This window comes from Cervus canadensis, chromosome 8, assembly GCF_019320065.1.
Source record: "Cervus canadensis isolate Bull #8, Minnesota chromosome 8, ASM1932006v1, whole genome shotgun sequence".
In the NCBI taxonomy this organism is placed as follows: Eukaryota; Metazoa; Chordata; class Mammalia; order Artiodactyla; family Cervidae; genus Cervus; species Cervus canadensis.
The window spans coordinates 89,012,502-89,155,183 of record NC_057393.1 but is presented as its reverse complement, the minus strand read 5'-3'; the positions used below and the strand labels follow the sequence as shown (position 1 = coordinate 89,155,183).

The window sequence follows — 142,682 nt, the reverse complement described above, 5'->3', positions numbered from 1 at the left end:
TGTTGTTTAGTGACTAAGTTGTGTCTGACTCTGGGATTCCAGTCTTAACAATTATCAATAATATACAGAGACTTTTAGAACCAATGAATTCTATCCTTAAATTTTACATAGAAAAAAACTGAGGATCAGAGAAGTGAGATTATTTTTCTGTATACATATGGTACATGACTCGGGACAGAAAGAGGACTTTTATAGTGATGTTGACAACTATTAGTGACTATGGTTATGTGCAGTAAGCTATTGGAACCATCGTGTAACCCCAGCTCCTACATAGCAGCTGAAGGATGCCAATCCCCACAGTGAGCAATGCCTCAGCAACAGCTGTACAAGGTTAAGCTGATTTAGATCATGGGATTGAGGGAATGGAAGGGGGCAGGTGGGAAGGGGGCAGGTGGAGAATTCTGTGCTTCCTTCCCATGGAAAACAAAATCATGCTCAGTTTGAGTGACAGAGTTACTGGAATTTAGTCCTAATCGGGCATATTTCCATTCCCCTTCAAGAGCTCCCAGTGCTCAGCCTGCCCCCCCCCCCCCAAGCAGTTTGCCTTGGTCTGAAAATGACAAAGCAGAGCCTGTCTTTCAGACACACGCACTGGTTGGGGATGGAGGGGGGCGGTTGGCAGGCAGGCCTGTTCACAGTAGAACCATAAGAGATAATTATTTCCTTTGTAGTCAACAGGTTGCTGAGATGGGCTGGGGTGAGTGAGGATACTGCTAGCATCACAACAAATGCATCTTTGAATGATTCAATCACATAAGCTACCTACACCTAAACGCCCCACCCGAATCCCCCACCCCACCCCACAGCAGTAGTAACACTATAGCAACTTTCTTGAAGGCTTATCAAAGTATTGCAGGCAAGATGCTGCACATGGTGACTTTATTATAGAAGGGAGATTAAAACAGGGGGTCACCGTGCCCCATCTGGGGGTACTGACGCCTGGTTGAATCCTCCTAAGCTCCCTGCAGCTGAGAATTCCGCTCAGGCCTTTTAACTCTGTGTTGCTCTGTACGCTCCACGCTGCGGGCCTGCTCTTCAACTTTAAGATGAACTGGAAGCTGGCTGTTCAACAGTGGCCAAAGCTGAACTGAAGAGTCACGGGATTTTAGAGCAGGCAGTAAGATATGCAATCTGTATTTAGGACAACTTCGTTTAGTTCTCACACAGAAGTATGATTAACCATTCTCCTTGACAGATGCAGGCTCAGAGACTAGGAAAGCATAAGTAGACTGCTCAGGGTGGAAGCCACTGGTCAGGGAAGGAGCCGAGATTCTCACCTGGGATCCTGACTCGGAGAGTTCCGTCAGGAGAACGTCAGCACGCCTCTCCCGCGGGGGTCTACCTGCGCCGCCCCCAACCCCTTATCCCAGGCACCGGTCTCCCCAGGGTGGCGGCGTTCTCCCGCGGCCGCCCAGCCCCCGTGGGCGCGCTCCCCGCCCGGTGACTGGCAGACACCGAGGCTCCCCGCCCGGCGCTGCGGCGCCTCTCCTGCCTTTGTTTGGAGCGCGGGAGAACCCGAGAACAGGGGGAGGCGTGACTTCAATATACTTGTCGTTTTTAAACAAGCGATTTCCTAATTTGTGTCTGTTTCAGGCCAGCGTGAAGCGTCGGTAGGCAGAGCCGGCTGCGCCGCGAGCACTTGCTCCTGCCAGCCCCCAGTCCCCGCGTTCCCGGGGGGCCTCCCCACCCATCCTTCCCGGCGGCGGAGAGACAACAGCTACGCAGACGAGCAGCCTGGCCGCGGGTGGGAGGCTCTCCTCGCGGCTGGCTGGCACAATGTGGAGATTTTTTTCATTCATAAAACTAGCAGCTATGCTCGCTGCCTTCCCGCCTGCCCCTCGCCGCCCCCTCGGCGGCAGGGTAGGCCCGGGTGCGGGGAATGGGTTCCGAGGGCCAGCGAGCATAGGTGGCTCGTCTTCGCGTTTCGCCAGGAAGTCCCATTTCATAAATTTCGTGCGGGGTCCTCTCTCTATTAGACGATTAACGTCGATCGTGCAGAAGCCCTCTCGATTGAAGAGACAAGACGGCTTGTGATTCGATCCATAAATAAAACCTCACCCTTTGACTCCACGTTGTCCGACATCTTGCTGCTGCATTTTTCGGTCTATCAGATTTAGGAAGCGACTGTCCGCCGTGCTATCGCTGCATGTGTAAACAACTGGCTTTCTAGGACCCTGTTTTTACCCTTTTATGGTGGCGGGTGGGAGTAAGGGGGAATGGGCGGGGGAGATGATGGCAGGGACGGGACGGGACGGGTCGTCGTACTAATTCAAGATGCAATTTCCAGCCGAATAATAGATTGTTATTAACAATGATCCTCTCTGCGAACCCTTAAAATTGTCCCTTGCCTCCCCTAGCAGCAAGAGGCGAGTCCTCATTCGCCGAGCAGACTCCGCCTCCCTCCTCCTCCCCTCCTCCCCATCACTACTCTCGGCTCTGGAAATTACAACTCCTGGGCGCGCGGCGTCGGGAGGAGGCTGCGCGGGGAGGGAGAGGAGAGGGGATTCCCGAGCCAGCCGGGCGCTCGCCCTCCGCCCGCTGGTTGCAGCGTCGCGCGGCCAAGGTCAGAGGCGCCGCAGGAGCAGAGGCTGCGAACCGAAGCGGCGGGTCAATCCTGCCCTCGGGGAGAGAGAGCCCCAGGGAGCGCTCGGCCGGCGGCAGCAGCGGCCGGAGAGGGAGGTGAGAGAAGGTCTCCAGGCCCGCACGGCCGCCGGAGGTAGTCGCTGGCGCGGAGACCCGGCAGGTGGAGGCCGCTGGGACCAGAGAAGCTCGAGAGGCACCTTTGGTTCCCGGGCTCTGTCCGTCACCTCGTGGTGCTGAACCCAGCCCCAAGGCCAAGCTGCCTGCTCGCCCGCCTTCTCACAGATCTCCCGGACTAGGGGCGGGGCGAGGGCAAAGGGGGCCGCTGGAACCTGGAACCGAGGGGCTGAAACGGGAGAGCTAGCGATCCGCAACCCAGCAGCTGGTCCTGATGTGGAGAGGAGACTCCCGCTGCTGCCGGCGGCGGCGCTAGTGCTGACTCATCACCTAAAGCATCTCGCAGGCCACGGGCGAGGGCAGCCGAACGGCCCCGGACTCTGGCCGCAGGTTGAAGCCTCTGGTGCAGGAGCCTCGCGGGCAGGTGGTGAGAACCCTCTTTTACCTCTTCCCTCTCACCTAATCGTCTATGGGCGGTGGCCCCAGGACACAGAGAGGGGCGTGCCCACGGGTTGCAAAGTAGTCTTGCCCGTGTGATGCTCCCTCCTCCCATCTCATTGGTGCTAACCTCACTTATTCTCCTCTACCCTTCTCCGGAGCTTGGGCCATTCCACCTTTCACCCTGAGCAGTTCTCCGCCGGCGCAGCGATGGAGGAGGAGCTGAAGTGCCCAGTGTGCGGCTCCCTGTTTCGGGAGCCCATCATCTTGCCGTGTTCCCACAATGTCTGCCTGCCTTGTGCCCGTACCATCGCGGTGCAGACCCCGGACGGTGAGCAACACCTGCCCCCGCCGCTTCTGCACTCTCGGGGCTCGGCGCTGTCCGCAAGCTCCGCCGCCGCGCCCGCTCTAGACCAGGAGGCGGCTGCTGGCCCGGCGTGCAGCGGCGCGGGCGGAAGCGCAGCTGGCGGCCTGGGCGGCGGTGCGGGAGGCGGCAGCGACCACGCGGACAAGCTGAGCTTGTACAGTGAGACAGACAGCGGTTATGGCTCTTACACCCCGAGCCTCAAGTCCCCAAACGGGGTTCGCGTGCTGCCCATGGTGCCGGCGCCTCCCGGCTCCTCCGCCGCCGCTGCTCGGGGCGCCGCCTGCTCCTCGCTGTCCTCGTCCTCAAGCTCCATCACGTGTCCGCAGTGCCACCGCAGCGCCTCCCTGGACCACCGCGGCCTGCGCGGCTTCCAGCGCAACCGACTGCTGGAGGCTATCGTGCAGCGGTATCAGCAGGGCCGCGGGGCGGCGCCGGGGGTGTCCGCAGCGGCGGCGGTGGCCATCTGCCAGTTGTGCGACCGCACCCCGCCGGAGCCGGCCGCTACGCTCTGCGAGCAGTGTGACGTGCTCTACTGCGCTGCCTGTCAGCTCAAGTGCCATCCGTCCCGGGGACCCTTTGCTAAGCATCGCCTGGTGCAGCCGCCGCCGCCGCCCGCGCCCTCCGAGGTCGCCTCCGGGTCCCCGGGCGCTGTCCAGGGCGCCTCCAGCGGAAGTGGCGGCTGCAAGAGCCCTGGAGCCGCCGCAGCCGGAGCGGCGGGGGGCAGCACCGCCCGCAAGTACCCTACGTGCCCCGAACACGAGATGGAGAACTACAGCATGTACTGCTTAAGCTGCCGAACCCCGGTGTGCTATCTGTGCCTGGAGGAAGGCCGGCACAGCAAGCACGAGGTGAAGCCGCTGGGGGCCATGTGGAAACAGCACAAGGTGAGCGCCGCCGGGCGGGGCACGCGGACCTCGGGTGCAAAGAAAAGGGTGCCCCCTCCCGTTGGCTAAATGAACTCCAAGTACTCTGAGCTGGTGCTGGAAATGGGAAGGGAATGGAAAGATGACATACTAGGTCCCCTCCCCCTTGAGGCTGTTTTGAGTCTCCCCAAAAGTCATCCAGAATGCAGAAGCAGATCGCAGGACTCTTTCACTCCCAAAGTTGACTAATAAGTTACATTGATGACCCCTCTGGATTTATGGCACCTGGATTTATAGAGACACTTTCTCTTACTGGGACTCTGGGTGATGGAAGTGTGGCAGGGTTGCAGAGTAAGCTCTTAGGAAGACAGCGAGGCACACTCATCTTCAGGCTGCTTTAAGCCATCTTCCCAGGGACTTGCCTGGGGATGCCACCTCCCTAGTGGGAAGGAACAGCCTCTAACAGGCAACTCGCATACACTTGTGGCTGCCAGTGTATCTTCATATCTGACACAGAAGGAGAAAAGCCTTCAAAATCAGGTGAGGCCCTTGATCAGATCCCAAGGCAGGAGTAAGGTCAGTTTTCCTAACAAACATTCACCTTAATTTCCTAATCAAAGGCCAGGCTGAGCAACTGGACTCACTGCTAAGGTCAGTGATCCAGGTTCCTTGTTCAAAGATTTCAACTGCAAATTTGTATGTTTATCATTCAACGTCCTCTTTCCAATAAACTCTTGCCCCGCAGAGAAGCAGGAGGACTCCAAAGAGCCCAACAGGAAGTATGTATTCTGATAGAGGAGGGAAAACACAGGGAAATAGGGCAACTTGCCGTGTTTCTCTCTTCATATCATCCACCTGGAAACAGACAAAAAGAAGAGCCCGGGTGGGAGAGAAGAAGGGGCCAACCGTTTATACTATAGGTTTATTACATACAGTTGCTATACAATTTCTGCTACAGTCTGCCAGTTATTTCTGTAACTCAACATTTTCAAAGAGAAAAAATGAGGAACACTTCAGAAATCCACCTTGGAGAGAGAAATCTGCATTATAGGCCAGAAAAGAGAAATCTGGAGTCAAATCTCTAATTCTAGAGCAGTGATTCTCATTTGGGAACAATTTCACTCTCCTTCTAGGACATTGCTGATGTCTGGAGACAGTTTTGGTTGTCACACTGAGGAATTTGCTCCTGGCATCTGGGTTAGAGGCCAAGAAGCTGCTAAATAGCCTACAGTGCACAGACAACCTCCATCAAAACAATAACCCATAAAAATATCAATGCTGTCTGTGGACTTGAAAATATTCACAATCTAAAAGTTGAGAGTTATGTTTTATTCAGTGGAAATTTTTAGGACTTCATGTCCAGGAGGCAGCAGCTCAAGAAACCCTGAGAGAACTGCTCCAAGGAGGTGATGGGAGGAGCCAGGTTATAGAGAAATTTTGCAAACAAGTGCAAGTCTGGATATAAAAAGATTATCATTAATTAAAGAAAACCAGATAACCCAAGGTGAGGAATTTAGGGCTTTTCTATATATGGAAAGATGCAAGAGTCTGGGCTCACTGAAATCATTCCTTTGATATGCACCTAGCTATTGGGGGCCAATTTCCTGTGTTTTCTTCACATCTTTAGTTTCCTCAGGGCTCACCATAGGGAGTGGCTGCAGCGATGGCTACTGGATGGCTGGTATTCTTTCCTTCCTGAGTCCCCTCGGAGTTCACCAGCTCACCATCCATGGCGGCTGCAGTTGCTGGGGACTGTGACATCTTTGTGTGTTGAAATATTCTATTTCTCATGTCTCTGAGAGAAACCATGTTGTAAGTTACACAGACCTAGATCCAACTCTCAGGGTTCATAATTCACTTGCTATAAACATTTAGGCACAATGTTAAACCCACTGAATAATGTCTAACTCAGATAATTGTTGTTAGGTTAAGTATAATACTGTATGTTTACCCTCTAGCACAGTACCTAACTCACAGTAACCAGTTATTATTATTATTATTATTATTATTATTATTATTATTATTATGGGCTTTCCTGGTGGCTCGCATGGTAAGGAATCTGCTTGCAATGCAGGAGATCCAGGTTTGCTCCCTGGCTTGTGAAGATCCCCTGGAGAAGGGAATGGCTACCCACTCCAGTATTCTTGCCTGGAGAATTCCAAGGAGGAGTCTGGCAGGCTACAATCCATGGGGTCACAAAGAGTCAGACATGGCTGGCCAAATTATAGTCCTAATCCTTAAAAGCCCTAAGCTTGCAGAAAGCTACAGGGCAACAGCATAAAGCTCTTATTTTGACCACAGTGACTTGGTAATCTGGAGAAAACATGAACTGGTAGCATGTTGAGTCCTAAAATAGCTTTGAGCTAAGTGAGAATGTCCGCTCCAGTGAGTTGTTGTTCGTGTGACATTTTGTTGCATATCACTTCATGGTGATTGTAGCTGCCTTGCTTATTTTATCTTTCAAGTGAAGAGACATTGTTTTACAAATAAAGAAATCTTCTGCAAAGAGGTTGTAATCAATTATCAAGACAAGGTTCACATTCAGATTTACAAGCTGGTAAATTTTCACAGCTTAGATAGCTAGAACTAATTTCAGATGTTGCCACCCAAATTTTTGGCTTAGTGTAGAGTGGAAACCAAAATGAGTTGAGGTGAATCTGCAATCTTAAAAGATTAAGTCTCTTATCTGGAAAAGTGAGTTGGATAACAAGCAATGGTTTCAAGAACCAAGATCATGCAGGGAAAACACTGGTCATCTTGATTTGGTGTCAACAGCAGTTTTACAACATTCCTATCTGAAAAAAATATGAAAAGAATACATGATATTTGCTCACTAGAGTGGGACAGTTATCTGTGGAAAACACACCTATGCAGAATCTAAGTGTCTCAATTTAATATCACTTCTTCAGGGAGCTAAGACATACTCCTAGGTAAAGAAAGAATTCTATGAGATACTTTTGTGAAAACTTCTTTTCAAGATTGAGAAGAAGTCCTGCCATCCTCTTTCACCAGGTGCTGTTTTTCTATGGAATGGGAAATCATTACATGCTCCTTATCATCTCACTAGGGGTTGGAAATCTAAAGAAAAGATAACAGAGGGAGCCCTGGTGGAAAGTTTGATCTTGCTTTGTGAGCAGGCATCTAGACCACCATTTTGAGCTGTGAAGGTGGCTACTTTTGTTTGTTTGTTTTTAAGATCATTTTTATCATGTGGAGCATTTTTAAAGTCATTATTTGTTACAATATTGCTTCTGTTTTATGTTTTGGTTTTTTGGCCCTGAGGCACATAGGATCCCAGACCAGGGATCAAACCCCATGCTCTGGAAGGCAAAGTCTTAATCACTGGACTGCCAGGAAAGTCCCTAGAGGACTACTTTTGAAAGATACACTCAATTTCACACCCCCACCATGGCTGTTTGAGTTCTTTAGTAAAACTTATTAAAGTCTCTGGATTTTGTTGTCATCGTCGTCGCTGTCATAGTCTGAAAATCCCAGGAGCCATGACGATCTTGGTACACTACCAGAACTAGAATCAGGACAGAAATATTTCTCTAATATCCCTTTGGGAAGCCTTAATCAAAGCTTTAATTCCTCTCTAGTGCGACTGGAGCTTGCCATCTAATTAGTGATTCTTAGGCAAAGAGACATGTAAGTGACAGTGAAATCTATTTTGAAACAAGGTCGATTATCACCTCTCAAAACCAGTGTAAACACTTCAGGTCTTGGTCAAACACATTTTTAAATGATTCTCCAGGAAGAGGCTTAATCATTTCAAAGAATCTGATGTGAAGAAGCAATACAGTGCAAAAGATAGGACAAAGAAGGGAGGCTTTCCATGATAGCTTCTGTCTTTTTGCTATTGGGTGGAATTCTAATTCTCCTGAAACTAGGAGAGGGTCACTGTGGGATGAGCCTCTTCCTAGTGTGACATGTCGCAGAATATCAGCAGCCACTGTTATTCCTGCTGAGTGAAGGACTCTGAATTAAAATGGGTACAAGTTGATTCTTGAACTGAGGTAGGGACTGCTGGATAAGCCCTTCTTCAGAAGTCCTTTGAGAACCATGGACAATAGAGGAGAATCAAAAAAATCTCATTGTACCCCAGGACTACTGTTCCCAAGGAGTCAACATTTCACAAAAGCAAAGGAGACAGTAAGGTCTGAAAATCACAGGAAAGACAGGACTTCAGGTTACTGCCATGTCCCAAGGATCTGCCAGGCTCCTCAGCAGCCTGGTCCTACCTTATTTTTGCAGAAGAGATAAAGAATGGGATTTAAACTTTAAAGCCTCAGAGGAAAGACTTTCTCCATTAAAAGATAACACATAAATGACAAAAGCAGAACATGTAATCATAATTGTATATGATCATAAATATATTTATTCGAATATTTGTAGTACATTATAACACAGGGAACAAATGCTCTTTGTTAAGCATTAGAATTACAGGTGTAGAGATATAGAAATTAAATATCATCCCCAATTTCAATTTGCTGAGAAAAATAAATTCTAACATTTTGGAGTTTTTTTCTTCTAGAATTCTATTATATATTTATTTTATAATTGTCTTTTTTTTTCTTTAACAATACAATATGAATATCTTTCCTGTCAATTAATGTACATCATTTTGGATGGCTGCATGTTATTCCATTGTAAGGATGTATCCACACCCTTATGCTGGACTTTATCTACGTGTTTTCAGTCTGATAGGAACATTTTTCAAGTTAAATCTATGCCTATATCCTTAATAATCACCTTAAGTTAAATTTCTAAACATGGAGCTGCTATATCAAAGGAGATATGGCTTTCAGACATCTGATTAATGTTGACAAATTGCTTTCCATAAAGTTCATACCTATCTTTTCTCCCAATAGCAAAATTATATTAAAAATTTTAAATTCATGTTGACAAGGACCATGGAGGAAAACAACTAGATGGATTGTCTTGTTTCTAGTAACCGTTGTTTGCTATTTTCATTACATTATTATTAGAACTATTTTTAAAGAGGATCACAGTATCTAGATTTTTATAACTACCTGTCTGCCCTCAAAAACTGGTTTAATATGCATAACTATTGCTTAAATATGTGCATGTGTGCTAAGTCACTTCAGTAGTGCCCAACTTTGTAACCCTATGGACCATAGCCCACCAGGCTCCTCTGTCCATGGGATTCTCCAGGCAAGAATACTGGAGTGGATTGCCACGTCCTTCTCCAAGGGATCTTCCCAACCCAGGGATCGAACCCGAGCCTCTTAGGTCTCCTGCATCAGCAGGCAGATTCTTTTCCAGTAGCACCACCTATCCCCTCTTGAATTAAGGCCCATGAAAAGATCAAGTCTTCAGGGCCCATCTAAGGCATTTTTGAGTGGGATTGAAAGGGGGGAAAAGAGATTTAGGTAAATAGAAGTGTTTGGCAAAAAATCTTCTGGGAGGTCTGAAGTTTCCAGCTTTCTGGCTAATTACTGCAAGCTGAGAGTTACTTAACAGAAATCTCTCAGGGCTGTCAGAGCATGTAGCATGGAAATATACACAATCTGAGTGGAAACGCGGATTGTTGGAAATGTTGAATCTTTCACCAACTCTGGAGCTCTGGGAAATGAATTGCATAGGCTGGCCTGTGTTCCACCAGTCCCAGACTGGCTAAGAACCAATGGCAAAACTGCTTAGACACCTGGGAACACGAGCTGACTCTGATAAGCAGAGGCTGCATCGTCTTCTGAAGCCACCCTCTGTGTTAACATCACCGCTGTCTTTAAAGCTACCAGCGCTGTACCTGCCTCATGCTTGGATTTAATTCCAGGCAGGTCAGTAATTCAGGATCAGCTGTTAGAAAGAACCCCTGTGTTACAAGCTTTGAAGTATCTTCTCTCCTCATCATTCCATACATCTGAAAAACAAAAAGTGTGTTTGAGAAAAAGCAAGAATCCATAAACTTGAATTGCTTTCTCTTCTCTTTGAAGACTATTTATGGAGGATAGGGGTTCAGGAGAATTGAGAAGGACCTTAGAGACTGTGAAAGGACAACCCCAGATTACTACAGAAGAATGTGTTTCCTAGTGTAGTACTTGTGGTCACTCCATGGCTAAGGTATTCTTTTTTCAGCCTGCAGTGGGATGTCCTGTATCTGGATCTATATTGGTGGAGACAGGAGCTTGCTTGTAGATGCCAGTGAGATAGATTGTTTTAGAAAGGAGAGATCTCCTAATCTCTGAGACGGATTAGAGGGGCTGACATGTTGGCATACAGCCTGTTTCTGTAAGTAAAGTTTTCCTAGGACACAGCCATCCTCATTTGCTTACATTCTGCCCATGGCTTCTTTGGGCTTTGGTTGCTTTTGGTAGAGTTAGGTAGTTGCAACCAGAGATCTATAGCCTGCAAAGCCAAAAATATTTACTGTCTGGCTCTTTATGGGGGGCGGGGGGAAGTGCCAACTTCTAGACTCAGACCTCATGACTCAAAGAGTGGTCTGCAGAGCAGCAGCGGCACTGGGAGCTTGCTGGAAATGTGGAATCTTGAGACCCGCCTCAGCCACTGACTCATGATTTGAATTCAGCAACATCCCTAGTTGATCCAGACAGATGTTAAAGTTTGAGAAGCCCTGATGGGAATACTTTGGGGGCTCAAGGGCGCTGGGCCCAACGCCCTTGTGCACATCATCTGAGAAGCAGTGCGAAGGGGACTCTAGGGGGGCTGAGAGGTCTGAACCAGTTTGAACCCTGGGAATCTTCAAACTCATCAGATTCTGGGTGCTAGGAGGGAGGCAGTGTGGTGCTCAAAAACCGCCTGAGCCAGAGGTAGGCAGGGAGCTCTGAGGGTGGCGGTGCTGTCTGAGCCCTCCTGAGCCAGAGCATAGGTGGCTCATGAGAAGGGAGCTTCAGACAGATGCTCTTCACTGCTTTCCCGGTCTGAACAGAAACACTGCTGTTTATGTATCTGGGTTTCCTTTGGGTTTGTGTCTCAGTCCTTCTATAAGGAAGCAAACAGGGTGCTTTATCCACTCTTTAGGCAGTTTTGAAGGGCCTGCCCAGAGACTGAGGGAGGTTGGAACTCTCAGAACCATGAAACCCAAAGGAGCAGGAGAAAATCCAGGCAGATATTGTGGGGCTGTCATGAATTCACTCCTCCCTGCTTAGAATTTCCATTTTCCAGGGAAGGCTGTTTCCTAGCAGAGATTGTAACTCCAGCCTCCTCCTTTGCAGATGAGGAACAGCGAGGTTGAGGGGATTGTCACAATTGCACAGCAATTTGTGAACTGATTCTGTAAAATGATGATCAAGTTTCCTCCTTTGTCCCTTTCGATTGACTACAAAAATGTAACAGAATACTTTGTGTATCTGAACAAAAACAGGTGGCCTATGGCATCCCCTAAAGAGTCATTAGGAATGGGAAAAAATAAAGGGTTGGCAGACACCCAATCTAGAAAGTGGAGCGGCGCGTGGGGCACAACCCCGCCCTCATTTGACTGCAATGGGTTACAGAAAAGGGAGATAAAAGGGTGAGAAGGAGACAGTGCATCTTCTTTAGAACAAATAGGATAAAAGAATTTGAGTGCTGGAGGAAACTTAAAAGATCAAATAGCTCTGTCTCTTCATTTTTCATGTGGCTACGGAAGGAAGAAGTGGTTTGCAGGAAAGAGAGAATAGGGAAGGATCCACAAGAGACAGGAACTGGTGAGGTGGGGGAGTCTAAATGACAGGTATAAGAGACTGGAATCTGGACCCCTCCAGCACTCATCCAGCAGGAGAATCTGGGCCTTGGTCACATGGCATCTGAAAAACATGTCCAGACGGTGCATCGTTTTAAAAAATAGGTCAAGGTTGTGTTAGGAAATTTAGGCAAATAATTTTACTTGTCCAGTCTCCAAATTCTTCCTTATAATTTGATATCTATATATTCTGGGTGATATCTATAAAACCAGAAAACCAATAAAATATGAATAATCAGAAATGACAGTCCTCTTTGAAGCAGAGAATTGTGGCTAACATCACTCCGTAAGTCACGTGTTATCAAATGTCTGGCTACCTCTCAGCCGAGCTGTGTACCCACATGACTAAAAGTCATCTCTAGCACTCACTGAGGATAACTTAAAAGTTGATGACGCCTCTTGACCTGTAATTCCTTCCTCTGAACCTAAGCCACTAATACGTATTTATTCTTCAAATTACCTAATTGCTTATTCAATCAACACTGAAATCTTCAATGCCAGCATCATGCCAGGGACCACTGTAAGCACCAAGGCCATGGAAGGGCACGTTTTTTCCTCCCAAGAGCAGAGATCTAGTCACAGGAGAGAGAAAATCAACATGTGCATAAACAAGTAAATACACTGAATAAATTTCTGATAACAATAAGTACTAAGATGGAAGTAAAAAATGTGATAAAAGGCAGTTAGGCAGACTTGTTCATGGGGAAAGTTGGAAAAAGCAAGATTTGAAGACTGGCTGAGAAGTAACCAGCCCAGCACAGTTCTGAAGACAGCTCACTTCACAGGGAAAGCAAGACCCAAGAACCTTTAGAGTACATGAAAAAGTGGATAAGTGGCAGGAGCAGATACAGACAGGATCCAGAGGGTGCGGGGAACATATGTGATTTCATGTTAAATGCAAAGGGAGATGATTGGGGGACTTTAAGCTGAGGAGTGATGTTTATTTTTTTAAAGATTTGTCTTACTGCAGTTGGAAAATGTGTGGTAGGGGGATAAGAGCAGAGGAAGGAAGACCACTTAGAGGCAATGGGAGTCACTTGGACCATAAATATGGACTTGAACTAGGAGGAAGGCAGCAGAAATGGGGAGAAGTTATTTTTGTTTGTTTGTACTTGGTCTTCATTGCCGCACATGGGCTGTCTCTAGTTGTGACGAGCGGGGGCTCCTCTCTAGTTGTGGCGTGCAGGCTTCTCATTGTGGCGGCTTCTCTTGTTGTGGAGCACAGGCTCCAGGAGCATGGCCTCTAGGAGCATGGGCTTCAGTAGTTGAGGTGCAGTGGGCTTAGCAGTTGTGGTGCATGGGCTTAGTTGCCCCACAGCATGTGGAATCGTCCCTGACTAGGGATCAAACCTATGTCCCCTGCATTGGCAGGTAGATTCTTAACCACTGGACCACCAGGAAAGTCCAGAAATGGAAAGAAGTTTATGCATTCACATGCTGCTTGGAAAAGACCCTGTTGCTGGGAAAGATTGAAGGCAGGAAGAGAAGGGGATGACCAGAGGATGAGATGGTTGGATGGCATCATTGACTCGATGGACATAAGTTTGAGCAAGCTCTGGGAGATGGTGAAGGACAGGAAAGCCGGGCGTGCTACAGTCTGTGGGTTGCAAAGAGTCGGACATATCTGAGTGACTGAACGGAATGCTGCTTAGTATTCTCTGAGCTTCTTTGATTCATGGTTTGATGTCTTTTACTATTTTTGGAAAATTCTCATCTATTCTCTTCAGATTATTCATTTGCTCTGCTCTCTGCCTCTCTCTCTTACTGCTGGTATTCCAATTACATGTATGTTACACTGTTTGATATTGTTCCACAGTTCTTGAATGCTCTGTTCTTTTCCCTTTAATCATTCTTTTTGTCTCTGTGTTACAGTTTCATTAGTTTCTATTGATCTCTCTTTAAGTTCGCTGATTCTTTCCTAGGCTGTGTCAAGTCAACAGATGAGTCCCTTTTCATCTTTCCTCCGCATCTTCTCAGTTGTCCTGCCTTTCCCCAGCTGTAGGAAGCCTTGAATGACCTGGACCCATGGCTGTCTCCTGCACCTTCTCCAGGAGGATTGGCGTTTTTCTTTTCCCTGTCTTCAGCCCCGTGGGGTCTGCACTTTGCTTGGGGAGGTAGGGGAAAGGGACAGGTTTTGCTGTTTGTCCCCAGTGGCTTAAGGTTTTTATTTGGAAGGAGATAAGGGTCCTGGTAGGGCTTTGTATTTTCCTGTGGTGACTGTCATGTCTCTCCTTCAAGCCAGCTCTGAACTACAGAAGTCTCCCTTTTAAAATCTAATAGATCCCTTAGATTATGCAAATAGTCAGATTTCACTTTTCTTTTTGGTTGCCAAAATGCTTAGAGCCAAATATTTGGTGTGTACACAATAGATACAATTTGGTGTGAAATTTATGTTATAAATTTTGAACCTCATTTCCAGCTCCATTTTATTCTGCATCCTTTGTTTTTCTTTAAGTAATAAGATCTTGAATTCTATAAACTCTTGAAAGCTGTCTTAAATCCTCTTTGAACTAAATAGATTAATAAATAATCAAGCAAGTGGCTTGCTTGAATAAAGCAAAAAAGAAAAGGAAACTTCAGAAAATATTGTTAAGAAAGTCCTCTACTTTTGAACAGTGCCCAGTCACTGTTACAAAAGCAAAATACTGTTTTAAAATGTTCAGAACAAGAAATAAGGACCCTCCCAGGCACTGGGATGCATGACTGCTCCCTTCTCCCTTTCAGTCCCTTACACTAAAGAAACTCCAGAATGACTATGCCTGGTCTTGACTGCAGGATCATTCGTCCTGTTTTACAACTTTCCTGTGAATATTACCACATATCTCAGCTTGTTTGGAGGGTGTGATTATCACCTCTCAAATTGGCTTCCTGTACAAGTATTTGCAGCTTATTCCTAATGAATATTTGTCTTCCACGTAGTTCAGCAGGGTTCCACTCCTGTAGCTTGTTTGGAGGGGCAGATGCTCAGAGGGGAGGTCAGGGCCCATTAAGGCCAGAAGACCTCACTGAGGGGCTGTCAGGAACATGAAAGATTTGAGATTTTAGCCTGTGTCCAAGCTCACACATGCATTTGCCACAGTTCATGGATGTGGACAGGAGGCGTGAAACTCCTGGGTGAGAACTGAAGACACTTTATTACTCACAGCAGTAGCAACACTTAGAGTATCAGCATGTTTGTGCCATTTCCGTGAGCCCAGTTCCCCCAAGGTGATGTGAAGATAGCCAGATGACGTCGGCACACACAGTAAATTGCCTTACAGAAGAGAAACATGAGCTTAGGGAAGCTGGATCTTTGGTAAAAGGCATTAGGCACAGGGCTCTTTACTCCAGAGGGAGACAGTAAGTCCAGTTTCCGAGGTCGTTGTCTATGCAAACATCCTTGGAAGGACCGCCCAGGACAAAGAGCGATCTGTGCCTCACTGACAATACTCGGAGAGACACAGGAGAGCAAAATTATCTTCCAACAGGAAGATTAAATCAAAATTCAGGTAGTTCCTCAAGTGATCTCTGCTTGCATGCATTGTGGGTAACTTCTCCAATCTCCTCCGGTTCTCAGAACTCCTTGTTTCACTCGGGGTGCACAGACTTCAGGGTTTTTCTGGGTGCTGTGATAGTGATGCTGGTAGTGAAGGTGGTGGCGATGGTGGTGGAATGTCTGTGGTGCGGTCATGAGTGTGAGTATAGTTAGGGTGACTTTCATTCCTGGGTGCATTTGTGTCTCCCCCAGCATGGGAGGACAAACACCATCTCACAGCTTCGTATTACGCAGCTGAAACACTCCATTGGATAGGCATTCACTGGGCACCTACGTAACCCACAGGCTGCGCTGAGGGTTGTGGATACCCTTGAAACAGGCTACAGGGAGCTCACAGTCAACTGAAGGAGAGGATAATTTTACTCCCGTGTAATATTTGTACAACTGATATTAAAAAGTGGAAGAAGTGCCATATTTGTCATGTGAATAAACTGATGAGAGAAGAGGAGGGGAAAGGCAGTTAATTTTGCCTGGAGATTGGGAAGGGGAAGGGTAGCAAGTGGGAGATTGAGGAGAAAATGGTGTTTGAGCTACAGTCATGAATGATGAGTAGGAGTTTTTTCAGCAGGGAAAGAAAAAGTGAAAGTGTTAGTCACGTCCGATTCTTTGCATCCCCATGGACTGTAGACCTCCAGGCTCCTCAGTCCCTGAAATTCTCCAGGCAAGATTACTGGAGTGGGTCACCATGCCCTTCTCCAGGGGATCCTCCCTACCCAGGGATTGAAAGGAGAGACTTAAATATACAACATTGTGTGAGGTGTTAAGAAAGATATTGAAAGCCAAGTTCCTACTTTCAAACGCCAGGGATGAACATATATTCACACACGAGGGACACTGACAACTATGACACCACTTCTGATAAAAGTGACGGAACTTAAATTACCCACACAGCATCTGAGACTCAGAAAACGTTCTGGATCTCGAGACAGTGATGAGAGAATGATGGGATAAATGGATTCCAGAAGTGGCATTTAAGGGGATAGCTACTTTGGGAGCCTAAGAAAGATTAGCTCTTGGCTTCATTTAAATTTCAGTGAAGACTAGAGATAGCCTGGCTATAATTCTTCTGAAGGTTCTTGTAAATTTTCATTTTTTTCCCTGGGTTGTTGTATTTGTCCAGTTTGCTAGTAAAACTTGGCAGCAAAAACCTTTTGAGCATCTCAATTAGCTTTGCTGAGTTAAGAGGAGAGAGGGGGCAAAAAAAAAGGAAGTGAGGAAACTGAGAGAAAAGACTTGCAGGAGCAAGGCGGCAGTGAAAGGAACTTGGGAAAAGGTTGATAAGGGAGTCGATTTTGCAATGGTCATTAGTTTTAGTTTTTTAGACGGACAGAAGGGCCCGTCTCTCCACTTGTGCACAAGAAGTCAAGAACAGCGCCAGAACACAGATGTGTCATTGTGCTCAGTCACTGAGTCAGGCCAGGCTTTTTGCGACCCCGTGGACTGTGGCCCACCAGGCTCCTCTGCCCATGGGATTCTCCAGGCAAGAATACGAGAGCAGGTTTCCGTTTCCTACTACAGGGGGTCTTCCCAACCCAGGGATCAAACCCGAGTTTCTTGTGTCTCCTGCATTGGTAGACGGGTTCTTTACCACTAGTGCCACCTGGGAAGCCCAGAGTGCAGATAATTGGCACTAAACCCTAAGTGTACATGGGTGCAGAGCAGAGTCAGATCAACAGCAGATGTCAGGGTAGGCTGCACAGAGGGGATTGGAGCTGAGTTGGGTTTCAAAGTGTTGGGAGGATTTGGAGATGTGAAAGGAAGGAGGAATCCAAATGGAAAGGAGAGTGTTCTCTTTTTTTATATAATTTGACCATGGATAGTGAAAGTCTCTCAGTAATGTCCAACTCTTTGTGACCCTATGGACTGTAGCCTGCCAGGCTCCTTTGTCCATGGGATTCTTCAGGCAAAAATACTGGAGTGGGTTGCCATTCCCTGTTCCAGGGGATCTTCCCGACCCAGGGATCAAACCTGGGTCTCCTGCTTGTAGGCAGATTCTTTACTGTCTGAGCCTCCAGAGAAGCCTGACCATGAATAGAAAACTCTAAGATAAGTCCTCATCAGACATGATTGTCCCCAAGACCATTCTATTATGGTTGCCAGTGACTGGGGCTGGCCTGATCCCAATGAAGAGGTAGTTTGGGTTATAGGTGACTTAAAAAAAAAAAAAAAAATCACCTGGCTTTGCCCTGTGAATGGCCTTAGTACAAGGACAAAGTTAGAATTCTGGCCCAGGGGTTTGTGCACCCACCATCCTGTCCCAGGCTGGTATGCTACCACTGGAACATGATCTGAATTACTCTTCAGTCTCTGGCCCTTCTTCAGGCAAGCACAAGCTTGCTGTGCCCTGGTCTACTTGTCTACCATCTGGGTTTTCTCAGAGTCTCCAAGACGCTCATCCTCATGTGCTAAACAGCTTTAAATGTAAAATCCCACCTAACTGGACTTTTCTTATTTACACCTGTCAGTGCTATTTTGTGGGTGACAGAGACTTACCAGTTCTCTTTATTTAATCAACTTCATACATCACATACATGGGCTTCCCAGCTGGCTCAGTGGGTAAAGAATCCAACCACAATGCAGGAGACACAGAAGACGCGGGTTTGATTGCTGGGTCAGGAAGATCCCCTGGAGAAGGAAACGACTACACACTCCAGTATTCCAAGGACAGCAGAGCCTGGCAGGCTACAGTCCCTGGGGTCACAAAGAGTTGAAAACAGCTTAGCAACTCAGTTCACTTCAGTCACTCAGTCGTGTCAGACTCTTTGCGACCCCATGGACTACAGCACACCAGGCCTCCCTGTCCATCACCAACTCCCAGAGCCTACTCAAACTCATGTCCATTGAGTTGGTGATGCCATCCAACCATCTCGTCCTCTGTCGTCCTCTTCTCCTTCTGCCTTCAATCTTTCCCAGCATCAGGGTCTTTTCAAATGAGTCAGTTCTTTGCATAAAGTGGCCAAAGTATTGGAGTTTCAGCTTCAGCATCAGTCCTTCCAATGAATAGTCAGAACTGATCTCCTTTAGGAAATTTCCTGGTTGGATCTTCATGAAGTCCAAGGGACTCTCAAGAGTCTTCTCCAACACCACAGTTCAAAAGTATCAATTCTTTGGCACTCAGCTTTCTTTATAGTGCAACTCTCACATCCATACATGATTACTAGAAAAACCACAGCCTTGACTAGATGGACCTTTGTTGGCAAAGTAATGTCTCTGCTTTGAACAACAACAATATATCACACACATAAACAATGCTGTATTTGGGACATCTTGGCAGCAAGGGCTATGTCTTGCTCCTTTTGTACCCCCAGTACCCAGAAGGGAAGTTGGCACCCAGGAGGCCACAGAAACATCTATTTAATATGTGAATGGTGACTCAACACCAAAATGTGTTCTAATATCAACACAGTAAATGACTGTTTCTGTGGGGTCCCTTTTAGCTTCATGGTAACTCTTGAAACAGTGTGATTCATGCAGGAGGGGCAGTCCAGGCAACAGTGTGGAAATGAGGGCAGGAAGAATTATGCATTTTTCTTGGCTCCGATGGAGAGAGCCATTTTCATTCATTAGCATGGCACACCCTTCCCCCATTATATTTGCTAGTGGTTTTGGAAACAATCCATTGATCTCATGGGATGACAGAAGCTAGCTAGAAATGTGGATGAGACGTTTCCCAAATGTTAGCTCTTACATCTTGTCCAGAGAACAGATTGAGTCTGTTTACTAGACTGTCATTCCTGAACTCTTTAGTGCTCCAGAAGTAGCAGAAACAGAATAAATAAAGTTTGTTGTGTTTTTTTAAATATTTTTTCTTTTTAAAATTGTATTTATTTACTTATTTTTGGCTGCACTGGATCTTCACCGCTGCATGCGGGTTTTCTCTAGTTGCAGTGAGTGGGGACTGCTCTCTAGTTGCAGTACATGTGCTTCTCACTGAAGTGGCTTCTCTTGTGGAGCATGGGCTCTAGAGCATGAGGGCTTCAGCAGTTGCAGCTCACAGGCTCTAGAGCTCAGGCTTAGTATTTGTAGCCCACAGGCTTAGTTGCCCCAAAGCATATGGTTTCTTCCCAGACCAGGAATCGAAAACAAGTCCCCTGCATTGACAGGCAGATTCTTTTTTTTTTTTTTTTTTTTTTAAATAATACTTGTTTTTATTTATTCCTTTGACTGTGTTGGGTCTTAGTTGCAGCATGTGGGATCTACTTCCCTGACCAGGGATCGAACCCTGGGCCCCCTGCATTGGGAGCATGGAGCCTTAGCCACTGGACCACCAGGGAAGTCCCGACAGGCAGATTCTTAACCTCTAGACCCCCAGGAAAGCCATGAAGTTTTGTTTTAGAGATAACTATCCTAAAACTCTACCACTTTCCAGGGAATGAGATCATGCATTTTAAGCAGTACACACCTCACAGTAAGTGCTAGGAAAAGAAGAGCCAATGCCACCATCATGATCATGATCATTGTGAGTGTCAAGGTCAAACACAGTGGGTAAGAGGGGACTGTTTCAGGGTCCAAGATCTTGCAGAGGTCTGAGAAGCAGCCATCACCCTAATGACACAGTTGTCCCCTTGGTGGGGCCCTTTCACCACACTACATGAATGGGTGCTAGAGAGATGATCTATTCTAGTACTGCCTGGACCAACCTTCTGGTCCTCACTGACTGAGGGAAGGATATGGGTTGAAATCAAAAGCTCTGGGTTCAGTTTAGGGCTGTGTCTTGAGATAAGTTTCTTAAAGTCTCTCAGCTTCAGTTTTCACACTTGAAAGGTGTGAGGATGAAGTGAGACGAAGTAAAGGTACCCATGGTGGCTTCGGGACGCTCAGTCCATTGTAGCCCCTGCTTCTTTCCCAAAGGTACAAGCAACTTGGCCATGTCCCCTCTTCTCTAAAAAACTTAAAGCCCATGTTATGGTCTAGAGAGAGAGTATGTGTAGTATGATTCCATTCAGTGATTATTTAGGCTTCCCTGGTGATTCCAATGGTAAAGAATCTACCTGCAATGCAGGAGACCCAAGTTTGATCCCTGGGTCAGGAAGATCCCCTGGAGAAGGGAATAGAAACCCACTCCAGTAGTCTTGCCTGGAGAATCCCATGGACAGAGGAGCCTGGTGGGCTACAGTCCATGAGGTCGAAAAGAGTCAGACACATCTGAGCAATTAACACTTTCACTTTCAATGAATATATATGTAAAAACATTTTTTAGATCTCCTGGAGGGGGAAATGGCAGCCCACTCCAGTATGCTTGCCTGGAGAATCCCACTGACGGAGGAGCCTGGCGGGCTACCAACAGTCCATGGGGTAGCAAAAGGTTAGACATGACTGGAGCTACTTAGCATGCCTGTTAGAATAGGGGGAAATATACTAGTTTGCTAGGGCTACCGTAACGAATTATCACAAACTGGATGGCTTAACACAGTCAAAATTTCTTGTCTCACAGCTCAGAAGACTGGAAGTCAGAGATCAGAGTGTCACAGGACCAGGGTCCCTCTGAAGGCTCTGGGAAGGGTTGATCCAGGCCTCTCTCCTGACTTCAGGCAGCTCCTTGACTTGTGGCTGCGTAACTCCAATCTTCCTGCTGTGGGTCTATGTCCAGATTCCCCATTTTCGTTTTTAATTAATTGATTAATTAATTTTGGACTGCACTGGGTCTTCATTGCTGTGCGTGGGCTTTCTCTAGTTGTGGGGGGTTGCTCTTTGTTGCAGTGCTCAAGCGTCTCACTGCAGTGCTTCTCTTATTGGGGAGCATGGGCTCTAGATTGAGGGATCAGTGGTTGTGGCACATGGGCTTAGAGGCCTGGAACATGTGAAATCTTCCCATACCAGGGACCGAACCTGTGTCCTCTGCATTGGCAGGCAGATTTTTAACCACTGGACCACCAGGGAAATCTTCCTTTTTCTAAAGACTTCAGCTCTATGGGATAAGGGGCCACGCTACCCCACTACAACCTCATCTTAACTGAGTACACCTGCAGTGACCCTCTGTATCATATTTGGTGGCACTGAGGATCAGGACAGTGAAAACCTGTTTTAAGTTACTAACCAGGCAGAGGGAGCCAGTTGTCTCCTCATGAAAAAAAAGTGGAAGTGTTAGTCACTAAGTCGTGTCCGACTCTTTGCAACCCCATGAACTATAGTGCACCAGGCTCCTCTGTCCATGGAATTCTCCAGGCAAGAATACTGGAGTGGGTTGTCATTTCCTCCTCCAGGGGATCTTCCTAACCCAGGGATCAAACCTTGCATTACAGGCAAATTCTTTACCATCTGAGCCACCAGGGAAGTTGTCTCCCCATACCCCATAAAAATATTTGGTCAGGCTGAATTTGAATTATTTTCTAGCAGAGACTAGGCACCTTAAGGCAAGTGGGAGTTCAGATCCTTGTGGTGGGTCAGGGGGAATGAAGGCTTTGAGGTGGGAGAGGGGCTGCGGGTGTTCGGAGGCAGTGAGGACCCTGTAGACTCTGGGCAGGAGCTGGGTGCAGGAGAGAAGGGCTTTCAAAGGGAGCCGCGTCATCCTTGCGGCTTTCCTCTGAGCCTTCGTGATGATCACCAAAATTGATTATATTGAAAATATTAGCCATCCAGGGTTATCATAAGCAATGGTATTGTTGCGTCAAGACACTGTTCTGAAGTTTAAATGTCCTGAGTCAGAGGACATCTAGGGAAAGAGCATGTGACTGTTTTCAGTTGTAAAATTGCTTAACTGCTCAGGGTAGAAATTTCAAATGAGACCTTAGTAACATGAATTTTTTAGTGAAAATAACCCTATTGTTTTTTCAATTACATAAGATGATACTCATTTTTAAATATTTAGGCAATACAGACAAGATGCAAAGAAAAATGTGAGAATTCATGTGTACTCCTAAAATTCTTACATGTGTGATACACTCACATATATATAATGACCTTAATAGTGACCACATAAGCCACATGCATAATTACATACATATGTATGCCACATATGTAAATTTTTAATAAATGAAATCTTCTTACATGTGCATTTGGTACAATGTTTTTCTTTCCACTAAACAATTTTTACAGTGATTGTTCTATGTCAATATAGAAACATGTTCCCCTTTTAATGGATGCTGAGTATTTGTGTATATTGATGAGGCATCATTGATTTAATCATTACGCCTGGATATTTAACATTGTGTATGAATTTTTACTATTTTGAAATTTTATTTATTTATCTTTTGCTGGGTCTGCATGGCTGTCTCACTACAGTGGCTTCTCTTGTTGTGGAGCTCAGGCTCTAGGGAGTGAGGGCTTCGGTAGTTGCAGCTCACAGGCTCTAGAGCTCAGCTCAGTAATTGTGGCACATGGGCTTAATTGCCCCAAAGCACATGGAATCTTCCTGGATCAGGGATTGAAACTGTGTTCCTTGTATTGGCAGGTGGGTTCTTAACCGCTGGACCACCAGGGAAGCCCTGAAAGTCTGTTGTAGAGACAACTATCCTAAAACTCTACGCTTGCCAGGGAATGAGATCATGCACTTGAACTTCAGTAGTTGCAGTGCGTGGGCTCAATAGTTGTGGCACAAGGGTTTAGTGGCCCTGAGGCAGGTGGGATCTTCCCAGACCAGGGGTCGAACCCACGCCCCTGTATAACCACTGAACAACCAGGGAAGCCCTGAGCTGAGTTTTGGATGATGAGGGTGGGCAAAACAAGAGGGAGACCACATCAGACAGTGTACAGGGATGCATGACGGAGCAAGACAGAGCAGCCTGGCAGGTGTGCTGAGGTCGTCTCCGTCTGGCTGCTGGCCTTGCCCGTTAACTCCAACATGAACTGACAAGCCTGTGTCCCTAGGGGGACATAGAATTTCCAGTTAATCTGGGTCTGCTTTCTGCACACGTGAGCTCTTGAGGGTCGTTTGGCACTAAACGACCCTCTTACCAGAATAGGAAGTGACCGTGTGCCCAGGGGTACATGTAGTGATGTAGCGAGTCCCCATCAGGCCTGCCTCTTCTTATTTTTGACCTCACCAGCATTAAGGCCTAGCCAAGGAAGTTTGGTTGGTGGCTCTGACAAATCAGTGTTGGCAGCTTGAAGATACCTGTTGACACGTTGAACTGCTCCCCCTGAAAGCCTGGGGCAGGAGCTCATCGAGAACTCCTAAGCTGTCAGCATTTTGGGGAGTTGGACTCTGAAGCTGAGCTGTGGTTGGGAAGGAGAAACAGTTCCCAACATGCCCATCTCCACAGGGACTGAACTTACCCAAGTATAGCATGAATCGCTGATTGCAGCAAAGCTATCTTTGTGTTTGTTTGACCTCCCAGCCAGTTAGACTGACTTCTTGTGAGCAAAGGAAACCAACGATGGCTCAGTTGGACTGAAGAAGATTTATTGGAAAAATTACACTTTTTCCTGAGCACTCACAGAATCCAAGGGAGCTTTGAGAGCCAGATTCAAAGTCATGACAGGGGCTACCCACAGCACTGCATGTGCGGCTGCCTGTGCCCTCCACACTGGCAAGCAGCCGTTCACTTAAGCCCACAGCAGCATCACAAGCTTCCTACTGCCACTATCCCCCTCTATACGGCGGAGGAAAACAGGAGCAGGAAGAGATTAAACAGTTCACCCAAGGACTCAGAGGCTGTGAGTTGGAATCCATACCTGGCGTTTTGATTCCAAAGTCTTCCTCAAAACCTAAGACACGGGAGCTACAAGAATGGTCTACTTGGAGGAGTCTGGTCAGGGGACTTCTGCAAGTAGAATTGCAATTCTCAATCTTCTTAGCACCGGGGACTGGTTTTGAGGAAGACAGTTTTCCCATGAATCAGGGTCAGGAAGGATAGTTTCTGGATGATTCAAGCACATTACATTTCTCATGCACTTCATTGTTGTTCAGCCTCTAAGTTGTGCCCAACTCCTTGTGGCCCTATGGACTGCAGCATGCCAGGCTTCTCTGTCCTTCACTGTCTCAGAGCTTGCACAAATTCATGGCCATTAAATTGGTGACACTGTCTAGCCATCTCATCCTCTGCTGCCTCCTTCTCCTTTTGCCTTCCATGCTTTTCCAGCAACAGGATCTTTTCCAAGTAGTCAGCTCTTTGTAACAGGTGGCCAAAGTATTACAGCTGCAGCATCAGTCCCTCCAATGAATATTCAGGGTTGATTTCCTTTAGGATTAACTGGTTTGATTTCCTTGCTGTCTAAGGGACTCTCAAGAGTCTTCTCCAGTACCACAATTCAAAACCTTCAATTCTTTGGTGCTCAGCCTTCTTTATGGTCTAACTCTCACATCAGTATGTTACTGGAAAAACCATAACTCTGACTATAGGGACCTTTGGTGGCAAAGTGGTGTCTATGCTTTCTAACATGCTGTCTAGGTTTGTCATAGCTTTTCTTCCAAGGAGCAAACATCTTTTAATTTTGTCGCTTCTGTCACCAGCTGCAGTGATTTTGGACCTCAAGAAAAGAAAATCTGTCACTGTTTCCACTTTTACCCCTTCTATTTACCATGACGTGATGGGACCAGATACCATGATTGTAGTGTTTTTAATCTTGAGTTTCAAACCAGCTTTTTCACTCTCCTCTCTCACTTTCATCAAGAGGCTCTTTAGTTCCTCTTCACTTTCTGCCATCAGGGTGGTATCATCTGCATATTGAGGTTGTTAGTATTTCTCCTGGCAATTTTTTTTTAATTAATTTATTTATTTATATTTTCAGTGGGTTTTGTCATACATTGACATGAATCAGCAATAAATTTACACGTATTCCCCATCCCGATCCCCCCTCCCACCTCCCTCTCCACCCGATTCCTCTGGGTCTTCCCAGTGCACCAGGCCCGAGCACTTGTCTCATGCATCCCACCTGGGCTGGTGACCTGTTTCACCATAGATAATATACATGCTGTTCTTTCGAAACATCCCACCCTCACCTTCTCCCACAGAGTTCAAAAGTCTGTTCTGTACTTCTGTGTCTCTTTTTCTGTTTTGCATATAGGGTTATCGTTACCATCTTTCTAAATTCCATATATATGTGTTAGTATGCTGTAATGTTCTTTATCTTTCTGGCTTACTTCACTCTGTATAATGGGCTCCAGTTTCATCCATCTCATTAGGACTGGTTCAAATGAATTCTTTCTAACGGCTGAGTAATATTCCATGGTGTATATGTACCACAGCTTCCTTATCCATTCATCTGCTGATGGGCATCTAGGTTGCTTCCATGTCCTGGCTATTATAAACAGTGCTGCGATGAACATTGGGGTGCACGTGTCTCTTTCAGATCTGGTTTCCTCAGTGTGTATGCCCAGAAGTGGGATTGCTGGATCATATGGCAGTTCTATTTCCAGTTTTTTAAGAAATCTCCACACTGTTTTCCATAGCGGCTGTACTAGTTTGCATTCCCACCAACAGTGTAAGAGGGTTCCCTTTTCTCCACACCCTCTCCAGCATTTATTGCTTGTAGACTTTTGGATAGCAGCCATCCTGACTGGCGTGTAATTCTCCTGGCAATCTTGATTCCAGCTTGTGATTCATCCAGCCCAGCATTTTGCATGATGTACTCTGCATATAAGTTAAATAAGCAGGGTGATAATATACAGTCTTGATGTACTCCTTTCCCAATTTTGAACCAGTCAGTTGTCCATGTACAACTGTTATAATTGTTATATAAGTTATAATTGTTGCTTCTTGACCCTCATACAGGTTTCTCAGGAGGCAGGCCAGGTGGTCTGGTATTCTCATCTCCTTAGAAATTTTCTACAGTTTGTAGTGATCTACAGAGTCAAAGGCTTTCGTGTACCTAAAGAAGCAGAAATAGATGTTTTTCTGGAATGCCCTTGCTTTATCTATGATCCAACAAATGCTGGCAATTTGATCTCTGGTTCCTCTGCCTTTTCTAAAACCAGCTTGTACCTCTGGGAGTTCATAGTTCGCATACTGCTGAAGCCTAGCTTGAAGGATTTTGAGCATAACCTTGCTAGCTCAAGGTTAGCTTGATTGTTAGATGATTATACAGTGGAGATAATGAATAGATTCAAGGGATTATATCTGGTAGACAGAGTGCCTGAAGAACTATGCATGAAGGTTCACAGACTTGTGTAGGAGGCAGTGACCAAAACCATCCCCAAGAAAAAGAAATGCAAGAAGGCAAAGTGGTTGTCTGAGGAGGCTTTACAAATACCTGAAGAAAGAAGAGAAGTGAAAGACAAGGGATAAATGAAAAGATATACCCAACTGAATGCAGAGTTCCAGAGAATAGCAAGGAGAGATAAGAAAGCCTTCTTAAATGAACAATGCAAAAAAAAAAAAAGAACTGAAAAGCAATATGAATGGGAAAGACTAGAGATATCTTCAAGAAAATTGGAGATATCAAGGGAACGTTTCATGGAAGGATGGGCACAATAAAGGACAGAAATGGTATGGATCTAAAAGAAGCAGAAGATATTAAGAAGAGGTGACAAGAATACACAGAAGAACTATACTATGCTTCACTTTTTACTCCAAGGCCAAATTTACCTATTGTTCCAGGTATTTCTTGACTTCTTACTTTTGTATCCCAATCCCCTAAGATGAAAGGATATCTTTTTGTGTGTGTTAGTTCTAGAGGGTCTTGTAGGTCTTCATAGAACCAGTTAACTTCAGCTTCTTTGGCATCAGTAGTTGGGGCATAGACTTGGATTACTGTGTAGTTGAATGGTTTGCCTTGGAAATGAACTGTGATCGTTCTGTCGTTTTTGAGATTGCACCTAAGTACTGCATTTCAGACTCTTTAGTTGACTATAAAGGCTACTCCATTTCTTCTATGGGATTCTTATCCACAGTAGTAGATAATATTCATCTGAATTAAATTTTCCCATTCCAGTCCATTTTACTTCACTGATTCATAAGATGTCGATGTTTACTCTTGCCATCTCCTGTTTGACCACTTCCAATTTACCTTGATTCATGAACCTAACATTCCAGGTTCTATGCAATACTGTTCTTTACAGCAACAGACTTTCACCACCAGACACATCCACAACTGAGCATGGTTTCCTCTTTGGCTTTTCCACTTCATTCTTTCTGGAGCTATTAGTAATAGCCCTCTGTTCTTCCCCAGTAGTATATTGGACACCTTCTGACTTGGCGAGGGGGCTCATCTTCTGGTGGCATATCTTTTTGCTTTTTCATACTATTCATGGGGTTCTCGAGGGAAGAATACTGAAGTGGGTTGCCATTTCCTCCTCCAGTGGACTATGTTTTGTCAGAACTCTTCACTATGACTTGTCCATCTGGGGGGCTGCTTACATGGCATGGCTCATAGCTTCACTGAATTACAGAAGCCCCTTTGCCACAATAAGGCTGTTATCCAGGCAGAGGCTTGTGCACTTTATTTCTATTATTATTACATCAGCTCCACCTCAGATCAGTCAGTTCAGTCCAGTCGCTCAGTTGTGTCCAACTCTTTGTGACCCCCTGGACTGCAGCACGCCAGGCTTCCCTGTCCATCACCACCTCCTGGAGCTTGCTCAAACTCATGTCCATTGAGTCAGTGATGCCACCTCAGATCATCAGGCATTAGATCCCAGAAGTTGGGGCCCCTGCTACAGAGCAAATGCCTGTATTTCTACCTTTCTTTGTCCTTTTGCTCAATTTTGAACTCCAAGGAGCTGGCCCATTCCCAACTAGAACAGGGCATGTGCCTGCCCCTTGTCGGGTGATGGCAGTAGTACCAGGGTCATGATTCCAGTCCTACCATGTGGGACCTGGTAGGGAAAGAGGCGATTTCTCAAAGCAAATAAAAGTGCCATTAGGAAGGATAGCAGATGGCCAACAGCAGGAAGCAGCGCTGCCTGCCACAGTCCCGTTATGCTCAGAACCACCGTCACTAGACTGCCAGCCCCTGAGCCCAGGGCTCCCCATGCAGGCCCTCTCTGAAATCCCAAGATAGCTCTTGGAGAGCGTATCATTACCCCCATTCCAACGTGAGGACCCAAAGGTTCACAAAGAAACCTGGTCACATAAAATGAGAGTTTGAGTTCAGACCCTGACTCCAAAGTCCAGTTCTGGGGTCCCTGGGTGGATACAGCAGGGCTTCCAGCTACATGGCTGGCAGATCGGGAGCTTAGTCCACTCTCCAGCCTGGTTAGTGCGGGGCTGAGCTGTGAGCTGAGCTTCTGGGGAGCAGAGCCCCCCTCACTGCCTCTGGTCCACCAAGGCCTCAGTGGCTGGCTCGGGGTGGGGGTGGGGACAGTGTCAAACCAGCCACCGTGTAGTCGCGCTTCATCCTATCCTGACCATCTCCCCCGTTGTCAGGATTCACATGTTCATAGTCTGAAACCTCTGTGAAGAAGGAGCCTTCCATTCCCGGGACCACCGGCATCCCACCCACCCATTATGGAGGGACTTAGGGAGGAAAGAAAGGAAAGTCTGAGAGTGAGGTGGGGAAGGGGTGGAACGAAAAGTCACAAAAAGAGGGCAGGGCTTGACTGCCAGTGCCCAGGGCCACAGGGGGCTTTGTGCCCCAGAAACAGCGGGTTCAGAGTGGCCACGGGGATGTTTTAATTAAGCCCAGTTGGAGAGGACTGAGACACAAGGAGTACCTGGGGGCAGCTTATCAGACAGAACCCGGGACAGAATTCACTCACTGACCCGTCTCTGTGCGGCACATTCTAGGTGCGCGGCGCCGTGCTGCCCGCATGGAGGAACACAGGACAGCCTGCGGGGCAGCGGGAGCTGGGCCCGGGGATGCTGGGGGGCCGATGCATTTCCCAAGGGCTTCCCATCTCACAGAGAGGGAGACGCGCCCCGGGAGGAGGTCCAAGGACACATTCTCTTTGGGGAGGGAAGCAAAAGATCTATAGGGGGCATTTAGGAGCCATGTCTGGATCCTTGGTGTCTAACTTCCTGCGCTTCTACCAGGTAATCCTGATATCAGAGAACAAACACCTCGTTTAAAAGGCGGCAATTTAGGGGCTTCTCCAGAGACTGTGGCAAACATGAGAATTATCTCTGAGGCTGTGTGAACTAAAAGTATAAATAGGTCCTAGCAGGGTAATTTTGGTAATTCATGTCTTAGTCTGTTTGGGCTTCTATAACCATACCGGATAATCAAGGCAAATTGGAACTGGTCAAACAGGAGATGGCAAGAGTTAATGTCGACGTTTTAGGAATCAGCGAACTAAAATGGGCTGGAAGGGGTGAATTTAACTCAGATGACCGTTATACCTACTACTGTGGGCAGGAATCCCTTAGAAGAAATGGAGTAGCCATCACAGTCAACAAAAGAGTCTGAAATGCAGTACTTGGATGCAGTCTCAAAAACGACAGAATGGTCTCTGTTCATTTCCAGGGCAAACCATTCAATATTACGGTAATCCAAGCCTATGCCCCAACCAGTAATGCTGAAGAAGCTGAAGTTGAACGGTTCTATGAAGACGTACAAGACCTTCTAGAACTAACATCCAAAAAAGATGTCCTTTTCATTATAGGGGCCTGGAATGCAAAAATAGAAAGTCAAGAAACACCTGTAGTAACAGGCAAATTTGGCCTTGGAGTACGAAATGAAGCAGGGCAAAGGCTAATAGAGTTTGGCCAAGACACTGGTCATAGCAAACACCCTCTTCCAACAACATAAGAGAAGACTCTACACATGGACATCACCAGATGGGCAATACTGAAATCAGACTGATTATATTCTTGGCAGCCAAAGATGCAGAAGCTCTATACAGTCAGCAAAAACAAGACTGGGAGCTGACTGTGGCTCAGATCATGAACTCCTTATTGCCAAATTCAGACTTAAATTGAAGAAAGTAGGGAAAACCACTAGACCATTCAGGTATGACCTAAATCAAATTCCTTACAATTATACAGTAGAAGTGACAAACAGATTTAAGGGACAAGATCTGATAGACAGAGTGCCTGAAGAACTATGGATGGAGGTTCATGACATTGTACAGGAGGCAGTGATCAAGACCATCCCCGAGAAAAAGAAATGGAAAAAAGCTAAATGGCTGTCTGAGGAGGCCTTACAAATAGCTGTGAAAAGAAGAGAAGCAAAAACAAAGGAGAAAAGGAAAGATATTCCCATTTGAATGCAGAGTTCCAAAGAAGAGCAAGGAGAGATAAGAAAGCCGTCCTTAGTGATCAATGCAAAGAAATAGAGGAAAACAACAGAATGGGAAAGACTAGAGATCTCTTTGGGAAAATTAGAGATACCAAGGGAACATTTCATTCAAAGATGGGCTCTATAAAGGACAGAAATGGTATGGACCTAACAGAAGCAGAAGATATTAAGAAGTGGCAAGAGTACACAGAAGAACTGTACAAAAAAGATCTTCACAACCCAGATAATCACAATGGTGTGATCACTCACCTAGAGCCAGACATCCTGGAATGTGAAGTCAAGTGGGCCTTAGGAAACATCAGTACGAACAAAGCTAGTGGAAGTGATGGAATTCCAGTTGAGCTATTTCAAATCCTGAAAGATGATGCTGTGAAAGTGCTGCACTCAACATGCCAGTGAATATGGAAAACTCAGCAGTGGCCACAGGACTAGAAAAGGTGTTTTCATTCTGATCCCAAAGAAAGGCAATGCCAAAGAATGCTCAAACTACCACACAATTGCACTCATCTCACATGCTAGTACAGTAATGCTCAAAATTCTCCAAACCAGGCTTCAACAGTACGTGAACGGTGAACTTCCAGATGTTCAAGCTGGCTTTAGAAAAGGCAGAGGAACCAGACATCAAATTGCCAACATCCTCTGGATCATCAAAAAAGCAAGAGAGTTTCAGAAAAACATCTATTTCTGCTTTATTGACTACGCCAAAGCCTTTGACTGTGTGGATCACAATAAACTGTGGAAAATTCTGAAAGAGATGGAAATACCAGACCACCTGACCTGCCTCTTGAGAAACCTGTATGCAGGTCAGGAAGCAACAGTTAGAACTGGACATGGAACAACAGACTGGTTCCAAATAGGAAAAGGAGTACATCAAGGCTGTATATTGTCACCCTGCTTGTTTAACTTATATGCAGAGTACATCATAAGAAATGCTGGGCTGGATGAAACACAAGCTGGAATCAAGATTGCCAGGAGAAATATCAATAACCTCAGATACACAGATAACACCACACTTATGGCAGAAAGTGAGGAACTACAGAGTCTCTTGATGAAAGTGAAAGAGAAGAGTGAAAAACTTGGCTTAAAACTCAACATTCAGAAAACTAAGATCATGGCATCTGGTCCTATCACTTCGTGGCAAATAGATGGGGAAACAGTGGAAACCATGGCAGACTTCATTTTTTGAGGTCCAAAATCACTGCAGATGGTGACTGCAGCCATGAAATTAAAAGCAGCTTACTCCTTGGGAGGAAAGTTATGACCAACCTAAACAACATATTAAAAAGCAGAGACATTACTTTGCCACCAAAGGTCTGTCTCGTCAAGGCTGTGGTTTTTTCAGTAGTCATATGTGGATGTGAGAGTTGGACTATAAAGAAAGCTGAGTGCTGAAGAATTGATGCTTTTGAACTGTGGTGTTGGAGAAGACTCTTGAGAGTCCCTTGGATTGCAAGAGTCAACCAGTCCATCCTAAAGGAAATCAGCCCTGAATATTCATTGGAAGGACTGATGTTGAAGCTGAAACTCCAATACTTTGGCCACCTGATGCAAAGAGCTGACTCATTTGAAAAGACCCTGATTCTGGAAAGATTGAAGGCGGGAGGACAAGGGGACAACAGAAGATGAGATGGTTGGATGGCATCACCGACTCAATGGACATGAGCTTGAGTAAACTCCAGGAGTTGGTGGTGGACAGGGAGACCTGGCGTGCTGCAGTCCATGGGGTTGCAAAGAGTTGGACACAACTGAGCAACTGAACTGAACCATACCACAGGCTGGGTGGCTTAAACACCAGAGATTTATCTCTCACAGTTCTGAAGCCTAGACCTTGTTGTGTCTTTATATGGCCTTTCCTCAGTTCATGTGGGAGGAGAGAGTTAAGATCTTTTCTTTAAAGGACACTAATCGCCGGGCGCGGTGGCGCGCGCCTGTAATCCCAGCTACTCGGGAGGCTGAGGCTGGAGGATCGCTTGAGCTCAGGAGTTCTCGGCTGCAGTGCGCTATGCCGATCGGGTGTCCGCACTAAGTTCGGCATCAATATGGTGACCTCCCGGGAGAGGGGGACCACCAGGTTGCCTAAGGAGGGGTGAACTGGCCCAGGTCGGAAACGGAGCAGGTCAAAACTCCCGTGCTGATCAGTAGTGGGATCGCGCCTGTGAATAGCCACTGTACTCCAGCCTGGGCAACATAGCGAGACCCTGTCTCTTCAAAAAAAAAAAAGGACACTAATCCCATCATAGGGGCTCCACCCTCAAAACCTAATCGCTTTCCAAAGTTCCCATCTCCTAATACCTCCATACCAGAGGTTAAGGCCTCAATATATGGATTTTGGGAAGACACAAACATTCAGTCCATAGCAACCCATATATGATAGAGCCAGATCAAACAATTTAGAGGACTTTGGGGGACTTCCTTGGTGGTCCAGCGATTAAGAATCCACCTGCCATTGCAGGGGACATGGGTTCGATCCCTGGTCCGGGAAGGTCCCACATGCTGTGGAACAACTAAACCCATGTGCCACAACTACTGAACCCACCGTGTTGCATCTACTGCAGCCTGAGCACCTAGAGTCCATGCTCCACAACAAGAGAAGCCACTGCAGTGAGAAGCCTGCTCACCACAACAGAGAGTAGCCCCCACTCTCCACAACGAGAGGAAATCCTGTACAGCAATGCAGACCCAGCACAGCCAAAAATAGATAAATAAATAAATTCTTTTTAGTTTACAGGTTTCTTTTAAGAAAGTAATAGCGTGAGTAATCTAAAAGGATAGTTATTGTTATTAATTAGGATGATTAAGTGTTTTAAACAGTGATATTATTAGTAAAGTTACCATGAGAACAATAGTTAAATTATTTTACAATTTACACTTTCAAAGGAATACAAACAGTTATTATTTTAAAAGAACTGATGTAAGTTTAACAAATTAGAAAAATTTGCACAAAAAATTAGACTGTTTAAATCAGTTCAGCACTTCTTACAACCCAGAAATCAAACTGAAAACATCCTGTTAGATAAGTATAATTGCATTATTATGTCCCAAACATTCACTAAAGAAGAACATTTAAAATGTCCCGTTTTGGTGTGATCAGGTTTAAAAAGTAGCAAAAGAGGATTTGGGGAAAGCTCGAGCTATATTTCTAAGTATAATAGTGCAAACTCATATGAGGAGAGGACCCGCTATAACAAAGAGATGAAGAATCTTTCTGAGACACACAGCTAACAAACGACAGAGCCAAGATTTGGCTATATGCCCCAGAGTCCTCTTGCTTAATGCATTGCGGTAGTCTGACTCTTTGTGACCCCATGGACTGTAGCCCACCAGGCTTTTCTGACCCTGGAATTCTCCAGGCAAGAATCCTGGAGTGGGTAGACGTTTCCTTCTCCAGGGGATCTTTCCAACCCAGGGATCAAACCTAGGTCTCCTGCATTGCAGGCAGATTCTTTACCATCTTAGCCACCAGGGAAACCAGCTTAATGCATTATGAGGCCCTATAACGCCATCTAGAAGGAGGAGAGGGGTGGAGGCAGAAAACTATCCCGTGTACCTAGAAGCTACTCCTTCAGGCTGCAGGCAAAGACATGATGCTAGGCCAGGAAGCAGGTGGTTTGGCCCTGTTGGAAATACTGACATTTTTAAGCTGTCTGTCTAAACTCAGAGACTCTACAGAAAAGTAATTCTAACCTTTAAGAAATAGGAAGGCATAAAATACAATGTTTGATTCAAGTTAAAAGTCTATTCAGTCATTTTAAAATATTTATTATTTATCTTCTGTCTGGATATTTCCTTTCTTTCCAAGAGTATCGTATGGCCACAGAGACTGAACAACGCATTCTCATTTCACAGATGGCAGGCTTTTCCTCTGACCATGGCGTTCTCCAGGGTACTGGAGTAGATTGCCCTTCCGTTCTCCAGGGAATCTTCCCAGCTCAGGGATCAAATCTGGGTCTCCTGCATTGCAGAGAGATTCTTCACCATCTGAGCCAGGGAAGCCCTTCTCTAGGACCAGAAGAACACAGTTTTCCGTGTCCCCTGCTGGCCCCCTAGACAGTCCTTGTGGAAAAGAAGAAGAGCGTGTCTCAAAAAACTGCAGCCAAATACAATACGCTGTGAATCTGTAACACGTTGCCAATAAGTAATGTGTCCCTTGAGAAATGGTTTCCACCTTTGCCACCCAATCCCTGGCTCCTTTGCCAGTAGAACAACCAGGACCAGTTTCCACAGTGCTGTCACCTGGGCAAGGAGAGCTGACTTGTGGCCCCACTACATGGGAAGGAACTGAGGTCAAGAAAGGTGTTAATACAAGTGTGTGCTTGTTGGGTCAGGACATCCTTGGAGAGGGACCAGCTCTCACATGGGAGTCCGGGCTCTTCCTTCAGGCCTTTGCTGCACCCTGCTGGGTGGGGTCAGAGGCAAGTCTGATGAGCCTGAAGCAGTGTCAAGTGAGCTGTGAGTTCATTCCCCTTTCAGCTGGGTGTCTGCCTAAGGCCACCGGAACCTTTCAAAGATCACTTGTTCTGGGCTCCTTGCCAAGCTCCCGGATCTATTTGCCAAGTAGGAAGCAGGTCGAGAGCAGGGCTGGGCTGCGGGGAGACCAGAGCTGGTGGGGGCAGATCCATGCTGGCTCCAGTTTCCCGGGTGGGAGGAGGGGGACAATCACTAATGCGACTTCTTGTGGACAAGTGTGTTGCCTGTGGATCTACAGGGATCTGTCTTGGTTAGCATTTCCTTCTAGAGGAGCAATTGCTTTGCTTTCTATTCATCCAGTGAGCAGTTTTTGAGCCCCTATTTTGTGCCTGGCTAGAAAGACAAAGACAATGTCCCCACCATGAAGGAGTGCATAGGTTCCCAGGAATGGGCCTCTCCTTGAGGAGAAAAGGGGTGCAGCCTCCAAGGGCCCTCTTCTTGCAGTGAGTGGGGTAGGGAGGGAGGCACCCCTTTTCTGGACACAGATCATGAGTCTCAGTGACGCTCACCTCTCCAGCTCCTTCTGAGTGAAGTTATCAGAGACAGGCTGAGCTGCTAAGGATGAGTGCAAAGATCTGTGCTGCCCAGGACAGCAGCCACTGGCCACACATGGTGGCTGAAAACTTTAAGTAAAATTTCAAGGGCTCAGAGCAGATGCAGGACACTCTGCTATTCTTGTGATTTCTATTGGATAGTCTTCCTGCATAGATAATTGTACCAGAATTGCAATTCTGAGGAGAGACACACAGCAAACAAACCTGTATTGGGCAGTAATGAACATTATGAAGAAGAATAAAGCAGGGCAAGTGGAGAGGCCTCTCAGACAGGTCATATTTGAGCAGAGACCTAAAGACAGTGGAGAGTGGGTGTGACCCAGTTTTTCTGGCCCCATTTTTCTCTCTGCCCTCAGCTTTTTAATTTGAATTTGAATTTTTAATTCAAATTTTTAATTTGAAACATGAGAGTACCGTTAAAAATCAAGGGCATCAGGAGATTTCCCTGGCAGTCTAGTGGTTAAGACTCCACACTTCCACTGTAGGGGATATGGGTTCAATCCTTGCTTGGGGAACTAAGATCCCACAGGCTGCAGGGCATGATCAAAATATAGATAAATAAAATTTAAAAGCAAAGGGCATCAGTCTATTCAATAGTGAAGTTTTGAAGACAAATTCGATTGTGTGGGCATATGTTTCATTGAAAAGAAGACTGAGGCTAAAGGCTATAGATTTGACACCAGCCTGCAGCTCTGCCTTTGGGTCCCAGTAACTGAGCAGAGTAAGGAGTCTCAATTGCTAAGGAGGCCACCACCATCCCTTCTACATGATGACTGGGGACCCTCCATCCACACGGCTCAAGCTCATTTCCAGGTCTCTTTCCTACCCACCCCTCTTAGGTCAAAAGTCAACTGTGTACACATGAGGTGGGCAGAGTGTGGCCTGGCACCTGGGGTGCCCACACATTGGCATCTGAATGCCCTACTGATGGGGGTAGAGCTTCTGTGGGAAGAGTGGGGGCCAGACTCGGTCAAGTCTATACTTGCTTCTTGTCCTGGGTCCTGTCAGCCCCAATCAGTTAGCTGAATGCTGCTTACTTCTATCCAGCTTTGGGGTGCAGACAGACGAGTGCAGGTCAACCAACACTTTATTGCTAGAAAAACAAGCCCACGTTGCAGAGACCGGGCGTTGATAGGGATCCCTCCACAGAGGACAGCTCTTGGTTATACCCTGTTATAAACACAGCTTTCGGGGTAAAGGGCAGACTAAATGCCTTTAACACCTAATTTTCCTTTTCAACCTGTAATATCTTTTAGGCCCAGCTGTCTCAGGCCTTAAATGGAGTTTCCGATAAGGCAAAAGAAGCAAAGGAGTTTCTGGTTCAGCTGAAGAACATTCTGCAGCAGATCCAGGTGAGCCGGGACCCCACCTCTCCGCAGAAGGGATGTGAGACACGGCTGAGGAAAGGGAAGACCCCTGGCAGCCCTTCTCAGTGTTGAAGATGGGGAGGCCCAACTGCTCCCTGCACAGCCTCAGATGTCGCAGACACTATACACCCAATCCACCGGCACCCATGAGCCATCTGATAGGAAGGGGATCTTGCTTGAACTCAGAAAGAATCATAGAAAGAGAATCAGGCAGAAATAATGCATGGCCATACAGTGCTACCAGTGTCCGTAAACAGTGCTGACATACCAAACGCATCATAATATAAAAGCATCAGTTACTAAATAAATGTGTTTACTGAGCACCCATGCTGTGTCACGTACAAGCCCGACACAGATCAATAAGCTGCAGTCTGTGGCCCCGGGAGCTCTGTCTGTCAGGGAGAGAGTGTATAAATGCATGCAGGGAGGAACTTTCACACCGATCATGAACGTCCTGGTGTCTGGGTGGAAAAGGGGGGCTGAGGGCACTGAATTCTAAACCAGCCGATAGAAGCCATCTTTCCTAATAAAGTAAAGCACAGAATTTAGCCACCAGGCATTTCCTTCCCTGTTTCTGATGTTTCAGGACACCAGCTGTATCCATTTGGTAGGGTTGCTATAACAAAGCATCATAGACTGAGTGGCTTCAGCCCCAGTAACCTATTTCCTCACAGTTATGGAGGCTAGAAGTTCAAGATGGAGGCGTGGGCAGGGGTGGCTCCTCCTGAGGTCTCTCTCCTGGGCTGGCAGACAGCCACCGCCTCCCTGCGTCCTCAGGCGGCCCTCCCTCTGTGCCTGCCTGTGTCCTCACCTCCTCTTCTAAGGACATAGTCATGTTGGATCAGAGCCCAGCCTAAGGACCTCGTTTAAGTTACTTCTTTCAAGGCCGTTTCTCCAAACACAGTCTTGTTCTGAGGTCATGGGGGTTTGGACTTCCTCCTAGGAACTTGGGGCAGCGGTGGGAGAAAATACATTAGTCCATGACACGAGGTCTGAATCCAGGCTGCTCTGAGAGGTATTGAAGGATTCTTTTTCACAACTGAGAAAGACAGATCCTACAGCCAGACCACTGGGTTTTGTTTGTTTTACTGTTTCCCGATTATGAAAAGTAAAAATATGTTCTGGAAATTTTGAAAAGTAGAAAATAGCAGACAAAAGTAACAGAAGTTCACCAATATCTCACCCCTTTAAGTGGCCACCCCACTATTTTGACACGCTATTCCACTAGTTTACACACACACACACACAGTATGCAATTATGCTGCACACACTTGCTGCTTTTTCTCTTGTTAAGTCCCTTATGAGTGTTTCCCACGACACTGAAAACCCTCACAAACCCGCATGGCTCAGGTGACGTTGAATATTCGTTCCATCCTCTGATGTGCTGAGACTCACACGCACGGTCTCTGGTCTAGTAGCAGGACCCGCTTGCTGACGTGGCTGTGTCTCTAGCACTGGCCACGTCTCTGCGTGCCTGCTCCCTAAAGCCCTCTGCGTCCCACAGGAGAATGGCCTGGACTACGAGGCCTGCCTGGTGGCTCAGTGCGATGCGCTGGTCGATGCTCTGACCCGGCAGAAAGCCAAGCTGCTCACCAAGGTCACCAAAGAGAGGGAGCACAAGCTGAAGGTGGGTCCCCTCACAGCCTCCCTGCCCAGGGTGGGGGACCACGCGGTGTAGACACGGGGTCAGTGTTAGTTGAGGGTATGAATGAATGAACGAGTGAGGGGAGGAAGTGCTGAGCAGGTTCCCTGGGACCTACGTACCCTCCTGCCACTTGGCCTGCAGTAATTGCCATGCCTACTTTCCCTCCAAAGCGGGGACCAGACACCTGAATCCTGCTGCTTTCAGTCAGAAGTCCCCCCTCTCCCATCTGCTGGGCCCCTGCTTTCGGTGGAAGACACACACCCTGCTCTCATCTTGCAGAGCGGAGATGGCCTCGTTGGATGACGAGGGCTGTGCTCAGGGCCCCGGCTTGGCCCCTCCGTCAGGTTCTCTGGCGTCTGGTGCTCGCGAGGTCAGCGCGGTGGCCAGTGACCACCGTGGAAAGGCAAGACTTCCCCTCATTCGGGACCAGGACCCCGGTCCAGGCAGCTGCCCCGTGAACACCCTGCCTTGATGAAAACTACTCACTTCATGGTCTAGCCTCAATCTATTTCATAGAAATTTCCCAACTGAACCAGAAATATTACTGAAGGGCAAGAAGGAACGTGTGTTGGGGATGGTCCATGGTTTACCTGCAAAGCAGTTGAGCCCCTCAGTGACCACCCAGCAAGCGAGAGTGGGGGGCGTGAACCGGTCACTTGGAAGAGTTTAGATTGTGTGCGTTCTCTGCTTTTTATCCAGAGTTCAGGAAGTTTGCTCTGCTGGGTGTGGCAGCCCTGCTTATGGGGGAGTGTGTCCAATTATGCCCCTGTAACGAGGGCACGTGGAGCTCAGGAACAGAGCAGCAGCAGGAGAGGGTACGAGGGAGTCGAGAACAGTGCTGCCTCCCACTGCGGCCGGGTGGTTACCAGGGGTCCTTCTCATGGCAGATGGTTTGGGACCAGATCAATCACTGCACGCTGAAGCTGCGCCAGTCCACGGGGCTGATGGAGTACTGCCTGGAGGTGATCAAGGAGAACGACCCCGCCGGGTTCCTGCAGGTGAGCGGGCTGGTCCTTCCTCCAACTCCATGGCCACGTCCCAAACTAGCCAAGGTTCTAGGAAAGTCCCTCCCCGTGGCTTGCAGTTGAGCAGACTCTCCTGTGCTCAGTGATTCCAGAATACCTGAAATCTCATCTTGGCTGTTCTCACAAGCTCTGACCTGGCTCTGGGTCATCATTAAATGAGGAGGTCAAACATCACAGTCCCTAGGCCCGCAATGCCATGCTCTCATGGCTCGACTTCCTGGAACACCAGTGCAACATTTTCCCCACAGATGAAAGAAAACAGTCTTTGCCAGTCAAGCTGGAAAGATTGCAATGGAAGAAATTGAGTTAGCAGAATCCACATGACCCCCAGTGGACAGAGTCCCGCAGGTCTGGACAGAATACCATAGCCCAGAAAGCCCAGGATGCCTTGCTGGGCAACCCCTAGTAGCCAGGCTAATCCAGGTCACGAGCAACTCTTGGAAATACTTCTGTGACTCAAACAAAAGCTCAGTCCTCTGTCTGTGGGGAAAATGATGAATCTCCTTGATTGGTCCCCGGGAAGGGTGCACAGGCATCATAGCTCTACAGGGACACGTGCAAATGTTCTGAATGAGCAAGACTTTCTCCAACAGAGAACAGTGCTGTGGGTTTGATACAGTGAAAGTTTGGAGCAGAAGCTGCAGAACAACATGGAAGAAAAACAGTGGGAGGGAGGGGGCGGCCCAGGACTGGGGCGAAGGAGATGCTTTTAAATGCTAGGACAAACCATTAGTGAGTTTCACTTTGCAAAGTGCCGGATCTAGCAAAAGTTGAATATGTAGAGTGTTTCTGTATATTTTCAAAGTATCATTTGCTTCCAAACGAACTTAGTTACTTAACAGAAAGAGACTCACAGACTTAGAAAGTGAACCAGTGGTTGCTGGGGGGAATGGATAGCTAGGGAATTTGGCAGGTTCATGGACACACTGCTATATACAAAATGGATAACCACCAAGGACCTACTGTCAAGCACAGGGAACACTGCTCAGTATTACGTGGCAGCCTGGATGGGAGGGGGGGTTTGTGGGAGAATGGATACATGCGTATGTATGGCTGAGTCCCTTGGCTGTTCACTTGAAACTATCACAACATTGTTAATAGGCTATACCCCAATACAAAATAAGAAGTTCAAAAAAATAAATAAAAAGTATCATTTGCTTTACAAAAGTGTTTAGCCTTAAACAGCAAGTGCTTCTTTACAGGCAACATGACCGACCTGTGATGATTTAAACAATATAATGCATTTTTATTTACCCCCAAGTCATACCAGCATGGGTCCTGTCATCTCTGCCAGGGCTTGAGAGGGCATGCTTAACACAGCCAACCCAGCACCCTGAGCCCATGCAGATGAAGCCCCTACCCTTTCCTCACCACCTGCTGTGCTATTTTTCCTTTGCATGTGGAAACCCTAAACTCTGTGCTTCCTTTAAGATCTCGGACGCCCTGATCAAGCGTGTCCAGGTGTCTCAAGAGCAGTGGGTCAAAGGAGCCCTGGAGCCCAAAGTGTCCGCGGAGTTTGAGCTGACCTTGGACAGCGAGCCGCTGCTGCAGGCCATCCACCAGCTGGACTTCATTCAGATGAAATGTAGGGGTGAGCCGTGGTTGGCCCAGTTCAGTTGGTGCTTCTTCTGGAAGAGGCATCCACTCTGCAGGGCAGCTCATGCATTGGAAGACGTGTGACCCTGGTGGGACACAGATCGGGAGGGAGGGCCTTCTGCGGCACAGACCTGGGTTCAGGTCCCAGTTCAGTGCCCCCGAGCTGGGTGACCCCTGTGGGTAGCCCCCAGCGTGAGCCACAGTTTTCCCACGTGTGAAAGAGGATCGTCTATTCATTCAGAGACACCTATCGAGTGTTCGTCACCTGCCAGGCACCATCCTAGCTGTTCAGGACACAGCCGTGAACAAGTCCACAGACTCCCTCACAAGACTGAGCTGGCATTCTAGAGAAGGAGACAGGCAATGATACAACAGGGGGTGTGATACAACCTGATGGTGGCAGGTGTGACCAACAGGTGCTTTCTGAGAAGTGACAGCGTTAGTCGCTCAGTCACGTCTGACGCTTTGTGACCCCAGGGACTGTAGCCTGCCAGGCTCCTCTGTCCATGAAATTCTCCAGGCAAGAATACTGGAGTAGGTAACCACTCCCTTCTCCAGGGGATCTTCCCAATCAGGGATCAAACCTGAGTCTCCTGCATTACAAGCTGATTCTTTACCATCTGAGCCACCAGGGAAGCCACTTTTTGAGAAGAAGGCATTAGTATGGGGGTTGTATTTTGAGGTGAGAAGGAAAGAGATGCAATATAAAGGAAGAAGGTTCCAGGAGCCAGAGGGCAGGTATAAGTTTGCTATGTTCCAAGAAGAGTGAGATCAGAGGTGACAGCAGAGTGGAAAAGGTGGTGGGTGGCAGAGGTGAGTTCAGAGAGCCAGGGGGACACAGGCTATGGGTTAAGAAAAGGTTGCATAACTTTCCCCAGGTTACAAAATTAGCATGTGAGGTCACCCTGCCTCTCCAGAGACGTTAAGGGTACATTCAGGGGAGGGAATAAAACTCTTTGGGGGTTTATTTTTTTAACCAATATATCAAAGAGCTGAGCACCACACCTTCAGAAGCTGTGAACTCAGGAAAATGCTCACTTGCAAAGTATGTGGCCATTTTTAAACCGAAGATATCCAGTCTCTGTGCTCACTCCCACACTCAGTTTGCACCTGAGGTGAGGTTTAGAAATGCCATCTGCCCCAGGTATGAATGAGGTGTGATTCTGGGAGCAGAATAACCCTGGTCTGGAAAGTGGGGGTGCTGAAAGAGGCTGCTTGGAGCTGCTCCTGACAGGTTGGGGTGGTGGGATTCATAGGGGAAGTGGGAAAGAGAAAAGCAGTACCCAGGGATGCAGAGAGGACTCCTCCACACTGATAACCCAGGGGCCTGGGGCCAGTCTGCATGGAGCAGCCCTGAGACCACATCCATAACAGTGCTCACACCCCACTAAACTGTCCACCAAAATGTGGAAGATGGTGCCCTAACATCTGGAGCCAAATGGAAATCTGTAGTTTTTACAAAAACTCATGTTGCAGTGTTCCCTTGGAAAAATGTCAGCATGGATTATGCATGCATGCATGCTAAATTGCTTCACTTGTGTCCACCTCTTTGCAACCCTATGGACCGTAGCCCACCAGGCTCCTCTGTCCATGGGATTCTCCAGGCAAGAATACTGGAGTGGGTTGCCGTGTCCTCCTCCAGGGGAACTTCCCAATGCAGGAATCGAACCCAAGTCTCTTATGTCTCCTGCCTTGGCAGGCAACTTCTTTATCACTAACGTCAGCTGGGAAGCCCCAGCATGGACTATATTTATTTCTAAGATCTCTCCAACCTGAACACAACTAGAGAATAAAAAGATACTCCCAAGCTCACCTTGATAGAACTGATGATTCACTTGACTTGAATCCCTAATTCCATAGGTAGACTGTCCCATACTCTAAGACTGCCTCACCTTCCGGGATCTAATTCCCTAGGCCTTTAAAACGCTCCCAGACAAAGGTTTCAATGTCTCTTTGCCTTTTGCCTGTCCCCCGCCCCCAACCACAACTTCATGGGCCCCAGGTGTGAGCTGCACATGACTCCACGCAGAGGGTCTGGAGAGGCCTTGCTGTGCTGGGAGGCACAGGGGGTCAGGCTCTGCTGCAAGTCCTGGGGAGCCGCTCCTGGGCCAGAGTCAAAACCAGTGACGCTCAGTGGGCTGGTGGGGAGCGGACACCTTGTCCTCAGGGCTCCAGACTCAGAGGGGCGGCGGCAACTGTCGTGTCTCTGCTTCTGTCCCGGCCTCAAATCCCAGGACCCCTCCCAGGCTAGGAGGCGCGCGGAGTGTGCATACAAGCGGCGGGGAGTGACGCGGCGGTGGCCTTTCCTCTGGGGTGGGGCGGGCCCGCAGCCGTCCCTGCGCCCTGCAGGGTCTGCGCACTGAAGCCCGCCCTTCCCCTCCCAGTGCCGCCCGTGCCCCTGTTGCAGCTGGAGAAGTGCTGCACCCGGAACAACAGCGTCACGCTGGCCTGGAGGACGCCGCCCTTCACCCACAGCCCCGTGGACGGCTACATCCTGGAGCTGGACGACGGCGACGGGGGGCAGTTCCGGGTGAGGCCTGCTGCCTGCTGCGGGGGGTGGGGGGCGAGGCTGGCACTGTCCCAGCCTCCGGATCAGTCCGCGCGGCGGCCCATAACTCTGATACCACTAACGGGGGCGTCAGCCCCAAGGACGCGGGACTCCGGGGCCTGGGCTCATGGGACACACGTGGGGTTCCTCTACCGAGAGCTGCGTCTGGGCAGGCAGAGAAAGTTCAGGATGGCTTTTCTGTGAAGACTGACGCAGGTCGGAGGCCAAGGTAGAGCTCAGAAAAGGTGTCCCCCACGCGGACCCGCTTCCCAGTTGAACCAGCCGTATCTAGTCAACACCATCCCACACATCCCCCCAAGCAGCCTCCTGCTCCCTCAGTGTTCCCACACAACGGCCCTGCCCGGTTGACTAATTAGCTCATCTGGCAAGGTGATCTGCCTGGGAAGACACATGAGGAACGGTTGTAGGGTTTGGGTGATGATCTACGCTCCAGTCCCCAGTGATGGAATACATGGGGAGAGTAAAGACCCTTAGTGAGTCAGAAATGCATTTCCAATCTCACCCTGTGGTAGGAGCCGGACAGCACCCCACCCCAACCCAGACCCCAGCAGAGCTCTACCTTGAGACTCACAGTGGAGTTCAGACTCCTGTCCGGCAATTTGGTTGACTCCAGGGAGCACAAACGCTGGCTCTTCTTAGAGCGCCACCTTTCTGTCCACGAGAGACTAAATAAAGACTCATTCTAACAAACCAGAGCCATCCCAACAGCTCTCATACTTCTCCTCCTGGAAGTCGTGCCCATTCAAGGAATCTGACCAGAGTCAGTATCCCTTTCGTTTCCCTCAAAGGGATTTATGCCTGTGTCTTTTCATTTTTTTTGTTTTATGAATGCCAGACTTGTAGTACTCCATGAGGAAACATTGAGTCCCTGGGAATATGGGCTCTTTGGGGAAGAGAGAGGCTGAGGTCACATTGGTCAGGAAGAGCAGGTCATACACTGGGTCCCGAACCCCAGCCGTTCCGGTCATGCAAATAAGCGAGAAACTGACAGAGTTCCTTGACTAACCAGAAACCAGGAAGAGAGTTTATGCTTTTGAAATGCGATGGAAGAGGATGTTAAAAGAAGCAGCCAGTACTTCCCTGGTAGTCGGTGGTTAGGAATCTGCAGGGGACACGGGTGTGACCCCTGGTTGGGGAGCTAGATCCCACGTGCTGAGGAGCAGCTAAGCTGGCGAGCCACAACCGAGATCCCGTGTGCCACAACTGAGACCCAGTGAGACCAAATAAATAAGTAAATAAATATTTGCCCAAAAAAGAAGAAGCCACAGAGCCCAGTGGCTTCTCCCCTTTGAGACGTGACCACGAACAAGCTGGAGCCAAGGGCTCGAGTTTCTGAGGGACAGTGTGTTATGGTGGGAAAAGCGTGGACTTAATGCAGACAGACCTGGCTTTGAACGCTGGCTTCTAAATGGATTGACTGTGATCTTGGGCAAGTTTCCTGCCCTCCCTGAGTGTCCTTGTGAGTAAAACATAAAAAATAATAGCAATGTCCCAGGGTTGTGTAAGGATTAAGATGCCTTATACAATAATAGCTGGCACACAACTACTATTATCAGTAACTCGAAAAAACAAGTGAAGAGTAACACCCCCAAGTGAGCAAGCAGGAATAGCGTTTTATAACTGTGTTTGTTCATGGCTGCGCCGGGTCTTCCTTTCTGCACGGGCTTTCTCCAGCTGTGGTCCACCGGCTCTCGTTGCAGTGGCTGCTCTTGGTGCAGAGCACACGCTCGGGGCATGTGAGCTCGGTAGTTGCAATACAAGGGCTCTGGAGCTCAGCCTCAGTAACTGCGGCACACAGGTTTAGTTGTTCCACGACACGTGGGATCTTCCCAGACCAGTGATCGGACTCGTGTTTGCTACATTGTCAGGTGAATTCTTCATCACTGAGGCCAAGGGAAGCCCAGGAATGATGTTTTATGTGATGACAAAAGTGAGGTGTAAGGCTACGTATTTGGGAGCAGTTAATGGGACAAATTAAGTTTGAAGTAAATGTTCTAGAAAAGGACCTTCGGGGTCCTGTGCAGAAATGCCCCACCCTCTGGGAAACCAGGAGAAAAGCAGCTCCAGGAGGCCCAAGGAGTTGGAAGGTGCCAGCCTCAGCAGTGGAAGAGGCTGGAGGAGGTGGAGTGGCCCTCTCACTCCAGAAGTGGCCAAATCAACTTGAACTACCTGTGCTTGACCACACCCTTCCTCCGTCTGCTTTTTCCCATCATGTGTGATGATGCTTCCTTTTCAAATACTGTTTATTTTGTCTACTTCGATGCTTAGCTCATGTTTTCTAACTTAAATTCCCATTGAAAACCGACGATCTCCTCTTGCTCCAAACCGTTTTGTGCACCCCCATCCTTGGGGTCCAGAGTACTACTATCCATGAGAACCACCCTCTGAGGAGGCAGGACGTTCTCAGGCAGCATCACAGCTACTGCACTCCGTACCTTCACAGCAGAGGGGCCCATCAGCCACCAGTAAGGGTTTGTGTTAAACTTGGACGTGATCTGAAACCCAGCCACCACTCATCCCAAATCTCCTTATTAATAGCACTCTCGGGTAATGGAAATAAAAGCAAAAATAAACAAATGGGACCTAATTAAACTTAAAAGCTTTTACACAACAAATGAAACTATAAGCAAGGTGAAAAGACAGCCTTCAGGATGGAAGAAAATAATAGCAAATGAAACAACTGACAAAGAATCTCAAAAATATACAAGCAGCTCATGCAGCTCAATACCAGAAAAATAAGCAACCCAGTCAAAAAATGGGCCAAAGAACTAAACAGACATTTCTCCAAAGAAGACATACAGATGGCTAACAAACACGTGAAAAGATGCTCAACATCACTCATGATCAGAGGAATGCAAATCAAAACCACAATGAGGTACCATCTCATGCCAGTCAGAATGGGTGCTATCAAAAAGTCTACAAACAATAAATGCTGGAGAGGGTGTGGAGGAAACAGAACCCTCTTACACTGTTGGTGGGAATGCAAACGAGTACAGCCACTATGGAGAACAGTGTGGAGATTCCTTACAAAACTGGAAATAGAACTGCCATATGACCCAGCAATCCCACTGCTGGGCATACACACAGAGGAAACCAGAATTGAAAGAGATACATGTATGCCAATGTTCATCACAGCACTGTTTATAATAGCCAGGACATGGAAGCAACCTGGATGTCCATCAGCAGACAACTGGATAAGAAAGCTGTGGTACATATACACAGTGGAGTATTACTCAGCCATTAAAAAGAATTCATTTGAGTCAGATATAATGAGGTGGATGAAACTGGAGCCTATTCTGTTCAGTTCAGCTGCTCAGTCGTGTCAAACTCTTTGTGACCCCATGGACTGCAGGATGGCAAGCTTCCCTGTCCATCACCAACTCCTGGAGTTTACTCAAACTCATGTCCATTGAGTCAGTGATGCCATCCAACCATCTCATCCTCTGTCGTCCCCTTCTTCTCCCACCTTCAAACTTTCCCAGCATCAGGGTCTTTTCAAATGCGTCAGCTCTTCCCATCAGGTGGCCAAAGTATTAGAGTTTCACCTTCAGCATCAGTCCCTCCAATGAACACCCAGGACTGATCTCCTTTAGGATGGACTGGTTGGATCTCCTTGCAGTTCAAGGGACTCTCAAGAGTCTTCTCCAACACCACAGTTCAAAAGCATCAATTCTTCGGTACTCAGCTTTCTTTATAGTCCAACTCTCACATCCATACATGACTACTGGATAAACCATAGCCTTGACTAGTCAGACTTCTGTCGGCTAAGTAATGTCTTTGCTTTTTAACACGATGCCTAGGATGATCATAACTTTTCTTCCAAGGAGTAAGCATCTTTTAATTTCATGGCTGCAGTCACCATCTACATTGATTTTGGAGCCCAGAAAAATAAAGTTTGTTACTGTTTCCATTGTTTCCCCATCTATTTGCCATGAAGTGATGGGACCGGATGCCATGATCTTAGTTTTCTGAATGTTGAGTTGTTTTTTTTTTTTTTTTTCCATTTATTTTTATTTGTTGGAGGCTAATTACTTTACAATACTGTAGTGGTTTTTGCCATACATTGACATGAATCAGCCATGGATTTACATGTGTTCCCCATCCCGATCCCCCCTCCTGCCTCCCTCTCCATCCCATTCCTCTGGGTCTTCCCAGTGCACCAGCCCTGAGCACCAGTCTCTTGCATCCCACCTGGGCTGGTGATCTGTTTCACCCTTGATAGTATACTTGTTTCAATGCTGTTCTCTCTGAACATCCCACCCTAGCCTTCTCCCACAGAGTCTAAAAGTCTGTTCTGTACATCTGTGTCTCTTTTTCTGTTTTGCATATAGGGTTATCGTTACCATCTTTCTAAATTCCATATATATGCGTTAGTATACTGTATTGGTCTTTATCTTTCTGGCCTACTTCACTCTGTATAATGGGCTCCAGTTTCATCCATCTCATTAGAACTGATTCAAATGAATTCTTTTTAATGGCTGAGTAATATTCCATAGTGTATATGTACCACAGCTTCCTTATCCATTCGTCTGCTGATGGGCATCTAGGTTGCTTCCATGTCCTGGCTATTGTAAACAGGGCTGCGATGAACATTGGGGTGCACGTGTCTCTTTCAGATCTGGTTTCCTCAGTGTGTATGCCCAGGAGTGGGATTGCTTGGTCATATGGCAGTTCTATTTCCAGTTTTTTAAGGAATCTCCACACTGTTTTCCATAGTGGCTGTACTCGTTTGCATTCCCACCGACAGTGTAAGAGGGTTCCCTTTTCTCCACACCCTCTCCAGCATTTATTGCTTATAGACTTTTTGATAGCACCCATTCTGACTGGCATGTAATTGAATGTTGAGTTTTAAGCCAACTTTTTCACTCTCCTCTTTCACTTTCAAGAGGCTCTTTAGTTCTTCTTCACTTTCTGCCATAAGGGTGGTGTCATCTGCATAGGTTATTGATATTTCTCCCAGCAATCTTGCTTCCAGCTTATGCTTCATCCAGCCCAGCATTTCTCATGAAGTATTCTGTATATAAGCTAAATAAGCAGGGTGACAATATATAGCCTTGACATACCCTTTCCAAATTTGGAACCAGTCTGTTGTTCCATGTCCAGTTCTAACTGTTGCTTCTTGACCTGCATACACATTTCTCAAGAGGCAGATCAGGTGGTCTGGTATTCCCATCTCTTGATGAATTTTCCCATCACTTGTTGTGATCCACACAGTCAAAGGCTTTGGCATAGTCAATAAAGCAGATGTTTTTCCAGAACTCTCTTGCCTTTTAGATGATCCAGCTGCTGTTGGCAATTTGATCTCTGGTTCCTCTGCCTTTTCTAAATACAGCTTGAACATCTGGAAGTTCACGGTTCATGTACTGTTGAAGCCTGGCTTGGAGAACTTTGAGTGTTACTCTGCTAGTGTGTGAAATGAGTGCAATTGTGCAGTAGTTTGAGCATTCTTTGGCATTGCCCTTCTTTGGGACAGGAATGAAAACTGACCTTTTCCAGTCCTGTGGCCACTGCTGAGTTTTCCAAATTTGCTGGCATAATGAGTGCAGCACTTTCACAGCATCATCTTTTAGGATTTGGAATAGCTCACCTGGAATTCCATCACCTTCACTAGCTTTGTTTGTAGTGATGCTTCCTAAAGCCCACTTGACTTCACATTCCAGGATGTCTGGTTCTAGGTGAATGATCACACCATCATGGTTATCTGGGTCATGAAGATCTTTTTTGTATAGTTCTTCTGTGTACTCTTGCCACCTCTCCTTAATATCTTCTGCTTCTGTTAGGTCCATACCATTTCTGTCCTTTATTGAGCCCATCTTTGCATGAAATGTTCCCTTGGTATCTCTAATTTTCTTGATGAGATCTCTAGTCTTTCCCATTCTATTGGTTTCCTCTATTTCTTTGTACTGATCATTGAGGAAGACTTTCTTATCTCTCCTTGTATTCAAATGGGAATATCGTTCCTTTTCTCCTTTGCCTTTCACTTGTCTTCTTTTCACAGCTATTTGTAAGGCCTCCTTGGACAACCATTTTGCCTTTTTACATTTCTTTTTCTTGGGAATGGTCTTGATCACTGCGTCCTATACAATATCATGTACCTCCATCCACAGTTCTTCAGGCACTCTATCAGACCTAATCCCTTGAATCTATTTGTCACTTCTACTGTATAATTGTAAGGAATTTGATTTAGGTCATACCTGAATGGTCTAGTGGTTTTCCCTACTTTCTTCAATTTAAGTCTGAATTTGGCAATAAGGAGTTCATGATCTGAGCCAAAGTCAGCTCCCGGTCTTGTTTTTGCTGACTGTATAGAGCTTCTTCATCTTTGGCTGCAAAGAATATAATCAATCTGATTTCAGTATTGCCCATCTGGTGATGTCCATGTGTAGAGTCCTCTCTTGTATTGTTGGAAGAGGGTGTTTGCTATGACCAGTGTGTTCTCTTGGCCAAACTCTATTAGCCTTTGCCCTGCTTCATTTCGTACTCCAAGGCCAAATTTGCCTGTTACTCCAGGTATTTCTTGACTTCCTACTTTTGCATTCTAGTGCCCTATAATGAAAAGGACATCTCTTTTGGGTGTTAGTTCTAGAGTTCTTGTGGGTCTTCATAGAACCATTCAACTTCAGCTTCTTCAGCATTACTGGTTGGTGCTTATTATACAGTGTGAAATAAGTTAGAAAGAGAAATACCATACACCCTTATGGCAGAAAGTGAAAAAGAACTAAAGAGCCTCTTGATGAAAGTGAAAGAGGAGAGTGAAAAAGTTGGCTTAAAACTCAACATTCAGAAAACTAAGATCATGGCATCCGGTCCCATCACTTCATGGCAAATACATGGGGAAACAATGGAAACAGTGACAAACTTTATTTTGGGGGGCTCCAAAATCAATGTAGATGATGATTGCAGTCATGAAATTAAAAGATGCCCTCTCCTTGGAAGCAAAGTTGTGACCAACCTAGACAGCTCATTAAAAAGCAGAAGCATTACTTTGCCAACAAAGGTCTGTCTAATCAAGGCTATGGTTTTTCTAGTAGTCATGTGTGGATGTGAGAGTTGGACTATAAAGAAAGCTGAGCACTGAAGAATTGATGCTTTTGAACTGTGGTGTTGGAGAAGACTCTTGAGAGTCCCTTGGACTGCAAGGAGATCCAACCAGTCCATCCTAAAGGAAATCAGTCCTGAATATTCACTGGAAGGACTGATGCTAAAGGTGAAACTCCAATACTTTGGCCACCTGATGCGGAGAGCTGACTCATTGGAAAAGACCCTGATGCTGGGAAAGATTGAGGGCAGGAGGAGAAGGGGATGACAGAGGATGAGATGACTGGATGGCATCACCGACTTAATGGACATGAGTTTGAGTAAACTCTGGAAGTTGGTGATGAACAGGGAGGCCTGGCGTACTGCAGTCCATGGGGTCTCAAAGAGTCGGACACAACTGAGCAACTGAACTGAACTGAGTGCAAAAATATAGAGTTTAGAAAGATGATAATGATGACCCTGTATGCCAGACAGCAAAAGAGACACAGATATAAAGAACAGACTTTTGCAATCTGTGGGAGAAGACAAGGTGGGGGGGATGATTTGAGAGAATAGCACTGAAGCATGTATATTTCCATATGTGAAATAGATGACCAGTCCAAGTTCGATGCATGAAATAGGGCACTCAAAGCTGGTACCCTGGGACAACCCAGAGGGACGGGATGGGGAGGGAGGTGGGAGGGGGGTTCAGGATGGGGGACACATGTACATCCATGGCTGATTCATGTCAGTGTGTGGCAAAAACCACCACAATAGTGTAAAGTAATTAGCCTCCAATTAAAATTAATTAATTTTAAAAATAGCACTCTTGGGATGATAGCACTTTCCATGCAACATGTGGCTAAGAGAAATTTTCCACATAACAGGGGCAGCTGATGAGCGGTCTGTGTCTCTTCCAGGAGGTGTATGTTGGCAAGGAGACCCTGTGCACCATCGATGGACTTCACTTCAACAGCACATACAACGCCAGGGTCAAGGCTTTCAACTCCTCCGGCGTCGGGCCCTACAGTAAGACTGTGGTCCTGCAGACGTCCGACGGTGAGCACTGGGATGTCTCAGGGGAAACAGATTCAGGCCCAGCCCACATATCAGATGGGCGGACAGATGGACAGGGAAAATCTGTGAGTTGCTGGTGAGGGAGGCATCAGGGCTGAAGGAAAGAGGCGGCAGCTGGGTGAGTCCATCTTGTCCAGCCCTGCCCCTGATCCACTCACCTTGCTCCCTGCCCGCTCGTCACAAAGGATGGAGACATTCCTTCACCCCACTTGCTGGACCTGGAAAGTGCCACTAGAGCCTGAGAGGCACAGGGAGACTACAGTCCCTGTGTAGTCTCACTTCCAAGGGGCCAAGAGTGGGTGGGATGTCCCAGAGAAGAGCAGGCAGGCGGCTGCCAGGAGGAACTTGCCCCTCGAGCAGCCGGTACAAGAGCTGAGATCTGAGTGCTGCAGACCTCGCTGTGTCCTGTCAGGTTTCAGGCAATCAGAGCACATCCACACTCCACTGGATTTTGATCATGTGAATCCTAAGCGTCGAGGGGTGATGTAGGGTCTGGTCTGCTGCACCGAACATGCACCTGTCGAGCCTCAGGGGTCCCTGGAGGGTACCAGCCGTGTGTTACTGTCAACGTTTGTCCCAGGGCTTTCCTGATGGCTCAGCAGGTAAAGAATCCACCTGCAATGCAAGAGACACAAGAGATGCAGGTTCGATCCCTGGGTCAGGAAGACTGCCTGGAGGGAGGGCATGGCAATAGGCTCCAGTGTTCTTGCCTGGAGAGTCCCATGGACAGAGGAGCCTGGCGGGCTACAGTTCATAGGGTCACAAAGAGTTGGACATGACTGAGCGACTACCACTTTCACTTATCCCAGCCCATCCTCTGGCTGCCCTGAGGAGCACAGGACAGCCTGAACCGTCCCCCAGCGACGGGCAGATGGTGCTGTCTCCCAGGTGGGCTCCCCAGCTGTGTGCCCCTAGAAGCCCTCACCTGCCAGTGGGCTGTGGGTGGAGGCTGGAGCGCGGGGGCTTTGCTGACCGCACTTCACCTCTCTGCCTCTCGAGTCTCTCTCCATGATGCAGGGCTGGATGTCTATCCTCACTCCTAATAGTGCCCAAAATGTGCGTGAGTGCTGTAGAAACCAAGATTGATTCCATGAGAGCATGTAGATGGGGCCTGGATGTCTGTACTTGGCCCAGCTGGGGTCATGGGATTGGGCACTTGGATGAACAGAGGAGAGAGCATGATGTGTGTGAGCATGTGTGCGTGAATTGAGCAGGGAAGAACACGCAACGCCCTGTGTCCACTTCCTGAGAGATGCCAGTGAGTCTGTCTCCAAGCCCAGGTCAGAGGCTGCCGGCAAGCTCACCCCAACCCTGCCCCTCTTGCCTGCCCCTTCCTTTCCAGTGGCCTGGTTCACGTTTGACCCCAACTCTGGGCACCGGGACATCATTTTGTCCAACGACAACCAGACAGCCACGTGCAGCAGCTATGACGACCGGGTGGTGCTGGGCACGGCGGCCTTCTCCAAGGGCGCGCACTACTGGGAGCTCCACGTGGATCGGTACGACAACCACCCGGACCCCGCCTTCGGGGTGGCCAGGGCCAGCGTGGCCAAGGACATGATGCTGGGCAAGGACGACAAGGCGTGGGCCATGTACGTGGACAACAACCGCAGCTGGTTCATGCACTGCAACTCTCACACCAACAGGTGCGCCCCGCTGCCGACGGGAGGCCTGGGGTCCGCGTCCTCCTGCTCTCCCCAAGCTCGTCAGACGCGGTGGGGGGCAGTGTTCTCAGCCACTTTGGTGTCCGGTTCCCAGGGAGACGTGACCGCTGGCCTGCCGCCCAGATGAGAGCATATGACATAGTGTGGCGCTGGTGGGTGTGCAGGCCGCTCATCGAGCCCCGAGGCCAGGCTCACCAGCCCTGGGCTCCAGGTCTCCTCCAGGCTCGGCTCCACTTCCCTCCTCTCCTGTCAGCCCAGAGTCACCACGGAACCCCCCACACAACCGCAGGGCCTTGAAACAGGCAGGCAGGGGGTGCAGCACCCTTGGGGCACTCACTGCGCCGGCTCTGACCTGGGCAGCCCTGACCCGGGCAGCCCCAGCATGGCCTTGCCCTGAGGCTGGCCTGGGAGAGTGAGGTCACCCGGCCAGACTCGGGAAACTCGGAGCCTGGGGGAGACCTTGGCCCCAGTACTGGAGGGTTGTGGCCCTCCAAGCCACCTCCTCACTGTGGGGTCTTATTCCCGGTGTGCTGAGAGCTGTCACCCCTGCTGGGAGAGGCAAGAGGCCCCGAGGAACCAGCCTCCCTGGACTGCAGCGCTGGGCCGGGTCAACTCCAGGGGCTCTCAGAGCTCCAGACCCACCTCAGTGCTCCTGCAGGTGGCCCCAGGAGTCCTGGCCTGGGACAGGGACTTGCCGGAGGGTCCCCAGGGGCTGAAGGCAGATGGGACCCCTACCATCAGCCTTTTCAGCAGCTGTGACGCCCTCTCCACAGGCCTGGGGTGACAGCAGGCAGCTCCTCCCCGGGGGCTGGGCGGCCTGGCCCTGCACCTGCCCAGCCGTCTGCTCACAGGCCACCTGGGGACCGGGTCCAGGCCCCCAGCACCCTCAGGCCCTCAGGCCCTCAGGCCAAGCAGGAGCCTAGACACCCTGGGTGGAAGTGCCAACAGGGAGCATCTGTCAAGAGCCTACTTTGTTCCCGAGATCAGACAAGATCGGGTGCGTTCAGGGTGGTATGGCTGTAGACAAGCCTACTTTGTTCCATGGGAAGCAGCTGGCTTATGGGATTTCATTTGTGCCTCAGGAAAGTTCGATTGTTATCGCTGTTTAGCAAATTATGAGATCAGGGCTTAAGGTTAACGTCCAAGTCTTTGGGCTAATTGGACATGGCGTCAGGGTTTAGCTCAGGACCCAGGCTCCAGTTCCAGGGGAAGGGTGGAGAGGGGGCTGGGCTGGGCCAGGAGACCAGGGGAGGTGCTGGGTGGGCCTCCGTCCAGTGCCTCAGGCGGGTCCTTGCCGCCACCAGTTGCTCAGTGTCTGGGCAGCACCCCAGGCCCCAGCAGGTCCCAGTCCCACCAGCGGCGTCCCGCCCCGGGGCCTGCCCTGCCCTCTGACGACACCCGCCCAGCACTCCTCACTGCTTCCCATGCTCTCAGCCCACCATCAGCCGACCGGCTCATTCCCCATCAGGAGAGGACAAAAATGGTTTTCTGATCAGAGCAGAGCCGCCTGTATCAAGGTGGACCTCCACCTCAGCTAAGGGAGGGGAGAGTCTAACGGCCTCATCCCGCCCACCCCCGGGAAGCAGACAGGTGAGGGTGCTGCCCACCCAGAGACTCGCCCCACCCAGTGGATGCAAATCCAAACCACCATGAGATGCAGCCACAGCATTCACCACGAGGGTCCTGGTTTTGGTCCTTTGCTCTATGGCGGGTCCTGGGGGATGACCGGCTCCCTGCCCACTGCGGGCGGGCACTATGTTTCCAGTCGAGGGGGTCCCCGGCAGCCTTCAGCTGACCCTCCTGTCCTCACGTCCACCCCGGCTTCTCTCCCCAGGACGGAAGGTGGTGTGTGCAAGGGGGCCACCGTGGGTGTGCTGCTGGACCTGAATAAGCACACTCTGACCTTCTTCATCAATGGACAGCAGCAGGGCCCCACGGCCTTCAGCCACGTGGACGGGGTCTTCATGCCAGCCCTCAGCCTCAACCGCAACGTTCAGGTACCGCGCACCCTCCGGGCCAGAGCCCCCTGCTGGCCCCCACCCCCGCTGCCTGTGGGCCTCCAAGGTGTGCTGGACAAAGAGGGCTCTAAAGAAGCCAATGGCATGCTGCCCGGCTAGGAGCTTACCTACCACCCACCTGGGCCTCGCCTGGAGACAGTCTCCTCCAGCGTGATGAATCCTTTCTCGGCCCCTTGAAAGCAGCAGAGGCTCTAAGGTGGCTGTTGGTGGACAAACACAGGGATGGAGGGGCAGCAAGGGTGCAGGAGAGGGGCAAGTCCTGGCTACACGCTCTGGGAAAGCTGCCGGACCGGAAAGCCGGTGCCTCCTGCCCTGCCGGGCCCTGGTGGCCAGGTGTGTGCTGGGCCTCACGTGGCTTTCCTCCAAGAGGAGGGCGAGTTGGGGAGAGACCACGCCTAAGGGTTTACCCCCATCCCATCCCTGCCCCTCTGGTTCCCTCAGAAAGCCAGCATCCTCCCAGGGCCGAGTCTAGTCCTGGGGCCACCTGGTCAGGAGCCCCACGAGGGTGTGAAGGACAGGCAGGAGCGTGGAGTGATGCGCGGGCGGTGTGCCAGCCTTTGTTTCCACACACGGCTCCTCCCCGGGAAGTATGGGGCTGGAGGCAAAGCTCTGCTTCGAGGTGTCCACCAACTCTGAGTATTATCCCTCAGTGACTGATCTGCGGGGTGGCGCAGTGGTAAAGAATCCACCTGCCAGTGTGGGAGATGTAGGTTCAATCCCTGGGTTGGGAAGATCCCCTGGAGAAGAGAGCAGCCCACTCCAGTATTCTTGCCTGGGGAATCCCCATGGTCAGAGGAGCCTGGCGTTGCAAAGAGTCAGACACAACAGAAGGAACTTAGCATCCACTCATGCACAAATCAATCAATGCGTGTGTGTGCTCAGCCTCTGACCTGTGTCTGACTCCTTGAGACTCTATGGAATATAATCTGCCAGGCTCCTCTGTCCATGGGGATTAGGCAAGGATAGTGGAGTGGCTTGCCATGCCCTTCTCCAGGGGATCTTCCCAACCCAGGGATCGAACCCACATCTCGTATGTCTCCTGCATTGGCAGATGGGTTCTTTACCACTAGTCCCACCTGGGAAGCTCTTGATTGATTTGTACCTCCGCTCATTTGCTAAAGAGCTCTGAGGCAGCCTGAAGTGTGGGCTGTTCTTACGCAGGGTTAAGAAAACAAATGTAGGAAAGGAAAGAGGGCCATGGAAAGAAAGCAGAAACAAATATAAACCCTGAGCCCAAGTCCTCCTGCAGCAAAGAACCTCAGCCTTGCCGAGGCTCCTGGCGGCTGGGGCAGCATGGGAACCAGGCAGTACGTGGTTTTCACCGTGAGGAAAGAGGCAAAGACCAGCTCCTCGGAGCGAGCTCCTGGGCCTGATGGTAGTGATGCCGAGCATGATAAACAGCAGATTCCACAGCACAGAGAACCTGGGCTGCTGCCCTTGGTGATCCTGGAGCAGAGGCCATTGCACTGCTGCTGAGCTGTGGGCGTTGAGGGTTCACGGGGGCTTCTCTGCCCCCAATCACCACGTCTTCTTTTCCAGGTCACCCTGCACACGGGACTGGAAGTGCCAACGAACCTGGGGCGGCCAAAGCTGTCAGGCAACTAGCCTGCCAGGCCCTGCTCTGCGTGGCCGTCCCTCACTGCACTCACATAGCCCCCGAGGGAGCACAGCCACATCCCGGGTGCAACCCAGCAGCCGCTGAGCATCTTAGAGACCCGCTTTCCTTGAGGGATGGAGAATGTCTGAGGCCAGGCTCACTGAGGCCACAGAGGGTGGTGAACGTGGGTGCTTCCTGTCGTTCCAATGGGCATTACAGACACGAAGAAGGACGTTTGTCAAGACAGCGAGGAAGTATTCGGGGTTTCATTTGGTTTCCTGCCTTCCGTTTTCGATGCTTGTCTTTTGCAGGGGGCGGGGAGGGGGGCAAGGGGAGAGCAGACCCTGTGACGAGCATCCTGAGAGCAGGAGTCGGGGTCAAATCTTTGCTGGATGCACCGCTTCCGAGAACAAAGGGTGCTGGCTCCCATCTCTGCCAGGAAGTGTCATCCTTTAGGTTTTCAGTTCTGGCATATCCGGTGTCTGGCATATTACACCACTTGCAGACGAAGCCAGGATGCACAAAGAGGGGCGTTAATTATTCATCTTGCTCTTTGCCGCTCCCATTGAACTGTTGAGAACTTTTTCAAACGTTTCCTTAGGTCCTTCATTAATCAGCCAGTCTCTCTTTCCCTCCTCACCCCCTCACACACGCGCACGCACACACACACACCAGTCTGCTAAAATTCATTCGCTCAGTTCTTAAACACAAAATCCTGGAATCTGCATCACTGTGTGCTGATTCTCCACCTGGTGATGGCTCTTTTCGGGAGCTGGCTCCTCCAGAAGTTAGCCGCAAACTCGAGTTACTCTTCTGAGCTGCGAGGCTCTCAGACTCATGAGACGGGAGGCCCTGGGGAAGCCTCTTATACCCAGTCCACCTTCCCTTTGAGACCATCCACGGCCACCATGACAGCATCGTGAGAACAAGGAGTGGCCCGATGGCAGGGCGGGCAGGACTCTGCAGAAGGCAGGAAACAGTGGACACTACCGTGTTCCCGGCCTCCCCCCTTCCTCAGTGTGAGGGGTCCACGTGGCCGTGGTGGGGCTCCGGAGTGAGCCCGCCCCTCCCTGTTGGGAACCTAACCTTCTCCCTGGAGTCCGCCTCTCGAAAAGAGTCTGCTCCGGGGTCTGAGCCCAGCTGCACCCTTCTGCTCTCCTCGTCTCTTCTTCCTTGTTGCCTGGCACCTCCCTCTCCAACTGGTAGTAAGCCTTTCTCTCTCCTTTTTAAAAGAATATATTTTATCAAGCATTATTTTTGAGGTCGAGGAGTAACTTGTCTATTTGCTGGCTTGCATTTTTATAAAACTTAGCCCGTAAACCGGCACCGACTGTGTCTACTTGGCCCTACCTGCTCGTTTAGACACTGCACTTGCTTTCTGAGTCAGCCCGGCCAGCGCTGTGCAGATCCTACTAGCCTCTATTCAGCAGATCCGACAATCCTACCTCAAGCCCCTGCTCCCAGACGAAGACTGCCGACCCAACTGTGTCCACCAAGGTGGCCAGGGAGACTGGCTGCCCACGTCTGCAGGAGCCTCCTGGTGCTGTCTAAGCCTCTGCTGCCCAGGTCCTGGCAGCCATCCACTCAGTCGAGGTCCAGCCTCCTCCTTTTCATCCAGCAGGCGATGGACACAGCCCATCCTCATCCTCGCAGCTGCCCATTTCTTCCCCGCTCCCAGCATCCTTTCATCTCACTCCTGGGCCACGGCTCTGGGGGAACTCCCCGTGGAGGGTGGGGAAAGTTCTTGAAGCCTGGAGGCCCCAGAGGAACCCCTGCCTTCCCAGGGCAGGAAGCCGAGGCCAGCAGGTCCAGAGGCATCAGCATTGGGAATGTCTTTGGGGAAAGACAAGCCCAGTGAGCTGGGAGTGAGGTGTGGCGGGGAAGGTGGCGACAGGACGGCCCAGCGGAAGTGGCTCTTCTCAGTGGAGCCTGGGTGAGAGGCTGGGAGCTCCCACCATCGAAGCTGGGTGACCCTGCAACCCAGGCTCTGCGTCTTCAGGGAGGAGCTCCTTGGGATCAGCCTGCACTTGGCGGCACCCTTGGGAGAGCAGTGTCTGGGTCAGAGGGAGATGGGAAAGGGAGGAGGAAGGCCTCCTGAGGAAGAACATGACTTCCTTCCCAGCAGCAGCGGCCCCAAGGCCCTGTGAGTGCAGGCACAGGTGAGCATCTGCCTTCCGGCTCCTCCCGGGCCAGAAGCAAAGCAGCTGACACCGAGCACCACGCCAGGTGGTCCAACAGCCACTCTCCTGTCCTCGGCACAAAACAACTTCTAGGAACAAGAATGGGCCACCGGGAGAAGGCAGGTCCACGTGTTTTTGAGGGACCAGCAGAATGAAGGAGGGACTCAACAACAACTCACGGTTCGTGTTACCCTCTCAAGAAGCCTGGGGTTCAGAGCTACTGCAGGGGTTCTCATCTGCCATCGAATTCCTTGTTCCTTTACAATGTGGTGTCATCTCTGTACATAAGGTGGTATCAACATGATGCTTTGGTTGAAGGATAACTTGGTGTTTGTCTATTAAGCAGTTTCAGTGAGAAAGGAATTCAAACTAATTTAAGATGTCAAGTTCCATGTCATTGTAAATAATGCCCCAGCCACATAGTTCTGCAGTTTGTTCTTTGCTAGTGAGCAGGTTTGGTCAAAGTGTATGCCTTTCCTTTTAGAATTAATCTCTTTAAAAATTATCCAATAGCACCTCACTGCATAGCACCCAAGCTCCTAATTCAAAGCAAGGTAAGACGTCACACACAACCACTTTCCCGCTCTGTCCTATTTGGGAAAATAACAACCCCACCTGCCGCACAGAATAACCAACCTGAAACCTATCACACTGTACAGTCTGGGATGAGTCTTCAGGACTATACGTACTCTGTAGTTTCAACAGCGCTCTCAGGCGCCCCGTGGCCCCCTGCCTCTCTGGGGCCCCTGCCCTCTGCCTACCAGAGCATTCTCAGGAAGGGACCAGGATGCAGGATCCGTGTGTACTTCTTCCAGGAATATTTGCATCCACGCCTTAGTTGAAAGGCTTGGTCCTCTGAGAAGGTGCATTTCAGAACAGGTGAGTAGGTTGCTTATAGATGAAGCTGCTGCCGGCTGTGAGGTATCATATCCACATACAATCCCCAAAGCACTCAGCATGTCAACACTGAAAAACTATTGCAAGGCTGTGGGCGATGCCAGGAGTTCTCAGTCTCAGCACTGTTGACATTTGGCAGAGCAGGGGCCTGTCCCGTGCACCCAGGATGTTTAGAAGCATCCTTGGCCTCCCCTCAGTAGATGCCACTACTGCCCCAACCTAGTTGTGACACCTACAAGTGTCTGCAGGACTTCCCTGGTGGTCCAGTGGTTAAGAATTCACCTGCCAATGCAGGGGACGCGGGTTCAATCCCTGGTCCGGGAAGGTCCCACATGCCGCAGGGCAACTAAGTCCAAGACGCCTACACACCCTAGAACCCATGCTCTGCAACAAGAGAAGCCAGTGTAGTGAGAAGCCTGCGCACCACAAGCAGAGAGTAGCCCCCGCTCGCTGCAATCGGAGAAAGTTCGCACACAGCAGCAAAGACCCAGTGCAGCCAAAAATAAATAATAAAATATATTTTTAAAAAATAACTAACTAAAAAAGTAAATAAAAAAAGCTTTAAAAGGATCTACAGACGTTGCCAAGTATGCCAAGGGGACTCCCTGGCTGAGAACCACTGGCTTATGCTAGCAGCTGGTCATGGGTCGATACGCAGAGTGGTGTGTGGGGCGTCCACGCTGTGGTCCCCAGGAAGCCTGAACTGCAAACCTGTGGGCTTCATCCTAACACCCATGGCCAGGCCTTCCCAAGTCTGCAGTGTCCCGCCAGAACGGACAGGGCAGGAAAACGGGGAAGCCTCTCACCGAAGCCAGCCCGTCAGGTCTCACTTTGTATTCCTGAAGGGTCTCCAAGCCACCACCGTTCCCAGAAAACAACACTCCTCACCGCGTTCTTCCCTGCCCGCTTCTGACTAGAAGCTGCAGGAACGTCTTAGTAGGTGTGTGGCCTTCAGCTGGTCAAAACGTCAAATCAGGCATCATCAGGAAGCTACTCAAGTCCTATGCAAATCCTGGAAACCACCGTGTTTCTTTCTCAAGCAAGCCAGGAGCTCCTGGCTATTCATTGGTCACATTCACTGATCCACGGCTTGAACTTTAAATGGACTATAAGACAGAGAAGAGTGGGTTTGGGGGGGAATGCCAGGCTCAGCCATCAGAAATGCCTCTTTCAACCCAGTACAGGTGGGGCCAAACCTCTTCAGTCTGTGCCTCAGCCTCCCCACCTGGAAGTGGGTGCGGTCACACTAACCTACCTCCTCTGGTGTGTTGTGATGATCGTAGAGTAAGGAACGCTTCTTAAAGAACAAAGTGGAGATGTGCATCTACTGAGTCCAAGCCAACGGTTCACACTTGGAGGACACGGCCTGTGTGGTGACTTTCCCAAGCCTCGTCTGACATGTCTTCCATCCAGGAGCACGTGTTGATTACACAGCTGCCTGGCCAGGAGTGCGTAAAGCCAGATTCACCTGAGCACAGAGAGCAACGGAACAACAGCTCCCGTTCTCAGAACGGCCTGCTTTGATGGCACTGTGTGGAGCACTGTACGCAGCCTAAGCATCTGCATGCAGACGCTGCCTTGACACATGGAAAGACAGTGACCGCCTCCCTGCCTTTGTGGTTATCTTAGCTCTCGTTTAAGGGGACCTTCAGCTGACGATGTTTCTCCTCTGTTTTCAAAGATCTCGGAAGAAGGAACGGCTTTGAAAACCAACATCTAAGCATAAGAAGGCATACAACCGAACTACAGTCTGGAAGGCAGGTTGGCCTAAAAGGTGGAGGGCCTGGTGTCCCCACGGGCTGGGACTCACCTGTACTACCTGTTATGGGGGTGGGGTTCATGGGTTTCTTGATGAATGACGTTGTCTTGAGTCAGAGTAGCTGGGAGCTGAGACTACAGGCAAGTCTCTGAGCCAGGAGGCATCGCTTTCTCTCAACGGAGCAGAGGGCTGCCTGGCCCAAGTGCTGGGAGACCCAGGGAGCTCCTGGGCGCCACTCCCCAGACTAGGACCTCAGAAAGCCTCCAAGGAGAATCCGAGATAGGCTTCGGGTCCGGAAAAGTGACAGCTGGCAGCTGTGGACACAGGAGCACAGTGGGTGTTTCCCGGGTGCGGCCGCAGCTGGGGAAGGGCCCTTCCAACTCCTCAGTGGTGACTGGACGTCCCAGGCCCCGGGGTTTTCTCGGCACCAAGAGGAAGTGCAGAGTGAGCAAAGCAGAAAACGTTAAATGCATGATGTAGAATTGCTGCTTTCGCACTCAACTGTTGTATTAAGCATGAGAGATGTGTGTTTAACGTTGGCAAAGGAAATTTCAAAGTAGCAAAAAGCTTCGTGTCCTTGTTTTAGCTGTCGATGACAGAAGCTCCACCTTCCTGTCTTTCTTTACCCTGCTTTCCCCCTCCCCCACTCCTCCCCCACTGTGCCCACTCTCTGTCAGGAGTTGCTGCCGTTGGGTGGCAGCTCTTGGTCCCGTTGGTGTTCACATTCCACTGGAAACCCGGAGGAGGGAAGTGGGGGGAAGGTATGCAACTTTTTTCTAATTTTTGTATTGGTATCCCAAGCGTTTGTATTTTTTGAATTGCAAACACTGTGCTTTCTGGTCTTTGGGGGTTGGTTGGACTTTGTGTATCGCCTTTTGGAAAACTTGAGTTTTACCACAACCTTAAGCAGATTTGAAATAAATTCTTTTGACACTGCCAACAGCTGAAAGACAAGGTCTGATCTGTGCTTACTGCTCAGCAGCCAGGTCTGCCTCTCTTCAAAGTGGCCTAAGTGCCAGCTGGATGGGGCAGAAGCTGCAGTGGGGTGGGGTGGGGGCCAGGGGAGGCCCAAGGTCAATGTGCTTCCCTGGGTGTGCTCAGGAAATCATGAGGTGATTGATTACATGTGATGCGTGCTAAGTCGTTTCAGTCGGGTCTGACTCTTTGTGACTCCATGGACTCTAGCCTGCCAGGCTCCTCTGTCCATGGGATTCTCCAGGCAAGAATACTAGAGTGGGTTGCCATGCCCTCCTCCAGGGGATCTCCCTGACCCAGGGATCGAACTCACTTCTGTCTCCTGCGTTGGCAGGTGGGTTCTTTACCACTAGCACCATATGACTCTCAATTATAAGGTACTGTGTCAAACAGTTCATGAAACTCACTTTTGCAAGAAATTGGTAAGAGTTAACACATGGTTGGGATAAATTCATGAATGAAAAGTTGATCATGGGCTGCAAGTGGAAGCTAAGATTTGGGGAAAATGTCCTAATTGACCTGGGAGGATGCAGGAGACTGACCAGCCCCTTCACCCACAGACTGAGCCTGGTGTCTGACTGAAAACTCTCTTTTCTCAAATTGTGCTTCCCAATGCCACCACAGCCGGTGACCTGGTCTCAGCCTTCTGTCACCTGCCGGACCACCGAGTGGTTTAGCCAGGTTTTGGGGCCAGTTGCAGACTCTGAGAGCAGAGAGCAGGACGTCCCTTAGAGAGAACTCGTGGCATCAACACAAAGAGGAGGAAGCAGAATCTGGCCAAGGGAGACCCAGCAAAGGCCTCGGCCATTCAGCTCAGTCACCCAGAGTTGGGATGAAAGGCCTGGGCTCTAACACCCTCACGGCAGTCATCACTGCCTGGGACGTTAGAGGGGTGGGCATCCCTGAGAACAGCTAACTGCTGAAGCAGGTACCTCAGCGCTCTTGGCAGAGGGTCTGGAGGGACATGGCAGGGCCTACTAGTCCACGCCCTGTGCCACACACAGGTTTCCCTGAAGTTTAAGCAGAGGCTCCTCCAGAGTCACAGTGAGGGAAGCGGAGACGAGGCAGGGTGGCTGGTCCTGGAGCTGCACAGACTCTCAGCGTGCGCCTGGACTCTCATCCCTAGAGGGGCGGGGGCAGGGAAGACCTGGGCTTCGGGTTGCCAGGCCCTTCTCAGTCCTGGGTTCCCGCGCTTGTCTATTTACCGCCAACACTGGGGCAGGGAGCACTGCAAACATCTGGGTGACCACCTGGGGGTAGACTCCTCCCTGGCCCCTGGGTGACTGCCGCCCTGTCTCCGCTTGCTGGTCAGGGTCAGCTACCTCTGCAAGCTGGTGCCCATAGTTGCCCAGGCAAGAGCCTTGGTTCAGTGGAACACAGCTGTGCTCTCTGCTTCCTTCTTTGTCCACAAGGCCAAGAGCTGTGGGGCTGGGAATCACGAGTTCCCTAAGCAGGTGCCTGGGATTAAGGGCAGGTGGTAGTGTTGAATGGCAGCAGGACCGATCTGCCCAGGCGTGCCCATGATCAGGGAGACGCCCAGTGAAGGGGGAAGGGCGCTGAGTATGGAAGACACAGCAGGCAAGCACTTACGCTCCCAAGCGTGGGCTCCTTCCCAGCAGCACTGTTCACCGTCACCTCTCTCTGCAGCCAGCCTTTGCTGGAGGAAGCCTCCCGAACAGGGAAATACGCAGCTTGGTCTCACGGGACCATCAGTCCTGAGCATGCAGGCTTGCTTGTCGCCCTGACCTGAGTATTTCCAGAGCACCCAGTGGTCACATGGCTCCTCTGTATTTACTCCGTAAATTAAAAGGTGAAACAAGAAACAAGGAAGGCAGTTTACACTAGGAGCTTGCATGCTTTTCCAGAATTGACTAGCCTGGGACTCTGGTCGAGAGTCGGGTCAAGTGCTCAGTTATCTGAGCCACAAAGGCTCAGGGGAGGTGGGGTGAAGTGGGACTGCTAGGTTTCCTGGCTCTCTGTCAATTAAGAAAATGAGTTAAACTGACCGGGTACCCACTCCAGTCGGTCATTTCCAGCTCCTCAGATTTTTCCTAGGGCTCTGTCATGTTTGGGATCTTCTACATCTTCTTAAAAAATACACTTAAAAACTGCCAAGGACTTCGCTGGTGGTCTTAGTGGTTAGGAATCCACCTGCCAATGGTTCCATCCCGAATCTGGGAAGATCCCACATGCAGTAGAACACCTAAGCCTGCACTCCACAACTACTGAACCCATGCATCTAGAGCCCATGCTCTGCGCCAAGAAGCCACCGCAATTGAGAAACCCTTATACTGCAACTAGAGTAGCCCACAGGCAACAATGCAGGGACAGAAGACTCAGCTCAGCCAAAAATGAATGGACTAATTAAAATAAATCTGCCAAAATACTGACCCTAATGAATACTGCCTTTCAAAATAAACCAGAAAAAAAAAGTACTTCCAGTGTTTTAATTTAATAAAACATTTCCAATTTTGCTTCAGTTCAAAACATACTTTGAACAGTGTCAGTGCCTTCCAAGTCAACGTATGACCCACTTAAGAGAGTCAGCCAGTGTTGAGAAGCACCCCCCTGTGTTCCCCAAACTTTATGTGTGGCTGCCCCAAGAGGTGACTTTGAAGGAGGTAACATTTGTTTAACTTATTGGTCGTGTTTTTTAATAGTCATGTTCATTTTTACCAAAAAATTGTATCTACACAGCTTCTTACAAAGTAGATTTTATACACCTTAGGTAGGCTGAAAATTTAAACTGCTTTTCCCACAAAACAACTGATAAATTATCACATTCTTAATTCTTTAATGATTAAACCTTTTTATAAAATTAAAAAGCAATTTTAAGCTAATTATTAGCATCTACAAATCTGTAAAATTATGAAATATCTACAAGCAAACACACAAGGCACCAGTGAAAGTGAAACCTGAGTGAACCTCACTGGAGAATATTAAACATTCTTCTCAATAATTTGACTTCAGATTCACATTGCAGTTGGCCCAATGTGGTTATCATTAAAAAACAGATACTTCAGCAGCTAGAAATTCATTATTTCAATTTTTTTTCCTTAAGATAAAAAACAGTCTATGGAATACAAAATAAATAAGAATAATCTGAAGTCTTGTAGGGGTCCAGTTTCAGTCCATTTGGCACTTTCCCATTTCTCTATTTTATAAAGTAACGTCATTTAGGCACTCTGGAAGAATTTATTTTCTTGATATCAACTTGGCTCAGAATCAATGTCCCATTTTTGAATTTTCCAACCTGTCCAATCCGTCCACTTGACAAAATACTTGGAGCAGACTTCTTCTTCTTTGATTTCCTACATTTAAAGTGAGAGAAAATTACTATAACGAAGCTTTAAACAAATGATCCCAGCACCGCAGGCCACCTGGGTCTGCTCCTGTGAACCCTCAGCTTTTCCCAGGCACGGCCCCCAGCCCAGAACTGCCTCCTGCCTCAGGGCCTTTGCACTGGTTTCTTCTACCCTGAATAATCTGCTACCAGGTCTTTCCAGATCTTCCTCTTTATTCAGTTCTCAAGATTGAGATGTGGCTTCCTTAGAACAGCACACCAGCCCGCCTTCAGCGACATTCTCTCATGGTGTGCTAAACTTCAACCTCCTCACGAAGCCTGCCAGCTGCCCTGGGGGCTCAGATGGTAAATCTGCTTGCAATGCGGGACACCTGGGTTCGATCCCTGGATTGGGAAGATCCCCTGGAAGAGGGCATGGCAACCCACTCCAGTATTTTTGCTTGGAGAATCCCATGGACAGAGGAGCCTGGTGGACTACAGTCCATGGGGTCTGCAAAGAATCGGACACAGCTGAGAGACTAACACTTCCACGAAGCCTGCCAGGACCTGACATGCCCTTACATATCTGTTTATAGGTTTTAATGTGCTTCCCGCCCTAAAATGTGTGCTCCTCCAGGGCACAGACCGTCAATGTGCTCACGGCTGTACCCCCAACATCTATGTGCCCAGCACACAGCAGGACCTCAACACACCACACAACCAGAAACAAATAAATGATCAGCTTTCAGCTGTAGACAAAAGTAGATTTTTAAACAGTAATTTGAGGAGAGAGAAAGAGGTACTTGAACGAAAGCTAAGAAATAAGCAGAATGGCAGAAAATCAAGGTCCCACTACTCAAAACCCCAGCGCTCTCCCTTGTGTGGCTGTGGACAGGCAGGCAACACAGACCCCGGCTGGTCATGCTGACCCAGCAGCACCTCTCTTAGAAGGGAACAGAGGTCTTGTTGGAAACTGCAGTCCCAGCTTTTCCATCAGTCACTGCACCTGTCTGGTGCTTGAAAATAGGTTCCTGATTCAACTCTGAGGGAGTCACCTCATCTTGGACGATTCACTAAGTCCTGTCTCCCCCCTCAAGGGCTTGCCTTAGGATAAAAGAGAGACAGTGCAGCACCACAGCAGGCTCGAAACACCACGTGCATTCAAGGTATCACCTTCAGAACTAACCAAAAGGTTTTACCCGAACCATTCCACCCCAGTGCCTAACAGTATCACTTACCTGTCTTCTTGCCCTTTCCTCTTCTTTTTCTTGAAAATATCTGTGTCCTTGGCCTGATTTCAGAATCAAAGAAAAAATACGTATCCATAATGGATAAAGGAGATTCAAAAAAAGGCAAGAGATTTGTCAACAAAAGCCACAGAGATACCATTTATTTTTAATATTTTTTCAAGTAGGCACATTAAACGTAACAGACTCAAAGTTTCATCCTAAAACTCTTTCAAGACTGTGAAAGGCCATTCAGAGAAAATGAACAGTAGAAAGGTCAAACCTTCCATTTTTAAGTGAAAGGGAGGGAACATAACATCCGCATACCCTTGTGGTTTGTCATAAGCCATGTGTTCTACACAATGCAAAATGCAAAAGAAACAACTTGATATAGTGAAAAGATCAAAGTAGCTCATAGTATCTGAATGGGAGTTTGCCATTTCAAAGCAACTCTTTCATGTAAATGAGTCAGATTACGTGGCTGGTATCACAAAATGCAGCTGACTCAAAGAAGTGGACAGAATGGTTATTTAACTCTAGGCTCGTTGCTGCCTAGACTGCTTTCCAAGCAGAGGGGTCCAGCACTGCACTGCGGCAAACTGACACCATCTTTCCATTCTAGTTTAATAAAGAGGCTATGACACCTACCATTCTCTTTTCCTCTTCCTTTGCTGCCTTCTTTTCTTTGATGTGCTCCTGCAAAACCTTGTAATTCACATAACTATTTTTGGGAGGCTGAAAGGAGAAAGGACATGTCTCATTTTTTATCTTGCAAACACTTCCCAGCACCCCCCACCCTCCCTTGCTCAGGGGTTCCCCTCCTCCATAACCCGGCTGGAGTGGAAGGCAGAGGCAGCCCCTCACCCGAGCACCCAGCATAATGGCACGTTCCCGCTCCAGGACTCTCTCCTTTCCTTTTCCATAGCCTGTGATCCCAAACCGGTGCACTTCCAAGCGAGCCTGCAGATACAAAGCAGAGTCAGACCCGAGTGCCTTCCAGAGACTCCACAGAGGGAGCACAGCCCCAGGGGTACTGCCCGCCAGACACGATGCGCTGCACCCCCAACGCTACTATGTGTGACCCTCAGCGGCCGGCTACACCGCCGAAGAGTTCTGTCACAGTGGCAGGTCAGCGGCTTTGTGGAGCCTCTCACAAAGGTTCGTGACTTCCCCACACCATTCTCCCACATTTAGTGCAGGCAGCTGAAGCTGAGATTTCCCTGCGCACACATCAGTGACAAAACCAGAATGACCCACAGAGCTCTATGGCACTTCAGATGTGCCCTAAACAAGCTGCTACCCGCAAAGGCAACAAAGCACTCCCCAGACACATCTACTCACACCGAGAAACACTTTATCACAGCAGCTTCAACACAGGTCCATTTCCTTTAAAAACATTGTTGGAACTTCCCTAATCCACTGGTTAAAGAATCTGCCTTGCAATGCAGGGGATATGGGTGGGATCCCTGGTCAGGGAACTAAAATCCCACAGGCCAAGGAGCTATGAGCCTGAGCATGCCATAGCCTGTGCATCACAACCATAGATCCCACATAACACAACTAAGACTCAGGGCAGCCAAAAAATAAATACATTAAAAAAATTTTTTAATACATTATATATAAAAAAAAATATTGTAAAAGAGGAAAAGTCACCAATACCCACCCTTGGCAGCTGAACTACTTCCTACCTTTTTTCTCACACATTTTTATTTATTTTTTTAATTTATTTTAATTGGAAGCTAATTAGTTTACAGTATTGTGGTGGTTTTTGCCAGACACTGACATGAATCAGCCATGGGAGTACATGTGTTCCCCATCCTGAACCCCACTCCCACCTCTCTCCCCATCCCATCCCTCAGGGTCATCCCAGTGCACCAGCCCCGAGCACCCTGTCTCATGCATCAGACCTGGACTGGTGATCTGTTTTACGTATGATAATATACATGTTTCAGTGCTATTCTCTCCCACATCCCTTGCGTTCTCCCACAGAGTCCAAAAGTATGTTCTTTACATCTGTGTCTCTTTTGCTGTCTCGCATATAGGGTCATAGTTACCATCTTTCTAAATTCCATATATATGTGTTAGTATACTATATTGGTGTTTTTCTTTCTGATTTACTTCACTCTGTATAATAGGCTCCAGTTTCAACCACCTCATTAGAACTGATTAAAATGCATTCTTTTTAATAACTGAGTAACATTCCCTTGTGTAAATGTACTATAACTTTCTTATCCATTCGTCTGCCAATGGACATCTAGGTTGCTTCCATGTCCTGGCTATTATAAACAGTGCTGCGATGAACACTGGGGTACATGTGTCTCCTTCAATTTTGGTTTCCTTGGTGTGTATGCCCAGCAGTGGGATTGCTGGGTCGTATGGCAGTTCTATTTCCAGGTTTTTAAGGAATCTCCACACTGTTCTCCATAGTGGCTGTACTAGTTTGCATTCCCACCAACAGTGTAAGAGGGTTCCCTTTTCTCCACACCCTCTCCAGCATTTATTGCTTGTAGACTTTTGGATAGCAGCCATTCTGACTGGCATGAGATGGTACCTCATTGTGGTTTTGATTTGCATTCCTCTGATCATGAGTGATGTTGAGCATCTTTTCACATATTTGTTAGCCACCTGTAGGTCTTCTTTGGAGAAATGTCTGTTTAATTCTTTGGCCCATTTTTTGATTGGGTTGCTTATTTTTCTGGAATTGAGCTGCAGGAGTTGCTTGTATATTTTTGAGATTGTTTGCCAGTTGCTTCGTTTGCTATTATTTTCTCCCATTCTGAAGGCTATCTTTTCACCTTGCTTATAGTTTCCTTTGTTGTGTAAAAGCTTTTAAGTTTAATTAGGTCCCATTTGTTTATTTTTGCTTTTATTTCCATTACTCTGGGAGGAGGGTCATAGAGGATCCTGCTATGATTTACATCAGAGTGTTTTGCCCATATTTTCCTCAAGGAGTTTTATAGTTTCTGGTCTTACCTTTAGATCTTTAATCCATTTTGAGTTTATTTTTGTGTATGGTGTTAGAAAGTGTTCTAGTTTCATTCCTTTACAAGTTGTTGACCAGTTTTCCCAGCACCACTTGTTAAATAGATTGTCTTTTGTCCATTGTATAGTCTTGCCTCCTTTGTCAAAGATAAAGTGTCCATAGGTGCCTGGATTTACCCCTGGGCTTTCTATTCTGTTCCATTGATCTATATTTCTGTCTTTATGCCAGTACCACACTGTCTTGATGACTGTAGCTTTATAGTATACCCTGAAGTCAGGAAGGTTGATTCCTCCAGTTTCATTCTTCTTTCTCAAGATTGCCTTGGCTATTTGAAGTTTTTTGTATTTCCATACAAATTGTGAAATTATTTCTTCTAGTTCTCTGAAAAATACCGTTGGTGGCTTGATAGGGATTGCACTGAACCTGTAGATTGCTTTGGGTAGTATACTCATTTTCACTATATGGATTCTTCCAATCCATGAACATGGTATATTTCTCCATCTATTTGTGTCCTCTTTGATTTCTTTCATCAGTGTTTTATAGTTTTCTATATATAGGTATTTTGTTTCTTTAGGTAGATTTATTCCTAAGTATGTTATTCTTTCCTTTGCAATGGTGAATGGAATTGTTTCCTTAATTTCTGTTTTCTCATTGTTAGTGTATAGGAATGAAAGGGATTTCTGTGTATTAATTTTATATCCTGCAACTTTACTATATTCATTGATTAGCTCTAGTAATTTTCTGGTGGAGTCTTTAGGGTTTTCTATGTAGAGGATGGAGGCTCATGACATTGTACAGGAGACAGGGATCAAGACCATCCCCATGGAAAAGAAATGCAAAAAGGCAAAATGGTTGTCTGAGGAGGCCTTACAAATAGCTGTGAAAAGAAGAGAAGTGAAAAGCAAAGGAGGAAAGGAAAGATATTCCCATTTGAATGCAGAGTTCCAAAGAATAGCTAGGAGAGATAAGAAAGCCTTCCTCAGTGATCAATGCAAAGAAACAGAGGAAAACAACAGAATGGGAAAGACTAGAGATCTCTTCAAGAAAATTAGAGATACCAAGGGAACACTTCATGCAAAAATGGGCTCAATAAAAGATAGAAATGGTATGGACCTAACAGAAGCAGAAGATATTAAGAAGAGGTGGCAAGAATACACAGAAGAACTGTACAAAAAAGATCTTCACGACCCAGATAATCACGATGGTGTGATCACTCACCTAGAGCCAGACATCCTGGACTGTGAAGTCAAGTGGGCCTTAGAAAGCATCACTACGAACAAAGTTAGTGAAGGTGATGGAATTCCAGTTGAGCTATTTCAAATCCTGAAAGATGATGCTGTGAAAGTGCTGCACTCAATACGCCAGTGAATTTGGAAAACTCAGCAGTGGCCACAGGACTGGAAAAGGTCAGTTTTCATTCCAATCCCTAAGAAAGGCAATGCCAAAGAATGCTCAAACTACCGCACAATTGCACTCATCTCACACGTTAGTAAAGTAATGCTCAAAATTCTCCAAGCCAGTCTTCAGCAATACGTGAACCGTGAACTTCCAGATGTTCAAGCTGTATTTAGAAAAGGCAGAGGAACCAGAGATCAAATTGCCAACATCCGCTGGATGATAGAAAAAGCAAGAGAGTTCTGGAAAAACATCTGCTTTATTGACTACGCCAAAGCCTTTGACTGTGTGGATCACAATAAACTGTGGAAAATTCTGAAAGAGATGGAAATACCAGACCACCTGACCTGCCTCTTGAGAAACCTGTATGCAGGTCAGGAAGCAACAGTTAGAACTGGACATGGACAACAGACTGGTTCCCAATAGGAAAAGAAGTACGTCAAGGCTCTATACTGTCACCCTGCTTATTTATATGCAGAGTACATCATGAGAAACGCTGGGCTGGAAGAAGCACAAGCTAGAATCAAGATTGCTGGGAGAAATATCAATAACCTCAGATATGCAGATGACACCACCCTTATGGCAGAAAGTGAAGAGGAACTAAAAAGCCTCTTGATGAAAGTGAAAGAGAAGAGTGAAAAAGTTGGCTTAAAGCTTAACATTCAGAAAACTAAGATCATGGCATCTGGTCCTATCTCTTCATGGGAAATAGATGGGGAGACAGTGGAAACAGTGTCAGACTTTATTTTGGGGGGCTCCAAAATCACTGCAGATGGTGACTGCAGCCATGAAATTAAAAGACGCTTACTCCTTGGAAGGAAAGTTCTGACCAACCTAGACAGCATATTAAAAAGCAGAGACATTACTTTGCCAAGAAAGGTCCGTTTTTCCAGTGGTCATGTATGGATGTGAGAGTTGGACGGTGAAGAAAGCTTAGCGCCGAAAAATTGATGCTTTTGAACTATGGTGTTGGAGAAGACTCTTGAGAGTCCCTTGGACTGCAAGGAGATCCAACCAGTCCATCCTAAAGGAGATCAGTCCCAGGTGTTCATCGGAAGGACTGATGCTGAAGCTGAAACTCCAGTACTTTGGCCACCTCATGCGAAGAGATGATTCATTGGAAAAGACCCTGATGCAGGGAGGGATTGGGGGCAGGAGGAGAAGGGGATGACAGAGGATGAGATGGTTGGATGGCATCACTGACTCTATGGACATGGGTTTGAGTAGACTCCAGGAGTTGGTGATGGACAGGGAGGCCTGGCGTGCTGCGATTCACAGGGTCGCAAACAGTCAGACACGACTGAGCGACTGAACTGAACTGAACTGATGTAGAGGATGTCATCTGCAAACAGTGAGAGTTTTACTTCTTTTCCAATCTGGATTACCTCTATTTCTTTTTCTTCTCTGATTGCTGTGGTCAAAACTTCCAAAACTATGTTGAATAGCAGCCGTGAGTGGGCACCCTTGTCTTGTTCCTAACTTTAGGGGAAATGCTTTCAACTTTTCACCATTGAGGATAATGTTTTATGTGGGCTTATCACATATGGCTTTTATTATGTTGAGGTATGTTCCTTCTATGCCTGCTTTCTGGAGGGTTTTTTTTTTTTATCATAAATGGATGTTGAACTTTGTCAAAGGATTTCTCTGCATCTATTGAGATAATCATATGGTTTTTATCTTTCAATTTGTTAATGTGGTGTATTACATTGATTGATTTGTGAATACTGAAGAATCCTTGTACCCGTGGGATAAAGCCCACTTGGTCATGATGTATGATCTTTTTTAACATGTTGTTGGATTCTGTTTGCTAGAACTTTGTTAAGGATTTTCTCATCTATGTTCATCAATGATATTGGTCTGTAGTTTTCTTTTTTTGTGGCATCTTTGTCTGGTTTTGATATTAGGGTCATGGTGGCCTCATAGAATGAATTTGAAGTTTATCTTCCTCTGCAATTTTCTGGAAGAGTTTGAGTAGGTAGGTGTTAGCTCTTCTCTGAATTTTTGGTAGAATTCAGCTGTGAAGCCGTCTGGTCCTGGGCTTTTGTTTGCTGGAAGATTTCTGATTACGGTTTCGATTTCTGTGCTTGTGATGGGTCTGTTAAGATTTTCTATTTCTTCATGGTTTAGTTTTGCAAAGTTATACTTTTCCAAGAATTTGTCCATTTCTTCCAAGTTATCCATTTTATTTGCATATAGTTGCTGACAATAGTCTCTTACGATTCTTTGTATTTCTGTGTTGTCTGTTGTGACCTTTCCATTTTCATTTCTAATTTTGTTGATTTGATTCTTCTCCCTTTGTTTCTTGATGAGTCTGGCTACTGGTTTGTCAATTTTATTTATCTTCTCAAAGAACCAGCTTTTGGCTTTGTTGATTTTTGCTATGGTCTCTTTTGTTTCTTTTGCATTTATTTCTGTCCTAATTTTTAAGATTTCTTTCCTTCTACTAACCCTGGGGTTCTTCATTTCTTCCTTTTCAAGTTGCTTTGGGTGTAGAGTTAGGTTATTTATTTGACTTTTTTCTTGTTTCTTGAGGTAAGCCTGTAATGCTATGAACCTTCCCCTTAGCACTGCTTTTACAGTGTCCCACAGGTTTCGGGTTGTTGTGTTTTCATTTTCATTTGTTTCTATGCATATTTTGATTTCTTTTTTGATTTCTTCTGTGATTTGTTGGTTATTCAGAAGTGTGCTGTTTAGCCTCCATATTTTTATATTTTTAATTTTTTTCCTGTAGTTGACATCTACTCTTACTGCATTGTGGTCAGAAAAGATGACTGGAATGATTTCAATTTTCTTGAATTTATGAAGGCTAGATTTATGGCCCAGGATGTGATCTATTCTGGAGAAGGTTCCGTGTGCACTTGAGAAACAGGTGAAATTGACTGTTTTAGGGTGAAATGTCCTATAGATATCAATTAGGTGTAGCTGCTCCATTGTGTCATTTAAAGTTTGTGTTTCCTTGTTAATTTTCTGTTTAGTTGATCTGTCCATAGGTGTGAGTGGGGTATTAAAGTCTCCCACTATTATTGTGTTATTGTTAATTTCCCCTTTCATACTTGTTAGCATTTGCCTTACATATTGCAGTGCTCCTATGTTGGGTACACATATATTTATAAATGTTATATCTTCTTCTTGGATTGATCCTTTGATCATTATGTAGTGTCCTTCTTTGTTTCTTTTCACAGCCCTTATTTTAAAGTCTATTTTATCTCATATGAGTATTGCTACTGCTGCTTTCTTTTGGTCTCTATTTGCATGGACTATCTTTTTCCAGCCCTTCTTTTCCAGCCTGTATCTGTCCCTTGTTTTGAGGTGGGTCTCTTGTAGACAGCATATATAGGGGTCTTGCTTGTGTATCCGTTCAGCCAGTCTTTGTCTTTGGTTGGGGCATTCAACCCATTTACATTTAAGGTAATTATTGATAGGTATGGTCCCGTTGCCATTTACTTTGTTTTTTGGGGTTTGCATTCATATAACCTTTCTGTGTTTCCTGTTTAGAGACGATCCTTTAGCATTTGTTGAAGAGCTGGTTTGGTGGTGCTGAATTCTCTCAGCTTTTGCTTGTCTGTAAAGCTTTTGATTTCTCCTTCACATCTGAATGAGATCCTTGCTGGGTACAGTAATCTGGGCTGTAGGTTATTCTCTTTCATTATTTTAATTATGTCGTGCCATTCCCTTCTGGCCTGAAGAGTTTCTATTGAAAGATCAGCTGTTATCCTTATGGGAATCCCCTTGTGTGTTATTTGTTGCTTTTCCCTTGCTGTTTTTAATATTTGCTCTTTGTGTTTGATCTTCGTTAATTTGATTAATACATGTCTTGGGGTGTTTCACCTTGGGTTTATCCTGTTTGGGACTCTCTGGGTTTCTTGGACTTGGGTGGCTATTTCATTCCCCGTTTTAGGGAAGTTTTCAACTATTATCTCCTCAAGTATTTTCTCACAGCATTTCTCTTTGTCTTCTTCTAGGACTCCTATGATTTGAAAGTTGGGGCATTCAACATTGTCCCAGACGTCTGAGATTGTCCTCATTTCTTTTGATCCTTTTTTCTTTTTTCCTCTCTGCTTCATTTATTTCCACCATTCTATCTTCCACCTCACTTATCCTATCTTCTGCCTCAGTTATTCTACTGTTGGTTCCCTCCAGAGTGCTTCTGATTTCAGTTATTGCATTATTCATGACTGATTGACTTTTTTATTTCTTCTAGGTCCTTGTTAAACTTTTCTTGCATCTTCTCAATCCTTGTCTCCAGACTATTTATCTATAACACCATTTTGTTTTCAAGATTTTGGATCACTTTTACTACCATTATTCTGAATTCTTTTTCAGGTAGACTCCCTATCTCCTCCTCTTTTGTTTGGTTTGGTGGGCTTTTATCATGTTCCTTTACCTGTTGAATATTTCTCTGCCTTTTCATCTTGTTTAGGTTGCTGTGTTTGGGGTGGCCTTTCTGTATTCTGGCAGTTTGTGGTTCCTCTTTATTGTGGAGGTTCCTCGCTATGGGTGGGGTTGGACAAGTGGCTTGTCAAGGTTTCCTGGTTAGGGAAGCTTGCGTCAGTGTTCTGGTGGGTGGAGCTGGATCTCTTCTCTCTGGAGTGCAATGAAGTGTCCAGTAGTGAGTTCTGAGATGTCTATGGGTTTGGTGTGACTTTTGGCCACCTGTATTTTTGTGCTCAGTGTTATGTACCTGCGTTGTTGGAGAATTAGCTTGGTAAGTCTTGCTCTGAAACTTGTTGGCTTTTGGGTGGAGCTTGGTTTTAGTGTAGGTATGGAGGCTTTTGGATGAGCTCTTGTCAATTAATCTTCCCTGGAGTCAGGAGTTTTCTGGTGTTCTCAAGTTTTGGATTTAGGCCTCCTGCCTCTGGCTTTCAGTGTTATTCTTACAGTAGCCTCAAGACGTCTCCATCCATATAGCACCGTATGATAAAACATCTAGGTTAATGGTGAAAAGATTCTCCATAGTGGGGGACACCCAGAGAGGTTACATGGAGTTACATGGAGAAGAGAAGAAGGAGGCAGGAGATAGAAGTGACCAGGAGAAGAGGGGGAGTCAAAAGGAGAGAGACCAAGCTAGCCTCTGATCAGTTCCCTAAGTGTTCTCCACAGCCTGGGACACCCAAAGAGATTCACAAGAGTTAAGTAGAGAAGCAAAGGGGGAGGGAGGAGATAGAAGTGACCTGGGGGAGAAAAAGGAGAGTCAAAAGGGGAGAGAGCACTCAAGCCAGTAATCACACTCCTAAGTAAAAATGGGTACTGAAGATTGGATTCTTAAAGGTACAGAATTGATAACAAATATGAAAAAGCAAAGGTTAAAAATCTACAGTAGAGGTTAGACTCTGAAAAATACAATATTAAAAAAAAATTTATCACAAGTTGTAAAAAAAGATATATAAAATTTGCTTTAAAAATAGGGTCTTTTTTTGGCAAGGTAATAGTAGGTTTTAAAAATGAAAATTAAAGGAGTAATAAAGAACTTAAAAGTTAAGAAAAATTAAAACGTGATAATAGAAAAATATACCTAGGAATTTCTCTGGAGCTGTTGAGGGCAGTGTGAGGTCAGTTCATTTTCAGATAGTTCCTTGATCCAGCTTATACTTCTCAAGATCTGTAGGCCCCTTTGTATGTAGTCGGTGCTAACTGCAGGGTTTTAATCTGTCGCACCTGTCACTTCCAAGGCCGTTCTCTCTGTTTATTTTGGCTTCTTCTGTTTGCTGGCCTCTTCAGTGTCTAATTTCCGCCCTGACACAAGGGGGCGCTGGTGGTCACTTATTCAGGCTCGCTTGTTCAGTCGTGCTGTGGGGAGGGAGGGGCGCTGCAGACAAACATCCCTGGCGTGTGTGGGGAGCGCTCGCAGTGTCTGGGCCACACTGGGTTTGCCCCGCTCACGGCGTGTGTGCTTTCCCCGTCTACACTGCTCAGGCTCCAGGTTGCTCTGCCGGGAACTGTCTGAGGCAGGCCCTCGGTTGCGTGCACTTCCCAGGCCTAAGCCACTCAGGTTCAGGTCCTCGGGTACTCCACGAGGCGCAGACTCAGTTGGGCCTGCGTTTTGTGCCCTTCCCAGGTCCGAGCAGCTCAGGCCACCAGGTGCTTTGTGAGTGCTCTCTCCCCAAGTGGGCAGTGCGTCTTATCACCTCCCCATCCCAGCTGCTCAGGAGTGCCGTCTCAGGAGTGCCGTGTGTCTCCTCTGGGGAGCTGATCTCTGGCTGCGACCCTCCTGACGGATGTCAACCGTCCAGGAGCCCAGGAAGACTTGGTTAGCAACTGGGAGCCTGCTCACAGTTTGGTAGAGGATGCTGTCTCTGGGGCCGAGTTTGCCCCTCGCCTTCCGGCTCTGGCTGTCGCTGCCTGCCTGCCTGCCTCCCTGCCTCCGGTGGGGGATAGGTCCGCAGCCTGCTAGCTCTCCTCTGGTATTGGCTCAGTCCGTTGTTTTGTGAGTGGGCCTGCAGTGCCTCAGGTTAGAGCTTTTCGCAGGGAAGTTCTCTCTCTCTCTCTTTCCTCTTTTTTTTTCCTCTCTGGCTAACCCACAGTTTGGGCTGCTGTCTCATGTTAGCTCCCTCAGATTGCCCTTGGGGCATTCAGGCCCAGCAATGCAGCCGGCGCCTCCCAGTTCAGCCCCTGCTTGCTGGTGGCGGACAGGAGGTCTGGGCTACTTCTCCGCTGGGAGTTGTGGTTAGGCACATAATCTGTTCGGGTTTTATTTATTTATTTTTCCTCCCGGTTATGTTGCCCTCTGAGATTCCAAAACTTCCTACAGACCTGCGGTGAGAGGGTTTACTGGTGTTTGGAAACTTCTCCTCTTTTACAACTGCCTCCCCAGAATGGGTCTCTGTCCCTAGCTATTTAGTCTCTCTTTTTATCTTTTATATGTTGTTCTACCTCCTTTTGAAGATTATGGGCTGCCTTTCTGGGTGCCTGGTGTCCTCCGCCAGCATTCAGAAATTGTTTTGTGATATTTGCTCAGCGTTCAAATGATCTTTCAATGAATTTGTGGGGAGAAAGTGGTCATCCCGTTCTATTCCTCCAACATCTTAGGACCACCGCCCCCCCCCCCCACATTTTTAAAAAACCAAGTTACAACCACAGAACACACACATCCCTGCTTTTCCTACCACTATATCGTGGACACTGTAATCATAAAATCAGCATGTTTTAAACATCTGCACAATATTCAACCAAGTAAATGCAGTGTGCCCTGCATCACCATTCCCTGACCATTGGACAACATAGAAACACAAGCATTTTTGGTATTAAAACCTGGAAAAATAATTTAAAAACACCTACCTTTTCTAAGTTAAATTCTTGTATATCCACATCTTTATCAAGATGGTTTTGGTCTTTAGTTTTGGTCTGAAAAGGAAAAAAAAATTATTAAGGTCATCTGTCCCTTATAGTATCCATCCACCAAGAGACGAGTCATGTTTTTAAAAGCTGTGAAACTGGCCCAGATAACAAACAATAACATATGCTTGTTGCACAAAAGCCTAATTAACAGCAAATAGAAGAAAAATGGAGGAAATAAATTTAAGGTTTCAAAGTTTAAGATAGGATTGATGAGAAACAAAGGAAAAAGAGGAGTAAGGGAGAGACCAACATCTGTATCTCATGCAGTGTCTGTGGGAAGCTCCGTATAGTGAGGGGTTTAGAAAAGGATAACTGCCGAGCAGGGATTTTAGAGGGTAAAAAGTCATATTTAAATAATTCTCAGGACTCAGAACTTGGCGCTTTCACTGCCGTGGCCGGGGGTTCAATCTCTGGTTGAGGAATTAAGATCCCACAAGTCATGAGGGAAAAGGAGGAAGAGGGGGATGGAGGCGAAGGAAAGGGAGAAAGGAAGGAAGGAAGGAAAAAAGGCATAAAGGAACAAGTTTCTTTAAGGAACATCAGAAATCTAGAAATGATGGAGATGGGGATTCATAATTCCCAGTAGAAAATAATGATACTGCAAATGCCATCAAGATATGTGAGTCTTTACATGAATATACCCCCTGGTTATGGTTACCAGTCCATGGAATTAACCAGAAGTTTGAGACTTTAAGGAAACTCTCTTGTCAATCTGGCCAAGAACAGCAGTCACTATTCAATCTCAGGCCATCCTAGCCAGGCGGCATCTCGAAAAGCAGTTCTGGGCTCTGGCTCCACAGGGCGGGGCCTGTGCAGGATGCAGCTGTCTTGCAGAGCAATGGACAGGGGACTGGCTTGTTAAAACCACTCTGCTGGTCACCTGCCTTAACGGAGTAGGCTCGCTTTATTCATTCTTCCCTTTTTCCTCTCTTTAACCGCATACCTTCCCAGTTTCTCGTAGCCCAGCTGTTCTACATGTACGTAGTATCACCTCCTGCCCTGTGAGAGGTGGCTAAGGCTGGCTGGGATCACCAGCCCCCAACTGGGCCTGCACAGGGCCCAAGGAAGGGCCTTTCGGGGTCAGGTGCAGAAAACTCAACCCTCAGATCAAGTTGAGCACCTCAATTTTGAACACACTGAAGCCTATAACCCAGACACACCTGCATAGAACAGTGATTACCTCACCTTTCCCCCTTCCTCTAAAAACCTCTCCCCACACCTAAGATCATTGTGCTTATCCCATGAAGACCCAACCCCCCTCACTTTTGAGAGGCAGACGGAGACTTGTGCTCTCATCTCCTCGCTTGGCTGCCTGGTGAATAAATTGTAGATCACAGGATCTCAGTGTCCGGCTTGCTGCACGTTGAGCAAGTGGACCTGGTTCGGTAACAGAATCCTTCTTCACGGTAAAAACAAACATCTGGGAAAAAATTCTTGGCTAATTATTTTATGATGCTGAGTCTCTTAGCATGACCCCACCACTGCCTTAACTTTCATTTCTATTTTTAGCTTTAAACCACTTCAGCACGTTAATCAGCAGTCTCCCCTGTTTTCTTTGCCCCATCCTCACTGTGGTAGGAGGCCCCACTGTCTGCAAGCCACACTCAATCCTCCTTCACCTCTAGGCTCACAGGAGAACTGGGCTTCGCTCCCTACCTGGAGTTAGGCATGCTGACTTGACTTGTTTTAGCCAAAGACATGTGAGCAGAAGGAAGCACATCCCTTCCACAGAGAACCTTTAAGAGCCTTTATTGACTTACCTTCTTCAGCAAATGCTAGAGCCCCTATCACCCTGGGTCCCTAGATTAGGATGGTGTGGACCACGGCATTCTGCCCTGACAAGCCCGATGAATACATGACGTGAGAACAAAATTAACTTCTGCCTTTAAACCACTGAGGTGTAGGGGCTACTTGTTACAGAACCACCGTCTCTCCTATGCTCACTGATAAAGCCTCACTGTCCCACACACAAGACAGAGAAACATTTGAAGATTCTGAGAACTTGTATGTGAGGTTATGAAGAAGACAGCAAGCTATAAAAAGGAGCTGGGACTTCCCTGGCAGTGCAGTTGTTAAGACTTTGCCTTTCAATGCAGGGGTTGCGAGTTTAATCCTTGGTCAGGGACCTAAGGAAACTAAGATCCCTTACCCTTGCCTCCAAAAACTCAGAACGTAAAACGGAAGCAACAAATTCAATAAAAACTTTAAAACTGGTCCATGTTAATAAAAAAAAAAAAGGAGGAGCAGCTCGGGAGGAATGCATGGGGCGAGGGGGAAGGCAGGCAGTTTACCAGCTCAGTGATCTTTCTGATGGGCTGACCAAAAGTATTTTCTCCTGCACTGGTGAGATTTTTATTCCATTAGTTACATTGTCCAATCTTTGTCCAATTAGAGAAGAGTTGGGTAAATAAACACTCTCTCTTTAATATGCCAGCAGTTCTGAGAATACTGAGAATTTTCTTCATGTCTTCTTGAGTGTAAATTATTATTTTGGGGGGAGGGGGCGTTCCCAAGATGATGGAAGAATAGGACAGGGAGACCACTTTCTCCCCAACAAATTCATCAAAAGATCATTTGAACTCTGAGCAACTTCCACAAAACAACTTCTGAATGCTGGCGGAGGACACCAGGCACCCAGAAAGGCAGTCCATTCTCTTTGAAAGGAGGTAGGACAAAATATAAATGAGAGACAAAAGAATTAGGGATGGAGACCTGTCCTGGGGAGGGATTTGTGAAGGAGGAGAAATTTCTAAACTGTAGGAAACCCTCTCGCAGGTGGGTCTGTGGGGAGTTTTGGAAACTCAGAGGGCAACATAACCAAGAGAAGAAAAAAGAAACCCACAGAATATGCGCCTAACCGCAACTGCCAGCTGAGAAGTAGCCCAAATGCTCACGTTGGCCACCAGCGAGCAGGGGCTGGACAGAGAGGTGCAGGCTGCATAATCGGTGCTTAGGGTAAAGACCGGGCCTGAATGCCCTGAGGACAATCTGAGGGAGCTAACGTGAGATAACTTTCCTGAGAAAGGCTCTGATGCACAGCCTGACCAGCTCACAGAGCAAAGGATTGAGCAAATACCAAAGGAGAGCTGGCCGGCTGCATACAGGCCCCTCCTCAGCCGCTGGAGGCAGAGAGGCAGGCGGGGGACAGCCAGAGCCGGAAGGCAAGGGGTTACTCCAATCTTATCCCCAGAGACCAGCGTCTTCCACCAAACTGTGAGCAGGCTCCCAGTTGCTAACCAAGTCTTCCTGGGCTCCTGGATGGTTGACATCTGCCAGGAGGGTTGCAGCCTGAGATCAGCTCCCCAGAGGAGACACACGGCACACCTGAGACGGTGCTCCCAACAGCGCACCCGGGAAACCAAGGGGCTGGGACCGGGAAGGTGAGTAAGACGCATGGCCCACCGGGGACAGTGCGCTCCCCACGCACCTGGTTGCCTGAGCTGCTCGGACCTGGGAAGGGAACAAAATGCAGCATCTGCTTTGGACAGTGCCCCTGCAGAGCACCCTGGAGCCTGAGCAATATAGACCGGGAAACCACACACCCCGTGAGCAGGGGCAAGCCCAGGGTGGTCCATACACTGCGAGCACTCCCCACACATGCCAACGATATTTGTTTGCAGCGTCCCTCCCTCCCCACAACATAACTGAACACGTGAGCCTCAGTAAGTGACCATCTTTGCCCCCTTGTGTCAGGGCGGAAATTAGACACTGAAGAGACTTGCAGAAGAAGCCAAAATAAACAAAGAACAGGGAACCACTCTGGAAGTGACAGGTGCAACAGAAAAACCCTGTGGTTAACACTGACTAAGCATCGAGGGGGCCTATAGACCTTGAGTCTTCTCAAGGTGGAACAAGGAACTATCTGAAACTGAACTGACCCCACACTGCCCACAACAGCTCCAGAGAAATTCCTAGATATATTTTTATTATTATCACTTTTTAATTTTTTTAAGTTCTTTATTAGTCCTTTAATTTTCATTTTTATAACCTACTATTACCTTGCAAAAAAAGACCCTATTTTTAAAGCAAATTTCATATATTTTTTACAATTTTTGTGATTCATTTTGTTTTTTATATTTAATATTGTATTTTTGAGAGTCTAACCTCTACTCTAGATTTTAAATCTTTGCTTTTTGGTATTTGTTACCAATTTTGTACCTTTAAGAATCTAATGTTCAATCTAATGTACTGAACATTTTCTCTTAGGGGTGTGATTACTGGCTTGATTGCTCTCTCCCCTTTTGACTTTCCCTTTTCTCCCCCAGGTCACCTCTATCTCCTCCCTCCCCCTTCCCTTCTCTACCTCACTCTGTGAATCTCTCAGGGTATTCTGGGCTGTGGAGAATGCTTAGGGAACTGATTACTGTCTAGACTGCTCTCTTCCCGTTTGATTCCCCCTCTTCTCCTCCTGGTCGCCTCTATCTCCCTCCTCCCTCTTCTCCATGTAACTCTGTGAACCTCTCTGGGTGTCCCTCACTGTGGAGAATTGTTTCACCACTAACCCAGATGTTTTGTCATCTGTGCTGTATGAATGGAGACGTCTTGAGGCTACTGTAAGAATAAGACTGAAAGTCAGAGGCAGGAGGCTTAACTCCAAAACTTGAGAGCACCAGAGAACTGCTGATTCCAGGGAACATTAATAGACCAGAGCTCACCCAAAAGCCTCCACACCCACATTGAAACCAAGCTCCACCCAAGACCCAACAAGTTCCAGAGTAAGACATACCATGCTAATTCTCCAGCAAAGCAGGAACAGAGTCCTGAGCATTAAAAGACTGGTCAACCACTTGCAAAAGAATGAAACTAGAACACTTTCTAACACCATACACAAAAATAAACTCAAAATGGATTAAAGATCTAAAGGTAAGACCTGAAACTATAAAACTCCTAGAGGAAAACACAGGCAAACACTCTCTGACATAAATCACAGCAAGATCCTCTATGACCCACCTCCCAGAGTAATGGAAACAAAAGCAAAAATAAACAAATGGGACCTAATTAAACCTAAAAACTTTGGCACAATGAAGGAAACTATAAGAAAGGTGAAAAGACAGCCTTCAGAATGGGAGAAAATCATTGCAAATGAAGCAACTGACAAAGAATTAATCTCAAAAATATACAAGCAGTTCAGGCAGCTCAATACCAGAAAAATAAACGACCCAATCAAAAAATGGGCCAAAGAACTAAACAGACATTTCTCCAAAGAAGACATACAGATGGCTAACAAACACGTGAAAAGATGCTCAACATCACTCATGATCAGAGAAATGCAAATCAAAACCACAATGAGGTACCATTTCACGCCAGTCAGAATGGCTGCTATCCTAAAGTCTACAAACAATAAATGCTGGAGAGGGTGTGGAGAAAAGGGAACCTTCTTACACTGTTGCTGGGAATGCAAACTAGTACAGCCACTATGGGGAATAGTGTGGAGATTCCTTACAAAACTGGAAATTGAACTGCCATACAACCCAGCAATCCCACTGCTGGGCATACACACCAAGGAAACCAGAACTGAAAGAGACACGTGTACCCCAATGTTCATCGCAGCACTGTTTACAATAGCCAGGACATGGAAGCAACCCAGATGCCTATCAGCAGACGAATGGATAAGAAAGCTGTGGTACATATACAGAAGGGAGTATTACTCAGCTATTAAAAAAAGAACGCATTTTAATCAGTTCTAATGAGGTGGATGAAACTGGAGCATATTATACAGTGACGTAAGTCAGAAAGAAAAACACCAATACTGTATATTAACGCAAATATATGGAATTTAGAAAGATAATAACAACGACCCTATATGCGAGACAGCAAAAGAGACACAGATATAAAAAAGACTTTTGGACTCTTGCGGAGAAGGCGAGGGTGGGATGATTTGAGAGAATAGCACTGAAACATGTATATTGGCATATGTGAAATCAATCACCAGTCCACGTTGGATGCATGAAACAGGGCACTCAAAGCCAGTGCACTGGGACAACCCTGAGGGGATGGGGTGGGGAGGGAGGTGGGAGGGGGGTTCAGGATGGGGGACACATGTACACCCACGGCTGATTCATGTCAATGTATGGCAAATACCACCACAATATTGTAAAGTAATTAGCCTCCAATTAAAATAAATACATTAATTCAAAAAATTATTATTTCAACTAGATTAGTTTCTTCCTAATAACTATCTGACTGGATCCACTAAAGAGCAGGGGACTTGGTACAGCTGAAGGGTGATGCTCAAGGGTAGCCCTGGAATACTGCAGGCTTCCCAGGTGGCTCAGCAGAAAAAGAATCCTCCTGCAATGCAGGAGACAGAGGAGACTCGGGTTTGACCCCTGGGTCAGGAAAATCCCCTAGAGGAGGGCATAGCAACCCAATCCAGTATTCTTGCCTGGAGGATCCCATGAACAGAAGAGCTTGGCAGGCTACAGTCCACGAGGTTGCAAAGAGTCGGACACGACTGAAGCGACTGAGCGTGCACGCAGGCTGGGACACTACAGAGACTGTGAGGGCGGTGAGAAGCGGGGGCAGTGACCGGACAGAATGTCTTTAGGGCTAACGCCACTTCTGGCGCAGTGCACACGTGTTGCTCAAGGGACAAACAGCCTAACTAACCTGCGCTCCTCTCACTGGTATCGTAGTTAGGCAGACAGCTTTTAAGCCAGAAAGCCTGGGGTCAGAACTTCAGCACTTTTTCACATCCACAATCCTTCATCTAAGAAAATTCAGAAGGAAATACTGTGAATATACTGAATACTGTGTACATTTCTGTCCTTTATTTTGCCCATCTTTGCATGAAACGTTCCCTTTGTACCTCTTTCTTGAAGAGATCTCTATAATCTTTCCCATTCAATGGTACACAATGGAATATTGTGTACCATTTCCAGTGGGGTCTAAGACAGCAACTCATAATTAAGCACATTCATATTTCTGCAGCAACGCCTATAAATGCTTATGTCAAATGTAACCAACAAAAATAACTGTTAAGCCTCACGTCAGTTCACGTCAGGTTTTGCTGCCAAATAAATCTGTACCAAACTTACAAAAAAAAAAAAAACACCTAAATTTGTGCTTTCCAAAGCTCTGGGGTATTGGAGTTGCATATATGGGATGGTGGGGTGACTGTTTATATGCAAGCAAATCATTAAATCTCTCTAGGCATCAATCTCCTCTGCAAAATGAAGACAGGTCACATGAACTGTGAAGATTCAATGAAATATTCAACTGGTTAAGGAACATAAGTAATCACTTTTAGTACACATCAACCACTCAGGAAATGGGGCTTCCCTGGGGACTTAGATGGTAAAGATTCTCCTGCAGTGTGGGAGACCTGGGTTCAATCCCTGGGTCATGAAGATCCCCTGGAGAAGGGAATGGCTACCCATTCCAGTATTCTTGCCTGGAGAATCCCATGGACAGAGGAGCCTGGTGGGCTACAGCCATGGGACTGCAATGAGTTCAACATGTCTGAGCAACAAATATACACAGTAAGCTTTCAGGAAATACTGGCCAATCTTTACTTGGCAAAGCATCACATGCTCAGAAGCAGTGTACGTGCACCACAGCCCATGCCAAAGGATCCACGCGTCCCTTCCGATCGGGGCGCTGCTTTATTGTTTTTACTATGTCTTTCTTGTCTCTTTTCTACAGAGGCCACAGAGGCGGCTAAGGTTCACGAGATGGACCCATGTTAAGGGTGGAGAAATAGGCTTGTCAGACACAGCCCTGATGGCCGAATAACACTTGGATCATTTAAGCTACACCTGACCCTTTCCTCAGAGCATAGGAACTTTCTTCCTTACAGGCAGCCTTGCACTCATTAAAGAGTGGGCTCATCCACTCCACTCTCAAATCACAAGTCCAAGCCAACCCGTTTTGAACCTGGACTCTGCAGTAAACACCTCACCCTGTCCCCTCATGCCTCTGGCTACTGCTTTACCTATAATCCATTTACCATGCAGGGGACACAGCAATCTTTTCAAAATATAAATCAGATCACTTCATGCCCCTGCTTAAATTCTTCCATGTGGTTCTTTACGCACTTTAAATCCGAAGGCCCCAAGTCTCTGGGGCCTGGTGTGACTGGCCCCAGCCTGTGTCTCTAACAGCTCACACCTTCTCCCCCCTGTCCTCCTCCTGCTAGTCTCCCAGCTCCTAGAACCTTGCAGGCCTCTAGACAGCTCAGGACAGCAGCAGGGCCATCTTCTGCCTACATTGCTCTCCTCTCTCCCATCCCTGGCACCCTTCAACACAGTGTGAGCCTAGAGTCACCTCCTTGGACACTTCCAACCACTGGCTCCAATGGAGGTTCTGCCTGTTACTCTCAGGACCCTGCATCTTTCCTTCAGAGTGCTTATAACACTTTTAAAGTATATTATTAATTTATGCAGGGTTTGCCTGACTGTACTAATAAACAATATACTCCATGAAAGCAGAGGACTATTATCTTGTTTACTGTGGCATCTCCTAGGTCTGGCAAATAGTAGGCACCCAATTACTTACAGAATAAATGAATGAATGAATCAATGTAAAGTGACCTCTGACCTACTATTTCTTGTCAAATTACTTCTGTAATCAGAGCTTTACAAACAGGACATGATCAGGAAGTTTATTTATGGGTCAGATTATCTGGAATGGGTTAAATATACAAGTGGTGGCCAAGTTCCCAAAAGAGTCCATTAAAAGGGGTTCTGATCACCAACTCTAATGTAGGGGAGAAGGTTGCCTCACACGTGGGAGCCAGTGTACAATAAAGCAGCGTACTGTAGATCAGAACACACACACAGAACACACAGCTGGGTGTTCACAGCTCGATGCAATTCTGACAGTATGTACTGGAGACAACACAGATTCCACAGGCAAAGGGCTCAGCCCGACAACACCATCCCCACTTCAGACCAGCAGCAAGCCCAGATTGTTACCTGTAGCACATCTGACCCACCACCTACAGACTGCAAGTTCTCCTGACCCCCTCCTTGTGTTCAACTAATTTGCTTGAGCAGCTCACAGAACTCAAGAAACCCGTTTACTTCCTAGATCACCAGTTTATTTTAAAAGGTTGTAACTCGGGGACAGGCAGATGGAGGAGATGCAGAGGGCAAGGCATGTGGGAAGCAGAGAGGACCCCGCATCCCCTCTCTGGGCCCCACTCTCGCAGCACCTCCACATGCTCACCAACCCAGAAGCTCTCCAAACCAAACCCCATCCCCTGTGGAGTTTCAGCGGTTTCCTCACACAGGCATAACTGAGTACACCTGCCCTCTCCAGAGCTCAGGGGGCAGGACTGAACGATCCAATCCTCTAATCACAAGGGTGGTTCTCCTGGCAACTAGTTCCCACTCAAGGATGCTTTCCAAGTCACTTCACTGACACAAAAGACACCTTTATTGCTCTCATCTTTGAAGAAATTCCAAGGGACTTAGGAGTTCTATGCCAGAAACAGAAGCAAATGTTTAATGTAGTATTTCTTATTATAAATCACCACATCACACCCAAGAATATTTGTTTCAGTACACTGTGTAGTTGGATCATTTTTGATGGCACAACCTAAATTCTGGGAAAAGAAGGTCACTTACTTGCCAGTACCTCTTGTGTTCTCAAGAGTACTTCAGACAACAGAGGGCAACAGGAACTCACATGGAGAATCGGCTAGTGGGGGGAGCCACATAAATGGAGAAATAAAAGGAAAACAGGAATAAAAAACAGAATACTTCAAACGTGACCAGCTGTTCCTGTGATTGGTCAATGGAAGCCACCAGTATTTTATCATGTACTTTTGCTGATTCCATGTCTGTCTGACTGTCCGATGGTGACTTGTAAGTTTTCAGAGAGCAGGGGCCACAACATGTACATTTTTCCATGTTCTGCAAACTCTTAGCATAGCATTATGTGTCCTAATTACGCCAAAGAACTGGCCTTTGCCTGGCATGCCTTATACCCAGGATACGCCATAATGACTAGCACTATATTAATTTGCAGTTATTTATAAGTTGCAATATCAACATTCTAAAGTCTTTTTATGGACATATGTATTTTCATTGTGTTCATATACTGTCTCCTTAGCCAGACACATTTACATCTTCAGAAGATAAATTTTAGAAAGGAAAAAAGGGCAGAACACCAAGAAAAGCTAAAAAATTTCATTAAGGTGAGGAAGTCCAAAATGTAAAATGAGGACTTCCCTGGTAGTTCAGTGGTTAAGAATCCAATGCAGGGGACGCAGGTTCAGGCCCTGGTCCAGGAAGATTCCACAGGTCGCAGGGCAACTAAGCCAGCGCACCACAACTCCTGAAGCCCACGTGCTCGGCAACAGGAGAAGTCATGGCAATGAGAAGCCCACACACCGCAACTAGAGGGCAGCCGCACTCACCACTACCAGAGAAAAGCCATTGCAGCAACGAAGGCGCAGCACAGCCCAGAGTGAACAAATAAACAGAAAGGTCCACATCAAAAGGTAAAACGAGCTGAGGCTCCTGAGAAAAGCCAACCACGGTGGAAAGGGGATTCTCTAGAGCAGAAAGAAAAAGACTGCTATACTTGTTCTATTATTAAGAGACAGGGAGATACAGACTCATTCAATGACAACTTTCTTTGTCCTTTCTATTAGAAAAAACAAAACAAAACTCTCTTCCAGAAGGATGAACACAAGTGAATATAAGAGGAAACTAAAGACCAAGACATTTCAGGAAATAAGGGTATCTAGATGCTTAATGTCAGTTAAATTCCCCAAAGGCAGTACTGTATTTCACAGCACTGTTCTCCAACCTTCTTCATATCATGGCACACACAGAAAATACTAATATTTGTCTGGCTCACTGTAGTACCCTACACCGGTAAAGAAAACCGGTCTTTGGAAGCTCCCTGGCTGGCCAGCTTGGGAGCTCTGGCTGCAAGGGCCAAAAGAATCCATTTCTTGTCTGCCTGTAAGAATTCCCACTGCCCCAGTACTTGGATACTGTAAGAATTGGAAGGTTGACCTAGGATCAAAGGAGATATGGCTACATCCTAGCCTGTGTTCACACGTTCATCAGGCATATGCAAGCCTAGCTGTCTTTGCAGTGGGTTGAATCACGGTCTTCAAACAGATATGACCATGCACTAATGTCAGGAATCTGTGAATGTGACCTTCTCTGGAAAAGCATCTCTGTAGTGTTATGGAGTTAAGGATTTCATGATGAGATCCATCCCAGATTTAGGGTGGCCCTACATCCAATGACATATTAAAAAGAAGAGACATCACTTTGCCTAACAAAGATCTGTTTTGTCAAAGCTACGGTTTTTTCCAGTAGTCATGTATTGATGTGAGAGCTGGACCATAAAGAAAGCTGAGCACTGAAAAATTGATGCTTTCAAATTGCAGTGCTGGAGAAGACTCTGAAGAGTCCCTTGGGCAGCAAGGAGATCAAACCAGTCAATCCTAAAGGAAAGCAGCCCTGAATATTCACTGGAAGGACTGACGCTGAAGCTGAAGCTCAGTACTTGGACCACCTGATGCCAAGAGCTGATTTTTCTTGGAAAAGACTCAGATGCTGGAAAAGCTTGAAGGCAAAAGGAGAAGGGGACAGCAGAGGATGAGATGTTTAGATAGCATCACCAACCCAATGGACATGAGTCTGAGCCAACTCCAAGAGGTAATGGAGCACAGAGGAGCCTGGCGTGCTGCAGTCCACCAGGTCACAAAGAGTTGAACACAACTCAGCGACTCAACAACAACACATCCAATGATGGGTGTTGTTCTAAGAGAAAGGCAAGAGATTCGAGACTTGGGCACCAGGAAGAAGGCCATATATAGACGGAGGAAGAGTTCAGAGTTCTATAACTGTCAGAAGATAGAAGAAGCAAGGAAGAACTCACCCTCTGAAGAAGGGAGCACGGCCCAGCCAACACCATAATTTGGACTTCGGGCCTCCAGAACTGTGAGAGAATTAATTTCTCTACAGCAGACCCAAGAAACTAAGACAATCCTCTTTTTCTTTTGCTGACAGACAAAAGTTTGGAGGACATGGGAAAAGCAATAGAAATGTAAACATCTGGATTTCTGCAATGAACCTGACAAAAACTTGTGAAAAAGTTTGGATAAGAAACCACGCCTCTCTCTCGTGGACTGAATCCTGGGCCAGAATTACAAATGCAGCCTGAGACTGCTGCTCAGCAGAATCCCTCTGCTTTTCATCAGCATGGAAGTTCCTTCAGAGCAGGCAGTTTTTGCCTGTTTTGTTCACTGTTACATCCCAGGGCCTAGAACTGTGGCAGGACAACATCAGGGTTTTCACACATGAGCCGATTCATTACCTTTGTGTTCTCGTCTTGATCTGGCTTCTGTTTCCTTTTTTTACTTCGGCTGTGAAACTGGACCACTTCTACTGGCTCCCTGTCATTCCTTGGGGGAGAGCAGGCTGCTGCAGCTCCAGCAGGTCCCGCAGGGGAACCACTGGGGGTCACAGCAGGAGCGCCCTGCAGCTCTTCCCGGAGCTCCTGAAAGAAGCTGGCAGCATTCTTCCTCTGGCCTCTGACAAGAGACTCAGGTTGGGGAGCTGGTTCTGTTGCCAAAGCTGCTAGGGGCCCCGTACCTCTCTTCTTCTCTCTCTTTTTTCTGACTCTTTTCTCTTCTGTTTCATCTTCTGTCTCTCCTGTTTGTTCGAACACAAAAAGGAAAAATAAATATTTTGTGCTTCAGCTGTCACCAATATCAAATGTAGGAATGCGCACGTCCATATGTCACAGTTTACAAACACCCAGAAATACACACAAAGAAGATATTTGTTTTTCTTCGGAGGGTCGTATTCAACATCCGCACAATTCAGAGACTCCAAAGCGCTTAGTCATCTTTCCCAAGGTAATTACATTCATGTCTCTGACTCTTAGCACAATTACCTAGTCCTTGCCGTGGTCCTGACTAAAATGCCATCGTGACAACATCCCAGGAACTGACAATCCTGGCTGGCTCACAGTCTGTACTAAAAATGTAAGCAGATCCACCACTGCTGCTTTTTAACACTCACTAGGGTTACAGGTGGGTACCACAGTCTTCCTATTTCCTTTCATGGTTATAAACGAAAATGAATCTAAGACAACTGGCTTAATTTGAAAGCCTTTGAAAGTGAAAAAGTAAAAGTCACTGAGTTGTGTCTGACTCTTTGTGACCCCATGGACTCCTCTGTCCATGGAATTCTCCAGGCAAGAACACTGGAGTGGGCAGCCATTCCCTTCTGCAGGGGATCTTCCTGACCCAGGGATCGAATCCACGTCTCTTGCACTGCAGGCAGATTCTTTACCATCTGAGCCACCAGGGAAGCCCAAGATGAACTTAAGACAACTGGCTAAATCTGAACGCCTTTATTTTCAACTAATATACCTCCCCTTTGTTTTAACCGTTTCAACTCTGACCAGTCACCTGAACGTTCTGACAAGAACTCTAGGCCTCACTACTGACTGACAGTATGAATATCACAGGGCTCTCTAAATATTAGCTGAGTATTTATGCTTGCTTCTATTTGCTCAGTTTCTTATTCAGTAAATGTGTATCAGACTTCTTTACCACAGTGGTCCAGTGGTAAAGAATCCGCCTTGCAATGTAGGGGACACAGACTTGATACCTGCTTCTGGAAGATTCCACATGCTGTGGGGCAACTAAGCCTGTGGGCCACAATCACTGAGTCCATGAACTGCGACCACTGAAGCCTGTGAGTCTACAGCCTGTGTTCCGCAACAAGAGAAGTCCCCACAAGGAGAAGCCAGCGCACCACTGCTAGAGAGGCGCCCTTGCTCACACTCACCACAACTAGAGAAAAGCCCGCGGGCAGCAGTGAAGCCCAGTGCAGCCAAAAGTTAAATTCAAAACACAAACCTTTGGTAAGAAAATATATGTATTAAGAGTCGACTAGAAAACCTTAGTCAAGATGGTGGAGTAGAAGGATGTGTGCTCATCTCCTCCGGGAAGAGTACCAAAATTGCAACTAGCTGTTGAACAACCATCGACAGGAAGATGCTGGAACCCACCAAAAAAAATACACCCCACGTCCAAAGACAAAGAAGAAGCCACAGTGAGACAGTAGGAGGGGTGCAAACACAATAAAATCCAAACCCATTCCCTCCGGTGAGTGACCCACACACTGGAGAACAATAAAACCAAAGAAGTTCTCGCACTGTTGTGAAGGTTCTGAACTCCTTGTCAGGCTTCCCAGCCTGGGGATCTGACAGGGACTTGGAATCCCCAGGGAGTCTGGCCTTGAGGGCCAGTGGGATTTGATTACAGGCCTTCCAGAGGACTAGGGGTAAACAGAGACTCCAGTCTTTGGAGGTCACAAACAAAATTTTGTACATACCAAGACCCAGGGGAGAGGAGCAATGACTCCACAGGAGACTGAACCTAAACTACTTGCTAGTGTGGGAGGGCCTCCTCTGGAGGCGTGGGTTGGCAAGGAGCTCACCATAGGGACGGGGGCACTGGAAGGTCTCCTTAGCAAGTAAACCCTCTAGGAGTTTGCCATTAACCCTACAGAAGAGCCCTCAGACCCCTGGGCTGGGATGCCTCAGGCCAAACTACCAGGGAGGGAGTGCAACCCCACCCATCAGCAGACATTTGGATTAAAGCTTCACTGAGCAAGGCCCTGCCCACAGAGCAAGACCCAGTCCCTCCTATCAAGAAGCTTGAGTAAGAGATGTTTGCTCAGTCATGTTCGACTCTTGGCAACCCCATTTTGTCGTAATAAAAATCACAAATAACATACAAGGGAACTCCCATCAGGCTATCAGCTGATTTCTCAACAGAAACTCTACAAGCCAGAAGGGAAGGGCATGACATTTAAAGTAATAAAAGAGAAGAACCTACAATCAAGAATACTCTACCCAGTAAAACTCTCCCTCAGATTTGATGAAGAAATCAAAAGCTTTCCAGATAAGCAAAAGTTAAGAGAATTCAGCACTACGGAACCAGTTTTACAACAAATGCTAAATGAACTTTAGGCAGGAAACACAAGAGAAGGGAAAGACCTATACAATTAAGACCAAACAATTAAGAAAACGGTAATAATATAGTAGGATATTATATTATATACAGTAATAATAGGATCATACATATAGATCCTTAAATGTAAATGGATTAAATGCACCAACCAAAACACACTGACTGGGTGGGTGAAAAATGTGCATGTATGCACTTCCACTTACCACATCACTCGACTTGATCCCCCCTAAATTCTATGTAATTACTTTATATCGTTAATCATGTTCCCATTATGGCTTGCAATTGTAATTGTAATTGCTTTTTGTCTGGCTATTGACTGTGAGAACTGATAAACATCTTTTACTTTGTAATTATGTAACCACTACTCACTTAACACTATTGTATCATGATTGGTCAACAGAAAAATAATAGAACTCTATATCACCAAAACTAGGATCTAATAGAAAAACCTGTAATCACTTTTTAAAATCCAGATGCATATAAGAATTATCTCGAATTTTTTTTGAAAAATACCAATGCTCAGGTAGTTTTTTCCTTCAGAGCTCCAGATATGTTTCTAATGAGCACTCATGTTTAAAAACAATTAGACTATAGATGATCTTTTACTTTTTACCTAGTTTCACTTTTTCTACTTCATCTTCAGTGCTCCCATTTCATTTAGTTTATTATGTTCTCCAATTTCTCCATTTCTTTTTTCTTTCTAAAAAGCTTTTGCATACATATGTATAATATATATAAGAAAACTTGAATTTTTGCCTAACTAAAAAAATTACATTTTGACTCCACTTGTTTGACTTAGTATAAATAGAATGCCAGATTTCTAATTAAAAAATAGATATGCACAAGCAACAAAGGTTTACTGTATAGCACATCAAACTATAGTCAATATCTTGTAATAACCTATGATGGAAAATAACTCCAAAAAAATAATACATGTATTTGTATAAATGAATCACCGAAACATTTTAAGTCAACTATATTTCAATAAAATATACACATTAAAAAAAGCTTTGGCATTAGGGATATAAAAACAAGTAGATACAGCCCGTGTCTTCAGAGCTCCAAGTGTAAGTTCCGGCCTGTGTTAACACAAACTATATTTAGGATTTTGCAGAAAAGTCTTCTCCTCTAGGACTTCTCAAGGTCAGAGACTAAGTCTTCTCTGTCTTCCAACATTTCCAAAGGCCCAGAGATACTCTATCCACAGTACAAGTCAATACAAGTGCAGGAGTTGGAAATAGACAGTGTGGGGCTTAGAATCCAAACTCTTCAAGTCACTAGCTGGGTGAACTTCCAAGTTTTTTAACCTCTAGTGCTTATTTCTACAATAATGCTATTTGTCTTGTAATAATAGTATTAACGACAGTTATCTATTTCATAGAATTGTTGTGATAATTAAATGAGTATATACATGTAAAGTATGGAGTGTATGGTAAAATCGCAATGCCTTTTTAGCTATTATTTTTTATTCTAAGCTATGTAATGAGCTTAGAATTTTGAGCAACTGGCTCCAAAATAAAACAGCAACATCACACTACAAATTTAAGAAATGTGTTTGACCTATAAGGCACTAATGCCTAATGATTTCCGGTGCATGAAAGAGTGTCATCTTCCCTGGGGTAAGTTCTTCAGAGTGTGTAGAACTGGATCCTTGCTTAAGTGCCAGGAGTTCCCAACCTTTAATGCTAAGTTTCCTTTCCCGCAATCAAGATGAAGTAAGGCGAGCATAAGTCAGCCAACTTAAGGCTGAGAGGTCGTGAAAAGCTTCATGTGAAACCATTCTCTGAAGTCACCAAAAGAAGAGGTCCCAACGCGACAAGCTGTCACCAATGCCCGAGGATCAGGCGGATCTGGGCGGTGCGTGGGGGAAAGGGGCTTCCCAGAGGTCGGGAATGAGAAAGGATGCCATTTCCAGAGCCTGAGGTCCTGTGCACATCTCCTCGTTAAGTCTGAAAGCGTTAATGCTTTCGACAAGCAAGCCGGTTGGCCCCCACACTCAGGAACGAGTTGGGACATCTGATTCATAGAAAGACTCACAGACCCCGGTAGTAGGCGAGGGGAGGGTGCAGGACCCATTATCTGAACCTGGTTGGAGGAGCCGAGGAGTGCTCGAGGAGCAAGAAACTTTAGCCTGAAAGCTGAGGCCAGCCAGGTCCGGGGTCCTTAAGTTGGCTCTCCACGTGGGCTCCGAGGCCCGGCACTCACCAAAGTCGTACAGGTTCTGGAGCAAAGTGTCCAGAAGGGCCTGAGAACCGGGAGGCGCGGAAGTCGCCAACCGGGTCTCCTGAGCCATCGTGAGGCCGGCGGGCCGCGGCGGGACAGCACAGATCTCGCGGGCCTCCCCGTCCGCTTCCGGTTTCTGACGGGTTGCGCGCGCCGTAAGTCCCCGCGCGGCTTCCGTCCTGGTTAAGATGGCGGCGCCCGGGGTCCTGTGGAGCGGCCGTAGAGGGTGCTGCCGCCCTAGGCGAGGTCGGGCCGCCCCGCGCGGAAGAACCGCCCACAGCAGCAGCACCACCACTGCTTAGCAAAGAATCCCAGGCCACACCCGGGACAGCAGCCTCAGCATGGATCCTTCCAGTTCATCCAAGTCTTGTTTCTCCGTCGGCTCCACCGGTCCCGGGGCTGTCGTGCTCCTCTACGCGGTATGCGCCCAGGGGAGCGAGGCCGGGGCGGGGCTGCGAGAGGACCCGCTTCTCTCGGTCCCGGGTTCCTCCGGGCTGCGACCCGAGGTGCAAAGGAGTGGGTCCGAGATCCCCAAAGGAGGGATGAGGTGATTGATTTGGTTTCCAGGGCGACGGTGTATCTCTGTGTGTGTGAGCGTCGGTATGCTTTTAGAAGTTTGTGTTGGTGATGGTTCCTCTGGTTCCTGCCCGCTCGTTCCTTCCCTTTCACTCCACCAGGCATGGGGCCTTCAGGAAGCCGCTGACACTGGAACGAGGGAGGAAAGTTGGGAATCTCCGTCTCTAGCGAGGGTGAATCGAACTACCTTTTGGTTGGTTTCTCGAACCGGGGAAACCTGCGGGTCTGACCCAGCCTGAGATAGCCTGTGGTTCCCCACCCCGCTCTTCCGCAGGTGTGATATTCCCGGGAGAAAAAGTGTTTGGCTTGTATGTGTGCATCGAGTTTCTAAGACTTTTAATCTAAGAAGATTAGGAGCTTCTGGAAATTTTTATTGTGTTTCTGTCTCTGTCCATTATTGTACTTTTGCCACAAGTCATTTTGAAAGACACCTAATGGCACCCGGCCTCCCTACAGTTGGCCTTTTCACCGCCTAAACCCCTTCTGATTTTAACTGGTCCTTTTTGACAACGGAATGTTAGTCACTCACAGATTCATGAAGATATTTTGAGGCAGAAATTTGTAGCTCCCAGTATTGCACAACCCTGGGGCAATTGACTTGTTAAAGCAAATTAATTTTTATTTACCATAGGAAGAAATAAAAGTGCATATTTTAAAGTCATGTTATCAATGTTCTGGCTTAAATCTAAGGTTAATTTATGTAGGAACGTGGTAACAGGGAAAGCATGAAAGAGCAAAGTAAACCAGAAACTCAGTTTCAGAAAAGAATGTACATATGATAAAGAATCCACCTACAATGCAGGCAACCCGGGTTGGATCCCTGGGTCTGGAAGATCCCCTGGGGACAGGAATGGCCACCTTCTGCAGTGTTCTTGCTTGGGAAATCGCATGGACAGAGGAGCCTGGCGGGCTAGTCTATGGGACTGCACAGAATTGGACATGACTTAGCGACTGAACAACCGCAACAACAAAACCCACGTCTACCTTCAAATTGGGAAATCAGTGGAGCATGGGAAAACCTCTGTCGCCTTGCTGTGAAGAGCTTGGGCTTATAATTGCTGCTAATTGTCCACTCTCCTAAGGTTTATCACTGTGCCTTTCTCTTCATTGACCTCACTTTGTAGTTCAGTGAAATATTTCAACCTTGGAATGTAGTGAAGAGGGTTACTGTCTAGCTCTGACTCCCCATAGGTAGCTTTTTCAGCCCTAAGCTGGTTCCTGAATTAACAGCAATTTTCCACATGTGTATTAAAGGAAATAATTGATTTTTATTTCCCCCACTTACCAAAGATAAGACTTTGGTCCACTTTTTCACATGAAAAACTAAAGCAACTACATGTACTCTGTTACTACTTTTGAAGCTAGACAGCAACCCTCACTACTCTTATGACTACAGGCTTTAGTTTCTTGTTAACCTGAACTTTTTCTTACTAGTTCAGACTGCCCTTATATATTTCCTCGCCATGCTCTTAACTGTGCAACACTCTAATCTTAAGAGATGTTTTAGAAACCGCTGATTGCAGCAGATGTTGCAGCAGTAAGTGCCTACAGTGTCCTAGTCAGCGTTGTCAGTGTCCCAGGTATGGAAGTTAAAGATCCACCTCTTGCCTTTAAGGACTTCGCAGGAGATCATGAAAATAAACAAATAATCATAATGAAGTGAGATAAGGGCTTCCCAGGTGGCGTTAGTAGTAAAGAACATGCCTGCCAATGCAGGAAACATAAGAGATGTGAGTTGAATCCCTGGGTTGGAAACATCCCCTGGAGGAGGGCATGGCAACCCACTCCAGTATTCTTGCCTGCAGAATCCCATGGACTGGTGGGTTACGGTTCATCCATAGGGTCATGAAGAGTCAGGCACAACTGAAGCAACTTAGTACACACACAGGTGAGATAAGCGCAATGATTGAAGCATGCACAGTATGTTGTGGGAGGGATGAGAAGGAGTACCCAACCTGTTCGGGGACTTCGAGGAGGCTTCTAGGAGAATATGACACCTGAAATGAGATTTTGAGATACGAATGGTAGATGAGGAAGAGGAAGACTACCCTAGGCACCAACGTAAGAAGACCACACCCTAGCATGTTTGGGGGAACCAAGATAGGCTCGGGTAGAATAAAGGGAATATGAGAAGCACCGCTAAGCAAATAGGCAGAGGATATTTCCTAAAGGAGTTTTATATGTTTAAATGCCCTTAAGGATAAATCTTAACTTTATGAGGCAACCATTTATTTTTTTTTTTTGGCTGCGGCATGTGGGATCTTAGTTTCCTTTCTGACCAGGGAAAGGAACCTGTTCTAACCTGTTCCCCCTGTGCAGTTTTAACCCCAGGATCACCAGGGAAGTCCCTACAGGGCATCATTTAAGGATGATCGGATTTGTATTTTTGAAAGCCCAAGAAGACTACTAGTTTTCTCAAATTGTGTGGATAATCTCTTTTACTAAAGCAGAGACTGTAGAAAGACTTAGGGAAGGAATCTGATCTGGAAGCGTGAGGATCAGTTAGAACTCTGTTGCCACAGTTCAGGAAAGTGATGAGTGGCAGTGAGTCTGTGGAGAAGGGAGATGGGTGAGTTAGTCTGGTGCTCTGGACAGTTACATGTGGTGGCCAAGAGGCGGCCTTCTGAAACTGACTCCTGATTTCTGTGATAGGGCACCTGGGGGGACGATGCCACCTTTCACTGGTAAGAAAGAGGAAGAGGAACAGGTTTAGTTGGGATTAAACAATAGTAATTTCAGTTTAAGATGTGGTGAGTTGGAGATGTAAGAGGCAACATTGTGATTTTTAACTTGTGAATTATGTTGTTATGGACCCAATACATCACAAAGATTTGGGGAAACATCCAAATACAGTTAGAAATATGATATTTCTAATGATATGACCTATAAGTATATTTCATATGATATTTAAATATGATACCAGAGTAAGAGAGGATGATCTGGCCTTCATACATGGATATGACGGTCATCAGCAAGTAGGTTGTATCTGAAGCCATAGGTCTGCTTGGAATCGTCCAGTGATACCACAGATGAAAAGTAGGCTGGGACTGGGTAATTGCTGGGGTAACGCAAATTACAACTTCCTATTAGAGTCTGACTGAAAAGTCTAGTCCTTTTACAGTGTCCTACAAGACTACACAGTCGGGCGACTGCTCTGTCTCTGAACTGACTCATCTCGCTCGCTGGTATTCAGCCACACTGGCCTTCTGTTTCTCAGAAGTAAGCATGCTCCCTCCTCAGAGTACTTAGAGTACGACATGCTGTGTTTTCCCAGAACTTTGCATTGCTGGCCTTTTATTATTATCACTATTATTATTATTGAGATCCCAGCTCAAGCATCATCTCAAAGAGGCCTTACCCACCCCCCGACAGTCAGTCTAAAGTAGCTCTCCAATCACTCTCCTTCATTAGTTACTGTTTTATTTTCTTTACATTCTCTCTTCGGTGTTGTGCTACAGCAGTTTATCCTGACTTTCAAAGCTCATTGTTTAACTTGTATGAAGTTTGCAACCCTATGGTTAAAACACTGCTGTTATTAAAAATAAAGGTTATTATATAAATGTCCATTAAATAAATTCTGTTAAAAATAGTTAATACAACTCAGCACTTCCTCATTAGTTTACTAAATTTCACTGTTATGCTCTTGAAGTTATTTATGTCACACTGTAAGGTGGAAATCCTAAAGTACAGTGGCTCCTTCCACCTCCTCCTAACTCTTGGGTTTAGTAAGGCTGTGTTGGTAGCTTGAGGCTTCCCAGGTGGCACTAGTGGTTAAGGACCCGCCTCTGCCAACGCAGGAGATGTGAGAGACAGAGGTTCGATTCCTGGGTCGGGAAGACCCCCTGGAGGAGGGCATGGCAACCCACTCCAGTACTCTTGCCTGGAGAATCCCATGGGCAGAGAATCCCGTGGCGCAAAGGTCCGTAGGGCTGCACAGAGTCAGATACGATGAAGCACCTTAGCACCCACACAGGCGTTGGTAGCCTGAAACTTGCCAGGTGGGAGGGTGTATACCACAGACAGCGGCACATGCTGTAAGTCAGGGCGCTCCCATAGAGGCACCTTTGCCAGCATGTTACGGTGGACCCCTGCGTGAGCCCATCTTGTTTCTTCGTTGTTTATCCCCTTAAGGGCACACTCAGCTCCCTCACACAGCCTGTCTGCCCTGCTCAGGCTGTATTCTTGACCTGTGGAGCAACGCCTGGTGTATTTGGGGCTCTCGGTCACTGTTGAGTGAATGGGCCCACCAGAGCAGTTGACAGGGGTACAGGTAGAGGCTTGCTGTACAGAGTAAGATAGGGAAGACAGTGGTGGAAAAACACTTCACCTCAGTCTTCTGACTTGGACTCCTCATTGTATTTTGCTCCTGTGAGTATTTATTTTAGGATGGTAAATACTTGTCCAGCAAGATGTGGGGAAGGCCAGTTAAGGAGCAGTAACACTCAACCCTGGCTGCATGTTGGAAGTACTTAAAGTACTTTCAAAAATACTTCCGATACGCAGGGAGAACTCACAGACCAAAATATTCAGGAATCTTTGGGAGGGCCTGGGCATCAGAATTTTTTTTTAAGTTCGCTGAGTTAATTTTAATATGCAGCCTGTGTTTAGAACCACTGTATTAGACATTGAGTTAGACCAGATTGGGAGAAGTTTGAGCTTTAGACTGAATATTGGAGAGCTGTCATCAACAGGGCTCAAGAAGTGGCTTCATTTAGTAATTTATGTTACCATTCTGCAAACGATGACTGGGTTCCTACTAGGGACTAGAAGTACAAAAAGGTATGACACGTGACAAAGAGCTTCCCTGCTGGCTCAGTGGTAAAGAACCTGCCTGCCAGTGCAGGAGACACAGGTGCGATCCCTGATCTGGGAAGATCGCACATGCTGTGGAGCAACCAAGCCCATGCTCCACAACTACTGGGCCTGTGCTCCAGAGCCTGGAAGCCGCAACTGCCAAATCCTGTGCGCCCTGGAGCCCGTGCTCTGCAACAAGAGAAGCCACAACGAGAAGCCTGTGCGCTGCAACTAGAGAAGAGCCCTCGCAGCAGCGAAGACCCAACACATCCAAAAAGAAAGAACAAATTTTTTAAAAAGACACATGACAAGAAGTTCACAGTCTTGTAGGGGAAACACCAAATACAAGTTGATTGAAGTTTTCTAGATGAAAATGTAATGAGGATTCCCTGCAGACTCAAAGAAGAAGATGACCATTTCAGTCCTACGTTAAAGAGAATCTAGAAAAAGTACACAGAGGAGATGTACAGAAACTGTGGTTGAAGGCTGAGTACTGTCCAGGCGAACAGTGGGGGAGGGCCATCTGTAAGTGCCCTGTCTCAACAACTGGTCCCACCGTGCACCTGGTTACCAACAAAAGAAGCTGTGGCTCTCTGGGTCACCCAACTCATATCACCAACATATACCACAATGCCAAGAATATTAATTACAGGTGCCAAATGTTTGATAAGGAATGCTGCTCCTGGAGGTAACTTGAACAAAGCTGTAGGAGCCATGGGCTGTCATAGCTTGTTTAGATAACTAGGTCTTTGTGTAGCTGGGTCAAGTGTTAAGAGGTGTGAGTTTGATCCTGCAGTTAACAGAACCATGGAAGGACTGTAGGTGAACATATCTTGCAAGTTTGGAGAGTATGCATTCCTGCTGCTCTGCCTGGCGAGTTCTCGTTCTGAGGACTCCCTTTCTCCCCGCTCCCCCTTCCTCTCTCTCTCTGTCTGTCTCTGCACCCCCCAACCCTATACACACCTCCCCAACTGATTCTGGTCCTTTTCTCTTCCCACACCTAGGACCACTAAATGGGAAGTCTCTTAAGATCTTTCTGTCCCTAAAATTATATCATTTATAATGGCAATTTGTGGCATTCTACCCAGTCTGAGCCTATATAACTTATACTGTTACTTAGAGAAATGTGAGATTTAATGTGAGGTTCTTCAGCAGGAGTCTGTGATATGTTACAGTGACTGCAGTTTTATACCAGAATTCCAACAGTTACAATATTTTCCCCTCATATATTTTCTTTATATATGAACATAAAAATGTTCATGTTTGCATATTTCATACTACCCTTTCATACTTAAGCTCCCCATCAATGCTTTTTTGTTTCTGTTTATATTCATGTTGTTTAAAAATCTGGATTTTTTTTTTAAATTACCTTAACATTTAGTCATTCAGAATATATATATTCCAAGCAGAGCTAGATGTTGGAAATACACAGATGCAAAATACAAAGATGCCCTCAAGGTAATTGCATTTTAGTAGGGAGGCAGATGTGCAAATGATCATGTCATGGGATACATACCATAATAGTTATATGTAGAAAGAAGCCCTAATGAGGAAGGCAGAGTGATTCCATCAGGGGAATTCGAGGAGTTTTCACAGAAGAGTGATACCTGAGCAAGGATGATAGGAACAGAAGGGCACTCCAGGCCGATGGACATGTGCAGAGGCCCAGAGGCGTGTCAGCAATGGACTGTGTTGGGGAAATCAAATCACGCACTGTTAAGTGGACTGTGAGTGTGGTGAGAAGGAAAAGCCAGGTCTCAGAGGTTCTTGTATGACACCAGGAGTGGCTTAGGTCTTATTCTGAAGGAGCTGAGGGGGAAGTCATATGTTAAACCAGAATTTGGCCAGAATTGTGTTTTAAAAGGGCATGGAGTGGGGACTTCCCCATTGCTCCAGTGGCTGGGACTCAGTGTTCCCAATGCAGGCAGGCCTGAGTTCAATTCCTGGTCAGGAAACTGGATCCCACATGCCGCAACTAAGAGTTCACATGCTACAAGTAAAGCCTGGCACAGCTGAATAAATTTAAAACGAAAAAAATTTTAAAACAAGTAAAAGAGGCAGACACAACAAGTGTGATGGATGAAACCTGTGAAATTGATCAGATTTGCTCTAGAGCTTAGTGCCCACTTTTACTGTATTTGTTAACTTTCCCACAGGGACACTGGCTTTATAAAGAGAGCAATCAAAAATAAAATATTACAATTTAATATCAATTCATTGAGCCTAATGATAACTACATTTTTTTTTCTTACTATGTGAAAATCTAACATTGGAACACCCTGTTCTTTTTTTTTTTTTTTTTTTGCTTTTCTTTTTTAGGCAAAAATTTATTTCGACCCACTCACTTCATATATGGAATTTTCTCAGATACATATGGTGGTGGTGGTGGTGGTGGTGGTGGTTTAGTCACTAAATTGTGTCCGACTCTTTCGACCCCACGAACTGCAGCCAGGCTCCTCTGTCCATGGGATTTCCCAGGCAAGAATGCTGGAGTGGGTTACCGTTTCCTTCTCCAGGGCATTCTGTCCTTATTCTATGTCAGAATAAAAATTTTGACAGAGATGAAACCTTACCAATGTAGTTCCTAACCTGTCTTAATTTATTTTACAGCATGTTCATGACTTTCTTTCCTTTGTCTTGTCCACAGAAAGAGCTCAAAAAGTGGGATGAGTTTGAAGATATTTTAGAGGAGAGGAGGCATGTCAGTGACTTGAAGTTTGCAATGAAATGCTACACACCTCCTGTCTATAAGGGAATTACTCCTTGTAAGCCAAGTGATATTAAATGTAGTGTTCTCAATTCTGAAGAGATTCATTATGTCATTAAACAGGTAAGTGATTCCATCTTCAGCCATAGCCAGATTCATTCATTGTGTACAAGTTTCTTTTTCTTCTTGATTCTATGAATTTATTTTGCTATTTTTAATGTATCTTTTTAGATTTCACTGTATTTAGCACATTCATCCAACGTTTATTTTACCTATAATGCATGTTAGCCTCTTTGCTAGACATTGTGTCTAATAGTGAGCTAGTTGAGCAGAGTTCTTGACCTCTTGAGTGTTTAGTCTAATAGGAAATGATGACAGGTGTACAGTCAATTACAATGAAACATGTACACAAGACATGCTAGTGGGAGGCCAGTGTGCAAGGACATTAATTAATTATAAGGGTGATTAATTTTGTGCAGGGAGTAAGAGAAGTGATTTTTTAAATGGGGCTGGAAAGATGTGTAGGGACTTTCTATGTGCAATAGGTGAAGAAGAGTGTCCCTAGCAGAACAAGTAACTTTTCCTGTGGTTTTCAAACCTCGTGGCACATCAAAATTATTCAGAGAGCCTTGAAAAGGCCCTCTGCCTACATCTCACATTTGGGCTGATGGAGCCATTCACTGAGTTAGGGGCTCAGAAGAGGGATGAGAAGAGGGCTGCAGAGAGAAGCTGTGCTCTGTGCTGTGGACACGTCACTTGAGATGTCCAGGTCCAAGTCCTAGGGTGACATGATGGAGCGTCACGGTGGTGGCCCTTCATGTGGTAGTGTGCTTCTGCACCTTGATATTCATGGAGAGATCCTGCTTCTTTGACATTTAAGTGGAGGTGAGTCAGGTTTATGGTCTTGCAACATTCTTAATTTTTTTTTTTTTGGCTGCACCACATGGCTTGCAAAATCTGACCAGGGGATTGAACCTGGGTCTATGGCGGTGAAACCACAGAGTCCTAACCACTGATCTCCCAGGAAAACTCTTTATTATCTTTATTATTTGCTGTCTGTTTTCCTCTGATTTAGACTTATGACCTATGCTGTTAATCATATTGTTTTCATCTAGCATGATCTGTCTTGGGGAAATTATTAATCTTCTCTCACTTCACGTAAGTGAAGTCAAGTTTCCTCATCTGTTAGAAGATAAAGACAGTTGTTCTCAATACTGACTCTTTGTTAGAATCACCTAGAGAACTTTGGCAGAAGGTAACCACAATTTTCCACAAGTATGTAAACTCTGTGAAAGCAAGAATTTTTTTGTCTCTCTCTCTCTTTTAAATTGCTATATTCCTGGTACCTAGCACATAGTGCATGTTCAATAAATACTTCTTGAATTAATGGATAAAGAAATACTTTGGTCCCATCCATAGGGATTCTGACTTAATTGACCTAGGTTAGGACCCAGGCATTCTTCTCGTCTCCTTCCTTTCTCCTAAATGGCACTTTTTAATTGCCCCGTTCTTCTTGAACTTCCAAATCTACCTCCACGTCCTCTTGACAGATGACTTTTCTTCCTACTTCACAAAGAAAATTTAAGCCATTATATGGGAACTCTTTGAACTTGCTGTGATCAGGCTTCTAATTTACCTGCACCTAATATACATCATTTTCTTAAATGGAGCCCCTTCTGTTTGAGTTTAATCCCTACCCCACTCCTTTGCTCTGGATCCCTCCTCCCTTCTGCTCCTCATCCTCAGGGACTTGGCTCTCTTGCCTGTCCAGTCAGATGTCTCAGCTTCTTCCTCTTTATCAGCTCTTTACCATCAGCATTTAATATGCTCACTGCTCTTCCAGCTTAAATAGACCCCCTTTGACCAGGTTCCTTCTCTCCTTAGTACCCCTCCCTTCCTTTCCCACTTCTCTGCCCTTTGAAGAAGTTAGCTGGTTTCTAGGCCTCTCGCCCTACTTTCTCACCCTTCATATACTGGCTTCCAACCCCTTGTGGTAGTTCTTCCCAAGGCTGTGAATGACTTCCTTCCTTGTGACTAAAATCAACCTAGTTCAAATCCTGGCTAACTTTTGGTGCATGCTTTGTCCTTTCTTTCCATGACACCGTAGTCTTCCACTGAACCCACCACATCTGTGTTTTTATTCCTCAGTTATCTTTACGGGCTTCTTTTCTTTTGCCCGTCCGTTTAAATGCCGCTGTTCCTCAAGATTTTGTTCTCGCCCCTTCTTATTGTACTCACTCACTGGGCAGTTTCATTTGTTGCCAAAATTTTAAGTGCCTTCCTTATACTGTCTCCATATTATAATATTCAGTTCAGTTCAGTTTAGTTGCTCAGCCATGTCCAACTCTTTGCGACCCCATGGACTGCAGCATGCCAGGCCTCCCAGTCTATCACCAACTCCCGGACTTTACTCAAACTCAAGTCTGTCGCGTCAGTGATGCCATCCAACCATCTCATCCTCTGTTGTCCCCTTCTCCCACCTTCAATCTTTCCCAGCATCAGGGTCTTTTCCAATGAGTCTGTTCTTCGCGTCAGATGGCCAAAGTATTTGGAGTTTCAACTTCAGCATTAGTCCTTTCAATGAATATTCAGGACTGATCTCCTTTAGGATTGAATGATTGGAACTCCTTGCAGTCCAAGGGACTCTCAAGAGTCTTCTCCAACACCACAGTTCAAAAGCATCAATTCTTCGGCACTCAGCTTTCTGTATAGTCCAACTTTCATCCATACATGACGACTGGAAAAACCATAGCTTTGACTAGACAGACTTTTGTCAGTAAAGTAATGTCTGTGTTTTTTAATATGCTGTCTAAGTTGGTCATGGCTTTTCTTCCAAGGAGCAAGCATCTTTTAATTTCATGGCTACAGTCACCATCTGCACTGGTTTTGGAACCCCAAAAAATAAAGTCTGTCACTGTTTCCGTTGTTTCCCCATCTATTTGCCGTGACGTGATGGGACCAGATGCCATGATCTTAGTTTTCTGAATGTTGAGTTTTAAGCCGACTTTTTCACTCTCCTCTTTCACTTTCATCAAGAGGCTCTTTAGTTTTTCTTTGCTTTCTGCCATAAGGGTAGTGTCATCTGTGTATCTGAGGTTATTGATATTATAATCTTGATTATAAGATTACTATATAAAAATAGTATATTATAAATAATATAATTAGTATCTATTGTTTCAGCCCAGATCTTTTTGGAGTTTCATATGTATATTTTTGTAGTTTACTGGATATCCACTTGGAAGTTCCCAAAGCACCTCATATTCAAGATGTATAAATCAAAGTCTTTGATTCACCTTACCCTCGTGCCATGGATATTCTCCCACCCCATCCCCCACCCCAGATTACCCTGTCTCCAAGAATTTTCCCCACCGTGTGTTAGTTGCTCAAACCAAAAATCTGGATGCCGTCTTCCACTTCTGACTTTGCTCTCATACACTGGCAGTCACTGAGAGCTGCTGATGTGCTCTCCTGAAAATAGCACTTGTCTATTTTCTTTCCATGTCTGCTGCCCCTTCTCCGCCTCGGGCTCCCTTTGTCTCACAGGGTGTGGTAGCAGGATGTGATCACGTCTGCATTAGGAGACCGCTCAGGTTTGTGCGATGGAGAATGAACTGAAGAGGGACAACACTGGGCACAAACAGTGGGAAGACTAGCGTCTTTAGGTTTCCAGGAAGAGGGCTCTATAGGGACGGCATGTCTGTTGGGCACATGAGAAGCCCAGCTGCACAGAATAAGAGACCAAGTCACTCTCTGCTTCTCTGGTTTCCTCCAGTGCCTCGAGGAAGTCATTCCTCCTGAACAAACGAGCCTGTTAACTTGTGTTCTTCATCTGTTCACATCCTTCCTGTCTCCAGGGGTCTTGTCTTTCTTACTCCCCAGCGTTCTTTGCTGGCTCAAACTGGCATGTACGTTACCTATCTGGAGGAAGGCCCCCTCCTGGCCATGTATTCTTTCTTTTAACTCTCCAGTTCTCCTTTCCTTCTTATCCTGACTCTTAGAAGTATAGGCTGCCCTCTTCAGTTCACTTCAGTCACTCAGTCATGTCCGACTCTTTGCAACCCCATGGACTGCAGCACGCCAGGCCTCTCTGTCCATCACCAACTCCCGGAGCTTACTCAAACTCATGTCCATTGAGTCAGTGATGCCATCCAACCTTCTCATCCTCTGTTGTCCCCTTCTCCTCCTGCCTTCAATTTTTCCCAGCATCAGGGTCTTTTCCAATGAGTCAGTTCTTTGCATCAGATGGCCAAAGTATTGGAGTTTCAGCTTCAGCATCAGTCCTTCCAATGAATATTCAGGACTGATTTCCTTGAGGATGGACTGGTTTGATCTCCTTGCAGTCCAAGGGACTCTCAAGAGTCTCCTCCAGCACCACAGTTCAAAAGCATCAATTTTTCGGCTCTCCACTTTCTTTATAGTCCAGCTCTCACATCCATACATGACCACCGGAAAAACCATAGCTTTGACTAGATGGACCTTTGTTGGCAAAGTAACATCTCTGCTTTTTAATATGCTGCCTGGGTTGGTCATAACTTTCCTTCCAAGGAGCAAGCGTCTTTTAATTTCATGGCTGCAGTCACCATCTGCAGTGATTTCGGAGCCCCAAAAAATAAAGTCTGACACTGCTTCCACTGTTTCCCCATCTATTTCCCATGAAGTGATGGGAGCAGATGCCCTCCTCACACCCCAGTTTCAGAAGTTCACTTGCTAAAACCCATCCAGTGAACGTTACTATGGGTCTCCAAGTACCCCGATCCCGGGGGCCCGTTCAGTCTGCGCTCTGTCAGCTATTACCGTGTCAGTGTTGTGGGACACTCTTCTTCAGGCGCTCTTACCCTGACACCTGGGACATCACACAGATGGTCTCTTCTTACATCTTCCTTGTTAACCTCTTCTATATGTTTTTACATCTGCCAGTGTTTCTCAGGATTTAATCTCAGCAGCCTCTTTCTCTTCCTCTCTACAGTCTCCCTGATCGATTTTATCCATTCTTATCATTTCACTTTTCATCTATAGTCTGATGATATCCAAACGATATCTCTACCCTTGGCTAGATTATTGACATTCAGAATTTTATCTCCAACATCCCTGTTCCCCGCTGGATATATAATTTGTGTCTCAGAAGTACCTCAGAATCAGTATATCTGCCTTGTTAACCCCTGCACTGTCCCTACTACTCATTCTTTTGCCTAAAACTGAGCGTCACACTGCTGTTACCCTTGTCTTCAGCACCCATTATTGCCTTTATTTGGGGCTCTTTTGTCTCTGGCCTGAACTATCTTGATAGTTTTCCAAGTGTCCTCCTTTTCCTAGGCTCATTTCCTGAAATCCATTGCCACCAAATCCTTGAGTCCTCCTTTTTTCTCTTTTTCTCATTCTGCCTTTCTAATTCTTCCTAACTAGCCTTTGCTAGGATTACTGGCTGAACTATGTCACCAGTAACTGTAATTCTCACGTACCGCAGTCTGCCGCCCAGACAGCCCGGGATCTGTGTCAGTGTAGCGCTCTGTTCATGTCCCCAGGTCCCTGGCTGCTCCTGGGAGGATGGACAGAGTTGTGCACATCAGTTATCTCCAGACTTGAGATCCCCTCTACATCAGTCCCTTCCCGTCCCCTAAATGTGCCAAACCTTAAGCTCTTATTAGACTCTACCCTTCTTGCCATTAGCAAACAATCATATTTTTACTTTGGAATAATGACAAATACTAGAAATTATTTTCCTCAGATTCCTGTTCCTTATGTTCAGGTATGTCTGTATCTGCACCCGCTTCCTGTGTGCTTCAGTCTGGGCTCAGCGACAAGGGCTCTGTTCTCCAGGGCAAGGCGAGCACACGTTAATCTCTTCTGAGACTGCTAGCAGACATCCTCTCCCTGTCTCTGTCTTCAGCCTTTTTTTCTCTGTTGATTCTTCCCTTAATCTGACAACAGATACAAGGCCACCAAACTTTACACTTAAAAATAGTTAAAATGGTAAATTTCATGTTATTTTATTTTATCATAGTTTTTAAAATAGAATGATGATATAAAGACAAAAGAACAGATCTAAGGCTTTTCCAAGATTGGAAACATTTTTGCTGTAACTGTTGCCCTCCCTATTCTCCTCATTCAGACTTTTCAGTTATTCACTCTATGGCCACTGTCTTCCCTTTCCCACCGCCTGTTCATTCCATCTTTGGTCTGTTTATATTCAGTGTAGGTTTTGTTCTGATCATATCACTAAACCTTTCTTGCTTCATCACTTTTCTGAGTAGAAGGATAAGCTCTGAGTAAAATAAGGGAGTATCAGGTAAGAGGAAGCAGTTTATCTTGGCCCCACAGTCTTGGGCCTGTTGAACTGGCTCCTCAAAAGCTCAGATACAGGGACTTCCTGCCGATCCAGTGCTTAAGACTTTGCCATCCAGTGCAGGGGCTACGATCCCTGGTCGAGGACTTAAGATCCCACATGCCTCACAGCCAAAAACCAGAACATAAAACAAAAGTAATATTGTAACAAATTGATGAAGACTTTAAAAATGGTCCCCATTTAAAAAAAAATCTTAAAATGTTAGAGAAAACCTGAGATATGAGCTAAGTAGAGGATAATTATACATTTGTGAAAGTACTAAATGCCACTGACTTATTTCCTTTGATATGGCAATTTGTGTGTTAAATTCACCTCAGTTTTTTCAAAAAGTGAAACTCCTTCACTGCATGTGACTGGGGAGATTGGGGCTCTAACATCCCATCCTCGTCTTTAAGAGCATTCTCCTTTAGTAGGAACAAATATTATTTATTACATAGATTTTACTCTTTTTCAAAGTGCTTGTTTAGGGGGAGGTTAAAGGAACAGATTAGGCTTCCTTGCGGACAGAAGCTGTGACTTGTTCGTCTCCAGGCACTTGGCAGTCCCAGCACACAGCCAACATTTTGTTCTCTGTACAGAAAGATGTGGCCTGCCATATGAATGAAGAGCATTCCATTGTGAGGTCATGAATTTCACTAATTATCCTTTGATAGTTCAGAGATTTTTGTACCAGTGTCCTGCATATCTGACACAGTGAGTGGTTATTTCAATAGAACCTTACATTTTCACCTTGTATGTTGTTGCCTTGTAATAGCACTAAGCAATTAGACGAAGAGGTACAATAATCTACTGAAAGTAACTACTTTCAAAGTATATGTTCTCAGACACTAGATTTTGAGCAGCAACTTAGAGAATTTGGATATAAGCTTAAATCATATCCATTTAAATTAAGAACAAAACATGCCATTTCTGAGTTATGTAATGTTAGTCCATTTGGAACTGGTCCTACTGATTTGAGCAAAAAGAATTTGGACTTTTTTTCCCCCCCCCCAGAAATTTATCCCTGCTTTCCCTTTTAGCTTTCCAAGGAATCCCTTCAACCTGTCGAGGTCCTCCGAGAGGAAGCCTGTGAGATCCTGGATGAAATGAGCCACAAGCTGCGGCTAGGAGCCATTCGGTTTTTTGCCTTTGCCCTGAGTAAAATATTTAAACAGATTTTCTCAAAAGTGCGTGTAAATGAAGAAGGGATTCAGAAAGTGAGTATTGCTTGTTAAAAAACAATCTCTTCTTCAACCCCTCACAGTTTCTTCAACTCAAAGGCGTCTCACTTTGCATTGGATGAGCAGCTCCTGGTTATCAAGCAGTGTCCAGCCTGAGCATAAAACAGCTCTGCCTCTCTGATGGATATTTCTCCCTCTTCCCTTCAGACCTGCAGGCTTCAGACAAACCGACTTAGTCACTTATGTACGGACTTGACAGACTAAGCTAATGTCAGATGTTCACTGAGTAGCAAGAGAATTTCTGTGTATGTTTCACTGAGGTTCTACAACATTTCATTTTCTTGTTACTCACACACCTTTTTGGCGTGTTTTTCCTATAAACAGAGACATTCTCTTGTGGTGTAATTATCAAAAGAAGCAAATTAACATTGACACCGCGCTGGTAATACAGATCCTATTCATGTTTCACCAGCTGTCCCAGCTCTGGCACATACAGGCAAGGAAAGCCCTACGTCATATGTCACAGTCAGCTTCCCTATCTCTTTGGAGTTTTTTATCTAGAACAATTCCGTAGTCTTTGTTTGTGTTTCATGGTACTGCTTTTGAAGGAAACGGACCAGGTGTTTTCTGCTGCCCCTTGATCCAGGTTGGCGCTCTTTTCTCAATCAGGCAAAGGCCGTGTCCTTCTCAGTGTCTCAGCCCGTGAGCGGGTGGCCTCTGTTTGCCTGTTCCTGGTACTGTTCACATTTGTCAGGTGCTCACCACTCTCTGCCACGTGTCTCCACTGTAGAGTTGCTCTCTATTCCCTTGTCATTAATACACGTCTTGGGGAGTGCTTCAGGTTCCTGTTTGTCATCATACTTTCCTCTGTTAGTTTTTATACCCATTGATGATTTTTGCTTGAATCCAGTTATTACTCTTACCATTGCCAAATGCTGATTTTTGTAATTCCATCACTCCTATCATTTAATACTTTATTTTTTTCTGAAAATAAGAGCTTTCTCTATGAAGATTATTTTATCCATTTATGTTTTTAATACATTTTAAAAATTAACTTGGAAACTCTTAAATTCATTGGCCTTCCTACTCATGTCTTTTAATGCTGTGTTTTTATTCAGTCATTTACTTTGCTTCCAAGTATTTCTTCTTTTTCCTCCTGTGACTAATTTCTAAATTGCTGACTTACTGTCTGGATCTCTGCAGGAGGGTGTTTGGTACAGTGCTGGGGGCAGGGAATGTTGCTGGCTAGGTCCTAACTGATTACAAACTACCTTACCTCAGTTGATTGTGTACTTAGATTTCAGAAAAAGAGACAGTATGTTGACACATTGGGTATTTTTGAGGTTGATAGCCTGAGAAATGTTTTGGGAACTTCAGTTGCATTTGTCCCTACTACCAGGCATCCACTCTCCCCTGAGTCTAGTGTATAAATAGAAAAGTACCATTCATTTTCTTGGTCCTAACAATGTATAATTTTTTTTTTAAATCTCTGAGAGAGACTTACTCTCTCTTCCTACAAACCACCAGTCAGTCTAGTACAGCAGCTAATTGTTGACTTCTTAACTCAGACTGACTTCAGATTCATTCCCAGCTCCCAGTGAACATTAGTGGCATGACTCTGTCACAACCAAGGAAGCTGAATAAGGCTTAGGCCTTATTTACAAATATGTGTGTGATATTAAACAATGCATGTAACATGCTTAATTGCTGCTCAACTAATATGTGTTAGTGATCATCACCATTATTATTATTATGATCTGTAAATTTTACATTTTTAATATTCTTGCATTATGTGAGATTATTTAGCTAGAACTCAGAAATAAGTTTTGTGTATGTGGTCAGAGAGGCAGAAAAACATTGTTAGTGTTCCCTCTGTAGCACATTCTTCCCCTTTCTGAAATAAGATACAGTTTTAATAAGAATGAAAGCTAAAAGTGTTCCAAGTGTAATCTTTGTCTTAAAGCTACAGCGAGCCATCCAGGAGCATCCAGTTGTCCTGCTGCCGAGTCATCGGAGCTACATCGACTTTCTGATGTTGTCTTTCCTTTTGTACAACTATGACTTACCTGTGCCGGTCATAGCAGCAGGAATGGGTACGCTTCGGTCTTCTACTTTCCTTTTTTATTTTGGTTGTAAAAATTAAAATGTTCACTGGAATGATTTTAACAATTCCAAGGAAGTTGAAGAAAATGATGAAAATATAATAGCCTCTCCCTCCTTCCTTCCAGTTCCAGGTGTAATAGTTGGATTATGTCCTCTGTATTGTGCTCTACTGGCCTAAACAGACATAAGCAAGCGTATGTGCACATAGGGCTTTTGGTTTAGGTCGAAAAGGGAGATTATACTATCCTACTGTTGTTGTTTTTTATTTGATAGTGCATCAGTGGTTATCTCTATAGGTCAATAAATAGATCTAAACTCTTTTTTAAAAAAGTAAAAAAAATTTTTTTAATCTAAAGGGACTTCCATGGCGGTCTGTTGATTAAGACTTCACATTTCTAATGCAGGCAATGCGGGTTCAGTCGCTGGTCAGGGAACTAAGATCCCACATGCTGTGCAGTGCGGCCATAAAATAAAAAAATATTTTAAATCTTAAAAAAAAAGAGGTCTAAACTCTTTTTACTATTTTTCAATTGTGGTAAAATGCACAAAACATAAAATTTGCCATCTTCATCATTTTTCAGTGCACAGTTCAGTGACATAACGTTCACACTGTTGTACTACAACCCATCCACAGAAGTCTTTTCATCTTGCAAAAATGAATTTCTGTCTTCATTTAACACTTAATCTCTCATTCTATTCTCCCTGCAGCTCCTGGCAATCACTATTCTGTTAATGCTTTGTATCTCTACAAATCTGACTACTCCACTACCTTCTGTGAGTGGAATTACACAGAATTTGTCCTTCTGTTGCCAGCCTGTTTCACGCAGCGTAGTGTCCTCAAGGTTCATCCATATTGTAGTGTCTGTTAGAGTTTTCTTTTTTTTTTAAGGCTAAATAATACTCCAGTGTCGTCTTTTTCAGTTGCCAAGTCGTGTCCGACTCTTTGCAACCCCGTGGACTACAGCACGCCAGGCTTGCTCATCCTTCACTACCTCCCACTGTTTTATATATACCATATTTTGTTTATTCACTCATCTGTCCCTGGACACTTGGGATGCTTCCACTTTGTGGCTGTTGTGAATAGTGCTGCAGTGAGTGTAGATGGATAAATACCTGTTTGAGTCTCTGCTTTCAGTTCTTCCAGGTATATAGCCAGAAGTAGAATTGCTGGGTTAGATGGTAATTTTATTTTTAATTGTTTGAGGAACTGCCGTTTTGTTTTCTGTAGTGGCTGCACCCCCACAGTGCACGCAGGTTCAATTTCTCCACATCCAACCAACACTTATTATTTTCTGGTTTTTTAAATTTTTTTGTTTTTGTTAATAATAGTCTTCCTGATGGGTTTGAAGTGATATCTCATCATGAGTTTGATTTGTATTTCCCTGGTAATTAGTTATGTTAAGCATATTTTCATGTGCTTGTTAACCAGTTCTATATCCTCTTCAGAGGAGTATTTACGTCCTTTGGATTGTTTATTTTCTTTGTTGATGAGTTGTAGGAGTTCTTTATATATTCTGGATATTAACCCCTTATCAGATATGTGATTGTAAATATTTCATCCCTTTTCACCCTGTTGATTGTGTCCTTTGATGAGCGGAAGTTTTTCTTTTTTTCTTTTTTTTTTTAAAATTTATTTATTTATTTATTTTTTCAGTGGGTTTTGTCATACATTGACACGAACCAGCAATAGATCTACACGTATTCCCCATCCCGATCCCCCCTCCCACCTCCCTCTCCACCCGATTCCTCTGGGTCTTCCCATTGCACCAGGCCCGAGCACCCGTCTCATGCATCCCACCTGGGCTGGTGACCTGTTTCACCAAGAGCGGAAGTTTTTCATTTTGATTTATGGTCAGCCATGTGTATTCACAAGTTCTGTATTCATGGATTTAACCGGCCATAGATCAGAAATATTTGGAATAAAAACTCCAGAAAGTTCCAAAAAGCAATAATTGAACTTGGCCATTCATTGGAAACTATTTGCATAGCATTTACAGTATAGTTATAACTATTTACAAGCAGCTGTATTAAGAATTATAAGTAATCTGGAGCTGATTTAAAGTGTACGAAGGTGTGCTAGGTTATATGCAAATACTCTGCCCTTTTATATAAGGGACTTGAACATCCAAGTGTTTGGTACCCACAGAGAGTCCCAGAACCAGTCCCCCACAGACTTCTGCCAACCCAAGGACAACTGTAGTCCAATTTGTCTGTTGTTTCTTTTATTTTCTGTGCTTTTGGTCTCATATCCAAGAAATCATTGTCAAATCCAATGTTATAAAGCTTTCCCCCTATATTTTCTTCTAAAAGTTCTATAGACTTAGGTTTTATATTTAGGTCCTTGATGTGTTTTGGTTTAATCTTTGTATGTGGTATGACTTTTTCTGGTAAGATTGTAACTTCATGTCTAACATTTTATTGCTACATAAAATTTTATTGCTACATAAAAATTGGTACAGCAGTGTATATGTATCATAATGTAGTAGTTTTGCTGTAACAAACAACTTTTCAAGATATCTTCATATTAGTGCTTTTATTTCTGTAGGATTGATTCCAAGAAGTAGGATTGCCAAGGCAAAGAAATTGTTTTTTATCTCCCTTATAGGTAGCCAAGAAAGCTGGGATTCAACCAGTATGTGTGTACTCAGTCATGTCTGACTCTTTGCGACCCCGTGGACTGTAGCCCACCAGGCTTCTCTGTCCCTAGGATTCTCCAGACAAAAATACCAGAGCAGTGGTTTCGTTTCCTTCTCCAGGGGATCTTCCTGACCCAGGGATCAAACCTGGGTCTCCTGCATTGCAGGCACATTCTTTACCACTGAGCCATCTGGATTCAATCATACACCTTTGTTAATAAACCCAGGTGGCACCGTGGTCAAGAATCTGCCTGCCAGAGCAGGAGACTAAAGAGATATGAGTTTGATCCCTGGGCCGGGATGATCCCCTGGAGGAGGAAATGGCAACCCACTCCAGTATTCTTGTCTGGAAAATTCTGTGGACGGAGGAGCCTGGTGAGCTACAGTCCATAGAGTCACAAAGAGTCAGACACGACTGAGCACTAACAGTAAAACAAAAACTGCCAGGAACCTAAGCACTTTAAAAGCATTTCCATCTATGTAGACGTGTGAAAAAGTTATTTGAAAATTAGGAAAAAATGAAAAGAACTTTTTAAAAACTGATGGTGAACTCTTTCTTTTCATTCTTGACTTTTCTTTTCTGATCTGTGCTTCTAAAGGAACATCAATATTTTTACCTGATGGGTAGAAAGGAAAGGAGAGCGTGAGCTAGTTCGGCCTACCTGTCCAGAGCATGAAGGATGTGTTGATCTGTCATCAAGGCCAGGCTCCCCAGGTGGCTCAGTGGGTAAAGAATCTGCCTGCCAATGCAGGAAACACAGGAGATGCCGGTTTGATCCCCTGGAGGAGGGCGTGGCATCCCACTCCAGTATTTCCTGGAGAATCCCATGGACAGAGGAGCCTGGCCAGCTACAGTCCATGGGGTCTTAAAGAGTTGGACACAAATAACTGAGTACTCACTCACGTCATTGAGGTCAGCAGCAGTACTGACTGAAAAGGTTGGCATGATGCCATAGTGACGGCTGCCGCCCCTGTCTCTAGCTGGTCTGGTTGTAGATGCAGAGGTGCATGGGAAGGAGGGTGCACAAGGTAACCCCCCTACCAGCACCTGCCCACCGAGGCCATTCTTTCCCATAATCCCATTAGATGTTTCTTAAGATGAGGAGTGTCTTACATACATGAAACCTATCTTAGAATTTGACTTGAGATATTTATAGGAAGTTGCACTCTGTGGATAAATACTAACCAGCCTTTCTCTGGTAGACTTCCTGGGAATGAAGATGATTGGCGAGCTGCTGCGGATGTCAGGGGCTTTCTTCATGCGGCGTACCTTTGGCGGCAATAAACTCTACTGGGCCGTGTTCTCCGAATATGTGAAAACCATGTTACGGGTAAATGCAGATAACTACCCAGTGCTTTCAAGCTGTGCTTTCTTTTCACTGACATTTGCTGTAAGGCCTTATTTAAATTCTTAACTTCTGAATGGACCACGTAGCTGTTTCTTTCCCCTCGAGGAATGTACATAACCTCAGCAATCTGTTTACTCTGTGTGGCTCCCTTGTTTAAGTTTCACTGTGAGCAGTGTTTGCTCAGAGGGCTGGGGAGGGAACTTGGGAAAAGGAATCAAAAGAAGCATTTATTACTTTGAGAGTAGGCAACGGGTTTTGTGTTTTGTTTTGTTTGTTTGTGTTTTCTCTTTAAAGAATGGTTATGCTCCTGTTGAATTTTTCCTCGAAGGGACAAGAAGCCGCTCTGCCAAGACATTGACTCCAAAATTTGGTAGGTTCCTTACAGACTGAAGGAAAAATACAAACCCAGAGGCTTCAGGTGTGGTGTCGTCATAGCTGCTTAATGAACATGACGCTTCCTTTTTTGTTTTGCAAGATATTCTTTACCTTATAAGTGCAACTGTTTCTTTAAGTTCAACTGTCTATATTATATTTATGGGCTTGGTATGTGATGTATATTCTTAGTATCTTCCCACGCCCTTGTTTGCTCTCCTTTTCAGTATGTATGAAAAGCTCTTTCTCCCTGTGTTTCTAGGTCTTCTGAATATTGTGATGGAACCATTTTTTAAAAGAGAAGTTTTTGATACCTACCTTGTTCCAATCAGCATCAGTTACGATAGGATATTGGAAGAAACTCTGTATGCATATGAGCTTCTAGGGGTTCCTAAGCCGAAAGAATCAACAACTGTACGTAAAGCTTGATAGCCAAGCTTGACTTTACTGGAATTTATAGAAAGTGCTAGTTTATACATCAACTAATTTCTGGATTTATTCCTATTTTTCCCCCCTGTTATGACACTCATAGGGATTGTTGAAAGCCAGGAGAATCCTCTCTGAGAAGTTTGGAAACATTCATGTGTACTTTGGAGACCCTGTGTCGCTTCGATCTCTGGCTGCTGGGAGGATGGGTCGGAGCCCGTATAACTTGGTTCCCAGGTGCAAGGCCTGTGTTTTCATAACTGACATAGAAACAAGGACAAAAATCTAAAAGTTGTAAATTGTAATTCTTGAGTTGACCACTTGCAGAACTGAAACTTGCTTTTCTGAGATGATTCCTAGAGAAGAGAAAGCTTCAATTAATCTGTTTTCCAGACAGTTTGCTGCAGTGTGTATATTAAGCATGCCAAGCCAGACAGTGCTAAAACAAACACAAGACCCCATTGCCTGCTCTCAAAGTGACAAATGTTTCTTCTGATTCCTTTTCCCCAGGCTCCCTCCCCAGTAACCTACAAACTTAAAAGCACAAAAAAGAAGAGTGTGTTAACAAGCACATATATGGGAATTGTTGAGCACTTTTGGTAGGCCAGCCAGAGTATGTACTGTTTTTTTTTTTATTCTGGAAAGGAGTGTTTAGTAATAGTGAATGGGAGTGAGTCCCTGTTCTCAAGAAGGTTATGGTGTTATGGGCGAGGAAACATGTGAGGCTCTCTCGGGATGCAGCTGCAGTCACGCATTCGGGGGTTTTCTTAGTGCAGAGAGGTTCACCTGCGGGAGGAAGGGAGACAGAGCCTGCCCAGCCAGGCCCACGTGCCTGCAGCGGCGTCATCGTTTCCATGCAGTGCCATGGGCCCACGGCAGCTCCAGCTTCATTAGCTCTCAGAAGCACATAGTTAGCTTTTTGTAGCCACAGGCTTTCACTCTTTCGGTCTCAAAGTGGCCAATTTTATCCATTACCAGGGAGTTCTCATTGGCTACAGCTTTCACATTATTTTGTGGGTTATTATGTGACTGCTGTCAGGTCATATGCATATCCTTGGTCCAGCCAGCTCTGAGTAGGTTCCTGATATCATCCAGTGCAGTGTTTAGTGATCCAGGCATGAGGAGTGTGGCAGGTGAGGACCCTGGCAACACCGGGCAGGTGCCCTGAAACTTCTCAGAAGGACGGTGTGGCAGTCAGGCCCACTGTACAGCCTAGCAATGCAGACATGAGCAGTTGACAACAGAACGTATATCCTATCATAACCTGATTGGTATGTTCTACAAGAGACACGTTCAAAAGACTATGGATTCGAACGAGGCATAATAGTTCAGTCCACTGGAGGAGGCATCAGTTTTCACAAAAGAAGTGATCTATCCCACTTACAAAGCAGCAGAAGTGTTGTTTGTTTGTTTGTTTTGGCCTGGAATCAGGGATAATAGAACCCTGTTAGCTTGAGTATTTTTAATCACCTGTCAGGAGCATACTCAAGGTGAACAGACAGATCACACTTTAGTAAAGTGCAGGTATGTTTTTTCAGTGTGGCCTTAGAGAATTCAGTTGGCATAAAGCATGAGAATCCTCTAAAGGGACTGTCTTCCATTCCCTTCTCCTCTCACATTATCTAAGTAGCAGAACTGTGATTGCTTGTTCTGTATTCTTCCTTTTAGATACATTCCTCAGAAACAGTCAGAGGAGATGCACACCTTTGTCACTGAAGTTGCCTATAAAATGCAGCTTCTCCAAATTCAAAACCTGGTCCTAAACCCATGGCCGCTAATAGTCGCTGTCCTGCTTCAGAACCAGCCATCCATGGACTTTGATGCCCTGTTGGAAAAAACCTTATGGCTGAAAGGCTTAACTCAGGCCTTCGGGGGATTTCTTACTTGGCCTGGTATGTATGTGGGACATATGTGGTGAGAATGCTTGCTTTTTTTATTTATTAAATTTGGAAAACTTATAGCCTAAACATGAAAAAAACCCATATAGGACTTTGAGCAAAGCATTGCTCAGAGAAAGAAAGCTTAGTCTGTTTTTATACTATAGGACATTGAGCAGGACATTGACCATAGCTTGTTGATTACTTGAGAATAATTGACTATATGTCATGTCTCACTGTAGACATGTAGATAGAGGACTAGAACACCTTCCTTTGTATCTGGTAGAGTGGGGAATAAATAACGACTCTTTGCACTCCACGTATTCTTCCCGCTACGCCCACCTCTTTCTGCCACATTACATTTGCAACCCATTGCCTTACTGGACGGTAAGGATTAAAGGGCTAGTCTTGCAGAACTGTATACAATTCTCTGATAATCAACTTTGGAAAAACCTCATTGGAGTTGTGAATACTATGCTCAGAGTTTGGAATATATATGACAGTAGTTAGCTTAAGTTACTTTCAATCTCTTTGATTTAAAATTATAGAGACTGCAATTGAAAATGCAATCTTTTGTGGGGGGGCCACAACCCATAACATATGGGATATTAGTTCCCCAACCAAGGATCAAACCTGTGCCCCTACATTGGAAACGCAGAGTTTTAACCACTGGACCTCTAGGGAAGTTGCAATATGCAGTCTTTTTAAGACTATATAATTATATATAGTCAAATACTTATTGTTCACTCATTAAACCTGGGAAGTACCAGGGGTACAAAGATGAACAAGATGTAAACCCTGTTCTGGATAGAAGGCAGGATGGGTGGTGATGTGTAAACTAGTAGTTTGTTGAAATAAAGACAGAGAGCTATGGACAGACTGCTGAGGATTAGAGAATAGTGCGTGGGAAGGGGCCCACAGTCAGGAAGGTGTCCTAGAAGTGACTTGTGAAGCAACCTTGAAGGGCAGTAGGAGCCCTTCAGGAAGACAGCAGGGGAGGAGCATGGCTAATGCAGGGAGGGGAAGCATGCAGTGGGGGGGACAGCACTGGGCGTCTCTCGACTCGCTGGTGATGGGTGACGTTAGAACATGGGCTTTGGGGAAGGAGTGGTGGAGATGGGCATGTGGACAAAGGCTGGATCCCAGAGGCCTGCTGCCTTGGAGTCTGGACTAGACTTGGACGTCACAGAATGAAGTCGTGAATTTTAGGCAGGGAAGTATGATGGATTGGCCTTAGCAAGCAGCCGGATTTCAGTTTAAAGATGGACTGCCATGGGGAGGGACTGGAGCCAGGGAGACAAGCAGGAAGGCTGCCATTCAGAGATGGGAACTCAGGCAGCAGAGCCAGGCAGCCACAGAGGGCGGCATGGCTGAGAGGCCTGGAGGGATTACTCAGGAGTGCCAGTCAGTTGAGTGTTGATCACCAGTAGGGAAGTAAGGATGAATCAGACATCTCTTCCCAGTATTGTAATGGTCTGATAGGAGGCAAAGGACATGTTGATTGTAATACAAGGTGTAAAGTCGTGAAAGAGGAATACCCAGAAACGTATGAAAATGGAGGCATCTGTCTTTCTGAGGTGTTTTGCTTTTTCAAGAGGGGATAAATATGTGGCTAATTCATAGCTAAAAGTACCTGTGCAGCCCCCGTGACAGCTGTAGTTGTCATTAATACAAAGTGAGAGTCGATTGGTAAGTTCCAGAAGTCAGGTACCAGAAGTGAGCAAACACAGTTTCTAATTTACAACGTGGTGTGTATATTTGGTTCCTTTTTCACTTTTTTCCCAGATTATTTCATATTCTTAAGCATTCTCATGTCTAGGCTATGATATGCATATTATTATATTATATATTTAAAACAAATCATGTATTATATATATAGTGTCATGCACTGTATCATTACCATGAGCAACCTGAGACAAGGCAGATTAGTCCAGAGTGGATGTGATTGTGTCTGGAAGGAAAAACTTCACCTCCCACTTGTCCCTTCCATGAAGCATTAACAGAACCTGTTGTCCCGCTTGAATGGCGTGTCTCCTTTACACACCTGTCAGCCAGCTCTTTGTCTCAGGGTTACAATAAAATTAGTTCCCTTATGAAGAATATTGTTAAGTATCTCCATCTCTTTTATCGTGCTTATAATTCTGACTCCTCAGCTGTCTGTTGGCCGGTGGCGTGTCAGGTGCTGACTCGCCAGACATTGTCATGAACCCACTTCTTCAGTTACCTCTGATACAGGAAAACCAGAAGTCTCCTTGGGGTCCCCCTGTACTCAGGGAGACGTGAAGCTTGGAGGGTGCCTGTGCGGCTTGCCCTTTGGTTTACCTCCAGAGTTGTAAAGTGGTATTCTTGCCATCCTGGAATTTAGGTGTGTAGCATATCTTCTTTTCTTAAAAAAAAAAAATTATTTATTTATTTTTGGCTGCACTGGGTCTTAGTTGAGACTGCAGGTTTAATTGAGCTGTGGCATATGGGATTTTAGTTCTCTGACCAGGGTTGAACCCACTTTAGAAGGGTAGAACCACCCATCAGAAGGCATGGTCTTAATACCTTGACCCCTCCCTCCCCAGGGAAGTCCCTAGCATGTCTTCTTGTCTTAGTATTCTTAGATTCACATATGTGATTTTCTTGTCATGTAACTTGCTATTACAAAAATGTGATTCCTGAGAAAGTGTTGGCTTTCAAAACGGGAGTTGATGTGCATTTCAGAATGGCTAACAGAGTTGGGGTAGATGAAAAAGTATGTTATATGTCCTTAAAAAGAGTTGATTTATGATATACTGCTTTTAAAATATCCTTCACATGTAGTATCATTGCCTCATTTGGTGGGGTCTAAAACCAGTACCTGCACTTCACAGTAAATGTGTCAGTTCACTAGCGTTAATTCATACTGGGGGTAAGACGCCCAACAGTGACCCAGCCCATTTCTTTGCCATTTACCTGAATGAATTGCCTGTGTAGATAACGAACCTGCCGAAGAAGTTATCCAGTCCAGCATTCTTCTGCATTCCAACATCGCCAGCCTTGTCAAAGATCGGGTGATTCTGAAAGTGGAGTGCAGAGACTCGGAACTGGTGGATGGACTCATGTTCCAGCATATCACCCTCCTCATGTGCTTGGCATACAGGAACCAGCTGCTCAACGTTTTTGTCCGTCCTTCCTTAGTCGCTGTGGCATTGCAGATGACACCTGGGTTCAGGAAAGGTAACTTTTGGTACTGTGGTCTTGAAATCTGGAAGAGACCTGGCCATTCAGTCCCACGGAGGGAGCAACGTTTGAAGCTTTAAATGCCATGCCATGCGTGTGCAGCCCACACACCAGCAAGGGAAGGGCCTGTTCTCAGAATTAGTCAGGTGTTTCCTCCTAAATATGTGGCTAGCTGTCTAGAACTCGGGAATTGCAAAGGACCTAAAAAAACCATCGAATCTAAACAACTCCTTTTATAAATAAGGAACAGTAGGCCTAGAAATTTCTGATTACTTAAAGAGTATGGGACGAGAGCACAGTTCTCCATTTCCTGGTCTGATGTGCTTTCTCTGATGTCACTTCCTTCAGCTGACAGAAGCAGATGGCCTGGGTGAACAGTCCCAGCGGTGCGTGAGTGCTCATAAGGAGTATAATAACAAGTGAAACCGTTTTTTTCACAGGAACCTGTAGTCAGGGCCAGGGGTTTTCTATACAAGGCTGCACTGTAGAATTTTTGGAGGCTGAGTTCCTTCCCCGAAGGCTTCTGATTCAGTTGGTTGTTTTTGTGTTTGTCATTCAAAGTTCTGTAGATCATTTTAAGGAAGAGCCAGAGTGGAGGTACACTGGGCTCAGCCGCAGACCTTTAGCCTTGGAAGGAAATGTCATTTTGTGAATGAGGAAACTGGGGCCCAGAGAGGTCAGACAGCTTAGCTCAGGACAAAGGAAACTCAAACCCTGATCCTAGTTCTCCCTGAAGCTTCTCATGTTGGGATTCATCCACAACTGAGGGGCACATACGTAGTCTTCCAGAGTATTTCAGTGTGAACACCCTGAAATTGGAGCCAACCGTTTGTGTCCGTATGGAGGTATATTTTTCTAATGAGAAAAGTCATGCCAGAAAGATGAAGGTCTGTAGCTGATGGGCCAGGAAGACCCACACATCTGAGGGGTAAGACAGTAGTTTCTGGTGCTGTGTGCCAGTGTGTTCTAGTGCCAAAGATAGGGTAGAGACATGAGCAGATGTTCATGTGGAAGGGAAGGGAGGAAGCCATTCCTCTCCTCCTCTGCTAGGAAACCACGCACAGGTGAAGTGAAGTGCCCTGGTGTCTAAGGCCACTTGCTCATTTCCACACTGACCGATTAGAAGCCTGATTGTAATTCAGCTTCAACCATTGAAATCTTGCTAGACTGTAGTTTACTTGTGGGTAAAATTTAGATTGTTTATAGCTTCCTTCCCTGGGAGCTCTGCTGGTAAAGAATCCGCCTGCAATGCAGGAGACCTGGGTTCAATCCCTGGGTAGGAAGATCCCCTAGAGGGAGGGCATGGCAACCCTCTCCAGTATTGTTGCCTGGAGAATCCCCATGGACAGAGGAGCCCAGCAGGCTACAGTCCGTGGGGTCGCAAAGAGTTAGACACAACTGAGTGACTAAGCACACAGCATAGCTTCCTTGCCCCTGGTATATGAATAATATGCCTTTAAAATACTACATTTTGAGCTTCAAGAGGGACAGGACATGTGTATACCTATGGCTGCTTCTTGGCAGAAACCAAAGCTATTGTAAAGCAATTATTCTTCAATTAAAAATAATAAATTAAAAAAAATAAAATACTACATTTTGGAGTATCATGGACTTCTTGGTACTCCCTGAATGTTTAAAAAGCTGAGTTGTAATTTTATGTAATGAATTTATTTCCAGAGGATGTCTACAGTTGCTTTCGCTTCCTATGCAGTGTTTTTTCAGATGAGTTCATCTTTCTTCCAGGAAATGCACTAAAGGTAAATCCTTAACTGCAGAAAAGCTGTGTATTTGTGGTGTGAGTTCTGAAAATATTAGGCTTGGATCACAGGTGTGTCTTCCCTTCCTTCAAGGCTACGTGCAGCAGAACAAAAGAGAAACATGGACACTCACAGTTCAACAAACTCTCTTTTAATTCTTCACATTTAATCAATAATTTTGGGATTATTTGGTGAAAGGAACCAAACCGTTGAACCGCTCGTGCAGCCACTGTGAAAATAACTAGTAACAAACTATTCTGTTAGAGAATTTACTAATCAGGACACGTTTTCCAGCACAGCTTACTTGAATGAGTAGGGTCTTTGGCTTAGAGATTGGAGAACAGTGGTCTTGCCCGGTGGTGTGGACAGCTGGTGAAGGATCGGGCCCCCAGAGCTGGACTGCTGGCTGGCTGGGGTGGGAGCAGCACTGAGGGTGGGTCTGAGGGACACAGGTTTCATTCAGTAGGAAATGAGGGCAGCCATTTTGAGCATAACATGATTCTCAATGTTTTTCGGACTTGCCGCATGCACTTTTGTTTAAATGTGAGGAGAGTATGGCTATGTACAAAGTGAAACTTCTTTCTGTCACCCAGGTAGTGACTCCTGAGGCTTATCAGGCTTTCAGTGTTTACTGCATTTGAGGATCAACATTCCGAGTGTCAAAACAGTGCTGCTCTGGCTCCTAACAACCACAGCCGTGGGTCTGGGAAGAGTTGCAGAATTAGCTAGTGTTTTTTTTTGTTTCGAGCGTGCGTGGCTGCATACACTGAGCCCAGCAGTGGATCATTGACCTAAATTATAAATTTGTGGATGAATTCTGTCTTTTCCTCTCCCCTTCCAGGACTTTGAAGAAGGCTGTTACTTGCTTTGTAAGAGTGAGGCCATACAAGTGATGACAAGGGACATCCTAGTTACAGAAAAAGGAAATACTGTGTTAGAGTTTTTAATAGGGCTCTTTAAACCTTTTGTGGAATCTTATCAGGTGTGTAAATCTTTTGCAAGTTCTCCTTCATCCTCCCATAACAAATATAACTGAGACTTTCCTATCCTGTACTTATTTCTGGTCTGAAGACCAAGTGTCTTCCCCAAGTGAATGGTAGAACTTTTTTTTGGAAGGGGAGGGGTCTTTATTCTGCTCTAGAGGAGCAGAATAAAATTAAGAGGGTCAGTGTAAAATTTTCATTGTTCTATTGTAGTTGGCGGCCCTTTTTCACTTTCTGTTCCTCTTATCCCCCCTCTTAAAAATCAGATAATTTGCAAATACCTCTTGAATGAAGAGGAAGACTACTTCACTGAGAAACAGTACTTCATAAGAGTTAGAAAATTCACAAGTCAGCTTCTTGATCAAGGTGAGTCACAAGCCTGTAGGCGGTGATTTCTGTCAGCTGAGAACAGACAGTAGGTCGCTTACCCCCCATGCCTCTGTTCCAAGTGCCTCACAGTGTTACAATGTGTTATCCGTCTAGGTGCCTCACAGTGTAACGATGTTTTATCCTCCATCCCTCTGTTCTAGGGGCCTCACAGTGTAACGATGTTTTATCCTCCATCCCTCTGTTCTAGGGGCCTCACAGTGTAACGATGTGTCATCCTCCATCCCTCTGTTCTGGGGGCCTCACAGTGTAATGATGTGTTATCCTCCATCCCTCTGTTCTAGGGGCTTCACAGTGTTATGATGTGTTATCCTCCGACGTACAGAAGAATGCCTTAGCAGCCTTTGTGAGGCTTGGTGTGTTGGAGAAGAAGAAGGTGTAAGTAATGGAGCACGATGCCCAGGGTGGGCTCAGGGTGCAGCGACCACTCAGAACAGTTGAGCACCAAGTCCATAGAGAGAACTGTGGAAACGCATGTGACCTAGGAAACATCACATCATGCTTCACTTTTGCATGTCCTGAGTAGGAAGTCACTCTGCATTACCATGCAGATTTTATGTGGCTATGAATAAAAATTATATTGAGGCAAAGGAAAAATTTGCTTTAGGCCAGCATTTTGGCTTTGACCTAATGATTGAAATTTATAGGTTAATTCTGGAGTAGAAAATGGCAACCCACTCCATTATTGCCTGAAATATTCCCTGGTCAGAGGAGCCTGGTGGGCGCAGTCCATGGGGTGCAAAGAATTGGACACAGCTGAGTGATTGAGTACATGTGCACACATATCGGTTAATTATAAGAAAATCCGGGTGTCAGGCATGTCGCGTGTGTGTGTGTGTGTGTGTGTGTGTGTGTGTGTATTCTTACCTATATATTAATGTACACACAACTTTCAACTATTTAAAACTAGCCTTGAGGACGACTATTTAAACATATTCTTACTATATAAAAAATGATGTTGTCTTTTCATCCTAATTTATGCAGTAAGAAAGCTTATCACTTTTTCTCCTAGAAATAATGATTATATATTTAGCGTGAATGAACCTGCCACAACAAAGTTAGAAGAAATGCTTGGTAAGTACCATTTAATAAAATGTGATGGGTTTTCATATTGCATTTAGCAACATATAGTAAAACAAGAAAGTACGGCACTAAATAATTTATCAAAATGAACAGCAGTCGAGCTTTAATACACACAGAGAACTATTTTTGTTTTTGTTTTTTTGTATTCATAGATAAGCTTTATTCCAGTGTCTACATAAAAATGAGTTGATGTTAATTAGGAAAAAGTTTTTCCAAAGGGGTTAAAATTTATCAACAACAGAATTTGGTCCTTCCCTTTAGGCAAAGAACTATTTCTATCATCTAGAGTTTTCTCAAGGAACTAAGGAGAAAACTAACAGAAAACACACCAGGCATAAAATAGGCAGTCTTATACAGCATAAAAATGATCAGCTTCTAACATAACTAATCAGGGTGCATGATCTAGTCCTGGTGACATCAAGAAAATTCCTCTCCTTCTAGTCCTTGGATTCATTAGCTCCCATTTCATTGCCATGGACCTTAGTTTCTTGAACAGGGCCTGAACCCAGGCCCTTAACAATGAAAGCAGAGAGTCCTAACCACTGGACTGCCTGGTTAGGACTATAAATAGCCTTCTGTTTATAGTATGTCTGAAATTTCAGAATACATAACCTTGAAACCTTGAAATTTTGTGGTGATGGTGTTCAGTTCCTAAGTCGTGTCTGACTCTGCAACCCATGGATGGCAGCACGCCAGGCGTCCCTGTCTTTCACCATCTCCCAGAGCTTGCTCAAACTCATGTCCATTGAGTCAGTGATGCCTTCCAACCATCTCGTCCTCTGTTGCCCCCTTCTCCTCTTGCCCTCAATCTTTCCTAGTATCAGGGTCTTTTCCAATGAGTCGACTTTTCACATCAGGTGGCCTGAGTATCGGAGCTTTAGCGTCAGCATCAGTCCTTCCAATGAATATTCAGGGTAGATTTCCTTTAGGATTGACTGGTTTGACCCCCTTACTATCCAAGGGACTCTCAAGAGTCTTCTCCAACACCACAGTTCAAAAAGCATCAGTTCTGCAGCACTCGGCTTTCTTATGGTCCAACTCTCACATCCATGACTTCTGGAAAAACTGTAGCTTTTGACTATGCGGATCTTTGTTAGCAAAGTGACATCTCTGCTTTTTTAATATGCTGTCTAGGTTTTTCATAGGTTTTCTTCCAAGAAGCAAGTATCTTTTTAAAAATGTCATAGCTGCAGTCACCGTCCACAGAGGCCATTAAAATTAAGTCTGTCATTGTTTCCATTCTTTGCCTATCTATTTGCCATGAAATGATGGGACCAGACGCCATGATCTTAGCTTTCTGAATGTTGAGTTTTAAGCCAACTTTTTCACTCTCCTCTTTCATCTCCATCAAGAGGCTCTTTAGTTCCTCTTCGCTTTCTGCCATTAGGGTGGTATCGTCTGCATATCTGAGGTTGTTGATATTTCTCCCAGCAATCTTGATTCCAGTTGTGCTTCATCCAGCCCAGCATATCGCATGACCTACTCTGTATATAAGTTAAATAAACAGGGTGACAATATACAGCCTTGACGTCCTCCTTTCCCAGTTTTGAGCCTGTCTGTTTATTCCATATCTGGTTCTGTTTCTTCTTGACCTGCATACGGGTTTCTCAGGAGGCAGGTAAGTTGGTCCAGTATTCCCATCTCTTTAAGAATTTTCCACAGTTGGTTATGATCCACACAGTCAAAGGCTTTAGCATAGTCAGTGAAGCAAAAGTAGATGGTTTTTGGAATTCTCTTGCTTTTTCTATGAGACAATGGGTGTTGGCAATTTGATCTCTGGCTCCTCTGCCTTTTCTAAATCCAGTTTGTACATCTGGAAGTTCTCAGTTCACGTACTGTTGAAGCCTAGTTTGAAGGATTTTGAGCATTACCTTGCGAAATGAACGCAATTGTGCGGTAGCTTGAACATTCTTTGGCATTGCCTTCCTTTGGGAATGGAATGAAAACTGACCTTTTCCAGTCCTGTGGCCACTGATGAGTTTTCCAAATTTGCTGGCATATTGAATGCAGCACTTTAATAGCATCATCTTTTAGATTTGAAATACCTCAGCTGAAATTCTGTCACCTCTACTAGCTTTGTTCATAGTAATGCTGCTTAAAGCCTACTTGACTTCACACTCTAGGATGTCTGACTCTAGGTGAGTGACCACACCATCATGGTTATCTGGGTGATTAAGACCTTTTTTGTACAGTTCTTTGGTGTGTTTTTGCCACCTCTTATTATCTTCTGCTTCTGTTAGGTCCATACCACTTCTGTCCTTTGTTGTGCCCATCTTTTGCATGATACATTCCCTTGGTGTCTCTAATTTTCTTGAAGAGATCTCTAGCCTTTCCCATTCCTTTGTTTTCTTCTATTTCTTTGCATTGTTCATTTAAGATGTTTTTCTTTATCTCCCTGCTATTCTTTGGAATTTGGTGAGAGAGGCATAAAACTAAAACAGACACCAAAACCCTCATTCTGAGGATGATGGAGTTGATTTCTTAATCTCAGAAGGCAACTGTGTGAGTGTGAACATACTAGAACATGCTGGCCTTGAAGTTCAGGAAACGTGGCTGGGGCACAGTGGCCATGCCCATCGCCTCTTTGAGACACTGCTGCTTCTCTTATTAAGGGTGCTGCTGTCTCCACTGATCCCTTTTCAGTCTGTAAAACTGCACAAGTGTCATGTGTTTTTCTTTTGCCAGTGTCCAAGCAGTTGTACGAGGAAGAGCAAACTCAGTGCCATTTCATGAGCCATCTCTCTGTTTTTACCTCAGGTTGTAAAACACCGGTAGGAAAACCAGCAACTGCGAAGCTTTAATGATTGCCAAATGGTTATGGAAAAATTGGTCGTGTTGTTTCTGTCATTTACGGACTCTTATTACAACAAAGAGAGAAGTAAAGGAAGAGACCCATCTTCTCATCCTTTATAAGGCTTCGAGAACAGTGGACTCAGTACAGAGGGAAAGCCATCAATTTAAGCAGTCAGTGAAATCTCCTCCACAATGGTTAAAAAGACATTTGTGTCCAGCCCTGTGTGTGTTTTAAAATAAAACAGGCTTTTGGAAACATGTTTGGAAATACAAAGCCTAGCTTCTATTTCACTAACACTTTCAGTTTATTACATGTATTTAACTGTTCTGTTGACTTCTGAATTAAAAATGCAGCATCAACTCTATAAAGGCTCTGGCTATCAAAACTACTAGAAAGGGCATGTCTTACGCTTCTCATGACTTTAATTCAGGTTACCTCAAACAACTACACATTTGACAAAGATATATAATAAAGTAGCTAGCTTCTGTTAAACTTTGCCACCCAGGGGCCTTAATCAGTAAAACTGAATTAGAGAAAGTACATGTGACAAAGAGAAGTTATGAGATGTATCATAAATAGGCTTAACAATTCAAAGGAAGAAAAGTTTGAAATAAGATGGGCAAAAGCAAAAACCTTGACCGCTCGCCACTTCTGGAAGGGCATTTAAGCTGAGAACTTAGATGAGATCAGCCAGTCCTCAACATGTGGGGCTGAGGTGACAGAGGAGGGGGCAAGGGGTGAGCGTGCAGAGAGAACTGTGATCAGAATGTCCTGGGATTGGTTCTGAAGGACCTGGAAGACCAGTGTAACTGAAACAAGAGCCGTGGAAAATGAAATTAAAAAGAAAGGCAGGTATATTCATCTGCTTGGGCTGCCATAAGGAAATACCACAGAGTGGGCAGCTTAAACAGCAGAAATTTGGTTTTTTACAGTTCTGGAGGCTCAAAGTCCAAGACCAAGGTGCCAGCAAGGTAGGTTTCATTCTGAAGCCTCTTTCCTGGGCTTGTAGGCCACCATCTTGCAGTGTGCTCACCTTACCTCTCTATGTGTCTGAAGACAGAACAGTCTCACTGGTATCTCTTCTTAGAAGGGCGTTACCCCATCAGACTAGGGCCCCACCCCATTTGCCCAATCTAGCCCTAATTACTGCCAACGGCTCCAGATATGTCACATTGGGAATTAGGGCTTCAATATCTGAATTTCGAACTGTGGTGCTGGAGAAGACTGTTGAGAGTCCGTTGGACAGCAGGGAAATCAAACCAGTCGATCCTAAAGGAAATCAGTCCTGAACATTCATTGGAGGGGCTGATGCTGAATCTCCAATATTTTGGCCACCTGATGTGAAGAACTGACTCATTGGAAAAGACCCTGATACGAGGAAAGATTGAGGGCAAGAGGAGAAGGGGGCAACAGAGGACGAGATGGTTGGAAGGCATCACCGACTCAGTGGACATGAGTTTAAGCAAGCTCTGGAGATGGAGAAGGGCAGAGAAGCCTGGCGTGCTGCAGTCCGTGGGGTCGCAAAGAGTCGGACACAGCTGAGCGACTGGACAACAATAACAATCTGAATTTGGGGACCACCATTCAGTCCATAGCAGCAAGCTTCAATTTCTGCAGTGCCTTAGAGAATTCTTGTAAAATGTTTGAATAGGAATATAAGTCCCATGGGAAATGCTGAAACGTGGTTTCAGCATTTGGTTGTAGGACTGTCTGTATCCAAATGGCTGGAATGTGCGTTTGTTCCCCAGAGGCCCAGCTGTTTGTGCTGCACATCCGGGTTGGAGAGTCCCTCGCCTAGTCCGTGCGTTGGGGGCAGAGGGGCCCTCTGTGTGGCTCTGCTTGTTGGGAAGCCAGAGAAGACTGCCTGAGAGTGGAGGAGTCAGTTGAACAGTGCTTGGCTTGTATGGATCGTACGGCTCGCCAGCTAAACAGCCCTGAGCTGCTGCCCTCCAGGCAGTCCAGAGCAGTGGGGAGGCCGGGCCCTGGCCACTCCTCGCTGAGTGGGTGTGCCTTAGAAAGACTCCCCATGCACCCAATCTGGTTACTTGTTTTATCGTGCTAGGTATGTGTTGAAGACTGAGTAAGACGACTTTTATTTACTTTTTGATGTGTTTGTAATGCATTTCCAGTTTGGGGACAAAGCTACTTGGGTGCAAATGGCTGTAGAGTTGTCTCCTGGCCAGTTCTGGCATCAGAGCCAGGCAAGGAAGCCCATAGTGGAGAGTCAGGAAAAGGCAGTACAACCCAGACAGTTGAGGTCTTGCCCTAGGGGCAGCTGTGGGAGGTGAGGGGGTGGGTGGGGCTTTTTCCCTCTCAGTCTCCTCCGACCCTCCCAAGTCACCCAAGTCAATCTAAAGTCTTAGTCAAAGAACAGCGTGCTTCCTGTTCTGATGGGGCTTCCTATGCTGATAGGGCTTCAAAGTGGGTACCTTGTACCCTGACCCACATGAGCTCCTGCACATACCTGCGGTTACAAGCCACACTGCTGTCCCTAAACTGCCCCTGCCCGCCATCCCATCTATAAATTGTGGACCTGCCCTTGCTTTGAAGTAAGTAAAAGAAAGACCCATAGCATCTGGTTTTCCAGGACAGTCTCCCATCCTAACACCACACAACGTAGCAGCCAAGAATGCAGAGTCTGAAGCCCAACTGGCTGTGAAGTCCAGCAACCATACATGAGCCCTGTGTGATTTGCTTAACATCTTAAAGCCTCAACTCCCTTATCCATAAAATGGGGATGATGAGAGTACCACTTGAGTTGTAAGAAATACTGTCAGCAAAATGTTAGATCCAGTCTTTGGCAGTAAGTATAACCTGTTGTTACCGTGACTAATGACTGCAACACACCCTACTTGGCCTCCAGAGTAAATGCGATTGGACGCTTCCAGAGTGGTCAGTACGGCCGTAGGCACTTGCATCCCTGACTGACAACCTCAGGAGCCAACCTCAGTCCAGCTCTTTAACCCAAGAGCGTTACATGTGCCTCACTGGGCTGTCTCTCACAGACATCTGCTGTCCAAGGCCCGCTGGGCCACGGTGGAAATCATAGCTTTCCAGATATCCCTTCTTCCTCTCACCAATAGGATCGAATCCTTCAGTGTGGGCTAGAAAACAGATTTTGATGTGTTATTTGACTCTGTTCATATCTTTACTTTTTTGTTTTTCCAGATTAAAGTTATCAACTCTGACAGAAGTATGACTTCCCCTTCAGTAGGTTCAAACACATTTTTTTCTAGAGCCCACCCTGGGCTGGTTGCTTTCTAGGCCTGCAAATTGCTGTCAACCAGGGGTTTCCCATCACTGGGAAACTGTTACCTTGACATTTCCCTTCACTTTTCTGCACTGGATTCCCCTCTCTCTTGGATCCCATGTCTTTCTTTTTATCTTTTTATTAATTTTAGTGAAGCACATGTTCCAGGGGTATGAGGAATTAGTATTTTAGATTTCACCTGCTTAAAAGTATCTTTCCACAGTCACAGTTGTCTGATGGCTTAGCTGGGTATAGAGTTCTAGGGTAGAGATAATTTTCCTTCAGTATTTTGAAAAGCATTTCTCCTTTATCTTCTGTTTTCTAAAGTTGATTAGAACATTCTGATCCCTGAATGTAAAGTACTTGCTTTCTCAGAAAATCTTTAGGATCTCCCTTCTGAAATTTCAGGTGATGGGCTTTGTTCTCAGTGACTTTCTGTTTGTGGCTCAACCAAATTTATGATCTAACTGTTCAGGTCAGAAGTCTGAGAGGGAACCTCAGTGGGCTGCCTTCTGAGGCTGTCATGGGTGTACGTTTCCTCACTTTTTCCAGCTTCCAAAGACCACCATAGCTCCTGGCTCCCCTCAAAGCCACGGTGTCCAGCTGAGTCCTCACAGTGCCTCTTCCTGCTTCTCTCTTCTGTCTGTCTCTCTTCCACTTTTTAAAAACATGGTGGTATAATTGAATTAGCATTATATTGGTTTCAGGTGTAAATGTCATAATTCAGCATTTGTATACATTGCAAAATGATCCCCACAATAAGTCCAGTTATTACTCGTCACCAAATATAGTTACAGAATTCTTTTTTCCTGTCATGGGAACTTTTAAGACCTATTCTCAACAACTGTCAAGTATGCAATACAGTATTATTAATTAGAGTCACCATCCTGTACATCACATCCCCAGGACTTAACTCATTTTGTAACTGGAAGCTTGTTCCTTTTGACCCACCCCACCCCCGGATCCATTTCATCCACGTCCAAACCTGCTGCCTCAGGCAACCACCTATCTGTTCTCTATATCCATGAACTCAATTTTTTCTTTTTTTTCCCTTTAGATTCAACATGTAAGTGAGATTGTATGGTATTTATCTTTTCTTGTGTGACTTACTTCACTTAGCATAATGCCCTCGGGGTCCATCCAGACTGTCATAAATGGCAAGATTTCCTTCCTTTTTTATGACTGAGTAGTATTCTACTGTATATAAATACCACAACTTCTCTATCCATTCATTTATTGATGGACATTAAGGTTGCTTTTATGTCTCAGCTATTAATACTAGGGCTCCCCAGGTGGCGCTAGTGGTAAAGAACTTGCTGCCAATGCAGGAGACATAAGAGACCCTGGTTTGATCCCTGGGTCAGGAAGATCCCCTGGAGAAGGGTATGATAACCCACTCCAGTATCCTTACCTGCAGGACCCCATGGACAGAGGAGCCTGGTGGGCTACAGTCCATGGGGTGGCAAAGAGTCAAACACAAGCTGAAGCAACTTAGCACACAACAGGCACAGTCCTAGCTGCTTCTGTGTAGACTCTTGAGGCTTGAAACCTTTGATTTCTTTGGAAACTGAGCCATTAAATACTGAGAACAAAAAGGAAACAATTCCACAAATAACTAATACATAAAAAATTAACTTTCCTTAGAAAGTGTGATTCTTCCCCAGCTGTGTTAAATGGAAATGAAAAAATAAGATTTTCCATCTGTGTCAGTTTGACAAAGTAGAAACAAAGCAACTCGTTCAGCTTTCTTTTCCCATGGGAAACTCACAGGTAGAAAGATTTATCAGTTTCTCCAGGCAAGCCTGTAGGTTAAAGCAGAACACATCTGTATGGCCACAACTAGCTGTATTTATGTGTTAGTGGCTGACAAGTGTTGTCTCAGAGTCACCCGGAGAGCTGGCTGAACATACAGGTTCCCGGGTAACCCCACTAGGGCGGGCCTAGAGTTCCGAGCACAGTGTCCAGGTCGGACGGCTCTAGGAAGGCATGATCTTGGGGCCACTGGGCAGAAGTCAGTCAAGGTCACCCAAGCGGCCCGTTCTCAGGCTGTGATGAGCTGCCCCATGGATGGAGGGGCAGAGCCAGGACTCAGCCAGAGCTGGGATGCAGCAGCTCTGGCAGCAGGTACTCAGGGACAGCAATGATGCGGGTTTCCTATTAATAAAAATGATACTCTGGAACAGGAGCACTACTAATTTACTTTCACTGGCCAAAGCAGTATGAACATCTACATCTTTCTTTTCTCCACTGCACTGGGTCTTTGCTGCACTGGGCTTTCTCTACTTGCATTGTGCGGGTTTCTCGTTGTAGTGGCTTCTCATCTTGTGGAGCACGGGCTCTAGTGTATGAGCTTAGTTGCTCGTATGGAATCTTAGTTCCTGGACCAGGGATTGAACCCAAGTCCCCTGCATTCCAAATGGATTCTTAACCATTGGACCACCAGCCAAGTCCCTACATCTACATTTTCCCAATGGTTTTATTTTCCTTTCTTACCTGTTCATGATGTTTCTTTTGTAGGTTTGGACTAGACTTCTTCAGAAGTGCATTAAAGAGTGTGAAATTAGAAAAACCTAATCCCACTGCAGGTCAGGAGAGCTGGACCACATATGCTCTTCTGTAGGTTTCCAGCCACTTGGACCAGTGCTGACACGTGGGGACAGGACCAGGCCACAGCTTGCCTCCCGTAGGTGGGTCTTCTGGGCACGCATTCAGGCTGCTGCCACCTGCCCCTTAAAGATAAACAGTGATCACAACAGCTAACGTGCATTAAGCACTTGCTGTGTGTGCCGGGCACCATCTTAAATCCCTTATATGTGTTCACTCATTTACTCCTGCAGACAGCAGGCTGCATGTTACTCTACCTCCATCATATGGCTGCCCAGACAGACTGAGGTTAAATAACCCACCCAGATTCACACAGCAAGAAAGTTGGAACTAACTGTCAAGCAGTCATTTTACCGTGGAGCTGTCCCTGGGAGCCGGCTGTGCACAAAAGCAGAGATGACTGTACGGGATCACAGGAGAGGCTCCACTTCCAAGGAGAAAGTAGGGGAAAGAGCGCCTTCCCAGGGGAAGAAAGACCAGCTGTTCCTGCAAGTCCTGGTCCACACGAAGGGGGCAGCCAAGGAAGGCAGGCAGGCTGGAGCTGGGCTGAGGGCCCGCAGAGACTCTGGCCTTTCTGCCCCAGGACTGGGGAGAGGGCTGGGAAGGGCAGCTGGGACAGCAGTGCTAGTGGGGCCACATTTCCATCACTGGCCCCTGCTTCGTGGTGTCCAGAAAGCTGGAGGGATAGCACGCCCTCCTGTCCGCATAGGCATGGCCGTGCCCGGCCCTGGGGCCTGTTCCCAGCTGGCCAGGGCACCAACCCAGGCCCAAGCCTGCCGCTACCTTGTACCAGGCCCTGAAGCCTCAGTTTCTCGTCTCTTCCATGAGGGGGCACCTGTTCACTCCCAGCGCTCTAGCCCACAGGAAGCATCCAGTAAAGATCAGATCATTGTCGGCTCTTACTGTCCTCACACATGGGCACTGCAGAGGCTGGGCCCTCTCGCCTCCAGCCGGTCCTGTGGGTAGTGGCCCTCGTGGCCAGCAGAGCGCTTCCCAGGGGTAGGTGTCAGTGACCCTGCTGGTGGGATGCTCATGGCATCTCCATTGGCTCAGGTTGTCCTTAGCTTGAGAGGAGGAAATTACGCTCTTTAAGTGTACAATTCATGAGTTGAAACTGAAGGTACTGCTCTGCTTGAAAGCCTGAAGCTTCCCATTGTGCAAGCTGTCAGGCATGGCAGCCTCTGAACTGAAGAGCTTAAGGTCAGGGATGCAGGCAAGGCCTCAGTGGGCCCCGGGGTGCACCCAAGGCCAGATGGGGCCACCTCTGTGCCACTCGACCTCAGCAGAGCCTTAATATTAGTCATTTGATCCTCAGGACAACTGTGAGGTTGTTACCCTTAGGTTAATCCTTTTATCCCCAGGAAACCTGAGCTACATGGACTTTCTGGGACATGATTATTTAAATTGTTTCCATTTACTGTTTCCATTTCATGAATGCTTTTGGTGAAACAACCACCCCAACAGGACTATAAAATGTTCAATCACAGGCCAGAGGCCAAAGGGATGGAGTTGCAGGAGCCCAGGCAATGGCCCAGAGCTGCTCAGGGCAGGACCTGGGGAAGCAAAAGTGCAGGTCAAAGGGGTGGGGGTGGGTCACTTAAGCTGCCCCGGGACTCAGCGGAGGACAGAATCTTCCTGGAGTGGAGACAGGCTCCCACAGTGAGGCCACTGTGGCTTCCTGCTGGCGTATCAGCTTTGCTGTCATCACTGAGTCCACGGCCTCCTTCCTCTCTCTCTGTCTTTAATTCTTTATTTAAAATCACCGTCCAAATATACATATGTGGCTGAATATTTCTTGATGTTTCCACTTTTCTCCTTATGTTTTTTCTTTTCCTTTCTCACAGTTCAAACAATTAAGCTTCCTTTTCTTTGTCTTAGGGCAAATTATTAATAGCAGTGGGATGGAAGGCAGAAAGAATTGCCAGCAAAATGTCTCCCTCTTAGACTTTTAGACTTGTTTTCAAGAAACTAGGGATAAAACTACCATATGACTCAGCAATTCCACTACTGGGCATATATCCTGAGAAAATCATAATTCAAGATGACACATGTCCATTGGAGCATGATTTACAATAGCCAGGACGTGGAAGTAACTTAAATGTCCATTGACAGATGAATGGATAAAGATGTGGTACATATACACAATGGAACATTATTCAGCCATAAGAAGGAACAAAATTGTGCCATTTATTGTTGTTGATCACTTACCAAGTCGTGTCCAGCTGTTTGTGACCCCATGGACTGCAGCACATCAGGCTTCCCCATCCTTCGCTATCTCCAGGAGCTTGCTCAAACTCACATCCATCGAGTCAGTGATGCTGTCCAACCATCTCATCCTCTGTCGTCCCCTTCTCCTCCTGCCCTCAGTCTTTCCCAGCATCAGGTCATTTGTAGTGAGGTGGATAAACCTAGAGTCTGTTTCACACAGAGTGAAGTCAAGTCATAAAGAGAAAAACAAATATCGTATACTAACACATGTATAAGGAATCTAGAAAAATGGGACTGGTGAACCTATTTGTAGGGAAGGCATAGAAACCAGATGTAGAGAACGGACTGTGGACACAGCATGGAAGGAAAGGTTGGGATGAATTCAGAGAGCAGCACCGACATATATAAACTGCCGTGCATAAAACAGATAGCTATCTGGAAGCTGTTGTATAACACAGGAAGTGAGGCTTGGTGCTCTGTGCCAAGCTAGGGGAGTGGGGTGGGGGTGGGGTGGGAGGGAGTTTCGGGGGGTGGATCTATACATAAGTATATTTATATATACTTAGAGCTGATTCACATTGTTGTACAGTGGAAACTAGCACAACACTGGAAAGCAATTATCCTCCAATTTAAAAACAAATCCTATGATAAACTCTAATGGAAAGGAATATTTTAAAAATATTTTTAAAAGAACATATGTATATACATACATGAAAAAAGACTTTGAGAGAAGGTTGCTGCTTGCCAAAAACAATTTATTACTGTAAGACATTTTCTGCCATGTGTATTTTTCCATTTTCCCTTCCACATTATCTGTGTAGCCTTGTAAACACATCGTAATCCAAAACAGCTGAGATTTGTAAATAAAACATAAATCAATGTTTAAAAAAAATAAACCTGAGGCAGAAGATAGGATTTGCGGAGAGGAGCAAGGCTCCAAGAAAGGAGTGAGAAAGAAAGACACCTCCCCCGACCACCACCTGGTCCTAAAGTTCTTCAGAAAGAAAGATGGCCTTGGGGCTGGGGGGGCAGGGAGGGGTTTGTCCTACAGGATTCAGTCTACTGTTGAATCCAGAAATCAACAGTGGGGTGCTGGGTTATGGGTAGGGCAGCAAGCAGGGCAGGGTGAGGAGTGTTGGCAAGGAGAACCCAGACCCCGGGGTTCATTGTAACAGTAAAACCTGATATCCTTAATGTCCTCTGTGAGGTAAAAGATGATCTTCCCAACCCAAGGATTGAACCCAGGCCTCCCACACTGCAAGCAGATTCTTTACCATCTGAGCCACCAGGGAAACCCATATAAAGGGACAGCCAGACAAAAAGCAAGCTCAGGAAAAATAAACATGAAAACAGATTGGAAATGAAAAACTCGGTAGAAGTTTGGAAGATGAAGGCATTTCTCACACATTAGGGCAAAAAGAAATATAAAGATGAAAACTGGAAAGTAATCTTTCCCTCTGAGGTTCTAATTATCTGCATTCTAAATGTGATGCCTGATCCTTTTGTAGTTCATGAGCATGATGATTGGGTGTTCACGCTGCTGCGTGACATGTGCCTCCCTCACAAACCTTGTTACGACATCGGCACATTACCTGTCTGACGTGAAAAAAAAAAGAAAAAAAAAAAAAAGAAAATAAATGTGATGCCCCTGTAAAAGTTTCTTTGTGCTCTTGTCTGAATACCTTCTTCTAACCTATCTTCCAGTTCAATAATGCTGCATCTGATTTTCTCTTTAACTCAATCTATTGGTTCTCAATTTCAGGTTTTGAGTTTTACAGCTCTAGGCTCTCCGTTTCACTATTTTGTGTGTTGGCTTTTTCATTTCTGGTTCTGAGAAACTCTGAATTTTGTCATTTATTCCTGAGAACATATTAAAATTGTACCTGATAACTCTTTTATCTGGGTCCTCTGTTAAGTCTGTTTCTATTGTCTATTGTTTCTCTTTCGTTTGAATCAAATGGTCTCTTTCTCTCAAAGATCTCACTGTTTTTATTTGAGGACTAAACACCGTATATAAAAAAGTTACAGACTACTTGAGAATTTTATATCCTCAGTGAAAGATTTGGCATTTGCTTCTGGCTGTTCACTGGAGGAACTAGCAACCACAAATCCCCTTCATCTATGGTTTATGATGAGTCCACCCTCAGCTTCTGTCCTTTGACAGCCTCTCTATTTCTGGTTTGTCTTTGACTTTCAGAGTTCCAGTCCTAAAAGCCTACCTGTGACTGGTTCATGTTCCTGTATGGCAGAAACCAACACTACAGTTTAAGGCAATTATCCTCTAATTAAAAATTTTAAAAATAAAAGTTCATAAATCACATACATTTGTTTAATGGGTAAATCTGCTTTAGGAAGTAGGCAAAGAAGTATATTATTGCTAGGTTAAAGGGCTTGTGCATGCGTGCTCAGCCGCTTCAGTCACGTCTGACTCTGTGACCCTAGGACTGTAGCCCGCCAGGCCTCTCTGTCCATGTTATTCTCCAGACAAGAGGACTGGAGTGGGTTTGCCCTCCACTGGGGGATCTTCCCAATTCAGGGATTCAACCCGCATCTCCTGTGTCTCTTGTATTGCAGGCAAATTCTTCACCCACTGAGCCACCTGGGAAGCCCTGGAGTAATTCTGTAATTTCAAGTTATCCAGGGAATCAGTTTATGGTAATTGTTAATTCTGGCTTGGCTTATGTAACCTTGCTTAATGTGTTTAACTGGTATAGTAGTCTGAAATTGGCAAATCAGGCAAAACTAATGAAGTGTGACATGAGAAACACAGCTCTTTTCCTGCAACTTTCCTTCTTGGTGGTTTAGTCCCGAAGTCGTGTCTGGATCTTTGTGACCCCATGGACTGTAATCTGCCAGGCTCCTCTGTCCATGAGATTCTCCAGGCAAGAATACTAGAGTGGGTTGCCATTTCCTTCTCCAGGGGATCTTCCTGCCCAGGAATTGAACCCAGGTCTCCTGTATTGCAGGCAGATTCTTTACCAACTGAGCTACAAGGGAAGCTCTTTCCTACTTAAATGACACCTACCCAGTGGCTTAGGAGCTTCCCTCGCCTCTGCATGGCGCCATCACAAGCGTTTTAACCCCCAAGGCAGTTACTGTGTGTTTGAGACTGTTTAATATCAGTCTTACTCAGAACTTGAGAGCTTGTTTGGAGGTTCTAGCAGGGGAGTGCAGCTACTCATGTGCCCTTGACTGAAGACCAGTCCTCCTCTAGGGACGACTGCCCTACAACATTTTTGGACTTCCCTTGTGGCTCAGATGGTAAAGTGTCTGCTTATAATGCGGGACACCAGGGTTCGACCCCTGGGTCGGGAAGATCCCCTGGAGAAGGGAATGGCAACCCACTCCAGTACTCTTGCTTGGAAAATCCCAAGGACGGAGGAGCCTTGTAGGCTACAGTCCATGGGGTCCCAAAGAGTTGGACAGGGCTGAACGACTTCACTTTTCTTTCACTCAGAACTTAACAATGTACATCTTGTGATTAGTGGAAATAGTCTTATTGTAACTATCTCATTAACTCAAACCTGCAACTTCATTCTTTTAAGGAAGTTAAAAAAACACCCTCTGACTTAAAGGAGTACATATAATTTTAACAGAGTACC

At 46.0% G+C, this 142,682-nt stretch overlaps 3 protein-coding genes and 1 non-coding gene across 7 annotated transcripts; 3 read left to right on the top strand and 1 right to left on the bottom strand.

Moving 5' to 3' along the window:
• The first annotated feature begins 2,366 nt into the window (after positions 1-2,366).
• TRIM67 (tripartite motif containing 67) lies at positions 2,367-57,504 on the top strand. Of its 3 annotated transcripts, none has more exons than XM_043477168.1 (10): positions 2,367-4,386; positions 36,934-37,029; positions 38,549-38,671; positions 39,577-39,687; positions 41,146-41,299; positions 43,695-43,840; positions 51,817-51,955; positions 53,316-53,619; positions 55,472-55,634; positions 57,195-57,504. In XM_043477168.1, the coding sequence occupies exons 1-10, from the start codon at positions 3,346-3,348 to the stop codon at positions 57,258-57,260; spliced, it is 2,343 nt and encodes a 780-aa protein (XP_043333103.1). In that variant the 5' UTR covers positions 2,367-3,345; the 3' UTR covers positions 57,261-57,504. The 3 variants fall into 3 exon arrangements, 2 of the variants coding, with proteins under 2 accessions (XP_043333103.1, XP_043333102.1); XM_043477167.1 differs by having other exon boundaries at positions 41,146-41,305; XR_006270975.1 differs by lacking the exons at positions 2,367-4,386; positions 36,934-37,029; positions 38,549-38,671; ... (4 more) ...; positions 53,316-53,619; positions 57,195-57,504 and adding an exon at positions 32,736-32,856 and having other exon boundaries at positions 55,472-55,511.
• A 7,990-nt stretch (positions 57,505-65,494) lies between these two features.
• C8H1orf131 (chromosome 8 C1orf131 homolog) lies at positions 65,495-96,671 on the bottom strand. The gene is made up of 7 exons (XM_043477147.1): positions 96,450-96,671; positions 91,571-91,908; positions 79,226-79,291; positions 68,437-68,532; positions 68,221-68,307; positions 67,585-67,637; positions 65,495-66,374 (listed from the first exon to the last, which is right to left on the bottom strand). The coding sequence occupies exons 1-7, from the start codon at positions 96,535-96,537 to the stop codon at positions 66,236-66,238; spliced, it is 867 nt and encodes a 288-aa protein (XP_043333082.1). The 5' UTR covers positions 96,538-96,671; the 3' UTR covers positions 65,495-66,235.
• A 76-nt stretch (positions 96,672-96,747) lies between these two features.
• GNPAT (glyceronephosphate O-acyltransferase) lies at positions 96,748-131,277 on the top strand. Of its 2 annotated transcripts, XM_043477144.1 has the most exons (16): positions 96,748-96,886; positions 104,485-104,667; positions 111,907-112,083; positions 114,011-114,140; positions 117,990-118,117; positions 118,430-118,505; positions 118,770-118,921; positions 119,040-119,170; positions 120,602-120,825; positions 123,769-124,011; positions 125,692-125,771; positions 126,613-126,753; positions 127,021-127,120; positions 127,426-127,519; positions 128,154-128,215; positions 130,982-131,277. In XM_043477144.1, exons 1-16 carry the CDS (start codon positions 96,809-96,811, stop codon positions 131,023-131,025), a joined length of 2,043 nt encoding a protein of 680 aa, XP_043333079.1. In that variant the 5' UTR covers positions 96,748-96,808; the 3' UTR covers positions 131,026-131,277. The 2 variants fall into 2 exon arrangements, with proteins under 2 accessions (XP_043333079.1, XP_043333081.1); XM_043477146.1 differs by lacking the exons at positions 127,426-127,519; positions 128,154-128,215; positions 130,982-131,277 and adding an exon at positions 127,285-127,346.
• A 9,299-nt stretch (positions 131,278-140,576) lies between these two features.
• On the top strand, positions 140,577-140,682 carry LOC122446943. Its single transcript, XR_006271083.1, has one exon. It is a non-coding gene; the product is annotated as a small nucleolar RNA U13 (small nucleolar RNA).
• Positions 140,683-142,682: the final 2,000 nt, after the last annotated feature.

Coding starts and splice junctions, on each gene's coding strand:
- TRIM67 (XM_043477167.1), top strand. CDS start 3,346: ATGGAGGAGGAGCTGAAGTGCCCAGTGTGCGGCTCCCTGTTTCGGGAG. Junction 37,030..38,548: donor ACATTCTGCAGCAGATCCAG/GTGAGCCGGGAC, acceptor TGCGTCCCACAG/GAGAATGGCCTGGACTACGA. Junction 39,688..41,145: donor ACCCCGCCGGGTTCCTGCAG/GTGAGCGGGCTG, acceptor GCTTCCTTTAAG/ATCTCGGACGCCCTGATCAA.
- C8H1orf131 (XM_043477147.1), bottom strand. CDS start 96,537: ATGGCTCAGGAGACCCGGTTGGCGACTTCCGCGCCTCCCGGTTCTCAG. Junction 68,533..79,225: donor AAGAATTTAACTTAGAAAAG/GTAGGTGTTTTT, acceptor TTGTATCTGCAG/GCTCGCTTGGAAGTGCACCG. Junction 66,375..67,584: donor AGGAAAGGGCAAGAAGACAG/GTAAGTGATACT, acceptor CTTTAAATGTAG/GAAATCAAAGAAGAAGAAGT.
- GNPAT (XM_043477144.1), top strand. CDS start 96,809: ATGGATCCTTCCAGTTCATCCAAGTCTTGTTTCTCCGTCGGCTCCACC. Junction 112,084..114,010: donor ATGAAGAAGGGATTCAGAAA/GTGAGTATTGCT, acceptor TTTGTCTTAAAG/CTACAGCGAGCCATCCAGGA. Junction 124,012..125,691: donor GACACCTGGGTTCAGGAAAG/GTAACTTTTGGT, acceptor ATTTATTTCCAG/AGGATGTCTACAGTTGCTTT.